This window comes from Anolis carolinensis, chromosome 3 (genome assembly GCF_035594765.1).
Source record: "Anolis carolinensis isolate JA03-04 chromosome 3, rAnoCar3.1.pri, whole genome shotgun sequence".
Lineage (NCBI taxonomy): Eukaryota > Metazoa > Chordata > Lepidosauria > Squamata > Dactyloidae > Anolis > Anolis carolinensis.
The window spans coordinates 80,650,180-80,794,358 of record NC_085843.1 but is presented as its reverse complement, the minus strand read 5'-3'; the positions used below and the strand labels follow the sequence as shown (position 1 = coordinate 80,794,358).

The window sequence follows — 144,179 nt, the reverse complement described above, 5'->3', positions numbered from 1 at the left end:
CGCAATCGTTGTAACACCATTCTGACGTGTTTCTCATGCTCCGATTGTGATCTAGAAAACACCAAAAAATCGTCCAAGTATATGATCAAGAACCGATCTAGATAATCCTGGAAAATATCATTGACAAAATGCTGGAATCTTGCGGGAGCTCCGGATAAACCGAAATTCATGACTAGGGACTCGAAAAATCCGAATTTAGTCTGGAAGGCGGTTTTCCACTCGTCCCCCTCCCTGATGCGAACTAGATTGTAAGCCCCCCGGAGATCCAGCTTGGTGTAAACCTTGGCCCCTCGAAGCCGGTCTAATAGGTCCGAGATCAAAGGCAGGGGGTAGCGGTTCCGCTTCGTGATATTGTTCAATGCTCTATAGTCCACAACCAAGCGTAGGTCCCCTGACTTCTTTTTCACAAACATCACCGGGGAGGCAGCTGGGGATTGAGAGGGTCTGATGAATCCCTTGCGAAGATTTGACTCTATGAACTCCCTGAGAGCTTCTTGCTCTGGTTCCGTCAGGGAGTAGAGGTGTCCTCGCGGGATCGGGGCCCCCTCCACCAAGTCAATGGCACAGTCATATGGTCTATGTGGGGGTAGTTTCTCGGCTTCCTTTTCATTGAAAACATCCCAAAAGTCTGAATATTTCTTGGGTAAAGTGATGATGGGCTCAGCGTCTGTGGCATGGCAGACCTTGGCTACTAGACAATGGTTTTGGCAATATTTTGAAGCAAACTGTAGTTCCCTGTTGGTCCAGGAGATGTTTGGGTCGTGAAGCGTCAGCCATGGAATTCCCAAAATCACAGGGAAGTGAGGCACTGTGATGACCCATGGGCCTTGTAGTCCTGCTCAGGACATTGTAATTCCTGATGAAGATGAAAACTTGGGTTTTTTACCTTCCCAGTCTGAACTGGATTCCTCTCAGCCAGATCTTTCCCAGGCAGATCTGGGAACCCTGCACCTGCAAGAAAGTTGTCTCCCAGAAGTATGTCAAACAAGCCCAGAGCCTACTTCTCCCGTGTTCTTGCGCCGGGAGTTTTGTAAACAACAGAGAAGTTTGGAATCAGCTTCGCGCAGGAGTGCAAGAATTGCGGCTAAGAATGTAGCCAATTAAGACTGTTTCTCGTGAGAATCTTTAAGGAGTTTAACATCTGGTCTCAGAGTTTAGCTTTCGTTTCTGATTCCCAGAGAACTGCTTCGGTGGGAAAGTTAGACTCTATATAGGTGTTTTACCCGCGTAGTAACTTCGCGGAGTCAATTCGTCAGCCTACGGAGCGAGTTGTGTCTGGACAGCGCGCTCCGATTCAAGCCTCGCTCCTGCTCAAGCCTAGCCCTGCTTTCCAGCCTTCGCCTTGCTTCCCAGCCTTTGTTTATCTACGGACTTTGCCTTGTTTCCCAGGACCAATCCTTGCCTTGTTCCACGGATTTTACCAAGTTATTCCACGGACCTTGTTCTTGTTCCTAGTTACCTTGTTCCACGTTTTAAGCCTTGTTTCAAGTATCAAGTTATTTCCTAGCCTTACTCAAGTTTATGGACTAAAGGACCTTGTCATCTCCCCTCACTTTGCCTGGCAAGTGAGTGTTTCGGTTATTGGATTACAACTTTGGACCATAATATTTCTTATTGGACATTGCTTTTTTGGACTAATTTTGACCTTTCCTGAAAGGTCCGCTTCTGAACTAACTTTTACATTTGTTTTTATTAACCTTATATATTTCCGTAATAAAGATATTAGTTAGAATCTGGCCTCTGCGTATGGTTATTGGTGCTCTGTAGCCTGGGTCGTGACAGTTTGACTCCGCCACCCTAAGCACCAATTAACCTCGGCCAGAATGTCTACCGGAACCGTGCCCGGTGGGCAGCCACTGAGCTACACCATCAGCAAGGACGAAGTGGATCGCATCCGCGACAGACTCAATGCCCAGGATGGAGAAATAAAGGGCTTGCGGGAGCGCGGAATCCGCCTCCCGGCCATGGCGTTGCCTACCAAGTTTACTGGAGAAGCTTCTAAGGTTCATGTTTTCCGTCGCCAATGTCAAGCTTATCTAGAGGCCCGTGATGCCGAGTTTCCCCAAGAAGACATCAAAGTGGCGTGGGTCTACAGTCTTCTAGACGGGCCAGCGGCCAATTGGGCGACGGCACTGTTCGACCAAGCCTCTCCACACCTAAGATCAGCGCAACACTTCTTGGACCACCTCAAGGAGACTTGGGGAATCGAGGACAATTTGGAGGCAGCCGGTCACAAACTCCGTCGCCTATTCCAAGGAGACAGACCTATGTCTCAGTATATAGCCGAGTTCCGAGTGCTGGCCCACAACACCGGCTGGAATGACGTAGCCCTCAGAGGACAATTCCGGGAGGGTCTCAACATTGAAATGCTGGAAGAAATCTCCAAGGTGGATCCTCCCCAGACCCTCGAGGCACTCATTGATCAATGTTTACGGGCTGAAGTCATGATTGCCAACAGGAAACAGTGGGTTCGAGGCCAGGGCAGTAGAGCCGGGGCAAAACCCCCCGCTCCCCCCAGCGTTCAGCCACGTCCAGTGTGGAGACCCCCACCGCCAACCCCATACCCCAGAGGAGGCGAGGAGGTGCCGATGCAGTTGGGCAATGTGCGTCCCAGACTAGATGCCGCCGAGAAGGCCCGTCGTCAACGCTTAAACCTCTGTTGGTACTGCGGGAACGGGGGCCACTTCGCCAGAGAGTGCCCAGCCAAAGGGAAGCCTGCCGCCCGTCTTGCGGCGGCGTCCTCCACGGAGACGAAGGCGTCTGAGCCGACTGGCACACAGCCGGCGGGGGAAGCCAACGACCGGGTGTAGAGAGGCTCGCCAACCCGGTCAAAAAATCCACTCAAGAGCCGCCAACCGGGGTCCTGTTCCTTCTCGTGGTCACATTATGGTCAGCAAAAAGGGGACCCGTCATGATCCACGCCATGATAGACTCTGGAGCTACCAACAATTTCATTGATAGAGAGTATGCCGACTCTCTGGGATTACAATATCATGATTTCAAGAATGCCCGTGTGGTGCAAGCCATAGACGGCCGCCCCCTCAAGACGGGCCCCGTAAGTCAGTGGTCGGAACCCACCAGGATGTGGATAAGGGAACATATGGAAGAGATTTCCTTCTTTGTTACCGAGGTTCCCCATTTCCCTGTGATTTTGGGAATTCCATGGCTGACTCTCCACGACCCTAACATCTCCTGGTCCAACAGAGAACTGCAGTTTGCTTCACAGTACTGCCAAAACCATTGCCTCGTAGCCAAGGTCTGCCATGCCACAGACACCGAGCCCATCATCACCTTGCCAAAGAAGTACTCCGAGTATTGGGATGTATTCAATGAGAAAGAAGCCGAAAAATTACCCCCACATAGACCTTATGACTGTGCCATTGACTTGGTGGAGGGGGCCCCGATCCCGCGAGGGCATCTTTACTCCCTGACTGAACCAGAGCAAGAAGCTCTCAGGGAATTCATAGAGACAAACCTTCGCAAGGGATTCATCAGACCCTCTCAATCCCCAGCCGCCTCCCCAGTGATGTTTGTGAAGAAGAAGTCAGGGGAACTACGCTTGGTGGTGGACTACAGAGCATTGAACAATATCACCAAGCGGAACAGCTATCCCCTGCCCTTAATCTCGGATCTACTGGATCGGCTTCGAGGAGCCAAGGTTTACACCAAGCTGGATCTTCGGGGGGCTTACAACTTAGTTCGCATCAGGGAAGGGGACGAGTGGAAGACCGCCTTCCAGACCAAATTCGGATTATTCGAGTCCCGAGTTATGAATTTCGGTTTATGCGGAGCTCCCGCAACGTTCCAGCATTTTGTCAATGACATTTTTCGGGACTATCTAGACAGGTTCTTGATAATCTACCTGGACGATTTTTTGGTGTTTTCTAGATCACAATCAGAACATGAGAACCACGTCAAAATGGTGTTACAACGATTGCGGGATCATGGACTTTATGCCAAGCTGGAAAAATGCGCCTTTGATCTACAAGAGGTAGATTTCCTGGGTTACCGCATCTCGCCTCTAGGGCTTTCCATGGATCCAGCCAAGGTTTCAGCAGTATTGGAATGGCGGGCGCCAACTAACAAGAAAGAGGTGCAGCGTTTCTTGGGGTTCGCGAACTATTACCGCAAGTTCATTCCAGATTTTGCCCGCTGGTCCGACCCCATCACTAGCTGCATCCGTGGAAAGCAGCCTTTCCGCTGGACTGATCAAGCAGAGAAAGGGTTCCAGCAACTAAAGAAACTATTCACCTCCCAGCCAATTCTACAGCACCCAAATCCTGGAACCCCTTTTGTTGTGCAAGCGGACGCCTCTGATGTGGCAATTGGGGCTGTACTCTTACAACCGGTGGGAGATCACCTCCATCCCTGTGCCTTTTACTCTCGTCAACTAACCACACCAGAGAGGAATTACACCATTTGGGAAAAAGAACTACTGGCCATAAAGGCAGCCTTTGAAACTTGGAGACATTGGCTAGAAGGGGCCAAATTTCCCATTGAAGTCCACACTGATCATCGTAATCTAGAACATCTAAGAACTGCCCGCAAACTAAATCAGAGGCAGCAACGTTGGGCTTTATTCTTCGAACGTTTCGACTTCCAGATTCATTATGTGACCCCAGCCCAGACCAAGCAAGCAGACGCCCTGTCACGTAAACCGGATACGCTGCAGGACGCAAGGAGACCTTTGAATCCCAACTATTACAACCCGAGAACTTTGCCACGCTCACAGTGGGGAACACCAAATCCATTCCCATTGGTTCAACTTCCTCTACTCCAGGGCCCATCTGTGCTCAAGAAATCAGGGCTAGTCAGCAAGCAGATGCCTGGGCGCAGGATCAACTTCGTCAAGGTCTGCATTTTCCTTTTTCGCTTAAGGATGGGCTGCTTTGCTATAGAAATCATGTTTATATCCCACCCGGACCGGGCAGGGAAAAAGCGCTTCGTCTGTGTCATGACAGCAAACCAGCAGGACACTTCGGACTATTTAAAACCATGCATCTGATCCTAAGGGATTTTTGGTGGCCCAAGATCCGCAAGGATGTGGAAAAATATGTCAACACCTGCCCAGTATGCCAGCGCTCCAAGATAAGAAGGGAGAAGCCCTCAGGGCTTTTACACCCCCTTCCTACCCCATCTCGCCCATGGGAAATAATTTCTGCGGATTTCATCACTGACCTACCACCTTCCTGTGGATTCACCACGATCTTAGTGGTGGTGGACCTTTTCACCAAGTTAGCCCATTTCATTCCCTGCGAAGGCCTCCCCACGGCCAAAGAGACTGCGGATCTATTCCTTCAACATGTTTTCAGACTACATGGATTGCCCAAGAGTTTAGTCACAGACCGTGGATCTCAATTCACCTCTCGTTTTTGGAAGGCGCTACAAAAACTATTGGGCATAGACTCTCGCTTATCTTCAGCTCATCATCCCCAAACAGATGGGCAAACGGAGCGCACCAATGCCACTTTGGAGCAGTATCTTCGCTGTTATGTAAACTACCAACAGGACAATTGGGCTTCTCTGTTACCACTGTCTGAGTTTGCCTACAACAATGGAGTTCAAGCTTCTACAAAAGAAACGCCGTTCTTTGCAAACTACGGCTTCCATCCACGTTTCTTTCCCCCTGTCATTGAAACTTCAGAAGTTCCCGCAGCAGAGGATTGGCTGCAGGAACTCACAGCGGTGCAACAACTTTTGCTCCAGCAACTGGACCAAGCCAAGGAGGACTATAAACGCCACGCTGACAAACACCGCCAGCCGGGCCCCGAAATCAAGGTAGGAGATCGGGTTTTTCTGTCCACTCGCTTCCTGCCCTCCCACCGCCCTTGCCGGAAGTTAGATGCCCGTTTCATTGGCCCCTATCCAGTGGTGGCGCAATTAAACCCCGTAACTTTCAAACTCCAACTTCCGCGTTCAATGCGCATCCACCCAGTGTTTCACCGTTCCCTGCTCCTTCCGGCGGATGGTGTGCGTCCTGATACAGACCAACCGGCCCCCCCTCCTGTTTTGATGAATGGGGAGGAGGAGTTCGAGGTTGAGGACATTTTGGATTCTCGCTTTCACCGCCGCCGCCTACAATATCTCATTGACTGGGTGGGTTTTGGCCCTGAGGAACGCTCTTGGGAAGACGCCTCCACAGTCCATGCTCCTGATCTAACCCGTCGCTTTCATCAGACCTATCCCGCCAAGCCGCGACCTCGCGCCTCGGGGAGAGGGCCCCAGTTTGGGAGGGGCCTTGAGGAGGGGGATAGTGTGATGACCCATGGGCCTTGTAGTCCTGCTCAGGACATTGTAATTCCTGATGAAGATGAAAACTTGGGTTTTTTACCTTCCCAGTCTGAACTGGATTCCTCTCAGCCAGATCTTTCCCAGGCAGATCTGGGAACCCTGCACCTGCAAGAAAGTTGTCTCCCAGAAGTATGTCAAACAAGCCCAGAGCCTACTTCTCCCGTGTTCTTGCGCCGGGAGTTTTGTAAACAACAGAGAAGTTTGGAATCAGCTTCGCGCAGGAGTGCAAGAATTGCGGCTAAGAATGTAGCCAATTAAGACTGTTTCTCGTGAGAATCTTTAAGGAGTTTAACATCTGGTCTCAGAGTTTAGCTTTCGTTTCTGATTCCCAGAGAACTGCTTCGGTGGGAAAGTTAGACTCTATATAGGTGTTTTACCCGCGTAGTAACTTCGCGGAGTCAATTCGTCAGCCTACGGAGCGAGTTGTGTCTGGACAGCGCGCTCCGATTCAAGCCTCGCTCCTGCTCAAGCCTAGCCCTGCTTTCCAGCCTTCGCCTTGCTTCCCAGCCTTTGTTTATCTACGGACTTTGCCTTGTTTCCCAGGACCAATCCTTGCCTTGTTCCACGGATTTTACCAAGTTATTCCACGGACCTTGTTCTTGTTCCTAGTTACCTTGTTCCACGTTTTAAGCCTTGTTTCAAGTATCAAGTTATTTCCTAGCCTTACTCAAGTTTATGGACTAAAGGACCTTGTCATCTCCCCTCACTTTGCCTGGCAAGTGAGTGTTTCGGTTATTGGATTACAACTTTGGACCATAATATTTCTTATTGGACATTGCTTTTTTGGACTAATTTTGACCTTTCCTGAAAGGTCCGCTTCTGAACTAACTTTTACATTTGTTTTTATTAACCTTATATATTTCCGTAATAAAGATATTAGTTAGAATCTGGCCTCTGCGTATGGTTATTGGTGCTCTGTAGCCTGGGTCGTGACAGGCACCTCGGTAACAAAGAAGGAAATCTCTTCCAGGTGTTCCCTTATCCACATCCTGGTGGGTTCAGTCCATTGACTTACTGGACCCGTCTTTAGGGGACGGCCATCGATAGCCTGCACCACCCGGGCGTTCTTGAAATCGTGATATTGTAATCCCAGAGAGTCGGCATACTCTCTATCGATGAAATTGTTTGTTGCTCCTGAGTCTATCATGGCATGGATCATGACGGGTCCTTTTTTCGCTGACCACAATGTGACCACTAGGAGAAATAGGACCCCAGTTTACGGCTCTTGAGTGGGGTTCTTGACCGGGTTGGCGAGCCTCTCTACGCCCGGTCGCTGGCTTCCCCCGCCGGCTTTGCTCCAGCCGCCTCGGCCATCTCCGTCTCCGCGGAGGACGCCGCTGCCAAGCGAGCGGCGGGCTTTCTCTTGGCTGGACATTCTCTGGCGAAGTGGCCCCCGTTCCCGCAGTACCAACAGAGGTTTAAACGTTGGCGGCGGGCCTTCTCGGCAACATCTAATCTGGGACGCACATTGCCCAACTGCATCGGCTCCTCCTCGCTTCCTCTCGGGTATGGGGCTGGTGGTGGGGGTCTCCACACTGGACGTGGCTGAATACTGGCGGAAGCGGGAGGTTTCACTCCTGCTCTTCCACTCTGGCCTCGGAGCCACTGTTTTTTGTTGGCAAGCAGAACTTCAGCTCGTAAACATTGATCGATAAGTCTCTCAAGAGAGTTTGGAGGATCCACCTTGGAAATTTCTTCCTGCATCTCGATGTTGAGACCCTAACGAAACTGTCCTCTGAGGGCTATATCATTCCAACCGGTGTTTTGGGCCAGCACTCGGAACTCGGCTATGTACTGGGACAACGGCCTGTCCCCTTGGAAAAGGCGCCGGAGTTTATAGCCGGCCGCCTCTACATTGTCCTCGATTCCCCATGTCGCCTTAAGGTGATTCAGGAAGTTTTGCGCGGAACTTAGATGCATGGAGCCCGCATCAAATAGCGCCGTTGCCCAATTGGCCGCTGGTCCTTCTAGGAGACTGTAAATCCACGCCACCTTAACGTCTTCTTGGGGAAACTCGGCTTGACGGGCTTCTATGTACGCCTGGCATTGGCGACGGAAAACATGAACCTTGGAGGCTTCTCCAGAAAACTTGGTTGGAAGCGCCAGGCCAGGGAGCCGGATACCTCGTTCCTTAAAGCCCCGTATTTCTCCCTCCTGCGTATGGAGTGTATCACGGATTCTGTCTAATTCATCCTTGGAAATGGTGTAGCTGAGTGGTTGGGCTTCCGCCCCAGTTCCTGTAGACATCCTGGCCTAAGGTTAATTGGTGCTTAGGGTGGCGGAGTCAAACTGTCAAGACCCAGTCTGCAGAGCACCAATAACCATGCACAGAGACCAGAATCTATCTAATATCTTTATTAAAGGAATATATAAAGTCAATAAAATCAAGTGAAGAATAAAGTTCAGAAGTAGACCTTTCAGGAAAGGTCAAATATAGTCCAGGAAATCAATGTCCAATATGAGATATTAGAGTCCAAAGTTATAATCCAATAACCGAAACACACACTTGCCGAGCAAGTGTGGGGAAATGACAGGGTCCTTTAGTCCAATGGAGCTTGACAACAAGGCTGGAAAACAACTAGATTCTTGGCAAACAAGACTTGATACGTGGCAACAAGAAGCAAGAAGCAAGAAGCAAGAACGAGGTCCGTGGAACAAGGCAGGCTTGGAATTAGAACAAGGTCCGTGGCAAGGTCCTGGAAACAAGGAACTGGAGTAGCGTAGTCCACACACGATCTCACTCCTGAAGCTGACGAATTGACTCCGCAGGGATCTCCTTGCAGGTAAACACCTATATAGGATCTTGTTTTCCCGCCAAGGAACACTTTCCCTGGGGAACAAGAAGTGAAACCCATACTGTGTCCAGATGCATGACTCCTTAAGATTTCCCAAGGGAAACAGGCTTAATCAGCTAATTGTCTGGCAGCGATTCTGGCGCTTTGGCGATTCGCCTCCCTAGAGCCTCTATCTCGATTATAATTATCCTTACGAGAGAACGGGGGAGAATTCTGCCCAAGGCTTGTTTGGCTGACTTCTGGAGGGCAAACATCCTGCAGGTGCAAGGGCTCCAATTCTGGCTGAAACGGTGGGAAACCAAAGTTTTCCTCTTCGTCTGCCACAATAGTACTAGGAACGGGACTACAAGGCCCATGAGACATCACAGTATCATATATAATATGAAGTTCTGAAAATGTCCTTATTTTTTCATTTTGTTATTCACCCATTTGCGCCAAAGCGGACTCTTCCAGGGCTCCCCTCTCCTTTATTTTTAGGGCTATCAGGATGGCACTTGCTACAATTGTAGCACATATTTACCACTGTACATTCCCCCAGATTTCAAAACGTCTTGCTTATACACTGAGTTTTAGGAATTTTTAAAAGTTTTTACAAACAACTTTTTAAAAGTCCCCTTAGATGTTTCTACAATGACACAACACAACCAGGGCATCATCCAAAGTTTCAGAAGGATTCAAAAATCCACTGATTTTTAGGGAATTCTTAATGCTTTGCCCAATTTAAAAAACCAAAAGAGGTAGCCCCAAGAATTTCTTCACAGTGGCAGATCAGGAGCAGGGCATCATTCCTGCCAAGTTTCAGAAAGATCCATTCATCCACCAATATTTAGGGAGAGATTGGAAGAGAGAGAGACTTAGGAAAGCATGTAACACACTAAGTTTGCCTGTGCCACCCAGTAGAGTTTGCTTTCATTGAAGAAGAAGCTGGCTCACCGCGACTTACAAAGAGTAATAAACTTCTTATGAAACTCTATAAATGCTTGATTTAATTTGTTTGTGTGTGTGTGTGGGGGGGGGGGGGGGGGGGAGACACAGCAACAGGCTTCATAAATCGGGTTGTTAAGTACAGATTTTCCAAAACACATACGACTTACGACCTGCATCCAAAGTTTTCCACAGCCCTACTGTTTATATTTGACAAAAAAACTGACACTGTCCAAAGAAAATGACAGTAAATTTAAGTTACTTGAATAATGATTCTCTGTGGATCCACCAGATTCCCCGCACATTTACAGATAGAGGTTATTGGACTTTAGTGTTCAGCAGTTTATCAAAATAAACACAGAGAAACTAACCTTCGAGAATTCTACAACAGTTTAAACTGTTGAAAGTTTAAACATCTGTAAGGAAAACAGATTTTGAACACTAATTGATGAACACTTGGAAGATATTTTGAAAACATAAATTTCAAATATGATTCCGGAGTACAATAAACTGATTACTGATTAGAGGTTTAACACATCCATTAACTAAATGTACTCAGTACAAAATCTGGAAAATTTATTCAAACTTGTACTACTTAGCAAAGTATTTTTTAAATATGAATGTGATTTTATGATAAATAAAAAATATTAAGTAATAAGTGTAATTGATGTGTTGTTTTTTATTCGTTCAGTCGCTTCCAAGTCTCTCTGACTTCATGGACCAGCCCACGCCAGAGCTCCCTGTTAGCCATCGCCAACCCCAGCTCCTTCAAGGTCAAGCCAGCCACTTCAAGGATACCATCCATCCATCTTGCCCTTGGTCAGCCCCTCTTCCTTTTTCCTTCCATTTTCCCCAGCAGCATTCTCTTCTCCAAGCTTTCCTGACTTGTCATTATGTGGCCAAAGAACTTCATCATTGCCTCTAATATCCTTCCCTGCGGTCGGGCATTATTTCCTGGTGTATGGACTGGTTGGATCTTCTTGCGGTCCAAGGCACTCTCAGAATTTTCCTCCAACACCACAGTTCAAAAGCATCTATCTCACTTTGCTCAGCCTTCCTTATGGTCCAGCTCTCACATCCATAGGTTACTACGAGGAGTGTAATTGATATTAATTGATAATTCCCTCTTTTATAACATGGTTTATTTGTAAAATAGTCTAATCATTAATTATATCTTTACTTAGAAAGGAGAAATGCTACAAACCTGTCTACAGTCCGAAGAAGCTTCGCCTATTTTAATTTTGACCAATATCTACAGTCACGTTGTGCAGGTCTGGATTAACAGAAATGAGCAAAAGTGTGAGGTGTCATTCACAACTCTTCCTGCTTCCAAGGAACTGATCCAACAATTTTTCTTGGGTGCCAAGGCAAATACACTGCCATGAACCCTCAAGCACTAAAACATTATCTGAAAGGGGGCATCATTTCCTGCTACTGTTCAAATTACCAGTTAGTTGTTTCTCTGCTACCACGTCCAATCTTCAAGTAGGCTACCTTCTCAACCCCAGAGGACCTCCTGTTTCCCTGTGCCTTTAGAGCTATTGGGCAGTATAGAAATTGAATAAATAAACAAAATTCCCGTTTGACCTTGTTTGATGTCCTTCTTCTATGGCTTCTATGCCTAGAAGTTCAAAGTTTGTAATTGAAAATCTTAATTGATGACATGTATGGCTTTCTGGGCCAAAAATGAAAAGTAGGGAGCATGAACATTTTTAAAGTCCTGCCCGAAGTCTCATCCTGAAATATTGAGATAGGGTCAAAATGTCCTCCTTTTTAAAGGACTGAGAATAAATATAACCACCATGGAGGAGATCGGAATAATAAATATAACCTCTATGAAGGAGATCGGGAGTCAACAACAAACTTTACATCGCTTCCCCTATAATTATCCATCTCCGGTCACTTCCTACAACCCTTACCATCTTTCCCTCCCCTGTTACCCCTATATCAATTACCTTTTATTCCATTGTTAAAGCATATTTGTACTAATTATATTGGCATTAGTTGGGATTTTCAAGTTACTGCAAGAGTGGTCTTCAGAGGGACTAAAATGAACTGCAGGTAAAGGATTTCTCTCTCAAATTTGGGGATATAAAGAAGCTTAATTTTAGTATTACAAACCATACCAAATGGAAAAAATGAATGTATGGCAAAAAACAAATGCCAAATTGTGCAACAGTTCTCCCCAAACTAGAAAGCAAGCTGCACTGAGCTTTTCCTGAGGTCTCTGTTTTGTTAACTTTGCATTTTGTTGTTTCCTCCCCTGAATTTCCATGGGTTGGAACTGTAATAATGGAGATAGGGATCCTCACCAGAAACAGTCTTCACCACAGGTCTGACAACAAAAGCATTTTCTTGTGGGGATTCCAGGTCTGATCTTCAGATCCAAGGCATATAAATAATTTGGATAACACATAGATAACTATTAAGTTTTTGGTTACTTTCACAAAATGCAACCTATGCATAATGCAGATTAGATAAGATTTCTGTAAAACCAGTGGTTCTTGTAAGAAAGAACAAAAAGGCATAGAATAAAAATAAAACCCTAAACATTTGCAGCAAACCTTTCATACATATTTTTGACTTAGCACATTTCTCATTCAATAAGTATTAGAATTTCAGGGCAAAATATCCTCCACTTTTAACTCAGCATAAAACATGGAGAAACTTTGTTGCAAAAATTTAAAAAAATGGTATATTATTGCAAAATTGATCTATGACAGCTGTAGGTGAAGGAATGCTGCCAATTTTACTCATACATTACAGACTAGGACTTACTCTCTGGGATTTATACATAAAATAATGGTAAACCAATTGAAATGTGATTATCACTGGCATGGTTTACCTTTTACAAAATAGCAACATGTTACCAGTGCAGAGGCTTCTTGAGAGACTCATTATCTCCTGCCCACACAATTGTTTGTACTCTTGTATTGTATTGTATTGTATTGTATTGTATTGTATTGTATGGGAAAGGAAATGGGAAAGGGAATTTTTTTTCCCCTGACATTAAGTCTAGTCGTGTCCAACTCTGGGGGTTTGTGCTCATCTCCATTTCTAAGCTGAAGAGCCGGCATTGTCTGTAGACACCTCCAAGGTTATGTGGTCGGCATGACTGCAAGGAGAGCCATTATCTTCCCACCAGAATGGTACCTATTGATCTACTCACATTTGCATGTTTTTGAACTGCTCGATTGGCAGAAGCTGGGGCTAACAGGGAGAGCTCATCCCACTCCCCGGATTCGAACTGCCGACCTTTTGATCAGGAAGTTCAGCAACTCATTGTATTGTATGGTAATGTAGTGTACTGTACTGTATCATATTATATCATAATGATAGCCACACATTTCTCCTGCCCAAATTCAAATCAATACTGTTTTTTTCTTATGTAGGGACAACCCCCACCACAGAAAGGCCAACTCATTAAATCAACAATAAGGAATTAAAATGGGCTGCCACCTCACAGTTGATTATGGCCGGCTGCCTGCAATTTTGTCTGCTCTGCTGGGGAGGTGCTTGGCCAGGCAAGCAATGGCGGTATTTGGCTGGGAAGGCAATGGTCCTGAGGAGAAATAAACATTTTTTTTCTCTTTTCATTGGTGAGGGGCTCGATCTATTCCCCTCACCATTGATCTCATGGCCAGGCTGGGCTGGAGAGTGGGTGGCAGCATCCACGCTCTTTATTAATCAAATAATAAGCGAGATCAGTGGTGTTAATGTTAAACCTCAACAGGTAGCACTTTTTTAAAAAGTTGTTGAGATTTCCTTTCCAAAATTCAAAACCCCTCCTCTAGGGTTGGACATTTTTTTTTCTCATGAGGGACAGAGCTATATGTGTTTATATTTGCCTTCTAGTCACTTGTTGAGTTACAGCGATCCCATGAATTTCATGCAGTTATCTTAGGCAAGGAATATCCAGAGGTGGCTTTGCCAGTGTTTTCCCCTGAAATATAGCCTACAACACCAAGTATTCATTGGCAGTCTCCCATTCAAGGACTAACTTGGGCTGATTTTGCTTGGCTTCCAAGATCAGATGGGCTCTGGGTCTTCAGGGTATTAATGCAAGACAGGGCTACTGTAACTTGAATGCTTAACAGATCTTTAGGTGAAATGAGGTGCTATAATTCTCTCAGAAGTCAAGTGAAATATCTCTCTCCCTTCACCTCCCAAACTCCAAATTTCAGCTGAATTTTCACCTTTTCAACACAGTGAGAAAGGATGCAAAACAGCATTCAGTTCTGTTGTTGGTGCCTCCTCCCTGGCTCTTCATTGGTGAGTCAAGAGCTGTGTTGGGAAAGGGATGCAAACTTCTATTTGACTTGACACAGCCTTACAGCACTTCATTCTACTCAAAGATCTGTGAAGCATTACAATTACAGGAGTCTTGTCCTGGATCCAATCTGACAAGCCTATTTTGTATGAGGGTTGTGAGGAAACCTCATGAATTGCCTCTTTCTCACTTTTGCAGTTCATCTCAACATACTGAAACATCCTGCCTAGAATTTGCTAACCCAACAAGATTTTTCACCTCCAGTGTGAGAACAGGAAAAACATTTCCTTTATACTCCGTTATCTGAATTTTTCTGGAAATGTCTCTATGCAAAATTTGTGGGTTTTCCCCCTTTAGGAAGCAAATCATATATACCTCATACAGGGTTTGAGAGAGAAAGAAGGAAAGCATGAAAGGACTGGCACCTGAGAACAGAACAAGTAAATATGTTTGTTGTGTGCTTTCAAGTCATTTCCAACCTATGGCAAATCTAAGGCAACCCTATCACACAATTTTCTTAGCAAAATTTGTTCAGAAGAGGTTTGTCTTTGCCTTCCTTTAAGGCTGAGAGATTGTGGTTTCCCAAGTTCATCCAGTGTGTTTTGTGACCAAGGAAGGACTTAAACTCTGGTCATCAGAGTCATAGTCTAACACCCAAATCACTACACCATGTTGGCTCTTCCATTTTCATATAACAACATAGATTGATACGTTGGTGAAGACAGTTGTAAACACTTACTGGCATCAATCTTTTACTAAGGTCAGTACAGAGCTTTGAAGATATGTTACAAATAATTCGTTACTTTTAATTAAATAGTAAATAAATATTAATTAATGGATTAATTATTTTGCTGTATCAAATGTTGAAATTACAGTTCCATAACAATTGTAATGAAATGAGAGATATTGTCCCTTTTTTGTACAGTAACAGTAACTTTTTACTTGCTTCTATAACTAGAACCCTATCTCTTATGTTGCATCTAGAATCTCTAGATTGTAGAATGAATGCAGTTTGACACCATTTCAACTGTTTAGCTCAGTCTTATAGAATCATGGGAGTTTGCAGTTTTGCAATGTGATTTTAGCTTCTGCAAGAGCCGTAGGTTTGGAGACCAACACGTCTAGCATTCCAAAAAACCAGATGAGAGTAATTGGGATTTTAAATCCCACTTCCTCTCTGGATGGAGACCACACAGTTGGAACAAACCCTGGGATTTTGCAGGGGTGGAGGTGGCTAAATGCTCTTCCATGTTGATCCAAGATCTGCAGGAATGGTCAAGGGCATTGCTAGCCTCCCCCTCCCTGCCCTCCATTTTCCCCTCCACTTACCAGATGAAGACTCCATCTAAGGCCTGAATCCTTCCTCTCACAGAAGATCCAAAAGCAGACTTTGGGGAGGGGAGGGGGATTCCTCCTCCAAGGCACCCTGTTGAATCTTCCAGGGAGGAGGGAGAGGGGGAAAGACTCCAGGTTTCAAATTGAGCCTTCTTCTGGTAAGTTGAGAAGGAAATTGGGGGGGGGGGAGGCTGACAGTGTCATCCCTCTTCTCCAGGCTGCCTGAGCCTGGAGAGGAGGGATTGCTGTGGAAACAGGCACTGGGATCATGAAAGATAATCCCAGGAGTCTGTTTCCACAGTCCCCATACCTCGAAAGACCTGGACTTTCAGAGAAAGTCTGAATCTTTAGAGGTATTTTTAAAACTTGATTAAACTGGGTAAATTTGGTTTACTCCAGTTTGAAACAGATTACCTGAAACATCATCTAGGCACCTCATGCTAATCAGTTTTTTAGCCCAACTTTTGGGGCTGTGTAGAAGGGCCCACAGATGGGTTTAAGGCAAAATCAGAGGCTTTATTCTCAATGTCCAGAGAGGATGTCAGCAGAGATAGCACTCAGATAGAACTGACATCCTTCAATTGCAAATAAATATGCATATTTATTGCATTTTGACAACTATTCAAGGATAGTATGCTAGTTTCTGATTGGCCCAGTATCTGGCTAGGATCTGCTCCCTGGTTGATCCAGGGCTCTGTCCAACATCATTGCTGATTAGTCTCCACTGTGGTGGGAAACTTTAATAAACTTTAAACACCACAACAGTAACAGTAATTGACTCCAACTTTGGACCTACAACTGTAACATGTTACTTTTAAACTACCTTGCCAAATTCTGGTTCAGCCTCTCCTTTCAATTGCATTCTGAGGATTTTCCTTTTACAGTATGAACGTGTCACAATATATTTAGTCTACAAGAATTGACATAATTGAATTGGATTGTAGCCAAACTTAAAGCCAAAAAAGTATTTTCCAGTTGCATAGCAGGATCATATTTGGTATGCCATGATAAATATGTTGTAGAGAGCCATCCCGGGGTAGTAGTTTGAGGATTAAACTAGGATTCTGGAGACCAGGGTTTGATTCTCCACTTGGCCATGAAAACCTACTGGGTGAACTTGAGTGATTACACACTCAGCCCCCCCCCCCAAAAAACAACAACAACAACAACAACAAAAAACATGATAGGTTTGCCTCAGGGTTGAGGGCAGTTGGAAACAATGTAAAGGTACACAAGACCAAAAAAGAGTGGTTAACAAATGACACCTAGTGGTACATTATTCCTATGACAGTTCCAAATGAACAATGTTGTTATGTGCCTTAAAGTTGTTTATGACTTATGGTGACTGTAAGACAAACCTATCATGGCATTATCTTGGCAGGATTTGTTCAGAGTAGGTTTGCCATTGCCTTCCAGTGAGTCTGACAACCTCATCACATGAGGTTTGGGCTCTGTCCTAGGACACTTCTAGAACATAGTCCGCCAGAGCCCATCACATAGCGTAAGTCTCCTTCTGGTGGGGCCCTGTCCTGGCTCCATTCTAGAAGCATCCTTGGATGGAGCCCAGAGAACACAGGAGGCTTCCCATGTTCTCATTGCCTGCAACAGGGCCAGCGCGGGGGGAAGCCTAGTTGTGACACGTTTCCTGATGTGATGGGGAAGGTGGCGGTGCAGGTTATGGGACAATGGTTTCCCTCATTGTCCTGCGAATCCACACTCTGTCTCCCACATTTGGACCTCCATGTGATGAGGTCCTGAGAAAGTGTGACTTGCCCAAGATCACTCAGTGGGTTTCCATATCCAAATGGGGATTTAAACCCTGATCTCCCAGAGCCTAATCCAGCATTGCACCAGGAGACAAGAGCCTCTTTTTGCCATCAAAAATTATTGCCTTCAAACTGTAATTACAAATCATGTGTTTTTTGATATATTATTGATTGGGGCATGTTTTACTTTTAAAAAAATAGCACCAAAGGCACACCAATTCCAACCAACATTCTTTATAGATGCCCACAACTATGCCCATGGTCAAAGAGGAATGACACATACCTCATACCTCTTGACATCACATATGAAGTGGCTAGCTTATTTTGCCCAGCAATTTACTGTTGCTACATGTGACAAAAGTTGTTACGAGTCAGACGCCAGCTGTCAGGACCCAGGCTGCAGAATACCAATAACCATGCGCAGAGACCAGAATCTATCTAATATCTTTATTAAGGAAATATATAAAGTCAATAAAAACAAGTGTAGAATATAGTTCAGAAGTAGACCTTTCAGGAAAGGTCAAATATAGTCCAGGAAAACAATGTCCAATATGTGATATTAAAGTCCAAAGTTATAATCCACTTCACCGAAACACACACTATTTGGCAAGCAATAGTGTGGGGAACTGTCCGTAGTCTTTGAGGCTTAAAGTAAATCCGAAGGAAACTGGAAAACAAGGCTTGAATCTGAGAAGCAAGGTCCGTGGTAAAAACGCAAGGCAAGGCAAGACTTGAAACTTGGCAAGATCAAACTTGAAACAAGGCAAACATGAATCAAGAACTGAGTCCATAAAAGTCCATGGTACAAGGCTGGGCTGGAAACTTGATCCGGGATCTGGGAACTGGAGTACGAAGTCTACACACGATCACACTCCTCAAGCCGACGAATTGACTCCGCAAGGATTCCTTTGCGGGCAAACACCTATATAGGATCTTGTTTTCCCGCCAAGGAACACTTTCTCTGGGGAACAAGAAACGAAACCTATACTGTGTCCAGATGCATGACTCCTTAAAGTTTCCCAAGGGAAACAGACTTAATGAGCTAATTGTCTGGCAGCTATCCTGGCGCTCCGGCGAGTCGCCTCTCGAGCGCCTCTATCTTGATTATAATAATCCCGGCGAGAAAATGGGGGAGATTTCTGCTCAAGGCTTGTTTGGCTGACTTCTTGTGGGCAAACATCTTGCAGGTGCAAGGGCTCCAAATCTGGCAGAAACGGTGGGAAACCCAAGTTTTCCTCTTCATCTGCCACAATAGTACTAGGAACGGGACTACATGGCCCATGAGTCATCACACCAGCCAATATAAAAAACTCAGTTTATTGCAAAACAACACAAAAGAGCCTAGAAAGTAACCAAAAAGGGCTCAAAACACTTTCTCTTCAGTGTGAAATAACAATGTCCAAAAAGAACTAAAAAAAACTTCAATTTGAGATATAATCCAGATTATCCTGGAAAATAATCAGGATTTAAACAAACTACGCTGAAACAGCTGGAAACTTGTTCCACCTAATTGTTGGAGCTTGGCAAACCCAGGAAAGCAACCAGCAACAACCCGCAGCGACCAGCGGCCACACCGTGCCCCAAAACGTCCTTGAAGTCAATCCGCGTCGTAAAGGAGAAGTCACAGCAGCCACGTCCAGTCCGCGTCATTAGGGAGAAGTCGCAGGCATCAAGTTCCAGTCCGCGTCGTTAGGAGGAAGTCACAGGCATCGAGTTCCAATCCGCGTTGTTAGGGAGAAGTCACAGGCATCGAGTTCCAATCCGCGTTGTTAGGGAGAAGTCACAGGCATCGAGTTCCAATCCGCGTCATTAAGGAGAAGTCCCAGTCACCGAATTCCAGTCCAAGGTCAATCACAAAGAGCCAAAGCGACGGAGGAAAGCCAGCAGCTAATGCATAAAACCAACACAGGACAATCCAGTGCAAACCCACACAGTGCCAGCCCCCGTTGCCACTAAAAAAACCCAGGTTAACACTTACGTCCCAAAGCAGTCTTCCAAACACGTCTTCTAAAACAGAGATCCCGAAAGCGCCCAACAAACACCTTGCTGACTGCAAGGTTACATTAGCAACAAACTTACTTTTATTTAGAAGTCCTCCTCTGAGCTTGAGCCAGCTAACGCACTATCTACAGCTGAACCTTGTTGCTGCAAATCCTCATTGGAACTTGAGTCAGCCAATGCCCCACCAATCCCTCCTCCAGTTGCTGCCCTTCTATGATCTCTCCAACCAGTCCACCTTCTATCCAAACCCATAACTCCCTGAGATCCAGCTGTATCTTCGCTGTGCCATGCCTCAAATGTACCACTGCTTGTGGGTTCCTCAAAAACATCACGGATCTCTTGAACCCTAGTCTAATCCATCACTTCACTCCCAGAGTCTGATATCCCATCCTCCTGACTCCCAGCCCCACAATCCCGTTCAAAACCCTCAAAAGATTCATCATCAGTGGGTTTCATAAGTATTTCCCGGATTCTCTTCCTTTGTTGTTCCACATCAGAGTCTTGCTCACGAGCAGTCTTCCTGCCTCTTCTAACACAGCTAGTAGTATCTCTACTCGAAGGCTCCATCACAACAAAAGTTGTGGTGGTCTGGGCTAATGGTTCTAAGCATCTATATGGGGTAGAATGGTGCATAAAATTAATGCCATCATATTATTTGTTTGATTCATTTTACCCCGTTCTTCATGTTTAAAAGCTGCCAGTAAATCGCTTACAAATCTCAAAAATATTGATATCAATTATTTTGATAACCCAGTCAATTCTGAGTATATTGCAATAGGATACTTTATATTTCTTCACAGATATACATAGCAATATAGCAATAAGCAATAAAAATGAGCATGAGAGCAGTCAAGAAACCCTTCCTTGCTGCCCACGTTGCTATGGAGCAGGCCTTAAGCAAGGCTCTAGCTCGTGTTCAGTTGGATGCATTCCAAGTCTTCCACCAGTGGCACTCTAGTCTCCATCTCTTCCACTTGACCACCGCCAGCTCCCCAGTGAACCAAGGATCTGCAGAACGAGAGGGGACGTTCAGGGGTGATCATGTCCACCGCCCTGGCTGCCTCTGAGTTATAGAGGTTAACCAGGACATCGACAGGATTGTCTGCCTCAATGACAGGAAAATTTCCAAGAGACATCAGGAATTTTCCGGATCCATAAGTCTCCTGGGGCGGACCATCTTAATGGGTCCTCCACCCTTGCAGATGTTAAAGGCTACAGTTAGTCTAAAGCTGATCAGATGATGGTCGGTCCACAACAAGGGAACAATTTTTAGCTCCTCCAACCAATGTTTCCCCTGTCCACATTGAAGACCAGATCCAAGGTGTGCTCAGATATCACTTGGGACAACCCCATGGTTGTCATGGTGGCAATGAAGTCCAGACAGGGTGGACTCAACCTGGACATTGAGGTCCCCCAGCACTATTAGCTGCTGGGACTCTAATGCCAGCCCCAAGACGACCCCCAATAGCTCAGGTAAGGAGACTGTTGTGCAGTGGGGTAGTCAGTACACGAGCAGAATCCCCAAACTGTCCCAGTTACCCACTTTCAGATGAACACTTTCAAAACTAGGTGATTGTAGAATGGGTCACGGATTGCAGATCAGGGAGATGGAATCCCTATAGACTACCTCAACCCTGGCCTACTGATGTACCCTGAAACCCAGCAAACAGAACTGGGTGAGGTTTACCCCACCCATTTTGTTCAATCAGGTCTCGGTGATGCAAGCCAGGTCCACTTGTTCATCCAAGATCAAGTCCTGGATGGCTGCTGTTTTCCCATTTATGGACCTGGCATTTATCAGCAGGACCTTAGGATGTTCTCCCTCCCTCTTCTCTCCCTCTCCCCCAAAAAACTTTGCATGGGTTCAAAGGTAAAGCAAAATAAAGACATAATGCTTCTATATGAATGAACCACATATTTCTGCATCAGACAAAGATGAATGAACAAAGGATGCATTTATCTCTTTAAACTTTTGTCTATTTTAAATGATTTTATATTGTATTGTGTGGTGATTTTCTTTTCACATTTTATTTTGAAGGTTTTTTTCATTGACTCTCTCTGAAAGCCACCTTTGATCTGACTCTGGGACAAAAACAGCGTGCAAATGAAATGAATTATCACATTAATAAGCAAGCTGTCTATTTTAGGACTAGAAGGACTATAATTCTAGGACTGAGTCCTATCTGTCTATTAATCTACAGTCAGTATTATGGTTACATTCCAATTCCACCCTCAGGTAGTTCCTTCCTTTCATAACCCTTAACATTCATGTTCACATCTTCAGATATACACTAGGGGGCATACGAAGCAAAAAAATCAAATACTATCAGGAATGAAGTCCATGAATTGACTGTAACTTTCCTAGGAACATTTGTTCTTATTACTTGAACTTTATGAATATAGAAGTAATGTGCGTCTAACAAAATATGTGCCTGGCCAGGGTAAATGTATATCAGAGAAACTGCCAAGGCTCAATGCTGTGAAATCCTGAGAATTGTAGTTTTACAAAATCTTTAACCTTCTCTGCCAAAGAGTGCTGATGCTGCGAAACCACAAATCCCAGGATTCCATACCTATGAGCCATGGCAGATGACGTAGTGTCAAACTTAATGTTGCAGTGTAGATACACCCAATGGATTCAAAGTATAGGAAAAGAGAATCAACCTTTCTTCCCTTCTCCCACACCCTTCTCAAGCCAAAAACCTGCCCTAGAGGAGAGCTTGGGGATGTTATTTTTTGACCTATAACTCCTTGGGGCCTTCTACATAGCCATATAACCCAGAATATCAAGGCAGAAAGTCCCACAATATCTGCTTTGAACTAGGTTATCTGAGTCCACAGATAACCCAGTTGAAAGCAGATAATGTGGGATGTTATTCAGCTGTGTGGAAGGGGCCCTATAGTCTTTGAGCCAGGTGATTGATAGTCATTGGAGAACGATTTTAAAGTACAAGGAGATGAAGGAGGGGAGGAAGGATTACACCTCTTCCAATTCCATTATGTCGAAGTAAAGGAGGTACAGTAGAGTCTCGCTTATCCAACGTAAACGGGCCGGCAGAACGTTGGATAAGCGAATATGTTGGATAATAAGGAGAGATGAAGGAAATGCCTATTAAACTTCAAATTAGTTTATGATTTTACAAATTAAGCACCAAAGCATCATTTTATACAACAAATTTGACAGAAAAAGTAGTTCAATACACAGTAATGCTATGTAGTAATCAGGGCCGGTTTGATCTATGAGGCCCGTTAAGCCGTGGCCTCGGGCGCACGACACTAGGGGGTGCTGTCGACGCCGCAACAGTGCCCTGTAGCGTCGCCGCTGCCGCCGCCGCGCCAAACGGCAACTTAGGCTGGCTAGACCAGGGCATGCTGGGCAGGAGGCGGGGCACCGCCCTGACGGTGCCCCACCTCCCGCCCAGTGCGCCCTGGTCTAGCTGGTCTTGTGCCTGGCTGGGAGGCGGCGTCAGGGGACGCTGGGCGGGAGGCGGGGCCAACCCTGGCCCCCTCTCCTGCCCAGCGTGCCCTGGTCTAGCCAGCCTAAGTTGCTGGACGCAGGCGCAGATCGCCCAGCCAATCTGCGCCTGCCAGCTAGACCAGGGCGCACTGGGCGGGAGACGGGGCCAGGGTTGGCCCCCCTCCCGCCCAGTGTCCCCTAACGCTGCCTCCCACGCAGCGTGGGAGGCGGGGCCAGGGCACGCTGGGTGGGAGGCGGGGCACCGTCAGGGCGGTGGCCCGCCTCCCGCCCAGCGTGCCCTGGCCCCGCCTCCCACACTGCGTGGGAGGCGGCATCAGGGCGAGTAGCGCGGGAGGCGGGGCCAGGGTTGGCCCCGCTTCCCGCGCTACTCACCCTCGCCCGTCTGGCCTTTTCCAGCTGGGTGGGAGTCGGGGCCAGGGGACGCTGGGCGGGAGGTGGGGCCAGGGCACGGGAGGCGGGGCCCGCCGGCCCCTTACTTACTTAGGCGATCCCTCGACGTTCGAGGACGATGGTCTTCCAACCTTGGTATCTTGGGCGTGTGTTCTTAGGTGACTGAAGAGACCGATTCTTGACCCGCATATTCTCCCGCAGTGAGGACATCGGTTTCCAGGTGGAAGGCGGTCCCGGTCGGGGTTAGCTTGACGCTCCTTCCTCTTGGCACGTTTCTCCCTTAAGCCCTCCGTTCGTGCCTCTTCAAACTCCGCAGCACTGCTGGTCACAGCTGACCTCCAATTAGAGCGCTCAAGGGCCAGGGCTTCCCAGTTCTCAGTGTCTATGCCACAGTTTTTAAGGTTGGCTTTGAGCCCATCTTTAAATCTCTTTTCCTGCCCTCCAACATTCCGTTTCCCATTCTTGAGTTCAGAGTAGAGGAGCTGCTTTGGGAGACGGTGATCGGGCATTCGGACAACGTGGCCAGTCCAACGGAGTTGATGGCGTAAGAGCATCGCTTCAATGCTGGTGGTCTTTGCTTCCTCAAGCACGCTGACATTTGTCCGCCTGTCTTCCCAAGAGATTTGCAGGATTTTCCTGAGACAACGCTGATGGAAACGCTCCAGGAGTTTGGTGTGACGTCTGTACACAGTCCACGTTTCGCAGGCATAGAGCAGGGTTGGGAGGACAATGGCTTTATAAACAAGCACCTTGGTCTCTCTACGGATGTCCCGGTCATCGAACACTCTCTGCTTCATACGGAAAAATGCTGCACTCGCAGAGCTCAGGCGGTGTTGTATTTCAGTGTCGATGTTGACTTTTGTGGAGAGGTGGCTACCAAGGTAGCGGAAATGGTCAACATTTTCTAATGTTGCACCGTTAAGCTGTATTCCTGGCTTTGCAGAGGGATTAGCTGGTGCCTGTTGGAAGAGCACTTTGGTTTTCTCGATGTTCAGTGAGAGGCCGAGCTTCTCGTATGCTTCTGCGAAGGTGTTTAGAGTGGCTTGTAGGTCTTCTTCTGAACGCGCACAGACTACGTTGTCATCAGCATATTGGAGTTCTATAACAGATGTTGTGGTGACCTTGGTTTTGGCTCTCAGTCTGCTGAGGTTAAATAGCTTGCCATCTGTCCGATAGATGATTTCCACTCCGGTGGGAAGCTTCCCATCAACAAGGTGAAGTATCATAGCGATGAAGATGGAAAATAAGGTGGGGGCAATAACACATCCCTGCTTGACACCTGATTCAACCTTAAATGGGTCACTTTGGGAGCCGTTGCTGTCCAAGACTGTTGCCATCATGTCATCATGGAGGAGCCGCAGGATGTTCACAAATTTGTCAGGGCACCCGATTTTTTGGAGGATGGTCCAGAGAGCGCTGCGATTCACTGTGTCGAATGCCTTTGCAAGGTCAATGAATGCCATGTACAGAGGTTGGTTTTGTTCCCTGCATTTTTCTTGGAGCTGTCGAGCAGTGAAGATCATGTCCACTGTTCCTCTGGAGGGGCGGAAGCCATTCTGGGATTCTGGGAGGGTGTCTTCTGAGACAGGGAGAAGGCGGTTTGCAAGGATTCTTGCGAGGATTTTCCCGGCGGAGGTTAGAAGGGAGATACCACGATAGTTCCCGCAGTCTGTTCTGTCCCCTTTCTTGAAAAGGGTGATGATGGTGGCATCCTTGAAGTCTGCTGGGATTTTCTCGGTCATCCACACCTTTTCAATAAGCTGGTGGAGTTGTTGCATCAGCTCAGGTCCACCCTCTTTGAAGATTTCAGCGGGAATCCCATCAGGTCCGCTAGCTTTGTTGTTTTTTTGTTGGCTGATGGCATTGCTGACTTCTTCCAAACTAGGCAGTGCTGCAAGCTCATCCCTGGTTTGTTGTTGCGGGATTTGTGAGAGGGTCTCTTCGGCCACATTGGAGCTGCGATTCAGCAGGTTCTGGTAGTGCTCTTTCCAACGTAGTGCAATTGATGTTTTGTCCTTCAGAATTTTGGTTCCATCTGATGAGCGTAGGGGCTGTATGCCATGGTTTCTTGGCCCATAAATGATCTTTGTGGCTTTGAAAAATCCCTGAGCGTCATGGGTATCTGCAAGGTGTTGGATTTCTTCAGCCTTCTTTGTCCACCAGATGTTCTTGAGTTCTCTGGTCCTTCTTTGGACCTCGGCTTTTGCACTGGCATAGATCTTTTTCTTGGCAGCACAGTTGGTGTCTCTCTGCCATGTTTGGAAGGCTTTCCTTTTGTTATCAATCAGCTGTTGGATCTCTTTGTCGTTATCATCAAACCAGTCTTGATGTTTCTTAGTTAGGTATCCAATGCTTTCTTCGCAGGCTGTGATGATGGAGGTCTTCAGTTTGTTCCAATGTTCCTCAACATTTTCGGGGTGTTCTGTGGGTAGATGATCTTTGAGTGTTGTTTGGAGAAGGGCTCGTTTGGAGGGCACCTGAAGGGCTTGGGTGTTCATTTTTCGCCTTGTTTTCCTTCCTTGGAGTCTGCGTTTGGGGACGATCTTGATAGCCATCGTGGATCGGATTAGCCTGTGGTCTGTCCAGCAGTCATCAGTACCTGTCATGGCTCTTGTGAGAAGCACATCGCGGCGGTCTCTGGCACGTGTGATAACATAGTCCAGGAGGTGCCAATGCTTTGACCGAGGGTGCTTCCATGATGTCTTGAGCTTGTTTTTCTGGCGGAAGAGCGTGTTGGTGATGACAAGGTTGTGCTCTCCGCATTTGGTGAGAAGCAAGATGCCATTCGAGTTGCTGTTTCCGACCCCGTCTTTTCCTATGATCCCTGGCCACAGGTCAGAGTCCCTTCCGACTCTTGCGTTAAAGTCCCCCAGGAGGATGATTTTGTCCTCCTTAGGTATCTCCGATAGGATGGTATCCAGCTGACAGTAAAATTTTTCCTTGATGTCTTCGTCAGCATCTAGAGTTGGTGCATAGGCGCATATGATGGTTGCCTGTTGGTTTTTGGCAAGGTTAATTCGGAGGGTTGAAAGTCGTTCGTTGATGCCAGTGGGTGCTTCAGTCAGGTGCTTCACCAGGTCGTTTCTGATAGCAAAGCCAACTCCGTGTATTCTTCTTCGCTCTTCTTCAGGTAGTCCCTTCCAGAAGAAGGTGTAGCCTCCCTTTTCTTCCTTCAGCTGCCCCTCTCCTGCTCTCCGGGTCTCCTGAAGGGCTGCTATGTCGATCTTGAAGCGTCCCAGCTCTCTTGCAATGAGAGCAGTCCTGCGTTCGGGGCGCTCGCTGTCAGTGTTATCTAACAATGTCCGTACGTTCCATGTTCCAAAGTTCATTTTTCTTTTTTGGCCGCAGAGTGGTGACCCCTCTGGACGCGGCAGTCCAGTCAGGGTAGGAGAGGCAGACTATGTTTAGGGCACCTTTTCTAGCCCCTTCCCCGTGTGGGGTGAGCAGAGCGGATCCTAAAAAGGGCTGCTCAGTCATGGATACAGCTGCCGGACTACTCAACTGCCTCGGTCCTTGAGGTAGAACGACTGAGTCCATATCCACCGCCCATGTGCCAGTCTGTGACTAGGGGCTTCCAGATTTCACAGTCCTGCCCCCGTCGCCACTCGCTGATCGCCATGGGACTTTTGTAGGTTTGTTTTTATTTTTGTTGGAAGACGCCTGTGCGTGATTTTTTTTAATGTGTGGAGGTCGGTGCACGGCCGGTCAACACACAGTCTTCACAGAGTGAGGTTCCAGCAGTGGTGTGGTTAACACAACGACAGTGGCTTCTCAGTCTGTTGCAGCCTTCTTCCGCCTTCACAGCCGTTGTAACATGTACCATGTTATCCTCCGCCTGCTCCGCCGTTGAGGTCTTTGGGTCTTCGGATTGTGCTTGGTCTGGAACCTCCCCTGCGGCCACTCCTGGGAGTGCATCACTCCAGTGCCCACAGGTTCATCGGAACACGCAAGCCCCCTCACCACGGCAAGGTGACAATCCATCGAGGGGGGCCGCCGGCCCCATGGGAAGCACATGGCCACGCCTCCCGCAGCGCCGGCGGGGGGGGGCGCTTTTCCCCACCCCCGCTTGCTATTATACATTTTCTCCGGCTGGCCCTGGTAGTAATTACTGTATTTACAAATCTAGCACCAAAATATCACGACGTATTGAAAACATTGACTACAAAAATGCATTGGATAATCCAGAATGTTGGATAAGCGAGTGTTGGATAAGTGGGACTCTACTGTATACTACTAGATCTTGGCCACCGTTCCTATTTTATTGTACAATGACTGTGCAGTTTTACTGCTTCCTCCAAGGTGAATTGCTTCCACTTAATGGAAGCTTGTGACCTGTCACTTACTGTTAAGAATTGCTTGGTGGGGCGTAGTCACTGCATAATATTAAAAAGTTAAAATATGAAGAAGGCTAACAACAGCTGTGTCACCTCAAGGAAATATAGGTCAGGGTTTTGTTTGCTTCCCATTTAGGTTCAATCAACAAGTGCAATTTTCCATTTTCAAATTAGAACAAATAAAATAATCTCTGTAAACTTTAGTGAAAACCTGTTTTTGTGTTTTGGACTTTAGTCAAAACCTGTTTCTGTGTTTTGAAAGTACAAAAGTTTGAAAGCCACCCTTGAAAGTACAAAAATGTGCTTTCTTGTTTACATATTATGATATCATATAATGCTAAATCACTTGTTGACTAAAATATATCCTGACTACAATAAATATATATATGAGGTTTAATATTTACTGTATATACATATCTGCATACAGCCTGATAAACAAAACTATAATAGATTAAACTAAGAGCCAGATAACAGTTCAATGATCATCAAAAGTAAAACTCCCCTTTGGGGAGATAAAGAGAAGTATAATAACAACAACCACCACCACCACAACAACAACAACAACAACAACAACAACAACAACAACAACAACAACATGTTTTGAGGAGGTCACAATGAACTTTTAACATGCTACTCCTTCTAATGGCGCATGCATGCACACACAAATACTTTTCAAGGCGGTGCTCCAGCCCTTAGATTCCTCACCCAAAGTTTGAGATTTCAAATGGGCTCACCATTTTGCAATACAAAGAACTGACTTGAAATCAAAAATAGTATTGCAAGATGGTGACCCCATCTGAAATCTCAAACTTTGGTTGAGGAATCTAAAGGCTGGAGCACTGCCTTGAAAAATATTTGTGTGTGCATGCATGCGCTCATTTGTAAGATTTTTTTTTTATCTGAATGGCATATTCTGTCTAGTGACAGTTCATGCTTAAAATGTGATATTTAATGGTGCCCCAGGGGTCACATCTTACGTATAATTTGATTTTTTTTCAGTACCACCAGGGCCTGCTCCCATGACATCACAAGGATTTGGTCCTAATTCTCGGGTTCTGGCACTAAAATCTCATGATCTGGAACTGTCTTGATGTGGAATTAAGACATCTGTGTTGTACTTTTAAAGCAGTATCGCATAAATTATGATAAAATAAGAACCCACCATATATTGTAATGCAAGCTTGGAAAAATAGCCTTTTGGGACTGCAACACTGAAAATCCCTCATCCAGCATGTTGCAATCCAAAGGAGAAAATTTTTCAAGATTTGCTTCATTTCTAGAAAACTTTCAATCATTTTGCCACTTATGCAATAGGAACAGCAAGGTAAGATCCTAATCCCTCATACTATGGGCTATCAGGTACAGTTGGTGTGGTGTATTTGAGTTGGTAGGGTTACAGATGTTGCAGACTGATTTGGTCCAGAGGTGAGGCAACCACAGTTTTCCTTCCACCACTACTCATTCAGCAGTAGTAACAGGACAACAGATGTATTACACTGCTGATGAGGAGGGACTGGAGGTGAGGACACACAGCACAACAAGCAGGAGAACTGTTGCCTCCTTCCTTCATTCAGTGGGGAATTTAAAGACCTACTCCAGTTGCTAGGTTGCAGCGTGGCAAGTCTAATCATGTCGACATGTTTAAAAGAAGGCGAGTGAATAGCAATACAAGCAGTCCTCAAGTTACAAACACCTGACTTACAAACAATTCATAATTACAAATGGGGGTGAGACAACAGGAAGTGAGAGAAATCTACCCCTTGGAAGGGAAATTCACTCCTGAAAGATTTATTATGGGGAAAAGGTATCTCAACTGAAGCTGTATCACCAATCCTTGTTTTTCAAAATCCAATTATCAAAGGGACAGAAAGTGAGGTGAAATCTTCTGAACAAGGGCACAGACAGCAAAACAAACACTGTGAGGGTGTTAACCCTTCCTTATGCTATCCAAAGCTTATAGATAGATAGATGATAGATAGATAGAGTTACACTTAAAAATGCAACTGTTCCGATTTACAAACAAATTCATCTTAAGAACAAACCTATCTTGTTTGTAATTTGGGGACTACCTGGTACTCTCCTCCTTTTGCAGCTGATTGATTATAGGAAAATATTTTGTTATCCAAGAATCATTTTTCTAGTGAATTATATTGAGAGATGCTGAAGACAGAATAAGGAAACGTATCCATCAATTATCCCAACTTGGCAGACATATTGAAAGGTCAACCACTTCACCCCTCTGACATTTTCTTATCCAAAGTATAGTCACCGGCCATCCGAAATCAGCATGAAAGCCCAACTGAACTTTCGCACAGGAGGACATAGCTCAACAGAAGTGGGAAATGAGGTCTTCCAACCCACTCAAGCCCTGAGATCTTCAGGAGAGGCCCTTCTCTCATTCCCACCAACATCGCAGGCGTATTTGGTGGGAATGAGAGAGGGGGCTTTTTTGGTGGTGGCCCCATGGCTCTGGAACTCCCTCCCTAATGAGGTACAATCAGCCCCCTCCTTACTGAACTTTCGTTCGCAAATTGAAACCTTTCTGTGGAGCCGGGGCTTCCCAGACGAATGATAATAGGCACTGCCAGTCTGATAAATATTTTGATCATATTTGACAAATAACCTCACTGGCCGGAAGTTAGCAATATCTTTAAATGGGTTTTTTAAATAGTTTTATTTGATAAGTTAACTGGGTTTTTATATTGGGATATGATGTTTTAAGTGATTATGTATTGCAGTCGGATGTATTTGTATGAATTTTATATGTTGTACGCCGCTTTAAATCCCACCCACGGGAGAAAAGCAGTATAGAAATAATAAAATAATAATAATAATAATAATAATAATAATAATAATAATAATAGATTTTTGTGTTAATAAAATGAAAGACTTTCCAAAAGGTATCCCATGGGAGAGCAACAGAAAAACAACAAGAAACTGAATATGCCATTATACTGATGCAATTGCGATTAACCTGCCTTGTGTGAGAAAGCTTTTCTAAAACTACAGTATATGAGACAGTAGAAACCAACAGTCAAGTACCAGAGGAAAGTGAAGCAGAACTTTATACTCAACGATTCTGATTTGGCAGAACAGTCCCAAATAATCTTCTATCATTACAGTTTTCAACAGCATTTAAAATACTGTAGTTTTGTCTCTCTCTTCCGTCTACCTTGCACTTTCCCCCTCAGCTTCCATGAACAGTTGCAAACTAAGTTCAAAATGCAAAAATAGCTTGCAGCTAAATAATTTGTTGGTGGAAAGAGAAGAAAGGGGAAGAATCTTGTCATTCCCTCTCGGGAAGAGCAAACTTTGGCACCTTCTCTTGGCTTGTGTGCTCTTCTTCATTAATAACTTTTGCATTTTTAACCACACTTGGATGTTGCTCACCCAGACATGTCCCAGTCTTCATCTGTGAAATGTTGAAATGTGCATATAGAGCCATATAGTGCAGTGCTTTGAGTTTTGGATTACAATGCTGGAGACCAGGGTTTAAATCCACACAAGGCAATGAAAACTCATTTGTGTGGCCTTGGGCAAGTCACACTCTCAGCCTCAGAGGAAGGCAAAAGCACCACCACCCCTCTGAACAACTCTTGCCAAGAAAATCCAGTGATAGGTTCACTATAAGTTGGAAACAACTTGAAGGCATACAACAGCAGCAGCAACATGTAAAATCAGTTCATTATTGGCACTATGAGACAACTCTAGACTCTTTTTTTAAAAATACTTTTTATTAAGATTTCTTTTATAATACAGTAATAATATAATAGTAATAAGAGACAACTCTAGACTCTTGAAAGCCAAGGAGGAAGGACAGATGGGCAAATTTCTCCAGTTGAGGAGAGGCACCTAACAAGTCTCTCTTTGCCTATTGTTTTGAAATGATATTTTGGAGAGAGAGCAACCTTCTGGCAGGTCATAAATTAACACAGGAAGTGCCATAGTTTAGTTGTGGTTCATGGTTTGCAAGCTTATACGAGAACAGGAATCCCTTGTGATGATCCATGGCAAATCCATGAATCAGGTTTTCTGTAAGCAACTTGGATATGAAACGCTCCTCCACCCTTCACTTCCTCTTTCACATCTTTTCAGCTATTTCTTCTTTTATATACTGTTTTATTTACATGGTATCCTCTGGGATTCCATACAGATCAATATGATCCCATGGAAAGCAATGGTTTTAACCTAGATCGCTGCCTCATGTATCCTCTGGGGTTTGGGGCAGAACAAAATTTTCCCATCTCTTCTAATGGCTTTGGGTAGGGCAAATGATTTCTTGGTTGTTTCTCCTGCTTAAAAACAAAAATATAATACTGACCTTGTCCTGATCATCCAACTTATTTCTATACATTGGATGTCCACAGCCTTCCACAGTCCTGTGTATATTTTCACCCAGATTTGGATTTTTACTACTTAACACCTGGTACCTGGTATATTGTAAAATGAAGTTGACTGAATAAAGTCAGCAAAGGATTTTCCAACACCATTAAAACTATTTTCTTGAACAATCTCCATATTTTAACTCATTTTATCAATCTGAATTAAAATCTTTTTTTTCCACTTCATAAACAAGTGGGGAGAGAATGTTTCAAATGCTTATATCATGTGATCTAAAAGGAAGGTAGCTCTCTTGTCAAGGGGAATGTTATGTGCATGTTTTATCTTGAAAAATGTAAGCCACTCAATACAAAACACTTCCTGGTTGAAATCTTTTCTTCAGGTGACTGAAAAGATTATTGGAACAGTCTGTACATCCTGGTGCAAGTCACCCACTTGTTTCACCATATCATATTTGTTCTTGTGACAAAGCCATTGCCAGGTATTAAGAGGACATTAAGACGTAAAAGTTTTGAGTGCTTACGTGCTGTACAGCACCACTTATAATCTTTTGATGCAGCAACTGTTCTGAAAGAGGAGTTCATTATGGTTACTACTATGTAGAGATGAGTACGAATGAGTGGATCTATCAAATCTATTTTTACAGATTTCCTTCCGTGTTCCCTTTTCCATATTTGCACCGTGTGAGGAGGAGGAGATATCCTATCTCTCAAATGGATGCCTTGATGGATGCATACCCTCACTGATTATAGCCTGCTTGGATGGATTTTGGAAATATATGCACACTTTCCCCACCCAATAAACAACTTGCAGTTAATTACATTTTCTTTAACCAAACACATTCCAAGCCTGGATGTGTTATAGTGCCCATTTCTGCTTGTAGATAGGTAAAGGTTTCCCTGACGTTAAGTCCAGTCGTGACCGACTCTGGGGGTTGGTGCTCATCTCCATTTCTAAGCCGAAGAGCCGGCGTTGTCCGTAGACACCTCCAAGTCATGTGGCCGGCATGACTGCATGGAGCGCCGTTATCTTCCCGCCGGAGCCGTACCTATTGATCTACTCACATTTGCATGTTTTCGAACTGCTAGGTTGGCAGGAGCTGGAGCTAACAGCGGTGGCCGCTCAAGCCGCCACCGGATTTGAACCTGGGACCTTTTGGTCTGCAAGTTCAGCAGCTCAACGCTTTAACACACTGTGCCACCAGAGGCCCCCATTTCTGCTTGTACCTTCATAGGAAAACAACATATGTCTATCCAACTGCCAATTGCATTTCTATAGATACATCTGTAGAAAAATGCAACAGTACAATGAAGGGAATCTTATAAACAACACCAGGTAAAGTTGATGTTGCTGCACCTGGAAGCACTTGGGTTTTTCTGGAGTAATAACACTGAGGCTAAGTATTTATCCACTGGAGGCAACTGGTTCCCTGTGCAGATGCAATTTCTGGCAAGGTCACTTAAAATCATTCACACAATGAGAAAAATGGATCTACCCACTTACACTCACTCTAGTGGGAATGCTTAAAAATTAAAAAGTGAGCAACACTTTTTTCTCTTATATCCAGCATTTCTTCAGGGGTAAACTGATGGGCAGTGGATGGGGCCTCTGCTGAAAGGGTGAGGGAGGCTGTTTCCAGTCCATCCCTCTCTGGGTCCTTCCTCACAGCCATATAACCCAGAATATCAAGGCAGAAAATCCCACAATATCTGCTTTGAACTGGGTTATCTGAGTCCACATTGCCCTATATTTCAGTTCAAAGCAGAAAATGTGGGATTTTATTCAGCTGTGTGGAAGGGGCCTCTGTCTTACTGATAGCCTCGTCTTTTTCCTTTTGACGCCACATAAGACACTATTTTCTTCCCCTGTTCTGCCAGGGAAACGATAGATATCTGCCAGATATATAAACAGAATGGTTTAAAAAGGGATTTTGAGACCAGGCCCAAGAGCCTTGTGGGTTGCCTCAAAGGACCCACTCTTAAATTACAGCTCTGTACTTGCAACCTGTTCTGAAGCCTGAGGCTACAATTGTATACACCTGCTGAGAGACAGACTCACTGAACTCAATGCAACTTTGCGTGTTCTGTGCCTTGAAATAATCTCCAACCAATGGTGACCCTAAAGTGACCCTATCACAGGGTATTCTTGGCAAGATATGTTAAGAAAAGGTGTGCATTGTCTTCCTCTGAGGTTGAAAGAGTGTGACTTGCCTAAAATCACCGGTTTCATGGCTGAGCAGGGATTAGAATCCTGGTTTCCAGAGCTGTAGTCCAACGCTCGTACTGACTTTTAGTACAATTTATCTCTTTGTAAACTGATGTAATACAAGTGACTCAGAACTTAGAATTTTATCTGTTGTGGCTTTTCCCAGCAGCAGGAGAAAACAACAGTTAGAAAATGACATTCTGTATAGAACTCTGAAATATACAAACACCAGCTAAGGTTTAACCCTATAATTTGAGGATTCCTAGTTAATGAGTGAACCACAGAAAAAGTTAAGAGATTGCATATTTCCCTGGTGGGACATTCATAGGGCTTCCTGTATTATCTTTGCATCTGATCTCTGACCAGGCTCCTGGGGCCAGTAAAATTGCCTGGTCTAGACAACACTTCTTTACGAAGATTATATGTCAGGTCACATTTCTCTACAAACATTACATGTGCAGGCTGGATTTTGCTGCTGGATTAAAAAGGAGCCACAGAGAACAGGTTTGAATTTTGTCAGCATTTGGTATACATTCCAACCATCCATATTTAGTGTTTGGGGGATTCATTAGTGGAGTCTATCATTTGGGCATTGAATCCACTTTGGGTTTTAGCTACTCAATACTTTGAAACAACTGGGATGGGGGGGGGGGGGTGTTCAATAACTTGGACAGCTCCCTTAAAGTTTGTCCTAAAAGCCAAAGTGGATTCACTGCTCTATTGGCATAGAATCACCAGTCCACACTGTTTCTTAGGATGTGTTGATATCAATTATATCACTGTACTTTCTTCTATGCCACAAGCCATTTTACACTGTGCAATTATAGCACTATAAGTCTACTTTAACTACCATGACAACATGTGGAATCAGGGATTTGCATTTTGGTGGCATACGTCTTGGTTAAGAATTCTAAATAGCTCTCCCTAAATTGCAGATCCCAGGACACTATAGTATGGAACTATAAAAGGTAATTGTAGAAACATTAGAATTGCATTAGAGGACCTAGAAACACTGCTGTGGTGAATATTTTTGGAGCATGGGTAAGTGAAACTGTGGGCTGTGAATCCGTAGTTATGGTGATTGTACTCTTGTGTGAAAAAGAATCATTTCTCGTTTGGATTACATCCTATGTAGGTACCAAACATTTCTTAATGTGTTTTCCATTGGAGCTGGAAAGACAGCAGATCCATCAAACCTCTCACAAAACATTCTGAGTTTTGATCAAGAAAATTATTGAGGATAGATGCCGAACACACCCTGCTTCAGAAAGCTGTATAGTCTGGAACTGTAGCAAATAATATGTTTTGGCAATGAAAAATAGTAAAATGGGGACATGCTGAAGCTGGAACCTGTGGTGAGCGAATAGGTATGTGTGCATTATGTTCACTTGTGAAGATATGAAAACTGATTTGCTCAAGACAAGTCAACAAAAAAATACTGTCTTGGGACAAAAACAAAAAAGTGTTCTGTAGCATTTTGAAGATTAAAAGTTTTATTATGGCTTAAGCTTTTGTGGACTATATCGTACTTCATTAGGTACACAAATTGTTATCATAGCTCAAAGGTGTCTAAAGACACTAGCCCATTGGCCTGAATTAGAGCAGAACCATAGAGCTAGTGTGATTTACTTATCTGACTGCTGAACTCTGACTTCATGATTCCATGGAAACTCATTGGGTGAGCCTGGGCAAAACCACACTCTCCCAGCTGTAAAAGAGGACAATTGAAAATTTCATCTAAATTAACCTTGTCAAGAAAATCCTAAAATATACTTTAAGTCAGAATAGACTTTGGGGCATTTAACAAGAAGAGTAGGCTCACTGAATGAAGTCCTATTTTAGCTGGGAACAACAACTGGATTGGCTATGGTTGGAAGAACTGTGAAGAATAATGTAAGAAATTTTTTACATAAATAAATTTAGAAAGTACATAGAGACAATCTTGTCAACAATGACAGTTCACAATAAAATTCTCCCTATTTGAATTCTCTACATTTAATTCCTCTCTGACTTGAAGCTCACTGTGTTTATTTCAAAGGTTTTCACCAGATTTCTCTGAATGGTTTTTATTTTATTATTATGGGTTGATTAATGCATGCCCGTAAAGAGATTTAGTCCAGAGACTTCTATGACCTCTTCACATGGGGCAAAATTACCCCATTTTGCAGCTTTTATTTGCAGCTTGAACACGGCCTGCTGAGTGCCATCAGACAATGCATAGCAGGCCCCACCCACATTCCTCTTCAAGAGGGGAAGTGCCAAAAGGGGACGAAAGTGTGTTTTGGGTAGCTCCAAAGGAGCTACCTGCACTTTCTTCTGCTTTTCCCAATAAGATGAGGAAAAAGCAGTGGGGCAATGAATATTGCACCTTTTCTCCCATATATTGTTCTTGTTAGACGATCCCTTGTTGTCCAAGTATGATGGCCTTCCAAGTGAAGTGTTTTGGTGGTGGATACGTAAGTGACTGTAGAGCCCTATTCTTGACCTGCATGTTCTTCCACATTGAGGACATTAATTTCCAGGTGGAAGGCGGTCCCAATTATGGTTGGCTTGATGTGCCAACCCTAACTGGGGGTTGTTGGCATGTTTCTCCCTTTTGCCCTCCAGTCGTGCCTCTTCAAATTCCACAGTACTGCTGGTCATGATGGGGACAGGGACAGGGTGCCAATGAGCCCTGTCCTGTAACCACCATGTGATGGGGGAAGGAGGGAGGGTGTGCGGAGCCCCACTGGGAACTGCCGACGCAATGGCATGGCTCCCATGGGCCATGTGAAGAGGTCTCTAGAAGACATCAGGACTTGTTTCTTGCACTGTTGTCCACCCCACAGCCTTCACGCATATGAGGTTATCTACCTGTGCATCTGTGGAAGAGATGGGGAACATATAAAATATATGAATACCACAACAGATTTTTGAAGATGCTGACGTTTTTTAAAATAAATATTTGCTGTGGAAACTCCGTTGTGCACCCCCAACTGTGCTCAAGATGCACATTTGCTTCAGATCATTATAATACAACATGCTCCTATTTCCATGGGGAATATGTTCCCAGAGTTTTCATGGATATATGAAAATTACAGCGTGAACCTGCAATGAACTCAGACAGGGGGGAATCTTTTGAAAATCCCACCACTGCCACCAGATTGCGAAGATGTGGAGGAGTTTCTATTAATTAATTATATTTTATCTAACTGGAGCTAATTATAGGGAGGGGTCAACCCTCCTGCTTAAGGAGCTCCACTGGCTGCCATTCACCTTCCGGACCAAATTCAAGGTGCAGGTGATCACCTACAAAGCCCTGAACGGTTTGGGACCCTCCTACCTTAGTGATCGCCTCTCCCCCTACGAACCTGCACGATCTCTTCGTTCGTCGGGGGAGACCCTCCTCTCGCTCCCACCTCCGTCACAAGCACGGTTGGTGGGGACAAGAGAGAGGGCCTTCTCCGTGGTGGCCCCCCGGCTCTGGAACTTGCTCCCCAGGGAAATCAGGAAAGCCCCCACCCTGGTAGCATTCAGAAAGAACTTGAAAACCTGGCTCTTTACTCAGGCCTTTAGTTAAAGATTGCTCATCCCCATAGCAATCTGTATCTGTGACCATTCCTGTACCGGTTTGCACTTTTTACCTATGTCAGCTTGATAAAGACACAGGGTCTATTCCCATCCCAATTTTCACTTCCAAGAATTTGCAGCACTTTATCAGTCACCTCGTGTTTACAATATTTATATGGTGCACCTTACCCAGTCTACTTTTACAACCTCTCCATTTTAATCCATGTTTTTATTAGTTCTTGTCATTTGTTTTTAATGGCTAATGTTTAGATTTTTATAATTGTGCATGTCTTTTGTCTATTGTTGTGTTTTATATTGCTATTGTTTTTATTCGGGCTTGGCCCCATGTAAGCCGCCCTGAGTCCCCTTTGGGGAGATAGAGGCGGGGTATAATAATAATAATAATAATAATAATAATAATAATAATAATAATTATTATTATTATTATTATTATTATTATTATTTTATATTATCGCTGCCACCACTTATTAAAGATGTTTTTATTTTAAACACTGCCACCAGAGGTAAAGATGTTTATAATGAGGCCACCAGATGTTAAAGGGATTATCCACTCTTGCCACCACTATTGGAAGATGCCACCACTAGCTACTTAGAGAGGAGACTTTTTAAATTTTATTTTTCTTCTTTCTGGTTTGCTTTTGATGGTAAAATAGATGACATTGGCTGAGATGCTAAAAAGAACAATACCACGTTTATTGAGGCACAAGCTTAATGGTTACAATAACTACTTTTTAGAGGTACTTTGAATAACAGTTGCTAAGCTGTATTAAGATGTTACAAACTTTAAAATTCCACTTCTTTCTCTACTGCTTTAACTGCAGTCACCCCGTGAATTTCAGTCACAGACTATCTGTTCCTTATCTGGAAACAGACTACCTTAAAATAAGCCAGAAACTTATTTTAAACTGACTCAAAATCAAACATTTGAGCCTCCCTAATCCCTTCATTTAGGATCAGCCTTCTCTGTACCTCAGTAGAGCCCAGACTAACTTAAAATAAGTCACCAAACTTATTTTAAACTGACTCAGAATCAAACATTTGAGCCTCCCTGATCCCTTCACTGAGGATCAGCCTTCTCTGCACCTCAGAAGGGCACAGACTAACTGCTTTTTCTTCCCTGGTTCTAACCACCTCAGAACCAGTCTTTCCCTGTAATTCCTCTGATTACAGACTGAACTCTTTTTAAAACATTCCCTCCTTTTTCATCCAGCTAGTTCCACCCCTTTCTTGCTAGTTACATTTCTACAGAAGCAGCTACATTTCTATGGCAACCTGCCTCAGAATGCTGAGCTGGCTACCATCCCCCACGCACTGGTAACTTACCCATTCCAAACATATACCTATAATTTAATATAACATCTGTAAACAAAAATTCATACTTCGTTACAGAACCCTATTGAAATGAAGGATTATTGGCCCAAGAATACCATTGCATTAGAACAGAGGTGTCGAACTTGTGGACCACCAGGTGTTTGGGATTCCAACTCCAAGAAGCCCTAGTGAGCTTATCCAGTGATTCTGAACACTTGGAGGGCCACAAGTTTGACAACTCTGTATTAGAGGATCTAGAAGATGTCTAAGGAAGGCTTTTTTGGATATGGATAAATAAAATTGCAGATACTGTTGTATATGTTTTAGTTTTTCTCAACACTATATTATGTCAACTTTTTAAATTGAGTGTAAAATTGGAGAAAAAACTATTACTTTATTACAAAATATTACAGAGTTTAGGTCAGTCTTGTTGCAAAAGAGAGAGCAGGGCTGAAGTGAGGGAAGGCAGTTGCGACTAAGTAAAGGAATGAGAGCTAGCAGAGTGCAGTGTGTTATGTGTACAATTCGATACTCTTGAGACCAGGATTTGAATCTCTTATCAGGCATGGAAACCCTGGGGATTGCCCCTCATCCAAACAACTCCTTCTGAAAAAAAAATCTCATGGTAGGTTTGCCTTAGGCTTGCCAGAAGTTGGAAAGGTAGATGACAACAGCAAGGAAAGTGCTGCAGTAGTGCCAGAGAATGAAAGGGGAAAAGTATAGTAGTAGTAGTAGTAGTAGTAGTAGTAGTAGTAGTAGTAATAAAAACAACTTTGTTTCTATCCTGCCCTATCTGCCCGACGAGGACTCAGGGCGGTTCACAACATACAGTGGCAAACATTCAATGCCGTAATATTGTATGGTGGACAGACAGGTTATACCAGAAGCCACAGGTAAAATGCAAGTCTTCTAATGATGATGGCAGTAGCTGGAAACCTAGAGACCCAGAGGCAATAAGCTAAAGGTGACCTGGGATGCTCTGGAAGGGATAAGTAGCCGAGTGATAGCATGACCCGAGTAAGCAGTTCTCCCAATTGTCCACCAACTGCGTCAGAGATCAGCTCATGAACACTTGCTTGGCTAACCTGGTCAGTCTCCCAAGGGGCCTATCATGTGGGTAGGGGTGGCTGCTGGGTGTAGGCCAAAGGTAAGTTAGGATGGTTTTGATGACGTTGACTGTGTATTCCTCCATCCCAATGAGTGATCTTAAAGGAATAATGATTTTAAGTGACCTTGCCAGAAATTGCATCTGGCAAATTGGAAAAACATTCACCAGAGTGCCTACTCACTCTTGGCAATCCTGAGCAACATAGCATAACACTTCCTGCATCTGATGGAGTGACTCTGGTCACAGGATCATATTCTCTAAAGTTATTGGTCTTTCAGATTTTGCGAGAACCTTTGAAGCTACTGTAGTATTACAAACCTGGGAAGATAATAAATTTATCCTCCTCCCTTTAAGCACCTGTTTCCACCAACAGCCTTAATGATACACCCTCGTATTTCCAGATTCCAGACATTCTAGGAAGTTCTGAGCCCTGCTACCAAGGTGTTCGCCTGGCTCTAGGAAACCATAACAAAAAGGTGTTTTGGATTTCCTGCTGTTGTCGAAAAATTGACATCTCCCCTCTAAAAGATGAAATAGCCATATAGTTCTTATTAAATATGTTTTAGTAATTCAATACATGTTCTGCAGTTGTGAAGCCCTGCTGTTCTGGTCTTTTAGAAGGGATTTCTGGATACTGTTGCCTTAAACTAGTTACTTGTTCTAGCAAGACTAAACCCATTAAATCAATGTTGTGAATGCACCTTCTGAGACTGTGGATGATAGTGGTGGGATCAGGAGAGGAAGGAAAAACCCTCGCGAGGAGGGCTCGTTGGAGGATTTGTTTAGGAAGAGGGTCAGGGAGACTGATGGGGAGTCTTCTGAGGAGGATTCAGATGGGGATCTGGAAGAGGAAATGGATTCTGGGGAACAGGTATTAACGGAGGAACCGAGCACGGACTGGGCACGGGCACTGGAGATGCTTGGGGAAGAATCGGGGCCCATGGATGCTGCTGATGCTGGGGAAGCTTGAGTGTCTTCAGAAGCAGATCCCATTTGGTCTGCTTGGAGGAGTGAGAGGGGGTCCACAGGTGTGGATAGAGTTGGGCATGGGCAGGATGATTGGGACTCTGATGAGGAATTCGGAACACCTGACCCAACGGCATTGGCTGTGTGGAGTTCTGATTCAGATTAAGAAGTTGAGACACCTGCTCTTTGGGCGTGGATAGTTCGGAAGCCCAGGGAGACCTGGATATATTGGGGTTGTTTGGCCATTATACCTTGCGTGTGGCAAGGTGTTGCTGGGCACCATTGGGTTTCCTGTGTGTGTTACTGAAGACTGGACTGGGACTTTGCAACGGATCTGCTGTTCGCCCTCGTTGCTTTGGCTTTCTGTGCCATTCCGTGTTGTGACCTTCTTGGATGACTTCAACCTCTCGGACCTTGGACCTTGGACTGGAACTTGACTCGGCTTTGCTCTTCGCTCTCAAATCGTGGTTTGGCATCATTCTCTACTCGGTGGCTGCCTGACTGCTCATCCCGACTCCGGACCGGCTTGACGATACTCTCGCTCTGCTCCTTTAACTCCTGGCTTGGCGTTTGCTTCTACAACGGCTTGGTGCTGCTGGCTTATCCCAACTCTGGACCAGCTCGACGACGCTTTCCTGCTCCGTTCCTTTAACTCCTGGTTTGGCGTGTGTTCCTGCTGCGGTTGCTGCAGGCTTGCCAACATCTTGCTGTTCCGCTGGCTTGTTTGCTCTAAACTGAGAGTCCTTTAGCCCAGTTTGGGCGTTAGTTTGGTTTTGAACTTCTTTTGAACGTTTAAGTTTTGGGAAGGGTTTGTGGGCTTCAATACTGCTTGTCTTCGTTTTTGCCCTCGTTTTTCGGCCCATTGTGAACTCTTGAGTCAAGTTCTAGGATTCTAAATTTAATCCGGATTATATCTCTGGTTAATCTGGATTATTTGCCAGTCTGTTTTTGGGGTTTTTTCTCGCTCAATCTGCTTAATAACACTGAAAGTTAAGTGTTTTAAGCCTTTTTGTGTTTATTGAGCTATTTTTGGACATTTGCTTTAATAAACTCTGTTTTGCTCTCTTATTGGCGTCTGACTTTTGACAATCAACAGGACTTGATTTCCATTCCAAGTGCTGACTTAATAATTTTCCATTGACATTTTGGTTGATTTTGGAGGAAATTAAGAATTGGGTTGAATCCAATTCGGTTCCCTTGTCTATTTAGACCACAGTATTACATGCAGCACGGAGCCCCGGTGGCGAAGTGCGTTAAAGCGCTGAGCTGCTGAACTTGCAGACCGAAAGGTCCCAGGTTCAAATTCCCGGAGCGGCTTGAGCGCCCGCTGTTAGCTCCAGCTCCTGCCAACCTAGCAGTTTGAAAACATGCCAATGTGAGTAGATAAATAGGTACCACTCCGGCGGGAAGGTAATGGCGCTCCATGCAGTCATGCCGGCCACATGACCTTGAAGGTGTCTACGGACAACGCCGGCTCTTCGGCTTAGAAATGGAGATGAGCACCAACCCCCAGAGTCAGACATGACTGGACTTAACGTCAGGGAAAACCTTTACCTTTTTATTACATGCAGACCATGACATCAGGGGATTTTTCTATTTCCTTATGAATAAGCATCTATTCTGTTCACTGCATTTTACATCTGTACAAACATGCTTTGGGCATTATATATAGGGAAAAAATTAAGGAGCAGTAATGAAATAGCTCTATAAAGTTTATAACTAGTAATAAATATTCCATTATAATCAAAATCCAGGTTTACTGTGGCAGTTTTGGCTACAAATGTTTTTAAATAACCAGTTAAACTGGATTTAAAGTTCATCATGTTCCCATGTATTTTCCGGGTAGACCACATCAATGACATTAGTCTCCAGCATTCATTAGTCTGAAGTTCAAATCAAATGGGTTCAATAAGAATTTTCATTTTCAAGAGACACTGTTAGATAACACTGTTTTTGTTCTGCTTTCAATGTTTGGATAACTAAATGTACACATTCAGTTTGTTTAACTGACAACAGTAACCTGAAATAGATATGTCTTTTGAGTCAAAGGGATTTGCTTAAGGTGGCTACTTTTTCTATAAAACAATAACAAAGAACTATGCATGGAGAACGTTGATTTATAAATACGTAAAGCATTCTTGTATCCTAGATTTTGTTGCCAAGTGAAAAACAGCATCAGGCTCCTTCACCTTTAATAGTTGTATGGAAAAGAGTGATATGTAATCAATGCTATGTATATCAGTTTAAAATAACCCCTAATGAGTTCAAAGGACCTTACTCCCAGATAAATATACACAGGATTCCAGCCTTGGACATCAATATAATCATATTCTACTTATAAACATGAAATTGACTTCCAAAAGAGTTTAGGAATAGACTGCCAATCCCACCAGCCCTCCTTGTTTTAATTAAGAATTTGTCTTATGTACATGTCCCTAATCCTAAAAGATGAGAATATTTGTTTGTACTGTAGATAAAATCCCCCTTTTCGGATATTTTGCTTCTATATTGAGCACTATGAAGGTCATATTTTTATTTTGTCCAGACTTCAAGGATGAAAGCATTTGTGTACTTGTGCAAAAGAGAGAACTTTGCTTTAGCAAGAGCTATTATATTGTGATGGCCCAAGTATTGAACCAGAACTCTGAGAGATCAGAATTTGAATCCCCATCCAACTATAGAAACCCACTTGATGTTCTTAGGCAAGCCACAGTCTCTCAGCCTCATAAGAATGCAAACTGATGCCAAAAAAAAAAACCCTAGAAGAACTGACTTGAATGCACATAACACGAAGAGGGGTGGAGCAACTGCTGGTAGGGGAAAATAAATCTTTTTCTGGACATTTTTATAATCTTATGTATGAGACAACAGCAAGACACCTAAGAGGAAATGTCAGAGAGGCAGCTGAAAAAGGAAATGAGTATGGAGTCAGTAATGAGAGAGTCAGTAATGAAAAAGAAATGCGATTCCAGGATATCGGCAGCAGTAGTGTGTGCAGTTAAAACTGTGAGCATAAAAGAGAACTAGATCGCAGGGGATTGTAAACAAGACAGAGATTCAGTAAACATTTCCCACTGTCCTGCTTACTTATATCTCACAGTAGCTAGAGTCTGTAGAAATTATATGAGTACAGCTAATTGTTTATCATTTAAAAGAAAATACAGTTATTATCATGGTACCAAGAATTTATAGTTCACCAAGGACACCAAAGCCAAAAGAAATGAAATGTTTTCCTTTTCCCTTCCTGAGGGATCTCCGCAACATGCCAGCAACAGCCAATCACCTCAGAAAGGTCTATTTTTCATTTTTAATATATTCTTATTTATTTACAGTATTTATATTCCACCCTTCTCACCCCGAAGGGGACTCAGGGCGGATCACATTGCACACATATAAGGCAAACACTCAATGCCATAACATAGAACAGAGACAGAGACAGATGCAGGCACGGGCTGGCCTCGAACTCATGACCACTTGGTCAGAGTGATTTGTTGCAGCTGGCTGCTATCCAGCCTGCACCACAGCCCTGCCATATTAAAGGTCCATATGTGCACTGATTCGTATCAGTATGAAGGTTTACAACAGCAGACCTCCCCACACAAAGCAATAAGTTTTTAACTCCTCCTAATAAAATGTATCTTTCTTACTGATAAAATGTATCCTGTGTACAAGCCTTCTTTATGGCCTTCTCCCACTTATCCCATCCCTCCACGTATCCCTGTTTATAAAAATATATTAATTAAAAATGATTTCTACACAAACCTAGCCATAAAGTAGGAGGATAAAGTAGGAGGATATTGGACGAACGGATTTTAAGCATATGTTTTATGTTTTATATTTTATACAGTATTTAACTGGTTGTAATACATTTTCATATGTTGTTGTTTTAATGATGTGTCGGCATCGAATTGTTGCCAATTGTATGCCGCCCTGAGTCCCTTCGGGTGAGAAGAGCGGGATAGAAATATTGGAAATAATAAATAAATAAATAAATAAATAAATAAAGGTCATTGCCCCTTGCTGACCCCATTGAGGAATTTCCTAGAACAGCTGAGATGGGTGACACCCTGGGCAAAGGTGACAATCAAGATCCATTATGTCTGTGTACAGAACAACAGGCAGTTTCCTTTACAGGATCTGATCATTGCTGGCTGATATCCATCCAGCTGATCGCTTCAATTGAACTGACCATGGAAATAGGAACTCCAAATGCACACATATATTGGATTCCTTTATTTGGCACCCAAAGCTTGATTGAAGACAATCATCGACTTCTGTCCCAAAGCTCCTCACCCTTGTCTTTCCCAGGAAACTTCCTCATTGCCCAATATTAGGACAATTAAACCAATCAAGGGCTCATTTACATTTCCCAATATGGACATGGACTCTCCAGGGCTCACCTTCTCCCAGGACAGCCGCTCCTCAACAGCCGATTGGCCCTTCCCAGGCCAATCCTTCCCATCTCCTCCCCTCTGCCAGGGAATACCTACCTGGAGTGGCAACATCAACGGGATGTCAGCCAATCAGGGTGCAGATTTAAGTCGGCCCCTATATCCTAAACCCAAAATACACAATGAAGTAAACCAGGAAGACAAAAACATCTCATACCAAGATGGACTACAAGCCATTAAGAATGGTATCCCGAATGAGGCTATAGCAGACCTAGCTACTATATTCTGTCATGTCATACTTATGACCTCATCAGATGGGCTACTAAATCTCTATGCATCATAGTGAATCTGGCGGTGCCCATTGGGGGGGGGGACATAAGGAACCCATCGCCCCATGCCCCGCATCTCCCAACTCATTCAAATCCCCATGCCATTGGAGGAAGCGTCAACCGCCTGGCTTCCCTCTGTTGACTTCTATTAGGCATGGAAAACCTCCCGTGTTGCCGCTGTGGTGGCATGTGCCAGTTTGTCTAAACTTTTATGAAGGATCCCTGCCAAAAATTGCTCTATGAAGTGGGATGGGAGCCGTTGGGCTACGGAATAAAAGTATAGGCAAACTGGCACTTGCTGCTGAAAAGTACATCATGTGATAAGGTCCTAACTCAAAACTACTTCATTTTTGGAATTAATATGTACCGCCCAGTCAATGGCACATCCATTGGACCTCCACAGCAAATAGTTATGTAAATATCTTCATGGCAGACTTGGGAAAATGCTTCCTTGTAATATAAACTCCCAAACCTCTCCTTTACCAATGATTTCTTGATGATATCTTTGTGATTTGGCCACATGGAAAGCAATCACTTGGGAAGTTCCACCAGGATTTCAACAATCTCTGCCCTACCACCTACTTGAGCCTGGTACAATCCACACAACAAATGTACTTTCTTGACACAGATTCACTTTCTTGGCTTTCCAACTGCACAATCAACTTCTAAGCACCACACTCTATTCCAAACAGATTGTTATACATTAGATGCCTCCAGTTTCCACCCAGAACACACTATCAGATTTCTTGTTTACAACCAGGCTCTCAGATATAATTGTATCTGTTCAAACCTACAAGACAGTGGATCAGCATACATGTGTGCAAAAGTATTGGATTTACAACTGATATTTCTAAAACTGCAATACTCACATAAAAAGACAAAGAAAGGTTAGTATACAAGAATCAACTACTACAACACAAACCAAAGGCACAAAACAACAGAACAATTCTCATTGTCATCTACCATCCTCAGCTCATCACTCAAATGCGGCATTTAGTGAGGTACATCCACTTCTAGATAATAGCACAACCCTCTCATAAATTCTGAGAGACATACTTTTATTGGCCTAAACAACTATTCAAATATAACAGGATACCTAATGTGGATGGATACAAGAATATGATCCTGTCACGAACTCAGATGTCAACTGTGTCCCCACAGCTACTCTGGGAGCAGTATTACAGGGTCCAGTAACATTACCACAACATCAGAGATACATTTACTTCTTCTTCCACCTTTTAATGATTTCTTACAGTGCTTTTGTGAGGATGAATGGCATTGCATTTTTCTAATCATAAATGTAATGGACTCAGTGGTAGTAAAGACTGAGTGAAACTGATTTTAATTTTAAAAAAACATAGGAGGATGCTGAACCTATGACTCAACAAGCACATGTGCTTAAGTGTTGCTCATGTTGTCTTGCTGTATATGTCATTTACATATTTTTACCTACTGCCACATTTACCGTTCCTGCATACTGTAAATAAATAAATAAATAAATAGAAAACATGTGATCATCATCATAAACTATTGTGTTCAGAAATGACTCATATGGACCAGAGATAGGAACTAATAAAATTATTAGGTTAGAAATCCCCTAAAAAGGAGCAATATAACTACATTTATTTTGAACCATGATTGTTCGAATTAAATTGAGATTTCAGCATCAGCCTCATTCCAGAACTATGAATATTAAATGAGAATATTTAATATGAATATTAAATGAGATATTAAACTATGAATTAAATGAGAAAGTGCTAAAAAGTACATAAAGTGTGCATTTCACAGGTTGTCCTTTAATAAACGCAAAGGGCTATAAAATCATTTCTTAATTCTTGTTCATAATAAAAATATGATAGTTTCATTAATTTTTACAATAAAGATTACAAACAAATAAATATTGGCAACCAGATGGCCCTTCTAGTTCTATACTATCCCAGGAACTGGAATCTTGAAGCTTTTATCCGTGGGATGTTTGCTTGGAATATCTGTAAAGTAAAAAGAAGAGAGAATATAATTAGATGATAATATAAAAGAAGGAAAAAAGAAAACAATAGAAGGGCTAAAGGACATAGGGGAAAAGCACAAGCAGATTTGGATTCTGTGTTTAATTAGAAAACAAAACACAAAACCAAAGGGCCAGAACAGTTGATGCAAATCACTATATTGTGAAGCAAGCATTCGGTGGCAGTGCCCAAACACGAATTAAGGAACATAAAAGGCACTGCAGACTAACTCAACCAGAGAAGTCAGCCATAGCAGAGCACTTGATGAACCAACCTGGGCACAATATGTTATTTGCGAACACAGAAATGCTGGACCACTCTAACAACCACCATGTCGAACTACAGCAGAGAACCCACTGAAATCCACAAGCATGTGGACAATTTCAACAAAAAAGAGGAAACAATGAACATGAACAAAATCTGGGTACCGGTATTTAAAAAACTCGCTAAAACCAGGACAGTAAATGAACAGCCACACTCAAAAAACAGGGAAATTCCAGACAGGAAACATTCAGGGCCAGTTAACACCTCCTAACAAAGGATTCCCTAGGCAGGGAAGCAGCCAGGCTTTGAAGATGCACGGCCAATGCTAATCTAGGTGTCCAATTGGAACATTCACATTTTCCTCAAACAGACAAGAGCTTTTTCTCCCACCCTGAACATTCCACAGATGTATAAACCCCACTTGACTAGTTTCCAACAGACCTCACAACCTCTGAGGATACCTGCCATGGATGCAGGTGAAACGTCAGGAGATAATGATTCTGGAACATGGCCATACAGCCCAGAAAACTTAAAGAGAGCCATATGGAGGCTGTTTTGCAAAAATGTTTTATCACCTGGATTTATTCTCATGGTAAGTGTATTATGAAAAGTGTTGCTGTTGGATCCAAATCTGCTTTCTGTTCTGGAAGGCTTTTGATCCAGTGGAGCATTTTCATTGGTTGAGGTAGGGAGAAGACAACCTTTGTAGTCTCCCCTTACCCTTAACTCCCAATCCATCCCAACTCCTCAAAATCCTATTACAGGGAGCCCCAAGTTACAAACATCCAACTTACATACGACTCATAGTTAAGAACAGGGGTGAGACAACGGAAAGTGAGAGGAAATCTACCTCCACGAAAGGAAATTCTGTCCTGTAAGAGTTATCATGGGGAAAAAGGAGTCTTCCTTGAAGCTTTGTCACCAATCATTGATTCTACAACAAGCCAAATTTGTCAAAATCCAATTATCACAGGGAGAAAAAGTGAGATGAAATCTTCTGAACAGGGGCACAGACAGAAAAACAAGCATCACAGGGATGCTAACTCTTCCCTATGCTATCCAAAACAAACAAAATATTTATATTTGGCTGCAGTTACACTTAAAAAATAATACCTGTTCCAATTGCATACAAGTTCAATTTAAGAGCAGGCCTACATAACCTTTCCATATTCAGGGATGCAGCTATCCCACGTCCTTTCCCTGACTTTCCCTACTTCCATTGCTCTTCTGTCATTGGGACTTGGGTGGCACCCGACTCCAGATCATGCAGTCTTTGCTCCTGTGCTGCTGCAATGGAGTCCCACAGCCAACCACCGGAAGTGGCCTTACATCAGCCTCCATGGTAATCCATTTGACCCAGAAATTCATGGGGATCTATATAGGACTGTAAAAGTAAAATAGGTGCTGCTTTGAATCTAAACAATTACAAGTGCTTTGTGAACGATACTAATGTGAATTTCCCATCTCATGTTTTTGGCTTGATTGATTTATATATTTTAAGATGACCTCATATGTTACACTAGTTTCTTTGTAAGGAAAAGGATCACTATTGCCCACACCCAGCCACGTGCCGAAGAACACACTATTTGTTACTAATTTAAACTATGTTCCTTTGATGTTGCTAATATGAATAATATGTTTCCAGCAACTGTGGAATCATAAACCAAACTTCTTTCCTTCCCTTGCCCGCAAAACTCTTGAACAAAGGGGCTTGAGGAAATTCAAAAGGGATTTGGTACTGGTACTGTGTGATGACCCATGGGCAATGTAGTCCCATTCCTGGCACTGTGGTGCCAGATGAAGAGGAAAACTTGGGTTTTTCGCTGTTTCAGTCAGAATTGGAACTTTCCCAGCCAGATTTGGAAACCTTGCACCTGCAAGAGATTTGTCTTCCAGAAGTCTGTCAAACAAGCCCTGAGCCTAAATCTCCTACGTTTTCTCGCCATGATTTTTGTAAACAACAGAGAGGAGTCGATCAGGCGTCTCGCAGGAGTGCTAGGATAGCTGCTAAGCATTCAGCTGATTAAGCCTGCTTCCCATGGGAAACTTTAGGGAGTCATGCATCTGGACTCAGAAAATAGCTTTCGTTTCTGGTTCTCCAGAGAACTGCTCTTGGGCGGGAAAACGGGACCCTATTTAGGTGTTTTACCCAAAAAAGGGATCTTGCGGAGTCAATTCGTCAGCAACCGGAGTAGCGTGTGTGGACAGCTACTCCGCTTCCAAGCCTCCGTTCCTGTCGCCAAGCCTTCGTTCCCAGCTTTGTTTACTCCACGAATCCTGCCTTGCTTTCTAAGACTCAGCCTCGTCTTGTTTCCCGGATTTTGCCAAGAAATTACCACGGATCTTGTTATTGTTCCTTGTTTCCTTGTTGCCTTGAATCAAGCCTCGTTTTCCCAAGAATCAAGTTACTTCCTAGCCTCGCTCAAGTTTCACGGACTAAAAGACCTTGTCATCTCCCCTCACTTTGCCTGGCAAAGTGAGTGTTTCGGTTATTGGATTACAACTTTGGACCTTAATATTTCATATTGGACATTGTTTCTTTGGACTAATTTTGACCTTTCCTGAAAGGTCTATTTCTGGACTATTTCATACACTTGCTTTTATTAACTTTATATATTCCTTCAATAAAGATATTAGTTAGATTCTGGCCTCTGTGTATGGTTATTGGTGCTCTGCAGCCTGGGTCGTGACAACTATCATTTAAATGTTCAATTAAACAAAACTGCTTCCTTGTTGCTTATTATATCCAGGGCCGGCCTAGGTAATTTTCAAGTGTAAGCAAAAAGTATTTTGGTGCCCCCCCCAATCAATAACTGAAAAATAAAAGGTAGAAGGTAGAGGTGAATAGAATATGTGTGTGTGTGTGTGTATGATATGTATATATATGAGGCACATATGTTCCCTGCATATATGTGTGTGTGTGTGTGTGTGTGTGTGTGTGTGTGTGTGTATATATATATATATATATATATTATGTAGACATACACATACAAACACATATGCAGGGACCATTGATAATGAAGTTTCAAGGCGGCATTCATTGAAAGTGTTGGGGCTTGTCTCCCAAAGAAGGCCATTTGAACTGCATTAAATACAGCTCTGGACTCACTGACCCTGGCCTTTCTACAACTGTTTTTGGTTTTTTTTTTTTTTTAAGCAGGAGCAAACTGTATCCCAAAGAATAAGAAAAGTTGGGATGTAAAAGAGGCAAAGGGGACAAGAAACTAGAGCTGTTGCCGCCTTTCTCTTTCCTCGGAAGGAAGGAAGGGAAGGGAAGGGAAAGGAAAGAAGGAAAAAGATAGAGAATAAGGGGCGGCTGTGTCCAGAGAAATGGCCCTGATCCGCCCTCTTCTTCCCAGCGTAATATGGGCCCCACTTGTAAGTGCAATATATGCTCAAAGCAGGCACAATGTGAAGAATATGTGGCAAGGTAACTAGATAAGTAGGGAGACACAGCAAAGGAACCTTCCCAGGAGCAAGGCCTAATAATAATAATAATAGTAATAATAATAATAATAATAATAATAAATCATCCCAACAAAGGATTCCCCCAGGCAGGAAGTAGCCAAGCTTTGAAGCTGAAAGGCTATTCAATGCTAATCAAGGTGGGCAACTGAAACATTCACACCTGCCTCCAACAGACAAGAGTTCTTTCTTTCTCCCATCCTGGACCTTCCGCAGATATATAAACCCCACTTGATTAGTTTCCAACCTCAGAGGATGCCTGCCATAGATGTGGGTGAAACGTCAGGAGAGAATGATTCTAGGACATGGGCCATACATCCCAGAAAACTCACAGCAACCCAGTGATCCTGGCCATGAAAACCTTTGACAACATAATGAAACTTTATTTGTATCCCGCTTTTCTCTCTTCTTTCCTTTCCCTTCTTCTTCCTTTCCTTTCCTTCTCTCTTCCTTTCCCTTTATTTCCTTCCGGCTCCTTCCCTTCTCTTCCCCTTCCCTCTCCTCTTCCTTTCCTTCCCGCTCCTTCCCTTCCTTTCTTTTCTCTTCCTTTCCCTTCCCCTCCCATTCCTTTCCCACTCCTCTTCCTTTCCTTCCCTTTCCTTCTGGGCTGCACGCTGTGTTTCCAGCAGGGCTGCGAAGGAGAGAGAGAGAGAACATGTGAGGGAGCGGGAGCGCGCGAAAGAGGGCTTGCGCCTCCTTGTGACCTTGTCCGTTTATTGGCCAGTCAATCCATCCTTCCTTCCTTCAGCCCTTCCTAACTCCCTCTCTTCCACATGCCTTCCGCCCCCTCGAGACCCGATATCAGAGAGATTGAGAGAGAGAGAGAAAGTTTCAGGAAAGTTTCATTGGACTCTTCCTTTGCGGGCTATTGAGAGACAGAGAGAGACCTGAACCAGGATGCCGGTGCCTCAACAGCACCCCTAGTGATTTGGCGCCACCTGCAATTGCTTACTTAGCTTATAGCTTCAGCCGGCCCTGATTATATCTGTAAGATCTAGCCCATTATTATAGACATTGTGAAGTCCATTCCTGTTACAACTTTTCTTAGAAATAATCTCCAAAATGTAATGGTTTGAATGTTGGAATCCCAATTTGACCGTGAAAACCCACAGGGTGATCCTCAGCAGCCACACTCTCTCAGCCTCGGATGAAGACAAAGGCAGATGTCTTGTGAACAAATCTTGCCAAGAAAACCCAGTGACAGGGTCACCATAAATCAGACATAATTCAAAGGCATGTAACAACTTATTACTTATTTATTAATTAATGAGTATTTATTATAATTAAAAGATTCTCACCCTAGCAACAATGCTTACCCTTAGGGAATTACATTATTTGCTTAGGCCATTTAAATACTTGCAATCCTATCTGGATTTGTGTTCAACAACATATATGTTTTTGTTTAATAAGCATGTCTTTGGTGAAGACTCACACAATTACAGATGTAAGGAAGCAATCACTTTTGTTTCTCTAGTCTACGTGGAGTTGAATTGTTTTACAGTACTGTCAGTTCCCTTCCCGGTTTTTCTTATATTAACTTCTGCCTATAATGAGTTGTGCTTTGAGACATCATGAGTGATTCTGCATTGCTGTGCATTTTCCAGGCTGTATGGCCATGTTCCAGAAGCATTCTCTCCTAATGTTTGGCCCACATCTATGGCAAGTATCCTCAGAGGTTGTGAGGTCTGTTGGAAACTAGTCAAGTGAGGTTTATATATCTGTGGAATGTCTAGGGTGGGAGAAAGAACTCTTATTTGTTTGAGGCAAGTGTGAATGTTGCAATTGTCCACCTTAATTAGCATTGAATGGCCGTGCAGCTTCTAAGCCTGGCTACTTCCTACCTGGGGGAATCCTTTGTTTGGAGGTATTATCTGGCCCTGATTGTTTCTTGTCTGCATTTCCCGTTTTTTGAGTGTTGCTCTTCTTTGCTGTTCTGATTTTAGAGTTTTTTAAATACTGGTAGCCAGATTTAGTTCATTTCATGGTTTCCTCGTTTCTGTTGAAATTGTCCACATGCTTGTGGATTTCAATGGCTTCTCTAACTAATATGGTGGTTGTTAGAATGGTCCAGCATTTCTGTGTTCTCAAATAATATGCTGTGTCCAGGTTGGTTCATTAGGTGCTTTGCCATGGCTGACTTCTTTCGTTGAATTAGTCTGCAGTGTCTTTCATGTTCCTTGATTTGTGTTTGCGTAATATGTTTGGTGGTCCCTATGTAGACTTGTCCACAGCTGCATGGTATATGGCAGACTCCTGCAGAGGTGAGAGGATCCCTCTTGTCCTTCACTGAACATAGTATTTGTTGGATTTTCTTAGTGGGTCTGTAGATAGTTTGTAGATTGTGTTTCTTCTTCAGTTTCCCTATGCAGTCAGTGGTTCCTGTTGTCGACCGCGTTTCGGGGGATCGGGCCCTTAAGGAGAGACCCGACCCGGTCCTGAGGGGACGGACCTTGGCGAAGCCAAAAGGAGAATATAAGCCGTAATACAACCTGAAGCCGAAATGAAGAAGGTCCGCCAAAGTTGAAGGAAAATTCCGCCAAGGAGTCTTTATTGAGCAATTCAGCTGAAGAGGACTCTAGTAGCGATCATTCAGTCTACTAGGGTACCATATTATCAAAATAAAGCCATATTTATACAAACTTTCAGTCTGACAGCCCTTTGAATTTCCCGCCCCGCTCCCCCGCCCTCCTGATCATTGATAGGCTAGAAGGTCGAACGAGGCGGGCTTTCGTTTCCCGCCTTGCTCTGTTGGCCCAATAGGAAGCTGCTTTTTGTCTCTACTCGAGCCAATCAGGAGGGAGAAGGCGGGAGTTATTGAAACAATGAAGTGACAGAGCAGGAAAAGATCGGATTAATTCCTGCTAGGCCGATTTCTAAAGGGATGAATGGCAGCAATCAAGGAATGTCCGGGTTTCTGTCACGTATACAGATTTTAGATATGCCTTGGGGTGTCAGGGGTGGAAGTAGTGATGGGTGGTGATGAGCCATAATTGACAGGCTCTGCAGGGCGCCTTCCTGAGGTGTCCTGGATTTTCCTTTGGATGAGATATGACAATGTTTGCCTTGGGGGCGAATCACCTTTAGGTCAATACTCCGAATTCGGCGACTCAAGCCCTATATTGTCCATGCAATCTGAATTTGATTGGGTTAAGCGGTGGCGGATTATCCTTTTGTTTTTGGGAAGGGAAGCCTGGGTCATAGGAACTGGGGATGGGTTCTGGGTTCAGGTTGAGTTCAAAATATTTCCTATTTGATTTCATGACTTGACAATTATGTGAAATAAAATGAAAAATAAAATAAAGTTGGAATATAAACCCTGCTGGGAAAAATACATATTTTCCGGAGATCCCAAAGAGTACAAATACATATAGGCAGATGGATAGATTTCATGGGAATAAGGGAGAATCCATAAAAGTAAGTTACATTGCATAAAGGGGAATCATAAATGATATAAACAATTGAAAATATTTGATAAGAACGAAGTTCATAACATCTGGGGAACCCAATATGGAAATTCATAAAAGTGGAGTTTCAGCAGCATGATTTTACAATTCATGGAGTTAGCCCAACGATTAGAAATTCATACAACAGTGATTCATGAGGGTGTCCAGGTACATAGAATATGAAAATTCACGGATACATTGGGAAAAGAGTTCATCTGTGGTGGGAGGAATTCATAGAAATAGCATGGGGAAGAGGTACATGTGGGTTGCAGTCTTTGGAAATATAGGATTTCATAAGTTCAGGGGTAGGTCTGGGGAAGAGTGTTCTTCTCATTCATAAAATTATGAAGGTGTAAATGAAACGTGGAGGGCTTGAAAAGAGCAGTCGGTTCCGTTTGACAATCAGCTGATGAGGTGCCGAGAACTGGACCGATTTTGGTTCCGCTGGTGGTCCTTGAGTCAGGAGCCTTAGGAAGGGTTAGAACTAAAAGAGGAGTGTGCTAGGGGTAATTTTGATGAAGATATGAGCCAATTTGTATCGTCCGCCGTATTAATCTATGGCGGAGGAGCCTCAGCCAGAGTTAAAAGGACGGACGGGTTAGAGAGACAGAGAGAGAGAGAGGAGATTTCGTGCAAAGAAGGAGTCAGGGAAAGACACAAAATAACCAGATAGAGAGTGTTACTGTTAAAAATGAATGCTACTTTTATTGGGGGGATTTGTTACATAGTTCAGGGAAGGGGAAAGTGAAGAAGAAAAGATCTTTTAATAATAGTCTGTTGCGGTCCCGCTCCGTTCCTTTGGTGATGGATCTGCGGAACTCTCCGCTGCGGGTTCAAATCAATTTGAAAGCTGGCGCTACGGTCATCATTCCCTTGATGCATGGGAAGAACACTTTTCCTCTGGGTCGATCTTTGTCTTTACTGATTTTTTTTAAAATCAATGGTACTAAGAATTTTCAGCTTGTCAATAAATTACATTGTTTGATCTCAAGGAAACACACTCTGGACACGTTCAAATGACTGCTCAATGCTTCACATTCAGAGGGCAGTTTCTGACACTAGCAGCATGATAATGTACATATTAATGCAGAAAAAATTCCACTGTGTTCAGGAAGGCTTATTTCTTTAAGTGTGCATTGCAGACTAAATAAACTAAAAGTATCTCTTTGTTTCTGACAGAACTCTCATTTTAATTTAAAAAAACTACACAGCAGGAAGAAATTGAACAGGTGCAGTCCTAAAATGGACATTATTTCTTCCCTTTGAATGCTTACCTATCACACAACTACTAAAGTAAGAATGCGCAACTTGAGGTTTTCTACATGTTGTTAGATTTCAGATTCCCATATTCCTCATCCTTAGTTCTTCTGGCTAGGGATGATGAAATTTCAGTCACATTTTTTCCACACTGATACAAAGTCTCAAGAGCCTATCGCAATAGGAGTTTTCTCAGTCCAGAGGCAGACCCACAAGTAGATGTTCCATTCACAAAACTGAAGTCAAAGAGGTTCATTGCTTGGATGTATTTATCTGGGTCTTTATCTGTACTGCATGGTTATATTACATTAATACAGTTTCAACTGCCATGCCTCTGTCATACAAAATCAGGGGATCTGTAGTGATGAGGTACTTACAATTATTTGCCAAAGTGCGCTACTATCAGTCTACAGTGACATCCAAGGCTGCATCCGCACTGCATAATTATAGTGTTTGGTGCACAATTAACTGTCATGCCCCCACCTTATGGAATCCTGGGATTTGTAGTCGTAGGAGGCATGTAGAGTTTACTACTTGAGAACTGCAGTTTTGTAGTTTAACTAGAAGTATTGTAGTGCAACCAGAAGTATTGCATGAGACTACAAATCCCATGATGCCATAGAAAGAAGCTATGGCACTTAAACTGATACCAACCAGGTAATTGTTCAGTGTAATCCACATTTCTCACCAAACTACAATCCCAGTATTCTTAGAACATATCGATGACAATGGACTTTATTGCACCAACATGCTATTCCACTACATCACCTTTTTATACTGGGTTGATCACCTTCGATATTGCACTTCTCTTCAGTCACGCAATTGTACAGATTCTTCAATTTGTAGTCCTGAAATCATAGTTCTGCTGAGCCTTGTAACCCCGATTCCATGCACTAGCCTATGAACAGCATACTGTAATGCAATCATCTCTATGTTTGTGTGGATTACCGTGCCTTCACATCACCTGTCACCTTATGGCGCCCCATTAATTTTCATTGGTTTTTCTTAGGCAGTTACTTACTTTTTTTGTGTCGGAAGTGATTTGAGAACATATTGCAAGTCACTTCTGGTGTGAGAGAATTGGCCATCTACAGAGATGTTGCCCAGGAGGTGCCTGGGGAGCTTCTCTCATGTCCCTGCAAGCTAGTGCTGACAGACAGAAGCTCACTCCATCTCACAGATCTGAACTGGCAACATTCAGGTTAGCAACCTAACCTTCAGGGCTGCTGTCCAGCTGGCACCCATTGTGCCAACACGGCTCCTTCTTAGGCAGTTACTAGATTGATATCATAACTCCCACCCTTTGAAATATTGCCTACAGAAGGGCTGCACATCCTCTGGCCCTCCAGAAGCTGGGTCCTCCAAATCCCATAGCCAGCTGTTCCAATGACCAGGGATTCTGGGAGATGAAATCCAAAACACCTGGAGGGCCAAAGGTTGTGCAGGTGGGGCCTACAGCATCCGATATTCCCTCTTTTATTTATTTATTTATTTATTTATTACAATATTTATATCACGCCCTTCTCACCCAACAGGGGACTCAGGGCGGCTTACAATAAAACGCATATATAAAAATTATACAGTGCAATATAAATCAGTTAAAAATTATTATTAACTTACATCAGTTAATTTTACAAGTTCCTTCTTCTGAATTATAGCCCTGTAGTACCTAGTGGTCTCTGCTCTCCTCCTAAGCAAGGTGAACCCAGCTTCCCTTCTAAGAGCAGCCCATACCAGGTGCTTTCGGGGGTATTGAGACCCTTATTCCGGAGGCAATCCCACTTTGTCAGCTGGCAGGTGAGCCTGGCTTTGGCCCGGCCCTCGAAGGAGGAAGAGACTGGGCGAAATTCCCCTGGAAATTCCGCCCGCCCCTTCCCTGGGTCCTTGAAGGTGAGCGAACGCAGGAGAGCGCGTCAAGGCGGTGATGAAGTGAGAAAAGAGGGAGGGTGGGGGAGCGGCGGGTTTGCAGAAAAGCCGCTGCAAGGGATCGGGTGGCTCTTCTCGCTCTCTCTCGACTTGTAGAGCTCTTCCTCCTCCGCCTCTCGGTGCTCTTTCTCTCCCCGCAGGGAAGGGATCTAGGAGGGAGGGGCGCTACTCAAACAGCTCCCGGAGGAAAGTGAGCCCGAGAGGAAGGAAGGGAGCAAGGAAGGCAGCCGTCGCCTGGAGCCTCAGGTGAGCCGAGGGAGGGTCGCTTTCGAGGAACGGAGGGGCCCCGTTTTCCCCAAGCGGGGTTGTATTGCTCAGGTGGGTGAAAGCGAGGCACGCCAAGAGCAGAGAGAGGCTGCTTTGGCCTCACCTGTTGCTGAACTGCGAAAAGCGGAAGCAGCCGAGAAGGCGTCCTTGGGCATCCGAGTCTGCCTCTTTCTTTGGCTCCTTTTGAGGTGCTTGCTTGGTTAAGGAAGGAGGCGCCCTCTTCATGGGGAACCTTTGAAGCGAACTGGGCAGGGGAGGAAGGAAGGGAGCCACGCAACGCTTGGGGGAAAGTACCGCACCAGGGTTAGCCCGTGAACCAACTCTAAATGGGTTGCAGTTCCAGATATAGCCCGCTTCAGTGTTGGAAGGCATAGCAGTGGTTCTCAACCGGTGGGTCCCCAGATGTTTTGGACTTCAACTCCCAGAAATCTCAACAGCTGGCTGGGATTTCTAGGAGTTGTAGGCCAAAACACCAGAGGACCCATATTTTAAGAACCACTGGCCATAAGGGGATCCACTGAGGATTTCAAGCCAAAGTTTGGCTGGAGTCCAGCCTATTTATTTATTTACAACATTTATATCCCGCTCTAAGCGGCTTACAAATTATCTGTACATACAATATATTATGTTATTAGCATAGTAGAATATTAGTATTGTATATTACTATATTGCACTATACTGCTCTACTGCAATATTATTAGTAATATTGCATGTAATATACAATATGTAATTATTATATTATTATACTGTATTACATTATATTTTTATCAATATATTATTAGCATAGCACAATATTAGTATTATATATAACTAAGGTAAAGGTTTTCCCCTGACATTAAGTGTCCTACTCTGAGGGTTGGTGCTCATCTCCATTTCTCCATTTGAATGCGATTTCCTGCTTCTTAGTGGGGGGTTGGACTAGATGGGCCCATGAGGTCTCTTCCAACTCTACTATTCTATGATTCTATTATTCTAAGCCGAAGAGACAGCGTTGTCTCTAGACCCCTCCTAGGACATTTGGCCAGCATGACTGCATTCAGCGCAGTTACCTTCCTGCCGGAGTGGTGCCTATTGATCTACTCACATTTGCATGCCCCATTATATATAACTATATTGTACTATATCACTATACTGCATTGTTATCAGTAATCTATTAACAGACTGGTGCCCACATCAAAGGTTTTTCTTTGGGTATATTTACACCAGGCATGGGCAAACTTCAGCCCTTGGCTGTTAGGAATTGTGGGAGTTGAAATCCAAAACACCTAGAGGGCCCATGCCTGACCTGCACTGTAGAATTAATGCAGCTTGACCCCACTGCCATGGATCAGTGCTATGGAGACCTGGAAGTTGTTTTGAAAGCTCTTCAGTCTTCTCTGCCAGAATGCTAATGCCTCATCGAACTATAACACCCAGGGTTTCGTAGCATTGAGCCCATGACAGTTAAAAGTGGTGTCAAACTGTTTTAGTGCAATAAGAGAATTCAGAATAGTGAAATGACAAATGGATAATGATTATGGATGACGTGATTTTAATAATTGGTTTTAAATTGTGTTTCAGTGTCTTGTGTTTTAATGCATATGTTTGTTATATATTTCTCTTATGGCATCAAATTGCTTCCGATTGTAAGGCAGCTCTGAGTCCCCTTTGGGGGTGAGAAGGGTGGGATATAAATACTGTAAATAAATAAATAAACAGACCATAGATGCACCCCAGTCTCAAAGGTCCTAGTACCCCCCAAGTTGTTTCCGATTCATGGAGATCTCAAGGTAACACTAACGGGTGTTGCTTGGCAATCGTCTGGTGTTTTAATAATTATTGTATTAGTGTGAATTTTAATGGTCTGTTTTTAATTGTTTGTTTACTACTGTATTTTTTTCATATTCATTTTTGTCTTCATAAACTTCCCTGACTCCCTCCGCGGAGATAGGGCGGGGTAGAAATAAAGTTATTTTATTATCATTAGAGCCCGTTTGCTTTACCCTTCTGCTGAGGCTGAGAGAGTGGGATTTACTCGGTCACTCATTAAGGCCTCTTCTATACTGTCCTATATCCCAGGATCTGATCCCAGATTATCTGCTTAAACTGGATTATATGAGTCACCACTGTCAGATAATCTGGGATAAGCATATAATCTGGGATCAGATTCTGGAATATAGGGACAAGGGGCCTAGGTTTGCATGGCTGATCAAGGATTCAAACCCTGGTCTCTTCAGAGCTGTAGTCCAGCGATCAAGCCACTACACCACACTTTGCTCTCAAAGGAGCTAGAACTTCTTGTATATCCTTGTAACTCAAATGAAGGCTGACTTGTTTAATCTAGTTACCTTTAAGGTGTGATGACCTTGCTCCTGGTTATTTTGTATTCTTTTCTTTTGTTTGTTTCTAGTTATGGTAATAGGGCTTTAGTTTGTAATACACTTATTCTGGCAATGGAGATGACCTAATAATATATGCACAGGCAGCCCCCAAGGTGCAAACATCCAACTTCCAAATGACTCATAGTTAAGAACAGGGTTGAGACAACAGGAAGTGAGAGAAATCTACCCCTTGGAAGGGAAATGCACTCCTGGAAGAGTTAACATGAGAAAAGGTTGTCTCCACTGAAACTTATCATCCTTGTTTCCACAACAAGAAAATGTTCAAAATCCAATGATCACAGGGATAGAAAGTGAGGTGATATGTTCTGAACAAACACCACTGACATGTTAACCCTTCCCTGTGCTATCCAAAGCTAATATTAAAATGTACCTGCTCCTGGAGTTATTTGGGACACTGATTCAGAAAACCACATTGGATAGACCGCATCAACGCAAGTTTCTTAGATATGGTTGTCATGGTTTTCTGTGGATGAATACTGGAAGATGGCACTTGTTCTATGTCTCAAAAACTAGTGTAGGGAAAAACTGGTGCCAATTTTGGACTCAGCAGGTCAAATATATCCAGAAACAGGGTTAACATTCAAGGCACCAAAATATATGTTGCCTAGTGTATTATCAGCTTTTCCAGTTGTTGATCATGTTTGTCCAATGTAGGAGATCTTCGTTTTAGTATTCTTCACTTCTAGTAAGAATCCAGGCCTCATTTGTTTTAGGATGCATTTATTGGTCTTTTAATCAGTCTGTGGTATTTTTCAGAGCCTGTGTGGTAAATAGTTTACAACTACTACAGAGCCAGTAGTTTGAGTGATGGACTGGGATTCCTAGAGGAGACCAGAATTCGGCTCCCCATTCAGTGATGGAAATTATTGTGTGACCTTAGATGAATCACACAACAGCTATGTGGTACTTGCATGGGTCTGCTAGAATTAATTGCCTACTTGAGTTAGGAAATTAAATTCTTTGTAGATTAGAGCTTAATTTTGACTGTTTCACCTTTTCGGAAAACATGGTTTTATACATTTGTGTAGTTTATGTGAGTCTCTGATTTAGATGATAAGCAATTGCAGTTATAGGAAAAAAACTTACTGAAGCCAAACTGGTATTTGCATTTAAATGGGTTTAGCTTATTGCCATAGGTGGGACAAAGGTAACTGTGCTCCACTTAAAATGACGGTTTTAAAGGTAAAGTTTTGAATTGTAAATGCAGTTTTTGTGTATTTAAGTACAGTATTCTGTGTGACTGAAGTTAATTGAAACATTTTAAGTAGTTTCTTTAATTGCTCAAGAATATATGAGGATTCTAATGTCTTTGAATGTCTGTTTCTAATTTGTCCATACAAAAAATAATGTTTAGAGGTCTCAAATATATCATGAAGTTTTTATCTCTAAGGTTTTGCAGTATGCACCCCACTATTTAGTTCAAAGTGGATAGGTAATGCAATTCACTGTAGGAGACAGTGAGAGGAGTAATATTCCATTGAGACTTTTGTAGAGTATTGTGGTTGTTACTGTGTGCCTTGAAGCAGTTTCTGACCTATGGTGACCCTGAGGTGACCTTATCACCGAGGTTTCTTTCCAAGATTTGTTCAGCGAGGGTTTGACATTTCTCTGAGGCTGAGAGAGAATGCAACTTGCCCAGAAGTTTCTATTCCTGAGCAGGGATTTGAACCCTAATTTCTAGAGTAGTAGTCCAATATTCAAACCACTGCATCATGCCAAGTGGGAGAGGATGAGCATTGGGATAAAATTACTGGGGCTTTCCTCAGATTTCTAAAAAGGAACCACAACCTTTTCTAATCAAGAAGTATTACTGACTTTTTCTGCCACAATGCCTATTTTAACATTTATTTAATATGAAAAGTTACACTAGATGAATCCTTTTCCTCCCTATTCCATGTTTGCATTTGAGAGCCAGTGTGGTGTAGTGGACTGCCTGTTCATTTATGGAAACCCACTGGGATCCTTGGCCATGTTACACTCTCAGAGCAATAGAAGACGACAAAATGAAACACTTGTTGGACCAATCTTGCCAAGAAAACCCTGTGATAACTTTGCCTTAGGGTCTGAAGGCACACAACAACAAACAGAACAATGGCTACACAGATTTTAATCAGTTTATCTACTGCAAGATGCTTGTCAGTGATGACAAGTTAATGATTAGTGTTCATGCTTTTTTCCATTTCCAATTCACCTCACTATACTGACTACTCTCACTAACTAACTTACTCAGGCATGTGTATATTAATCTGCCAATAGAGGCTTTACCGCCTGCTTCAGATGACACGGACTGCTATCCACAGAATATATCTATAACACTATTATAATTCTGTGTAGTGTGTATAATGCTCTAGTCTATATGCGGTATATAATGCTCTAGTCTATATAACTGCATCAGATAAAGTTAACTAGAGTCTACAAAAGCTGATTTATTTTTCTCAATTTCATAAGGTGTGACACAATCTTTTTATATTTCTTTGTGACATATAACTGTTGGTTATCTGTTGTTATGGTGCTGTAGTAGTTTTTGTTTTTTGCTCCCATTGAGTAACACAACTACTTGCGCCCCAGAATGTCTATATAAATGCTTAATACTAAAAAACAACTATGTGCCAAGTAGAGGATAAGTGTGAAAGTTTTGCATAGATCACTGTGAGCTTTGAAAATAATTGCTGCCGACTTCAGATGTGACCCAGCATTTATTTCCTGGAGATGAAAGGGCTTGTTGTATGTTTTCCGGGCTATATGGCCATGTTCCAGAAGTATTATCTCCTGACATTTTGCCCACATCTATGGCAGGCATCCTCAGAGGTTGTGATGAAAGGGCTTCTTCCGTTTGTAAAACGGCTTCTGATCTAGCAAAGGATTCCCATGGACAAAATGGAGGAGAGTTGTTTTTTTTTGTTAACATCTTCACACATCAGCCTGTGTGAAAGTATTGCCACCAAGTGAATATCATAGGGTTTTCTTAGACAAAAAAATACTCAGTTTGTCAGTTATTTCCTCTGAAAAAGAGGCTGCAGTACCTGGTATTAATTGTGTCCTTTTGCTTCCTTTCCCTAAAATCTGTTCTGAAGTATTGCTTCTCTCCAGAAAGGTGTGAGTGGTGGCACTGGGGCTATGGAGGGAGGCAATATACATCCCTTCCAGCCTTCAGCTAGCATTAATATTCTGAGAAGAATCTCAAATTCTGTTGGAAATGGAAGGAAACACTGGATTCATATAGGCTTGAAAACTTAGGGGTCATAACTAGATTGTTGAGTCAAAGTAACATCATTAGGGTTAAAAATGGTCTTCTAGGTATAAGAATTGGATAAAATTCTTAGGTAAAATAGCTATGAGGATATACAAATGCTTAAAACTGAGCACTTATAATGCATTTGTCTGATACTGAACATAAATTAGGATTCTTATATTGGCAGTAATTGACACTATGAGAGGTTTTTTTCATCCTGTAATGGTCTGGCATGTGATGTACAATTGAAACCTAATTGTGGTATTCTACACTGCTCAGAAACAATACCTGGAACATATAAAGCAGATATTATGAAAACCTGTCAGCTGGTCGTACATGTAACAAAATCTTTCATTTGAATAAGGCCTCTTACTTTCGGACTCTCTTGCTCAGTGTATGACATCTGGTGCTTCATAAATGAATCATACCAAAGTAAACAAGTGTCCCAAAGATTAGTAATTAAGGAGTAATAAGAGCAAGATGAAGGCTGAAGCTTTGATACTTTATTGAGTAAACATGGTTAGGTTATACAGTTTATTTGGATTAGCAGAGGATGAAAAATTGGGTTTTGTTTGTTCACTACTTCAGGAGCTGGGAAGCCATACAGAACTTTAAATAAAGAAATAAACTGGAAGCCATGGATAGTACTGAGAGAGAGAGAGAGAGAGAGAGAGAGAGAGAAAAGAACAGTTCACTGAATACTTCATTAACTGTTTTAATTTTCCCTTTTCTGGTTGAAATCCACTCAGTCTTACAAATTTGCCCTGCTACTATAACTTGTAGTGATTGTTACAAGTAGGAAATGCACTTTCCTGTAAAGGTTTTCCCCTGACATTAAGCCTAGCTGTGTCTGACTCTAGGGATTGGTGCTCCTCATCTCCATTTCTAAGCCGAAGAGACGGCATTGTCTGTAGACACCTCCAAGGTCATGTGACTGGCATGACTGCATGGAGCGCCATTACCTTCCCACTGGAATGGTACTTATTGATCTACTCACATTTGCATGTTTTCAAACTGCTAGGTTGGTAGAAGCTGAGGCTAACAGCAGGAGCTCACCCTGTTCCTGCAGTCAAACCTCTGACCTTTCAGTCATCAAGTTCAGCAACTCAGCAGTTTAACTCACTGCACCACCGGGTGCTCTGGAAATGTACTTAATGATACTCTATTTATTTATTTATTATTTATTACATGCATTTATACCCCGCCCTTCTCCCCGAGGGGACTCAGAGCGGCTTACATTCTGCCACGAGGGCCAGCAACAAATATACTATAAAAACAAAACAATTAAAACATGATAAAAACATGATAGAAAGTATACAAAAATTAAAACGCTGCAAAGCAGCGATATTGCACCATCCTCAGTCATTCACTACTGCTACAATTACAGATTTGCAACCCGATTACAACAGCCAATGAGCTTATTCGCTGAATGCCTGGGCGCAGAGCCAAGTTTTTAGTTTTCTTCTAAATCCCAGGAGGGATGGGGTTTGCCGGATATCGCTGGGGAGGGAGTTCCACAGCTGAGGAGCCACCACCGAGAAGGCCCTGCCCCTCGTCCCCACCAGCCGCGCCTGCGAGGCAGGGCCTCCCCGGAAGATTAGAAGAACTCTAATTTTAACCTCTATATGTTTGTAATGATTTTATGTTGATTACAGTATTATTTTAAAATTGTAACATTTTATTTTTATGTTTCAATTTTATTACTGCATTTAAGCTAATTTTGTATTATTGTTCATAAGCTACCTTGGGTCTTACACTGAGGGAAAGACAGCAGTACATGCAATAAATTGAAATAGGCACTCTGCTGAATATTCTGATCCAAAATGTTATATTCCTGAATTATAAACCATGAAGACATCTTTGGTTATTTGAATAATAAGTATGTGCAAACCAAGCTGTAGTCTTGTAAAATACAAAGAACAAGGAACATTTTTATTTAATGGATTGGATTTTGAAAAATTGACTATTTCCCTCTGAATATCAGATATTATACTATTCTGAAAACACATAGCCATTTTCTTAGAAGGGCATCATTTTTTGTTCCACACTATTGAGATATAAGCTTTTGGTGTGACATAAGTGTTGAAGATGTAAGTTTTGCCCATAATAATTTGTATTGTCCATGTGTATCTCAATAACCTCTACTCACTTCCACTCATTTGTTTCAGATTCTGTCACCTTTCTGCCAGGTGGCTGGTGGCCTCAATGAATCTGTTTTGGGTTTCATTTCATTAAGGACCAGTGCAAGCTGTTGAGCTCTGACTTCTTTCATAATTTCAGTACCTTGGATAACTTCTTTAAATTCAGATTAAAATCCAGGATAGATGGACTTTATTGGCCTGGAAATCACCTAGTGCTAGTGGGCATAGACCCTTGGAACCGGGCTTGGAAACACCGTGAAGCACTCATTGATCCTTTTTCTGCTCATTGGAGTATTCTGAACTACACCAACCAGTCTGAATGTTTTCTCTCTGCTACCAGTAAAGTGAACAACTATAGATGCACCTATATCCTATTCTTGTCCCCAGTCTGAATGCGAGAATACAGAAAGATTTAAATGGATTAGTGATGTTGTTGCTACATGGGTATTAGATACATGGGAATGTTGTCTTGTATATGTAATCATTCATATAAATAGTTTTTGTTCCAAAGCAAATAAACATTTACATGTTCTGTCAGTCATGATTAGTTCAGCAAACCATGATGCCAAGTTAAGCAGTTTTACATGCAATAACAACAAAGTGATATATATATATGAGAACATAGACAATTGTCTTTTTAATGGTCTAGATCAGTATTATTTGTACTGACTAGCAGCATTTAAGAGAGGAGTCTTTCTGAGCTATACCTGAAGATGCAAGGGACTAAACTTTGTATCTTTTTCATGCAAAGTGTGTTCTCTGTCCACTGAGCCTTACAGAAACATGCGTGACTATCACAGTTGGTGTTAAATGTAGTGGCACAATCCAAAAGAGTTGTTTTTTTAGGTATCAAAGGATACATAGAATGTATGTAGAAATACTGTAGCCATAGAGTAAAATGATTTGCTTAATCCATTTCCTTAAACAAGCCCTGTTGATCTGGACTGAGAATGCTCCATTACAACTTTAAAAGTTGTAGCCTGAAGCTCATGTTGAACAAGCAGTGCTATTGGAGCCACCCCAGCATTTTGTTTCTGAGTATGACCCAGAAAACCATCCAGTACACGAATGTAACATTCACGTGCTCTGAAAAAATTACCTGACATGAGTAACTGCTAGCAATAGACCTGAATTAGCGCTACTTTTGATTTATGCTTCAGGCATGATCTTGTGCCACTTAATCATTTCACTGTTTTGTTATACTTGCTTGAACGTTCTACCCTAAATTCTAGTTTATATAGTTAAAAAACTATGAATCAGTATGACCTAAATATCTGTTGCTTAGCCAGAAGGAAACCAGCTGGAAGGATCTCAGGAACTATGTGAAAATTATACTCACACTGAAGAAACTATGTATGCTGTATGCAGAGGGATTTATTGATAACTATTGATTTTCTACACAAAAGCAAGTTTTGTGCTTGATATTGCTTCCCTTGAGCCAACTGTTGGACTACATACCAGGGTTTGAATCTCCACTTGACCATGGAAACCCGTTGGGTGACCTTGGGGAAGTCAAACTCTCAGCCTTACGTTAAGGCAAAAGCAAACTGAACAAAATCTGCACATTTATTAGTGTTGTCATCAGACAGAAATGACTGGAAACAACAGCATTGTTTTTTCCTTCTATGTTATTTTCAGTCCCACTAAATCTTGATTAACTGTTCAATTTGCAATATAAGGTAGTAGTAGAACCCTATCCAATCAGTATGTATCTTAACATTTCTGCTGTGCACTTTTGAAAGTAATACCTGGACATCTTGTTTAAAATTTATCATAAATGAATGCTTTTTTCCATAAGTAGCATGGGCTAGAATAGCAATGGGCAAAGTGCAGTCCTCCAGATATTGTAGGACTTCAATTCCCAAATGTGCTACGTAGTTCTTTAGAGAATTGCAGTAAAAAGCTACATAGTTCCTAAGAGCATGCTTTTAAAAAAATGACAAGTAAGATCCCAAGTTCTGAACTTTAAACTGTAGTTCCAATACCATGTTTTGTTTTTTTCCATTTCCTGAGACAGTTGTAGAAAGGACACAGCACTGACTGTACAACTGGTTTTCTTTAATCATATGTATATATTTTTTTTCAGATGGGAAGCATATAATAGAAATACGAATTGGACACCTAACCACAGCCAGACTTTGAAAGTCCTATACTTTAGTTCTTGAAGTATGCCCTATACTTTCCTCTGTTTAATGGAAATTGCTAATTAAGTAATTTATATGTTTTTAATGCTTGTATAATGTATTCTTATTGATTATTGTTAATGGTTTTAATTGTGCTGTTAATTTTTTTACTGATTTGTTTGGCATTGAATTTTGCCGGATGTTGTAAGCCGCCTTGAGTCCCCTCGGGTGAGAAAGGCGGAGTAAAAATGTTGTAAATAAATAAAATAAATAAATAATCATTTGAAGGAATACCTAATCACTTTAAAAATAAGTATACTAGTAGTGATTTTAGTTTCCAACTTCTGGTTTTTATATAACCAAAATAGCACAGTTCCAGCCAAGAGGGTATCAGTAGCATCTGAATCTTAAGATTTACAGAAATTCTTTTAAGAAAAAGGGAAAAAAACTCAATTCCTCCAATAAGTTAACTGAGGACTAACTGTGCTCAGTGATCACAGAACATGTCATGCCTTGGGGTGGAAATTGGGGAAGGAAAATGGAATGAAATATCCATTCAGAAATGGAATGAACAGGTATAGCTGGCTGGAACATGGAGCCACTCCCCAAGGAAGCATTTTTGTTGCGTGTCCTAACTGATAAACATAGAAATTCATTTATTTTATAATATTGAAGTTTATGGGTTTCATTCTTCCCCTATGAGCAGCTTTTCGTTATCACTATCAGTTCACAAGGATTAGTCAGTTTGCCATGGCAGCTAAATTAGTTTCTGTTCCTGCTTTTCAGTGTGGGTAGCATTGTTTGATTTGACTGCAGTCTATCACAAAGTTTTGCATGTGTAATGCCTTCACAGTCACATGCTGGATTTTAATAATGACCAATTTAACATTTCCTGCCCATTCGTTAAATGTAAAAATAAATGCAAGAGTACTAATTCTGAAAAGAAAGGAAATGTATTCAAGTTTTTGTTTAGTGTTAATGATTAATAAGGTTGGAAAACTTGACACTACAGTTCCAATCTAGAGGTATGAAGACATTTATGCCTCTATATTATTATTGTGTGATTACTCCATTATTTATTTTATTTATTTATTACAATATTTATATCCCGCCCTTCTCACCCAACAGGGGACTCAGGGCGGCTTACAATAAAACAGACATATAAAAACAGTACAATACACTATAAATCAGTTAAAAAATTAACTTACATATAACATTCATAAAATGCATTTATAAAATATAGGTAGGCGTGTACAAGTTTAAAAGACTGGGTCTGTCAATTGAGTTCCAGTATACATAATAGTAATTAATGCTGCTGATTCTTATTCGAAAGCCTGGCCCCACAACCAAGTTTTTACCTTCCTACGGAAGGATAGGAGGGAGGGAGCCTGCCTGACTTCAATGGGGAGGGCGTTCCATAGGCGGGGAGCCACTACTGAAAAGGCCCTGTCTCTCGTCCCCGCCAGCCGCACCTGTGAGGCTGACGGGACCGCGAGCAGGGCCTCATCCGACGATCTTAAGCTTCGAGGTGGGTCATAGCGGGAGACACGTTTGGATAGATAAGCTGGGCCGGAACCGTTTAGAGCTTTATAGGCTAAAGCCAGCACCTTGAATTGTGCTCGGTAGCTAATCGGCAGCCAGTGGAGCTGACGTAACAGAGGAGTAGTACGCTCCCTGAACGCCGCTCCAGTTATTAACCTGGCAGCTTCCCGTTGGACTAATTGAAGCTTCCGAACAGTCTTCAAAGGCAGCCCCACGTAGAGTGCGTTGCAGTAGTCTAAACGGGATGTAACAAGGGCGTGGACCACCGTGGCCAAGTCTGGCTTCCCAAGGTACGGTCGCAGCTGGCGCACAAGTTTTAATTGTGCGAAGGCTCCCCTAGCCACCGCTGAGACCTGGGGCTCCAGGCTCAACGATGAGTCCAGGATCACCCCCAGACTGCGCACCTGCGCCTTCAGGGGGAGTGTGACCCCATCCAGCACAGGCTGTAACCCTATACCCTGTTCGGCCTTCCGACTGACCAGGAGGACCTCTGTCTTGTCTGGATTCAATTTCAATTTGTTGGCCCTCATCCAGTCCGACACAGCGGCCAAGCACCGGTTCAGGACCTGAACAGCCTCCTTAGTGACAGGTGGGAAGGAGTGACAGAGCTGGACATCATCTGCGTACAGATGACACCGGACCCCGAAACTCCTGATGATCTCTCCCAGCGGCTTCATGTAGATGTTAAACAACATGGGAGACAGTACAGAACCCTGCGGGACCCCACAAGTCAACGGTTGTGGGGCCGAGCAGGCGTCCCCCAATGACACCATCTGGGACCGACCCTCCAGGAAGGACCGGAGCCACTGCAGGACAGTACCTCCAAGTCCCATTCCTGCGAGGCGTCCCAGAAGGATACCGTGATCGACGGTATCGAAGGCCGCTGAGAGGTCCAGCAGAACCAGCAGGGACACACTCCCCCTGTCCAGTTCCCGGCGAAGATCATCGACTAAGGCGACCAAGGCTGTCTCGGTACCATGCCCCGGCCTGAAGCCAGACTGTGCCGGATCCAGAAAATCAGTGTCCACCAAGAATCCCTGGAGCTGCGAGGCAACCACATGTTCCAAGACCTTGCCCAAATAGGGGAGATTGGAAATAGGCCGAAAGTTTCCGAATTGAGTGGGATCCAATGATGGCTTTTTCAACAGCGGCTTGATCACAGCCATTTTTAGGCTCGCTGGAAACTTGCCCTCCCGAAGGGAGGCATTCACCACCACCTGCAGTCTACTCACAAGGAGTCCAGAGGCAGCAACAGGCAGGCTGGCTGGAGATGTTTCTGGCCTCTTCTGCAGCACAACAGCAGGCCTCTCAGCCCTGCCAGGGCCTTGTGGACTCAGGCTTTATAGATGGTCCTTCTTAGGAAGTGCTGAGTCACACCCAGATGGAAAGGGCCTGGGGCTGCAGTCTACTCACAAGGAGTCCAGAGGCAGCAACAGGCAGGCTGGCTGGAGATGTTTGTGGCCTCTTCTGCAGCACAACAGCAGGCCTCTCAGCCCTGCCAGGGCCTTGTGGACTCAGGCTTTATAGATGGTCCTTCCTAGGAAGTGCTGAGTCACACCCAGATGGAAAGGGCCTGGGGCTGCAGTCTACTCACAAGGAGTCCAGAGGCAGCAACAGGCAGGCTGGCTGGAGATGTTTGTGGCCTCTTCTGCAGCACAACAGCAGGCCTCTCAGCCCTGCCAGGGCCTTGTGGACTCAGGCTTTATAGATGGTCCTTCTTAGGAAGTGCTGAGTCACACCCAGATGGAAAGGGCCTGGGGCTGCAGTCTACTCACAAGGAGTCCAGAGGCAGCAACAGGCAGGCTGGCTGGAGATGTTTGTGGCCTCTTCTGCAGCACAACAGCAGGCCTCTCAGCCCTGCCAGGGCCTTGTGGACTCAGGCTTTATAGATGGTCCTTCCTAGGAAGTGCTGAGTCACACCCAGATGGAAAGGGCCTGGGGCTGCAGTCTACTCACAAGGAGTCCAGAGGCAGCAACAGGCAGGCTGGCTGGAGATGTTTGTGGCCTCTTCTGCAGCACAACAGCAGGCCTCTCAGCCCTGCCAGGGCCTTGTGGACTCAGGCTTTATAGATGGTCCTTCCTAGGAAGTGCTGAGTCACACCCAGATGGAAAGGGCCTGGGGCTGCAGTCTACTCACAAGGAGTCCAGAGGCAGCAACAGGCAGGCTGGCTGGAGATGTTTCTGGCCTCTTCTGCAGCACAACAGCAGGCCTCTCAGCCTGCCAGGGCCTTGTGGACTCAGGCTTTATAGATGGTCCTTCTTAGGAAGTGCTGAGTCACACCCAGATGGAAAGGGCCTGGGGCTGCAGTCTACTCACAAGGAGTAGTCTACTCACATTATTATTGTGTTTCAATTGTTTGAAGGTTATATGTGTGATATGAAACGTTTGTGTTTGTTTAAGAGTGAAATTCATGCACACAAACATAACAAAGCAACTGGTATTTAGGGCAAACAGATTATGTCTACACCATTAGATCATGTTTCAACATAGGTGAGAAAACAAGCTTTGTGAGATTTTACCAGCCCAGGTGTTGGTATTTGTGAAAATAGAATTATACTGGTAAATAAAAACTCAAATGGCAGAAAATAGATGCTTAGTAAATTCCATTATATATTCCATGAGAGGAAAAAGGGTGTTAACTCACTCGCCTCTGTTGTGATGATACTTAGATTCCAAGAAACACGTTTATACCTCTGTAAGGTCAGACAAAAATTTGTAAGGATAGTTGTAAGCTTTTTTGGTGGTCCCTCCCTCCCCCCAAAAAGCTTAATCTGTGCGTGTCAATGGTTACCCTTTGCTGTGCATGTGGGAGCTTACAGGGAAGTAAAGAGATGGCAAGAGTCCTGGCAAATAATCCAGGAAAAAGAGAGTAAGAAGGTTGGATGTTGTTGCCAAACAGAAACTTGTTCTGCTTCTTGTATATTTGAGTTATTTCCTCCATATGAGTTAAGACTTTTTAAAAGGAAGATCTTGACCCGCTCAAACTACGTAAAATGAGCAAACTAAAATGAGGTAAATATGGTCAAATACTACTACAGTGCTTCTGTTCGGGGATGATGTCTCTATTTCTCCCCCGCATCTCAGTGAAGGCATTCCATGTGGCTGAGCATGGTAGGAGAGAGGTAGGGATGAATGCAGGTGCATAGCATTGTAATAAGTCCAAGAATGGCTAGGGAGTGGGCAACACTTCATGAGCTTAGAGTACATATTACCCAGATCTATAGCAGACATATAAACTGAGTAGGTGAAAGGCAAAGCAGGCAGTAGCTGTTCCACAGCTTGAATGTTCTCGAGAACTGGATCCAAGCTCAAGAAATACCATATTTCATCTATTGTAAGATGCAGCCCAATTTTGGGGAAAATATTTTTGATTCTAGGATGCACCTTTTATTTGATCCCTGATTTTTGTAAAAATAAAATAAAATAAGCCCTCGCCCCAATTTGCTTTGTTTTGCTGTCCAGATGTCCTGGCCATCCTACAGAAAGCCTTCCTGAACCTACACCTGATACTGTCACTGTTCCTAATCAACACTTTTTGCACTGCTGGCTTTTTCCCCACTCTCTTAGCTGCTGCTCTTCATCTTTTATTATTATTTTTTAAATCTATGATGCTAGGACAACATCAATTCTATGACTCACCTCTTTTTTGGAACCTCTTTTTAAAAATGCATCTTAACATCAGTGAAATACAATAGTATGGCTTTGAATGTGCCATAACTTTAAGGTCTCAAAATAAGCATAGTTTGAATTTTTTTTAACATTCCTTCAGTAAACTATCTTTATTAAGGCAACAAGCATCCAATTGTTTTTACAAAGACAGGACTCCATAATTTGTCACAGACTTACAATCATGACAATGCAGCAGAACTTTTCATGCTAGTTTGAGAAAGTTTCAGAATTGGGAAGCATTCTGGCCTTATGCTCAATTTCTCAAAACAGTAAAGGAGCGACACAGATTTTGATAGGAGCAGCTTTGTGGACTAGGACATCAGGAGGTTATATTATTATTGTTTTACTTCTCATGGAGAAGCAAATCTCCCAAAGAAAACAATAGTACTTGTTGGGTTAAAAAGAATAAAGAAGAGGAAACAGTGGTCAGCATTAAAGTCTTCCATGGGCAGGCTGCATCATATCACTGCTACAGCTGTTGCTGCTGCTTCCGTCCCCTCTTCATTCACTTCCACAAAGGACATGTGAACTATTTTGGACACGTGGAGGTCATGGGTTCCCAACATGCCAGATAAATGTTCCTTGTCAGCATCAAAAGACACCCTGCAGTCCACTACTGCTAAATAAGTCTTAAGATCATAGCTCTCTTCCAGCTCAAATTTAGACAGGTGTACATAGATTTCATTGCAAGAATATATATTTCTGGGCTGTGTCCACTCCTGGAGCTTGCCTAAAGTGAATTGCTTCTTCAGCTGCTCTAGGCCAGTGGAATCATCAATATCATTAGGCAGTAGGAGGATCATGCTAAGCTCTTTTCCCTGGTAAGGTAGTTCCAGCACTCGACATTTGCATTCAGCAATATAACCAAAAGGAAATTTCTTTTTCATGAGCATCATCTTCACATTCTTTTTTTTCCTTCTTGCTGAGCCTAGTTTCTTCTTGAAACTTCTCTTTCCAGCTACTTTAAAGTAAATCTCATTCACCAGAACCAGTTTGGTCAGTTGATTAACAGAACCTTCAGATAACACTTCACTAATCTTGCTTTCAGTCCAACTCTCAAACCACTGGTTAATTTGTTTTCGCATACTTTCTGCAACATTTAGGAAATCTACCATGGATAGTTCTGCACCATATAGCTTCTGAGTTCTAGTCAAGTAATCTTGCAAAAAGGTATAGGTGTTTTCTCCATACAACCTATTAGCAAGCTTCAGTACGTAAGGGACATTGCTCTGGTTTACCGTAATACTGAGTGCTTGGAGTCTTAAATGGAAGTCTTCAACACCATCAAAATGAAATGTCTTCAAGAGTTGTGTTGCCGTGTCACCTTTGGCCTCTAAGAAGACCATGGCGGGTGCAGGGGTCATGCTAAGTGGAGAAGAGAAGATATTGCCTGTTGAGTCGGCTTCGCTCAACTTTTGGAAGAGATCAAGGGCAAAATGAGAGTTTGCACTGGCCACTTGATCCGTCATGAAGTTTTTCTCTCAGTGGTCTCCAAAGCGGGTCAATGTGGGAATGCAGCTCAGCGAGTTTTGGATGCCTGGGGTTGGCTCCAGGGGTGATGCCTCTGAATGAATGCATCTTTGGGGTCCTGCCCTCCAATGCCTCAGTCCCAGTGATGCTTCAGGATGGGGCAAATGCTGCTGTCTCCCATGGGGCAGCTCTGCCTTTGGCTTTGTGACAAGGAAATCCAAAAAACAGGGGGGTTTTGGTTTGAATTTCTTCACAACTTTAGAATTCTTCTACATGTGACTTCAGCTTACTCTGAAAAGATCAGTATCTGTTCTCTTGACTAATTTTATGAAGTTTAAGAAATCTGGGTAGTTTAAGTACTTGGATACACGGATACTCAGATTATTGAGATAATTCCTTCCCCATATCTGGAACCAACCTTTGTATGATATTGAGAAATATTGGAAAAGTTAGTTTTTTAGACTATAACGACTTCCTCCCCAGGTCTCGCAATAGTTTGGGCATTCTGTAAATTGTAGTAAAAAAAATGTTTCTAAATTCTGCATTTTGATTTGTTGTCATTTATCATCAAGTTGACTTCAATTTATGATGAACTTGCCTTGCTCAATCTTGTAAACTCAAGGCCATGCCTTTCTAAATATTGGATAGATACCTTTTCTACATTTTCTGCTCCATCATAGATTTAAGTTATTTTAACTCTTGGTGACTGCTTTTAAGCTGTGAATACATTTCATTGTAGTTGATTTTTTTTTTCATTTTATGCCTTGTTGTAAGTTGCTCTGAGCTGCTTATAGGACAGTGTACAGACACCATAAACAATTGAAAATCCAGTGTCAGAATATCTTTAGCTGTAGTAGAAAAGCCACTCATACCTGGTAATTTTAAATAAATCTTTTGTTTATAAATGAGATTATAAGTTCCAGTGAATTGCTCTTAAGTTATGAAAATTGAGTTTTGTGTTTTATTGTAATAAATATTCAATGGAAATAAGGAATTAAAATTTGCTAGTTGTTTTTTAATTATATAAATAAAACAGGTTTTGTATATTTCTAGATCTACTAAAAACAAGTTGAGGGTTTATTGCTCAAAATCAAGATGAATTCGGTAAGTTAACCTTTTAATTAATATGTTTTATTTTATGCTTATTGAAATTGAATTTTCTGCCTAAGTCTTTTAGTTATAAAATTAAGATCAAAAGTACAATCACCATGAAAGATAAGCAGAAAATCAAAAGGAAAACCCTGAAAGATTATGTATCATGACCCTAACTGTGTCAGCATTGAGAGGAATTCTTTTTATTATAATAAAGATTAGGATTTAAAAAGCATTTCGTAAATTTTAGAGCTATGTAAACAGAAATCCAAGGAAGGGATTTAATACCAGGTTTAGCTTTCCCTAGACTAGTACTCTTCAGAGTTGCTGGATGACAACTCATACCATTTCTATTTTATGAGCTTTGGATGATCAAACCTCACAAGGTGTGATTTCTGTTCTTTATAAAAACATATTTCAATATTCCAATTTGATGCCACTCCTATATAAGGACCAGATCATGAAGACATCAACATTGCTGTGTTTGGAAGGCACTGTGAGATGTATTCTAAGTAATGGACCTATTACTAGGTGATCCCAATTGGGAGAGCCACTCTATTGATCTGGTCGACCTAGGGACAACTTTGATTCTCTGGGAAAAGGTCACATGCGCTTAGGCCAGAACATATAGGATTATCTGAAATATAAGCAAGATGTGGTCCTCTCCTGCCAAATTTCCTATATATATATATTAATTATAAGTCTAAAAAAACTGGCCACAAAATCTTGGTTGACTTATCCATGGGTCAGTGTAAGTACTGTATCTTTACACACATACATACAAAAGATTAACCTCCTCTGAGTAGAATAATGAAAGATGAGAGTTTAGACCATCCTGAGAAATTCTAAAAGAAGTTCTGAGTCTTTGTTCTGTGTGTACCGCAGTAGCACTTCTGATCTTTTTGAATGTCTGGGTGATTTGAATGCACTGACACTTCCCCCGTTTCTGTGGAATAATCCTCAACTTATCCATGGGTCATATCAAAATACATAATTTTGGCCCCCAAACCTGCCCTCAACTTATGATGAGGCCCCTATAGGCACCAGTGTATTCAATAATAATTTTCCTAATTTGTTCAACTTACGTTAGCATTAAGCGTTAGTAACTTGCCCTATGTTATTTAACAAATACATTGCATTGGCTACAGAAAATGTTTGCTGACATGAATAAACTTTTAATATACCCAATTAAGGCACTGGCATATTCCTTTCCTGCAACAAATCTTAGCAGTGAGTTGAGTTCAAGTTTTTATCTCCCTAACCAGGTTTTTGTTCAATATGTATCAACCTTTTCTCACATATTCTGAGAATGGGTCATTTTAGATGTATTCAGCACACTATTTCTGTACAAAACACAATTATTTCAAAAGACTGTGGTAGAGTAAAAAATGCTGGAATTGCTGCATTTTTGAACTGGTGCCTCTGCTGTTTTCCTGAGATTATTTCACCATTTTGTAATAATACCTCTTCACATGATTTTCGTATGTTTGTTTTTAGAGGCCGCCACCATATTATGAAAACTATGCCTATCAGCCAGAAAATATTGCTCCTCCAAGGCATGCTGGTGGTTACATGTATCCACCATATCCATCTCCATACTATCCTTCATCAGTGCCACATTACATTCCAAGGGTTTCCACTAATCAATCAACTCCAGTGCCTACAGTAGTACAGCCGAAGGCTACACCTGCAAAGTGCATGCCAAGTAAGCTATTCTTCCAATTGTTTAAAATTAGAAATAAAATGAAAATAAGGAATGCTTTTAAAATGAGGTAGCCATGCAATTAACTTAAAAGCCTTCTGCAGTGATTCAGATGTGACCTTATTTCAACTCGTACCTAGACAAAAGATTGTATAAGATGAGGGATCAATACTCTCTGCTAGTCTGGTCACTTAGGACCTCATCATATGAGCTGAGGGAAAGTGGGGGAAAGCATGGAACAGTGGAGGGAATCGTATTACTCTGTTCCCTCCCGTTAAGGTCTGTCTTTTGCCATCCCACATCCTTTCCTCATAGCTGTCTGTCTGTCCCCCACTTTGTGCCTTTTGGAGTGGGGCAACACCCAACTCCTCAAAAGGAACTCTGGGCTTCCTTTCTCTACACTCTGGGCCCCAAGTCCCACCAGAAATTTCCTTGCGTCATGTTATGTGTTCCATGGGGCTCTGTTTTGGTAGTGTAGAACAAAGGGAGAGGAGACTGCATCTGATAAGGTCATTAGTTTCCTCCCGTAATGTGGGTGGGGTGATTGTGTGAGTGGTACTTCCTAGAGAATAATGTTAGAATGGCATACCATACAGCATTTCACAGAAGAAAACTGAGGTGCTCATGGGTGAACAATATCTGAGTATGGTCAGTGTAGCAGAAGTTATGAATGAGAAAAAACACACAGGCTAGGAGAGGCTGTAGCAATTTACTTTTTCCTGATTCTCCTAGAAAGGATGAGATTTTGCCTGCTCCTATCTGCTAATTTATTGAGTGCCAACTACTTTTGACCTTTGAATTAAATTTAAAAGCACTCCAAAATACTTGGGACTGATCCTGGCAAGTCAGGACAGCTGGAGGGTATGACATGGATCCTTCTTTTTAAGACCATTTTGCATGTGAGATGTTTAACTGAAGGATTTTAAAGACGTATACAAAAATTTGACTATCCAAGCTTAAAAATGTGGTTAATATGAAGGCTCTTATCATGCCCTTGCTTGTTTGGCCTGTCGCAGTGATTCTCAACCTGGGGTTTTTGGCCTTCTCCTCCCAAAAATCCCAACAGCTGGTAAACTGGCTGGGATTTCTGGGAGTTGTAGGCCAAAAATATCTGGGGACCTCAGGTTAAGAACTACTGGCCTATAGAGAGACAAGATTGCTACTGTCAGTCTTTGCTGTTCCAGAGCAGACAGTGCTGGAGGTGATATTCCCAGTTCAATCCCTATACTTGTCAGTACGCCCTCTGACACCTCTAGAAATCCAACCCCAAATAGGGAAACAAGTTGTCCAGGAACACCTGGCCACTCTAAACGAATTCAAGTCCCCAGGGCCAGATCAGCTACATCCAAGAGTATTGAAGGAACTAGCGGAAGTTATTTCAGAACCACTGGCAATCATCTTCGAGAGTTCTTGGAGAACAGGAGAAGTCCCAGCAGATTGGAGGAGGGCGAATGTGGTCCCTATCTTCAAGAAGGGAAAAAAGAACGACCCAAACAATTACTGTCCGGTCAGCCTCACATCAATACCAGGCAAGATTCTGGAAAAGATCATTAAGGAAGTGGTCTGCAAACACTTAGAAACAAATGCGGTCATTGCTAATAGTCAACACGGATTTACCAAAAACAAGTCATGCCAGACTAATCTGATCTCTTTTTTCGATAGAGTTACGAGTTGGGTCGATACAGGGAATGCCGTGGATGTAGCATATCTAGATTTCAGTAAGGCCTTCGACAAAGTCCCCCACGACCTTCTGGCAAACAAACTAGTAAAATGTGGGCTAGACAAAACTACGGTTAGGTGGATCTGTAATTGGCTAAGTGAACGAACCCAAAGGGTGCTCACCAATGCGTCGTCTTCATCATGGAAAGAAGTGACAAGTGGAGTGCCGCAGGGCTCCGTCCTGGGCCCGGTTCTGTTCAACATCTTTATTAACGACTTAGACGAAGGGTTAGAAGGCACGATCATCAAGTTTGCAGATGACACCAAACTCGGAGGGATAGCTAACACTCCAGAAGACAGGAGCAGAATTCAAAACGATCTTGACAGACTAGAGAGATGGGCCGAAACTAACAAAATGAAGTTCAACAGGGACAAATGCAAGATACTTCACTTCGGCAGAAAAAATGGAAATCAAAGATACAGAATGGGGGACGCCTGGCTTGACAGCAGTGTGTGCGAAAAAGATCTTGGAGTCCTCGTGGACAACAAGTTAAACATGAGCCTACAATGTGATGCGGCAGCTAAAAAAGCCAATGGGATTTTGGCCTGCATCAATAGGGGAATAACGTCTAGATCCAGGGAAGTCATGCTCCCCCTCTATTCTGGCTTGGTCAGACCACACCTGGAATACTGTGTCCAGTTTTGGGCACCGCAGATGAAGGGAGATGCTGACAAGCTGGAAAGCGTCCAGAGGAGGGCAACTAAAATGATTAAGGGTCTGGAGAACAAGCCCTATGAGGAGAGGCTTAAAGAGCTGGGCATGTTTAGCCTGCAGAAGAGAAGGCTGAGAGGAGACATGATAGCCATGTACAAATATGTGAGGGGAAGTCATAGGGAGGAGGGAGCAAGCTTATTTTCTGCTGCCCTGCAGACTAGGACACGGAACAATGGCTTCAAACTACAGGAAAGGAGATTCCACCTGAACATCAGGAAGAACTTCCTCACTGTGAGGGCTGTTCGGCAGTGGAACTCTCTCCCCCGGGCCGTGGTGGAGGCTCCTTCTTTGGAGGCTTTTAAGCAGAGGCTGGATGGCCATCTGTCGGGGGTGCTTTGAATGCGATTTCCTGCTTCTTAGCGGGGGGTTGGACTAGATGGCCCTTGAGGTCTCTTCCAACTCTACTATTCTATGATTCTATGATTCTATGATTATGCCAATCAGCAAACAATACTCACAGCTTTCCTTACAACCTTGGAGCTGAGTAAAGATAATGGTTGCTGGTAAAATTAATAGGCACCTGCAAGAAAAGCCTGGGGCTCTTTAATATGTTATCAGGGGAGACTCCTTGGCATAGCTACTGTGAGATGCAAAAATATGAAATCTTGTCTTTAGAGATATGATCAATATTAAAATTTTATTGGCTGTGGAGGTTCAGTGAATTGGCAACACATTTGGCATTTCATAGTCTGACAAGTCTATATGCACAATATAGCTACATATTTTCCCTTTATTATTACAGAAACCAGGAAAGCTGTGTGTCTGTTCCTAGCAATTTCAGTACTACTAATAGGAGGTGCAATTGCTGCTGTTCTCATTTGGCATTTTGGTAAGCATTCATCTTTATTCTCAAGAAACTGAGTTTAAGGATAGTCCCCCTTATTTGCCTTCCAAAACTCAAGTAGCATTTTTTCCTTTTTTTATAACTGTAGTAAGGTAAAGGTTTTCCCCTGACAATAAGTCTAGTTGTGTCTGACTCTGGGGGTTGGTGCTCATCTCCATTTCCAAGCTGAAGAGTCGGCGTTGTCCAAAGATGCCTCCAATATCATGTGGCCAGCATGACTGCATGGAGCTCCATTACTTTCCCGCCGGAGTGGTACCTATTGATTTACTCACATTTGCATGTTTTCAAACTGCTAGGTTGGCAGAGGCTGAGGCTAACAGTGGGAGCTCACCCTGTTCCCTGGATTCGAACCACTGACCTTTCAGTCAGCAAATTTAGTAGCTCAGCGGTTTAACCCGCTGCACCATCTGGGGCTCCTGGTAACTGTGATATTCTTAAATTATGCCCTGCTTTAATATGGTCAGATCTTTAGTATCAGGTGCCATAGCTTTGACCTCTCTTTAATGGATTTTTGGGTCAGGATTAGTGTGATCCTAGTGGTAACACAATAGCAATTTGCAAGAAACAATTTGTACTTTATTGTACATCTATTTATGGTGTTGAATAATATGTGTGTGTGCCATCTATAAGCAACTCTACTAAAGGCCTTTTCACATTGCACAGCTATAGTACTATGATTCTACTTTAGCTGAATCCTATTGAATCATGGGAGTTTTAGGCTGTTGTGTTGTGTACCTTTAAGTTATTTCCAATTTATGGCAAAACTAAAGCAGCAGCTTATTTAAACTTCCCGCCCGGAGAACAATAGCCACCTCATCAGACTACATATCTCATGATTTTAAAAGGATGCAGCCATCGTGGTTAAAGGGCAATTATAGCTCTATAAACTGTGCTGTGTGAAAAGACCTCAGGTGTTCCCTTACATCTTCACACAATCTGAGAATAGCGCATGCTTACTCGATAGTGTGACCTGGCTATGGGTAGGCTGAACAGAGGCTGTGAGATGCTCAAAATAGTTAAAAAGTGTTCACTTAAGGAAGCAGGCATTTGCATAGCACTGAAGTAATAAATAAAAGTTTAGTACATACCCTCAAAGCATGAAAAAAAAATCATGTCACAGACATTGTTTTTCATAACCTCTAGAAAAAACATCTAAAGCAGCATAGTATAATGGTTTTAGGAGCCCCGGTGGCGCAGTGTGTTAAAGCGCTGAGCTGCTGAACTTGCAGACTGAAAGGTCGCAGGTTCAAATCCCAGGAGTGGCGTGAGCGCCCGCTGTTAGTTCCAGCTCCTACCAACCTAGCAGTTCGAAAACATGCCAATGTGAGTAGATCAATAGGTACCGCTCTGGCGGGAAGGTATCGGCGCTCCATGCAGTCATGCCGGCCACATGACCTTGGAGGTGTCTACGGACAACGCCGGCTCTTCGGCTTAGAAATGGAGATGAGCACCAACCCCCAGAGTCGGACACGACTGGACTTAAAGTCAGGGGAAACCTTCACCTTATAATGGTTTGAGTGTTGGATTGTGACTAGGTTTTTAATTCCTGCTCAGCCATGGAAATCCACTGGGTGACCTTTGGAAAGTAGCACTCTTTCAAGGCAAAGGCAAAAGACCTCTGAACAAATCTTGTAGAGAAAACCCAGTGATAGGGTGACTTTAAGGTCACCATAAATGACTGGAGGGCACACAAAAACAAGAAAATGCAGATATCTCTTACATATTCTAAAAGGCATTCTGTTGCTTTCATGTGTTAAGACTAAAGGATGGCACACCTCTCTCAGAACAAAAGGCGTGAAACAGCAGGAAGACATCACACAATGTAACTTATTAGGTTGGGGCAATGTTTAGCTTAACAACAATTTCTAAGGCAAAGAAACCCTTTGAATCCCTTGGCTCTGCCTTTTAGAAAGATGAAGTAACATGTTGGGGCAGGGGCTAAATACTGTTCTTTACTGGCCAGCAATGTAACCATCAATCAGGAATGACTGTTTAAAGATGAAATTGACTTCTCACATTGATAATTTTAACCACATGAGCTGTCATACTTGGGGAATTGAATACTCCATCAATACGTAGGAAAATAAAGGACTACTTGGTGACTTTCATAATTTATGCCATATTATACAAAGTATTAAATCTAAGATGATAGTGTGCCTTTTCTCATTGTAAAGGTCAGTGATCATTATATCCTATTCAGTAAATTCATGTTTTGTTGTACAAAGGGTTAGGTACGTATTTTGGGCTGCTGAAACAACTGACTTAAAACCCAGGAGACTGGATAATACTGGAAAGCTTAATGAGTTTTCATCAATATATGATGTCAATGAAGATAAAATATTGAACATGGTTTTGTTTTTTCCACTTTTTGCTTGTTTTGTAGCTTTTGTTTTTTGAGATCTGCTTGGGTTTCTAAATGTGTTTATCTTTTTGCAGTGACAGACAGTTGTTTTGGCTCCAAGATAAAATGTGGTACAACAGGAATGTGTGTGGCACCATCTCAATGGTGTGATGGAATACGTGATTGCCCGAATAATGAAGATGAAACCCGTTGTGGTAAATATGCACCATCTATTTTTATTTGTGTCTAAAATGAGTTATCTGCATGGTGTCAAATGAAACTTTGGAAGGCCACTAATCTGGATAGTTTAAAAAGATGATTGGTCAGATTCCTTAAAAATGTTAGACATGAGAGAGATATAAGTTCTCCAAGACCCGAAGTAGTATGGCTTTGTGTCTTACTTGATGGGGAGTGCAGTATGTGAGCGTGTGCCTGCATTGTTGTACTCAGCAGTTGTTACATCTTTATGGAAATCACATTTTTCTCTGACGAATGGTCAAACAATGAGATAAATTGATCATTGTCTTATAGCCCTTTGGTCAACGTTGAAAACAAAGTGTATGAGCCCCTTAGATTAGGCTGTGCTGGAAATTATTATTGAAGTAGAATGCAGCAGCTTTTGAACTCTTTCTTTTATTCAATGAATGTCAATGTCAATTTAATGCTAACCTAACCAGTTTTGCAGACTCTCATTAAAAGTGAAAGAAAATCTGTGCACAATCCTCTTAAATTAGAAGATACAAATGTGGGGGAAAACTCCTCAGCCATAGGTTTGGTTAATCCAGGATTCCATTACTATTAATACGAACTAGAATTTGGATATGGATACCTTATTTGGAATATTTTAGTGATTTTATCAAGTAGTTTCTTACTTGCCTCCTTGTTAATAAAGTCTGAGAAGGTATCTTTTAACATATACAATCCTTTATAAACTGCATCTCTTCTGAGCCTGTAGGCTTCCTAAAGTACCTAATGAAATAACTTTCTAGAAAGAGCAGACAATAAAGTTTTAGCAATTGTATTCATTTAAATAAAGAACCACTATGTGGGGATGTTATATTATGAATCTTGAGATCAGGGTGTGAATCCCTATCCAGCCATGGAAACCCACCAGGTGACCTTAAGCAAGTCACACTCTCTCAACCCTGTGACTGGTTCGCTTTAGGGTCACCATAGCACACAACAACCGTTAAAGCATCTTTGTTTTGTGGATGGATGAGTTTCTGTTCATTTGTTTTTAAACGATCTAGAGAGGCTGTAGGTCTTTTTTTCCTCGTTTCCATCTCTCTCTCTTTTTTGTCTTAAATGAACTTATCTTTACATGAAGACAAGCACCCACAGAAAGTTCCTTCTGATGTGAGTACTGTTGTCTTTACTATTTTACTCTTTATTTTCTGGCAGCACTTGGCTTCTTTTGACATGAAAGAAGATGAATGTTTCAGAAACTTCCTTATTTGTGTTTCCTTGCAAAAGCGAGGAAGTGATAGACTCTAAAGCAGTGGTTCTCAATCTGTGGGTCCCCAAGTGTTTTTGACCTTCAACTCCCAGAAATCCTAACAGTTGGTAAACTGGCTGGGATTTCTGGGAGCTGTAGGCTAAAACACCTGGGGTCCCAAAGGTTGAGAACCGCTGTGCTAGAGGATGATAGGCAAATGGTTGTCCTGCAAGGAGAACAGGCTTTATGGGTGTTTTAGAATAACAGCTGGTGGAACAGGTTACTTTGTATAGATGCACACACAGACTTTTAGACATGTGTTATATAGATCAGCCCTGAACATAATATTTTAGTATTGTGTCTTCTTTCATAACAGTGAGACTTTTTGGACCAGAATTTCAACTGGAGGTCTATTCATCTGAAAGCAAAGATTGGTACCCTGTATGTTCTGATGATTGGAATGATAAACATGGGAAGACAGCCTGTGAAGATCTGGGATATAACTCGTAAGCATTATTATATTTTTAAAAAGAAAGACACAAAAAACCTATAGTTGGGGACGAGAGAGAGGGCCTTCTCTGTAGTGGCCCCCGGCTCTGGAACTCGCTGCCTAGGGAGATCAGGCAAGCCCCCGCCTTGATGGCGTTTCGGAAGAGCCTCTAAACCTGGCTTTTCACCCAGGCCTTTGGTTAAGATCGCCCATCCCCATCATAATTACAGTTATACTCCTCAACCTTTTGTGTTGGTCGCACTTCTCCTGATTACTTGACATTCATTCAGGGCTCCTCCCAACCCAATGTGACCTTAAATGAATCTGTTGCACTTTATCTATTTATGAATTTGCAACTCATAATGTGCACTTTGCTTATCCACTGTTGCAACCTCATGGTATCCAAAACTACATGAACCTATCTTGTCTGTAACTTGGAGACTGCCTGTACCTCCCATTCAGTGTACAAACACCAAATAGACTAATGAACATGGGCAATGTGAAAGTTTTCACCACCACATCTGAAGCCAGCTGGCTGATCCATAGGGCAAACTTCATGATTCACAGATATCCCCTCCAACATTGGAGGAGCTCACTTCACTCTTACAACTTGGGAAAGTTTCTTTAACAAACTCTGCTCTTCCTAACTATTAACTACTAAGGAATATAAGTGTCTGGAGAGGAGAGTGTGAGACTTTTGTGAACTTTTTACAAAGCATTTTAATCATTTCAGCCAATTCACAAACTGCTTAATTTAATAGACTCCTGTTTGTGTGACAAATGGCACCAAACTGCTGCATGGCCATCCAATAGGTGAAATTATTTTCTGTGGAGGCTCATCACTATCAGAACACATTTAATGGGCTGGGCTGGCTGTGGCACAGCTGGTTAGTAGCCAGCTGCAAGAAATCACTACTGACCGAGAGGTCATGAGTTCAAAGCCTGGGTTGGGTTAAGCCCCAGACCATTAAATAGCCTAGCTTGCTGTTTACTTAAGCAGCCCGAAAGACAGTTGCATCTGTCAACTAGGAAATTTTGGTACACTTTATGCAGGAGGCTAATTTAACTAATTTACAATACCATAAAATTCCCAGCAGCGCGTGGAAGGAATGAGGAAGTAATACTATCAAGTACTCAGTGTCCCAAGTGGACTGTGAAGCAGCAACTCCCCCTGTGGCCACAATTGTCACAGCCCTGCACAGCATCTCTTAGTATAAATAGCCATTCACTATGCTCATTGTCAGTCAGTCCGTAGTCAAAGCCAAAGTAGATTCAAACACCAAACCATGCTGGGATAATCCAATAGGCATAGTCCATAGTCCAGTCCAAAAGTTCTCACCAACACATCCAAAATGTATGTAATCCAAGGTTCAAAGTCAAGGTCAGACATATGAAGTCTTCAGACAGAGCTCCAAGCTGTAGCAAGTTCCAAACAATGCTCACAGCAAAGACCAAATCCAAACTGCCACTCTTTATGCTCCGTAGCACAAGTGCTCTCTCTCATCTGTTGGCTCTTCTCTGTGCTGACCAGGCGGATCTACGCAGCTGAATAGCATGAGTCTTCAGCTGCAGTCTTTCTGGGATACTTAATTCTGCCTCATTGCTCTCCTTGATCCTGAGTTAACTCAGGACTCTCACTTGCCTGAGGCACTTGGTCCTGCCCTGCAGGGGTAGTTTCCTCAGAGTCAGGCTGCAACTGTTGTTGCTCCCTGCTTTCCACTGACTCAGATGCTAGGCCTTCATCTTCGTCTGTATTGCAGACCCTGACAGGAATCGAGCATATCCTCATGAAACCAGAAGCTGGAAAAATGTTAAATTGCCTCTGTGTCTGTCTGTGTGTTGTTTGTCTAAAGGCATTGAATGTTTGCCATATATATGTGCATTGTAATCCACCCTGAGTCCCCTTTGGGTTGAGAAGGACGGAATATAAATACTGTAAATAAAAAATGTTCCATCTTATTTTGTCTGCCAGGAATAATTTCCTTTGTGTCAATCACTTGCTTTACTACATTTCGAGTGCAATACTATAGCAGTGATAGTATTGAAGATATTAGAATGAATGAATCTTTTGTCCTTTTTGCAGGATCTTTTAAATACATTGATAGTGTATCCTGGGAATTTCAACTTCCACTTTCTCTACCTATTTTCATATAATGAGGCTCTTAGATTCATTATGATACACAGCTTGAATGTCCCTTATCTGAAATGCTCAGGACCAAAAGTATTTTGTATTTCAGATATTTTTAAAGGATTTTTGGAATTCCTATATTTGTTGATATGAATCCAATCCAAGAAATGGTATCCAGATATTAACATGAAATTAATATACATACAGTCTTAAGGCAATTTTGTACACAATATTTTTTACAATTTTGTGCATGAAACAATTTGTTTTATCCTGAATCTTCAGAAAGCAATCTCAGCCTCTCATGTAGATGCTTTTGGATTTTTGAGCATTTCAGATTTTGAAATTCCAGATGGTGATGCTCAACCTGTACAACTCACATGCTAGTAGTACTTCTGTCTGCAATAACTAATGACAGTAAAGAGATCAGTTAGTAACTAGATGTACTGTTAATCTGTTATCTGATTAAATTTGATTCTTTCTTTCCCATTTAGAATAGTGAATATTAGAATTTGACTGCATTTACTTGACTGTTGACTTTTATCTTTGGCAGGAATACATATTTCAAGAGCCAGACAATACCACTCATGAGTGCATCTAAAGGCTTTATGAAGCTGAATGCAAGTGCTGGGGATATAGACTTGTATAAGAAATTGTATAATAGGTAATCTTTCAGAACTTACTATCAAGGGTATAGCTCCTTAGACCATAATACATTGTTCTCTAATTTCCAAGTCAGCCATAATTTTAAAAAATGAACGCTGTTTTTATTAAAACAAACTATAAAATAATTTTCTTTCTGACTTTAAGCTTGAGTATAATATAATACAATCATTCTTTTCTGTCAAGTTCTGGTTTTTGCAGATGTGATGTTTTGATTGAGTTCTGAGCAGTACTTCTCCACTGGTTATTTTATTATGGATGGTGTGATAGTAGGAAAGCAGAGGATTGTGTGGGAAAGATTGCTTTAGCACTCCCCCGCAAGATGGAAGGTGCCCTTCTGTAGATGGGATTATATTAAACTTGTACCTAGCATATATAGCAGAGTGGGAGCCTGTTTAACATAGTTTGCTCCCAAAAAAGTAAGGAATTATGTGTAAATAATGCAAACATCTTATCAAATAACAGACTGTTTTCAGTGGTTAAGAAGTCCTGATTAAGGGACAAAGACATTGGTGACTTAGGTCCAATCGACACTGTCATATAATCCAGTTCAAAGCAGATAATCTGGATTTTATATGCCAGTTTAGATGAGGTTTTAGAGAAGAAAACCAAGGGTTTTCATATAAGAGCTCCCTTCTGAGATAGGAAATTTACTCAGGATGCAGATTTAATCTAACCTTGTTCTAAGGAAATGCTGAGAGAGAACTAATAGGGAAGGACTTGGTGGAAAAATATCTAAGAGAATCAGTTTAAATCACAGAGGATTCATATAATAGATAACAAGAAGGAAGTATGCATCGTCTCATTTGGATATCTAGCCACATCAGTGTTGCCTTTCCTGAGGCCTTTTCAACTATTCACTGCTATGTGTGAACATGAAGCTGTTTTGTGGGTTCATTGATAGCTGGTACACTGCCAGGTTGGAGGCTTTTTAGTCATATGGACAAGAGCTGTATGCTTAGCCGGGTTGCATTGTTATTTGTGCATGATAGACACATAGGACACCACTATGCTGAAATTATTCCCATCCTACTTGGGAAGGAAGGCTGTTTTTGTCCGCAATATAAATAAAGCCTCATTCTGTTTGCTTGTGTTACAGTAAAAGCTGCTCATCAAGGAGTCTGGTGTCTCTGCAATGCATAGGTAGGTGCAGCAGTTTTGCTTATACAGTATATTTGCTTTATTTTTTTTCTTAGTTTATTTGATCATTATTGACCTACAGAAATGTGCAGGCTTTTTCATTAAATGTAGATTCTGGGTGCCTGAAATCAAGTATGGAAACAATGGAACATATTAACTTCATTTGCAGATTTGGGTTTCTATTCTTATAGTGTGAATTAATCTGAATAGAGATTACCACTATTTCTTCTGTTAAACCCTTCTAAAATTGAAGAGGTCCATGTTTCAGATGGAGATAGTGAGGCTATGGTTTTAAAATGGGTAACAGTGCAGGATATTTGATCCTCCATAGCTCCTCTCAGAACCTCCCATTATAACCAATAGTAAGAGAGAGTGGCAGCTGTAGTCCAGAACATTTAGATGGCCAGAGATTTCTCACTACTGTCCTACAAAAAAGAAAAGAGATAAAATATAGAGGAAGACAGGAATAACAACAACAACAACTATTATTATTATTTCTTACTCACCTCTCCCTGTGGCTTGAATGTTTCTAAAACATTCTGTGATGTTAATGTGAATCTTTTGCCTAACTCTGTTTCTCCAGACTGTGGCACTCGACGTGTAAACCGTCGAAACAGAATTGTGGGAGGGACCTCTGCCTCCCTCGGAGATTGGCCCTGGCAAGTCAGCCTTCATTCCAGTGGCACCCATCTGTGTGGAGGGTCTATTATCACTCCTGAATGGATAGTAACAGCAGCTCACTGTGTAGAAAAGTAAGTCCTGAACATTTCCTACCAGGCTGCTTTCCTAGTATTATCTCAGTAGCATGCCAATCAATTGGAATTTTATGTAACAGCTTTGATTAATGATATAAATTATGGTTATTTTTTATTTTTGTAAGAGGAGATGCTTTGTATTAACTTATTTTAATTCTATTGGTGTAAAAGATGTTCATTTGGTATGTCTAGAGAACAGAGCTGGTTCTGTCATTAGCTTGAGGGAGAAAATTACTTTAGATGGCAGATTTGAAGGCAGGTGGAGCCACAGTTGCCCCTGAGCATACCTTTTCCAGTCCTTTTTCCAGGCCATCCTATCCTTCTTTGTTGCTGGATAGAGATGCATGTGTTCTATAGGCTGTTTTGTACACCTAAACTAGGTTGCCTTTCTCAAATGCAGTGTTAGCAGCCCAGACGTGCCTGGCAAACCATGTAGTCCATGGTGCACAATGTGTAACTTCCTGCTTTGATCAGATACTCTCAGGTGTTTTTGTTGACTTGCACTTCTCTCCATTGATGTGAACAAATTTATTCGTGCCACCCCAAAGGTTAAATCTCTGTCACTAATTCTTTGCTTACTAATACACTTTATTTATAATACACTTTATTTACTGTATATTCCGTCCTCCCCTCCCAGGGGACTCAGAGCGGATTACAGTATTTACATACATAGGCAAACATTCAACGTCCTTATAATCACAGATACAGTGAGACACACAAACACAAACAAAGGCAAGGCGTCTCCTTTCATTTCCGGCTTCTGGAAGCGGTGTTCATCTCTAGATTCTGGGAGGTGCTTTTCTCCATTTTCAAGCCAAGGAGCCTGTGTTTTTACTTCCTGATTGTGTGGCCGACAAGATTGGTTGGAGTCTCTCTTGCCTTTTCCTACCTGAAGTAGTACTTATTTATCTACTCACGTTTGCATGTTTTCGAACTGCTAAGCTGGCAAGGAAGATAAGGCTGACAGACGGGTGCTCACCCCATCTCGCGGATTTGAATCGCCAACAGTTCAGCCAGCACAAAGGTTTAACCCGTTGTGCCAGCGTGGCCCCATATATGACATATCTAACCTAGATATGTCAGTTTCGTGATAATAATATTTACATTGGGTGTTGATGCTGCAGCAAGATGATTTATGCTGCAAAATTTTTAAAAGCAGAAACCATAATTACTATGTTTTTCTCTCTTGTGTAGGGCATTTTCTAATCCAAACTATTGGACAGTTTTTGCTGGGATATTGACACAGCCAGAAATGATTTCTTCAAAGGGACATAAAGTTGCAAAAGTAATTCCTCATCCAGGCTATGATACATCTTCTAAAACAAATGATGTTGCTCTTATGAAGTTACAGTCCCCACTTGTTTTTGATGGTATGTATAGCCTCCTGTTTATAGGGCTTTACCTGTAAGTCCCATGTTATTACCATTCTCATGCTCAGTAATATAAAATGATTATAATAAAATATGTTAATTTTAAATAAGTGACAATAACCGAACAGAAAAAGATTATTTTGTTCTTGTTTATGATGATGACAATAATATTGAACATAGTATCGAATAAGAGAGATATGGAGCATGCACACACTTCATCATTCTAGCCATTATATACTACTTTTAACTGATACCACTCCTTCCTATAGAACATGAGGCTTGTAATTTAGCAAGATTCTTGGAATTCCTTGTTAGAGAAATCTAGTGCAATCCCCTTGGTTCCATCATTAGAATGAGATCCATTCTGGTTAATTTGATGTATGTTTCTCTACTTAGTATGCATTCTGAGTCTACTTGGAAATATATTACATTCTGTGCAAAGTGTTATTGAACTGAAAAATCATAATACAGCAAATGGTAGAGGGGGGAAATCTGAGGCTTTCTGGATGTTGGTGGACTAAAACTCCCATTAGCCCTAACCAGTATACCCAATGATGCCTCGGAGTGTGGTGGAGTTTCCACTGGAAGTTTTTAAGCAGAAGCTGGATGGCTATCTGTTGGGAGTGCTTTGATTGTCTGTTCCTGTATGGCATGGGGTTGTCCTGTTGGCCTTCATGGTATTTTCCAATTTGATGATTCTAGAAATATAAGGGACGATGGGAGTTACAGTAAACAACAGCTAGTAGGTGCCAGTTTCCTGTCCTTGCTATGTGATGGAAGTATCTACATTCATTCATTTCTCTGTCCTCCGCTTCTTCTTTCATACACCTATTGTGACTTGGGAGATAAATGTCTTGAAATAAAGATAACACATTATATTACAATTAATGTGACAATTGAATACATTACACCTATGCCATTATCTGCTAAAAATGTGTATTTCATAGTTAAGAGTATTCTGTCTCATTTGAAATCTTCTCTATCCAAACTCTTTGGGAAATATTTTCCAAGCATTAGTTACGCCCATTTGGTTCATACTGTTCTTGAAATTCTTTCATGTTTAAACAGCTATTCTGGGAACTTCCTGTCACGCTCAAATGTTTGTAGAGTTACTGAATAACAGTATGTTTTTGCTTTATAGAATTTGTACGACCAGTTTGTTTGCCAAACCCTGGAATGATGTTTCAGTCAGATCAGCCGTACTGGATATCTGGATGGGGAGCAGTAGAACAAAAAGGTAAAATCTGATTCTATCAAAACCTGGAATTTTTAAAATAAATTATGCATCTGTTAATACCAAAAAATGTGCATTTTGGTCTGCTATACTCAGGAAAAATTGGGAAAAGGGCATTTTTGGAAATACAGTGTTCCCCCGCTACTTCGCGGTTCGCTTTTCACGGACTAGCTGTTTTGTGGGGAAACGGGGGTATATTTAAACATTATTTTAATTTTTATGTGGCTTTTCTCCCCCTTGCAAGCCCCAGGGAGCTAGTGAACCCTTCCCTACCAGCACCTACTGGGCCCTTGCTCTGGGCCCGTCATGTTGCTCTGGCTGCTTCCCTGCATCCAGGGAAGAAAGAACGCTGCTCCAGCCAGATGAATGAGGGAGGGAGGGTGAGAGAGTGAAGTCCGCCGCCGGCTGCAAAAGCCCGGAAGAGGCAGCCAGGTCTGGCTTCTGCCTCCACTTTGCCCCCTCTTCTGAGTCCTCCATGTTTCCCAGCATGGCCCCGCTGGAGCGGAGGCAGAAGCCGGACCTGGCTGCGTCTTCCAGGCTTTTGATGCCACCACTGGCCTTCACTCTCTCACCCACCCTCCCTCCCTCCCTTTAGTGCTATCAAAATATTTGAAATAGTTGACTTTGCTGCTGTGAATGTATTTGTGCTCACTGATGTTTTCTGGAGCCTCTCCCACTAGCAAAACATGACCATATAAAATGCCAGAAGAAGAAAGACCTCCGTTTGCAAATCAGAACACACTGAACTTCTTGAAAAAAATGGAAGCAAAAAGCAACTGTCCCTTTTTATGGTTTCAGTTTCTTCATGTAATGTTTAAAACATGTTAAAGATGGCATGGTGTAGCCTGGCCACACCTTTTGCCAACCAAATTGTTCAATTCATCATTTTTCCTTTTGGAAACTGATTGATAAAAGGTGATTTATTTTACACTTCATGCCTTGGGCCATTCTCAGAACTGTTAGAAAAATAGCTCCTACAAGATCAAGGTATTCTGTTTAATAGGAGGGGCTGATTAAAGTGTGTGTTTTAGAATGAAAGAGAATAAGGCTGGAAGGTTCCATAAGGCGAAAAACAACTCTTTATGGTCAAATTTGGAGCAGCCATTGCTACTTTAAAAAAATGTATTCTATTTATATCTACCCACACCAAGAATGGACAACCTCATGACTTCTAGGTGCTTTGGATCACAGTCCCATAATTTATGAGTATTTGCTAGATTTACAGAAGTTTAAGTTCCAAAACATCTGGGAACTGCAGTTCCCTGCTGTGAATAAATTCAAATTATATATATATATATATATATATATATATATATATATATATATATATATATATATAAACTAGTGTTTGAATGGCTCATAATGCAGCAGTCATACAACCAATAGATTCTGGTATATGTAATAACATTATTTTCCAACTTCAGGTCCCACTTCAAAAAAACTGAATGCAGCACGCATACGTCTGATAGATTCTGATACATGTAATAACAGATACATCTATAATGGGCTCATCTTGCCAACCATGATTTGTGCTGGCTACCTAAACGGAGGAATCGATTCTTGTCAGGTAACTGCTTTCTGTTTATGAATGTGAAGTGTGATGCACTTTGACTGTTACTTTTGCTTGTAAATGGCTTCCATTTTGGGTGCTGGATCTGAGAGAAGATCAGCCTACCATTTGTGGAGATCAGATTAACAACCTAAGCCAGCGTGGCTGTATTTCTTCTTTGTGTGTCTTCAAACCCTCTCCCACTCCTATGACTTGGAACTACAGATAGTACAAACAGAGGTGTGTGTTGGCAAGCAGGACTTGGAATAAAAGGGGTGCAATAAAGCAATTTGGAACACATTTATGGGGGGAAATGGAAATATGGGAGCCTCTGGAATGTAGGAGGGTGTTATTTCATTACTTAAATTAAATAATTGCCTCTATTATTTTAGTTTGTTTTGGAGTTCATTGAGGTAAAGGTATCTTCCTAATTTGGAAATACAGTAATTCATTTCATAATAGTTGCCATCAGATAGTAGTTGCACTCCCTTTTTGGGGATCTCAAAATGGTACTTTTGTTTTTCTTGTGCAGTAGTCACACCCTTAATTTAGTCGGCTATCTGCTCACACATCCACCTGTCTCCCAAAGACCCATATGGCCATTTCACTCACTCATTTGCTCAGCCACCTGCCCAGCCAGCCAATCATTCACTCACATAGGCATCCAGTCAGTTGCCCATCCATTTGCTGACCACCCCCTTTCAGCATTTTTGGAAGGGGGTGGCCCAGAAATGGATGGCCGGCTGATTGAGTTCATGAGGGAATGTGTGAGTGGGAGGGCAAATGGCGGGGTCTTTTGGCAGGCTGGCAGCTCTATGGGTAAATCAGCAACCAAGCGAGGGAATGAATGAAGTAGGCAGGTGGATCTTTGGGCAGAAGGATGGGTAGGTGCTAAAAGAGGCTGGCAAAGCTGTTAGGGTGAATCAGAACAGAATGTGGAGGGAATGCTTACTCATGGAGGCTGCCTTCCCCCACAGAAATGGCCACGAGTACCGGTATTAGTACATGTAAATATACCAGAGTTACTCGGCTAGGTTCAATCTGAGAGTCATTGCTTTTGCTAGGGAGCATGGAAACAAAGCTGCAGGAATGCAGTGAATGAAAAGTTGATATTCCCCCAACTTTGTTTGAGGCAAGTCATGATTGAGTGATAAAGTTCATGCACCGACACAACCTGTCTGTGTAGAGGAGAATCACCCTATGCCAAAAGCTGCCACCTGATTATATTGAGAAGGTGGAAAGCTTTCACCGCTTTGTTTTCTATATGTACAAGGCAATGCTATACTCCCTTTCACAAATTGGCAATGCTGACCAGACTGCTGTTATTCAATACGGCCCGCAACACCACCATTGCACAGAAAGGGTCATCTAGTATCACTGTGAGAACCAGTGGTCATAAGAGATTGGGGTGCACCAAAATGCTTGTCATTACAACTGAAGGAAGAAATTTAAGAAGGGCCTCCTTTTTTATTGAACCCTTAAGTGTTGGTGCAAAGGATCCATATGCTACTTGAGCTTTTCTAATCAAAACAATTGGAAAACAGTAGACTGCTAGTTCAAATGTTACAAACTACATTATGTTCACATTGGAACCACTCTATTTCTTAGAGTGCACCTCCTTAGAATTTTGCACTAGATGCATAAATATTTCTGAAAAGCAGCCCTGTCTGGTGTGTACTATTAATTCTCAGTTCACTTGGGTGGTTTAACTGCATGGAAATATAGAATATACTCATACTTACTATGCAGTTTCCACTGTTCCCATTAGTTTGAATGTTCTTGGGCAATGGTCTATCATCTTGTTTGTGGCACTGTAAAATGCTTTGCACATTATTAATGTTCCCTATGATAATTATACTGTACTATACTTGATGCCATCATCAAGAATGGGTATAGTGGGAGCCAGCATGGTGTATTGGTTTGAGCATTAGACTATGACTTTGGAGACCAGGGTTCAGTCAGTTGCTTGCTTATGGAAAGCCACTGGGTGACCTTGAGGTAATGTCTTGTGTCCTGATATTATTACCTGCACTGCAAGCACCATGGGGAGCACATGCCAATCTGTAGATCTGCCAACACTTGATGCCCATCAGTACTGAAGCACATTTTTTTGTATTTTGCTGTAAACTGCAATTGTACTATACCCCCCCCCCTTCTTTGATAAATTCATTTTCATTTAGTTAATATTTGGTAACTTGGTTATAGGCATATCTGGATTGCTTTTATAATTCTCCCATTTTAGTAGGAGTTTATTCAAAGTTAACTATGATAAGATTGCCATAATCGTATGTCTTTTGTTTTGTTTCAGGGTGACAGTGGTGGTCCATTGGTAACGTCCAAAGATAGTTTGTGGTGGTTGGTGGGTGACACAAGTTGGGGAACAGGCTGTGCTACAAAATATAGACCTGGAGTTTATGGCAACATGACTGTTTTCACAGACTGGATTTACAAAAATATGCAGGTAACTTTGTCAAATCTTACGTTTTGATTCTGTGTTTGATCTTCCTAGTCAATTATCTGAATAGAATGTTATGATAGCAGGAAAATGCTTAGAGGGTATTTAGGCAGGAGGTACAAGATGTAGCTCATTTTTTATTTAATCTGATGCCAGGTCAGAGACAACCAATGCATCTTGCTTTGGGACAGTGAATACATGCTGAGTTTTATGGGAGCTACACCATGTTCTGTGGGTTTTATTCAAGGTGCTGAATCTATTTTGGGAATTGAGTTCAGCACCTTGTGTGGATTCACTACTCCAAACCAACTGGTTGTGTCTGTCTTAGGTAGGAGAACCAACCAGGGATTGCAGACCCAGTTGCCACATCTAAGCATAACACTATTGCTTGTGAGTTTTCAATAGTGTTGATCACAATATAGAAACATTAATTTGAATCACAGTTGCCATAATGCCAAGCCAGCATGGCTATTGCCTATGGTGGCTGGGGATATTGGAAGTTACCCTGTTTCCCCTAAAATAAGACATCCCCAGAAAATAAGACCTAGTAGAAGTTTTGCTGAATTGCTAAATATAAGGCCTCCACAGAAAGAAAGACCTAGCAAAGTTTTTGTTTGGAAGCATGCCCACCGAACAGAACACCAGAGCATGCAGGATCGGTAAATGTATGTACCATAAACTGTTGTACATAGAAATATTGGTAGTAACAAGAAATTCTTGATAGGATTCACAGTTTGTCTGGTTATGCTGGTTTATGATGACAACTACTGTACAGTATATAATAAATGTTCATTTTTTTTGTTCAACAATAATTGTGAATTCTTCTTCATGGAAAAATAAGACATCTCCTGAAAATAAGACCTAGAGCATCTTTGGGAGCAAAAATTAATATAAGACACTGTCTTATTTTCAGGGAAACATGGTATAGTCCAAAAAGTACATTTTTATAGCTGTGATTTTGCCATATACAACAGGGGTTTGAGGTTCAAATTTTTGTTGTCACACTGGAATATGTCCAAAAGATGTAAGCTAAGAAGCAGCTCAATACAAACAATGATTGGCTCTTTTCCTAAGAAATCGGAATAACTTAGTTCACCACATATCCCCTACATTTCACTGCTTCAGACTGGTTAGTGATCAAGGTCAGACTTAACACCAAATGCCATCAGGCCTATTGCACTCAACTGACTGGAGCAAAACTACTTGACTTCATGTACTCTGGAAGCTGCCACACTTTTATCTGCTCCCTGCTTCTGAATTGATAATGGCCAGAATCCTACTGTGGAGTTACAGATGCATAACCATGGTAGTTCTATAGCTATGCAGTGACTCCAAGTTTAATTTCCCCAATACAGGGTAACAACTGCTGCAGTCAGTGGTGATTTGTTCCCGTCACTTAAGAAGTTATCGACATTCCCACACCTTCCCATGAACAAGTTGTGGCTGCTTCCTAGTAAGCAGATTTTCATAGTCTCTATGTATCCCTTAAACAAAGGAATACATTGGGAATATGAATTCCAGATTACACATTCGTAATTTCCCAACAGCATTTCAACCCATATCTCTCTTCTCTTATTGCAAGAAGAGGGTAGGAAAAACTGCCAATTCCAGAGTTATGTCTCTTTATAGCTAGGTAAGGTATTACTACAATTTCCACATCACCACCAGCACAACTCTAGTGTGTACAAAAGTCGATGGTGGATTAAACAGTGGTATGTGACCTAAGAAGAAATCTGGAGGCAGTAGGCACATAGGCATGTTTGTGCTTCTATTAGAGGAGTCAGCTAGTGTACCTGGTGCAATTTCCCTTCTACCCTGGAATCCAGTTTGTCAACTTCTTACACAGAATTCAAAGCACATTATTTGTTAAACATTAAATTGTTTGGCATGGTTTATTATTGTGACATAATTTATATAAATCAAAATGCAGACAGAATTCTTGTGTAACAGTACTTCTCTGAGCAAGGAAATAGTTCAAATATATGTTCATTCCCACTCTTTGCCACAGCCCTCAACCACTACCTTGAGGAGTTTTCAGGTTGCCACATCCCAGGAACTGTAACACAAAAGGGACATTCCATAACATGTGAAGGATCTGTCTGCTTCCCCCCCCCCCCCTTCACCTCCAGCAGGCTAGGAAACTATGTGTGATGAATCTGCTATATTGCTTGGATTCAGTGAAAATTCCTGCTTCAGCTTCTAGATTTTTTCAGATATCTTGATGTTGCTTCAGGGGTTATACAGTCATAATTCATCATATGAATCAGGGGTGGGTAACTTTCTGGAACCAATCTTACTGGGCCCCAAAACTCATTGGAGCTACATTGCTGCCACATTTGCCCCGGCACTGTTACAGGACTCCACTGGCAACTGCAGCCACGCTTTATGTACCTTTCTGTTTTAGGAAGGTGCTAGTGTGCCATCCTGCACCCAAATACACCCCAAGAGCACAAAAGACGTTATTCCCTTTATAGAAGGACTAGGAAATGAAGAAGGGGGACTTTGGTGATTTGATAGTGACTGCTGCTGATTCTGCAGCAGTGAGAAGGGGTTGCAAAACAGAAGACTGGGAGAGCACCACATATGTTTATCCATTCTTAATGTAATGTCCCCTTAAAAACACCCGAATTTGGTACTTTTAGGGCAGGAGTTGCTGATCCTTTTTTTATTTACAGGCAAACAGACGATGATGCTTGTTAGCCCTGTCGCCCTGTGGAATAAATGGGACACCAATGAATTGGATCGCCTCAATCAGTGGTGAATGGAATGAACCTCTTGGATTTTTAACAGCTTTCTTACCAAGTGCCTTAAAAAGCAGTAACAAGAACATTTTGGTCCTCAACAGTTCATATATTGAGTATAACCTGACTTTTTATGAATATTTTGATGCCATTTGCACCATCTTGGCTTTGTAGCATATTTAATGAGCTATAAAGTGGTTAATATGCCTTTTATCAAAAACTTGAAGTTTCCATTCTGAGGATCTCCAGCCTGTTTTTATTTTTATGTTTGTTAGAGATAAAACTGTAAATTGCTGTTTCTACCTTTGTCTGTGGAATGCAAGTATAAATCTTTGCTGTTTTCTTGATGTTAATTTTAGTATATCTGTGATATCCACATCTGGGCTGCTGGTTAGCCCAGTTCTCCATGGTTGGAGGAAATGAGATAATAAACACCTTGATGGGTCAGAATCCACTGAGTAACATACACTGGTGGAACCTTTTATTATGTTAACAGGTGTCCTACTGTTTCTCTGGGAAGTATACTTACCTCTTCCCACAGGAAACTCTCCTAATACAATCCTAGTTTACAGGTCTTGATGCTGATGTTTCCCCAAACATAGGTGAGAAATACACCTTATATTTGGGTACCTATCATTTGCTTTGCTCTTTTCAGGTGTTAACTAATTCTGAATTGGATTGAATCCACCCCTTTCCCCTTACACAAATCAAAGATCAGATTAGTACAGAAAAAATGAGTCCTGCATTTCATTTTGTTGAAGGGAATATTCCAGGATTATTTGATGTAAGAATAATGAAAGAATAAAGCAACATAGTAGAAAGATCTCCTGGCCTGCTATTAAGACACATTGAAGATGCAATGAAGCTTTAAGCAACACTTCCTGAGCAAAGGATATTCTTTTGTGAAATTGTGCTATGCACAATTGACTTCTGTTTCTGTCAGCCACAAATGCTAATTAATTGAAAAGTAAGGGGGGGACTGAAAACCTTTGACTACCTCATTGTGTAATATATTTGCAGAATCTGAATGTATTGAGCATGGAAACGTTTCTCATGTTTTTTTTAACTTAATATATTTATATTGATTATTTTAACAATGAAGATGGAAGAAACAAGTGATGAAATTTGATACCGTGAAATTGACAGACCATTTCCACTTTGATTTCTATTGTCTAGTTAACTTAAAGCTGGTATAGAAATGCACCTTCAGAAAAATGCCCGTTGCAAAAACAGCTCCTTCAGGTTTTGAAAATGCAACAGGTTGTATACTCATATATCATTGAGTGCTTGCTTTAATCAAATACATGCATTTTATAGATTTGCTAACTAGTGATCATTTAAGTTAACATTTTGTATTTGTAATATGCATCTTATACAAAAAACCGTAAATAAACGTTTTACAATCTTTTGGCTTTCTCTGGCTAATTCATATGGTTAAATCTACTAAGAACTACAGTCCTATAGACAGGTGAGAATCACGAGGGCTGCAAATTTTGTTGGTCTGCATGTCTTAGCTGGCTGATAATAACTTTATTTTTATACCCCACCTCCATCTCCCCGAAGGGACTCGGGGCCGCTTATATGGGACCAGGGCCAGGTGAATACAGTCAGTATAAAAAGCACCATAATATAAAAACAAATAAAAATATATTAAAATCACATTTACAGTAAGACATACTTGGATAAAAACCTGGGTAGGCTTCTAAAAATGAACTGGGCCAGAGAAAGTGCATATAATGTAGAATGTAAGAGCATAAGCAAATGGGGAGGAATGTTGGGAATGGGGTCCAACATTGTCTGAGAAAATGCACGATTTCAACATATCCTACAGAAGGGGATCTGAATGGTTTTGGTGCGTAGAGCCCTTGCCTTTGAACAAATACAAAAAAATGAACAAGGACTGAGGTCTTACAGCAGGTAATTTTCACTCCCGATAGGGAGGTTTCGTTTGCCAACAATCCCTAGTGGCTTCTGCAACTGTGGCTATTTTATTTTGTCCATAAGGATCACAACTTGTGTACTTTATTTTTCTCACCCATATACATTTTTCTTCTGACTTGATTTTACAATGGATCTGGTTGCATATTTTATGCCTGTATAGAATAGAATCCTTTCCCCTTATTTGGTATTTTGTGCCTTCAAGTAATTTCTGACTGATGGCAACCCTATTATGGGATTCTGCCTTTGCCTTCTGATAAGATTGAGTGTGTGTGACTTGTCCAAGGTCACACAGGTTTCCATAGCCTACTGAGGATCTGAATCCTGGTCTCCAGAGTCACAGTCCAATGCTGAAACCACTATAACTAGCTGGCTCTCCTATATAGAGGCAGAGACAAAACTGATGTATCTCATCTTGGATTATGGTTGTATGTGTATGAAATGTAAATCAAGTGTTTTCTGCTGTTAGGCAAGAGTGTGTGTTTCAGTAATGAATCTGCTATGACCTATCAGGCATGCTTTCTGGCCTTGGAGGTCAGGGACTTCCTGCAGACTGAGGAATGTGTTTTTCCTTATCTCTGAGTGTTGAGCTGTGCCTGCCGGAGCGAGAAGCTAAATAGAAGAATGCCAGCTCAGAGCGATGGCTTTTGCTGTGCTTTGTAATATGTAGATATTGAAATAAATGTTTGGACTTCAGACTACAGATGTCTCAGAGTCTGACACTGAACAGAGGAATTGGTGAGGCAGCCGATTCACCAATTCATCAGGGTGCTGGAGAAGATGATTGATGGAGTTTGGAGAAACCCACCCAGCACGCACCCTGACCCCCACGCTGACATCTCATGTTGACTCGTCTTTAGGGGAGCCCTATCCAAGAGTTTTCATCCCATGATTTAGTCAAAAGAGGTTTGCCATTGCCTTGATCTGAATATAGCCTATGGCATTAGTTATTCCCTGGGGCCTTCCTTCCAATTACTAACCAGGCTTGCTCATATTCAGCTTCTAATATCAGAGGGGATTTGGTGCCTTGGAGGTATGTAAGTAACTCTAGATTGCAAGTCCCATTAGCCCTAGACAATGCAGCCAATAGTGAGGAAAAGTGGGTGTTATAGTCCAACAAGATGTCAAAGGATAGAACTAAGAACCGCTTTACTTTAAGAGATACCTGTTTAGCCCACTAACTTTTAAGAAACAGTACATTGGGTGATGCATTATCTTTTTAACTAGAAAATTTGGCCAAGTGGCTCCTTGCTTCAGTCAGACGACGAATGCGGTCAGACAGAAGCTGCCTCTGTTCAGCAGCATCTTTGCGCTCCTGGAGCAAAATACTCAGCATGTCTCTACGTTGAAGTAGTTGCAGCATTTCATTTTGGAGGTTGTCGCCATATTTCTGGAGTACATAGAACTGGATAATGAGAGGGATTTGGCAAGACAAACGGCCTCCTGCACTCTGGAGTGAGAAAAGTGAGATAACACAATTAGTGATAGCCACACATTTGTGATTCCTTTGTGAGCAGTAAAAAAATAACATTGCCAAATCTTTTGATAGGCCTCAACAGAGTAGACCCATCGATTCAATTTACTGGGTCTATTCTAGTTAGGAGTAACCTTACCAACAGAATTTATTTATTTACAGAATTTATATTCCGCCCTTCTCACCCCGAAGGGGACTGAGGGCGGATCACGTTATACACACATAGGGCAAACATTCAATGCCCACAGACACATCAAACAGAGACCGAGACAGACAGACGCAGAGGCAATTTAACCTTCTCCTGAGGGGATGTTCGATTCTGGCCACAGGGGGGAGCAGCTGCTTCATCATCCACTCTGATGGCACTTCCTCATTCCAAGTCGTAAATTAGTTAAACTTGCCTTCTCACTTTTATAAGTGGTACCTTATTTCCTACTTGATAGATGCAACTATCTTTCGGGTTGCTAGGACAGCAACGAGCAGAGGCTATTTTTTTATTTTTAATTGACGGGTGCTCATCCAGCCACGGGCTGGCCTCGAACTCATGACCTCATGGTCAGAGTAATTTATTGCAGCAGGCTGCTCAACAGCCTGTGCCACAGCCCGGCCCCTTCTGGTTCTGAATGCCAGCTTCTGGTTCAAATTAACACTGGTGTTTGTGTCTGTGCCTCCACTGGCAGCCCCATGGATTTCATTTGGTTTTTAAAGGAAAGGAAAATTCAGAAGTAGCTTTGCCTATACATTCTTCTGAAGTACAGTCAACAGCACCTGGTATTCATGAGTTGACTCCCATCTTAGTACCAGCCAGGTCAGTCCCTGCTTAACTTCCCCATGATAGGTTCCCATTAGAGTTGCCATAAGTCAGAAATGACTTGAATGCACACAACAACAAAAACAACAACAACAAACAACAACAACAACAAAGGAGGGAAATATCACATTTGCGGTGACCAATATGCAACAACCATTGAAAGGGAAGAGGGATTTCTAACTTACATTGAAGTATGTCTTCAAATGATAAGTAATTTCTGTGATGGAAATATCTCCCTGTGTGGGAATGCCTCCCAAATTGATACCAGTGCCCATGGAGCTTAGAGTTTTTTTCCCATCCAGAGATCCAGAAAAGATCACGAAAGATTCTCCTTCCTTGGTTTTCTCTTTTATAATGCTTAGATCTTTCCTGTAGACATCATCCTGGCAAAATAACTTCTGTTCCATTTCAAACTGGATTCTAATTAGACCTTCAGCTTGTGCTGTTCGTTTCTCCTTAATACTTTCAATTATTTTCTGTGGTAAAAAAAAAAAGTTAAAAGTGGCAAACCCCGTCACTCGTACTACAAGAAGCTCCATCAGAATGAATGTAGCTTGACACTACTTTAATTCCTATGGCATAATGGTACGGAATTCTGGTAGTTGTAGTTTCATAAGATCTTTAGGCATCTTTGTCAAAAACTGAAAGTTAATTCATCAAAATTAACAAATCCCATGATGCCATAGCAAGGGGCCAAGTAAATTAAAAGGATGTCAAATTACATAAATGCTACAGTATAGGTGAAACCTATAGGAAGAATATGATTTACTGTAATTTCTACATTCTTACCTTAGCTTGTTGATAAAGATGGGGGAAATCTTCAAACTCAGCCTTTGCAACCTCTGTGAATCCTTGACGCACTATTTCTGAGAGAAAGAAAAATAAAGATGAGAATCAGTCTGATTAAAAGAAGGTGGGTTTCCCCATAGCCCTTTATTTTTAAGTATCCCTTTTCCATTACATGAAAAGAGAGGCCTGACTTACCAGCCACTTTATTTAGTACTTCAACAGCAGGATGTTCCAGAGCTATAATATGCTTCCTTACAAAACTTTCAAATGTTCTGTAATTGATAAAACCTGGTAGCTCTCGCCCACGATACTGATTTTCAAATCTCCACTCCTCAGGACGGAGGGATTTTTCAACTACAAAAAGATAAAATAAATGCTGTCATGTTTAGTGATAGGAAGGCTTGGAGAGAAAAGCACAAAAGGGGGAGGACTGTTTTTCCCCAATTTTTCTGTTTTTTTCCAGACCTTCCCATCTCTAGTCATGTGAAATTGTGGGGAATGCAGTAAATGGCTTGGGAACAAATAGGCTGTGATCCTACCATAGAGTTATGATGGCCTAAGTCTCAGACCATTGCAACCCCACTTTTTGTCACTTCAGAGTTCAAAATTATGTTTCAACCATTCAATACCCCAAATTCCCTGCTAAACTCACCTTACTTATGGAACATACTTCTATGAGATGTAATGAAGACCTGAAACAGCTTTGAAGAGAGATTGGACAAATGAATGGAGGATGAGGTGGGATGGGACAGGAAGACTTGGCCCAGATGGCAAGAACATAAGGTTAATCTTTCCCAATGAAAACTGGCTTTACAGTTCTGTTTGTACTCCCAAAAATATAGGAGAATATATAGAGGTCGCCTCTTAGAAAGCTCAATTAATAGTCTAAAAGCACTTCATAAGGACTAATTGTTGATCCAGCAGAACAAAGCCCACAGTATTTGGGACAACTTAGGCTCAAAATGCAAACAAAAAATCCCTTTTTTAGACTCTTTTCACACTATACAGTTACAACACACCCTTGACTGTCATGTCTCCATCTTAATTAATCTTGGGATTTATAATTTACTGGCATATTAGATGACCAGGACAGTTGACAAAATTGCTTCCAAATGCCCCCTCTCATAATGCAGAGCCAGACCAGCATTTTGATACAATGAGGAGCTGGAGGTGACGAAACAAGTGAGACGGAGGCTAGAGAGATGTTGGCGCCAGCCTCGTAGTGAATCCGACTGAGCATGCGATAGAGTGTACTTAAAAGCCTATTCCGTGGCAATGGGGGCAGCAGAAAAGCCTTATATTGCTGCCAACATTGCATCCGCAAAGAACCAGGCTTCCAAGCGCTTCCGAGTAGTCAGAAGATTATTATATTTTACCATCTGACCCTGAACCAGTGTCTGCCGGCTGTGATGGCCTGGATGAGGACGAACAAATTGAAATTGACTTCTGATAAGACAAGAGGTACTCCTGGTCAGTCTTAGGGTTGTAACTTGTGCTGGACGGGACCACACTCCCCCTGAAGTCACAGGTCTGCAACTTGGGGATCCTCTTGGACTCAGTATTGACCCTGGAGGCCCAGGTGTTCATGATGGCTGGGAGGGCCTTTGCGCAATTAAAGCGTGTGCGCCAGCTGCGCCCATACCTTGAAAAGCCTGACTTAGCCATGGTAGTGCATGCCTTCGTCACATCCAGGTTGGACTACTGTAATGCACTCTACATAGGGCTGCCCCAGAAGAGCATTCGAAAACTTCAACTGGTTCAAAGATCAGCTGCCAGACTCTTTACAGGGGCGGGGTACAGGGAACAAACTACCTCCATTAAAACAACTGCACTGGCTAGCAGTTTGTTTCCAAGTACAATTCAAGGTGTTGACTTTAGCCTCTAAAGCTCAAAACAATTTGGACTCAATCTGCTTAGCTGACTGCATCTCCTCCTATGAACCCACACGAGCCCAGAGATCGTCAGGAGAGGCCCTGCTCTCGGTCCCACCATTATCTCAAATGCAGTTGATGGGAACGAGAGATAGGGCCTTTTCAGTGGTTGCCCTGTGGCTCTGGAACTCCCTCCCTCAAGAGGTCAGAATGGCTCCCTCCTTGCTATCATTTAGAAAACAAGTGAAATCCTTCCTATGGAAGCAAGCTTTCCCTGGGGTGAAGATTATCACTGCAAACACAAGACTTTTATGTGCAGTCTGTGAATTGTAGTGAACCTCCAGAAATGGACCAGGCAATGGCCTACAGGAATGGATATTAATTGGGGTTATTAATTAGGGTTTTTAGTCTGTTGAATTTTTATATTGTTTTAGGTTAGTTATTTATTATGTATGGCGTAGTCTGATGGTTATTTTTATTTTCATGCTTTGAATTGATTTATTTACATGTTGTTCACTACTTTTAGTCCTGATTTTGGAAGAAAAACGGGAAATAAATAAATAAATGAGCTGGGAGAGAATTCAATAGACCTTGTGAGTCCCCAAGACACAGCCCCAGGGTACCTCCAAGTTGCTCTAAAATGATATAACTTCAGTGTGAAAGAGACTTAGGCATCCTAGGGGATGTGTCAGTTTCAAATTCCTCCTGCTCCAAACAACAGGAGGAGTGGGTTAAAACTTTACAGCTGGTTTTTATGGACTAAAAGGAAGCAAATTCTCCACCACTATCATGTCTCTGGAGGTCTTTGTGCCTGAAATAACCTGAAATAACAGATGGATTGTTTTAATCCTGGTATGGGGAAAGTGCAGTTCATGGGCCACAAGGGGCCCCCAAATCTCAATATGGTGGCCCTTTAATCCCCACAGTAGTTCACCAGATCAACAATGTATAGAATAAACACCCTTTCTTTTAAAAATTGTGGATAATTTTCAGCTGGAAACACCTTAGGTTAGAATCCGATGAATTCTGCTTCCTTGGAGAGGACTGTTTCATTGGCCATTCTTACGTTCCAAGGGAAGCTAGGTCGGCCTCCTCTTCATTCTCCTTCCATTACCAAAGAACCCAAAAAGGCCTCTGATGTGGAACCAGGGTTGTTGTTGAAGTGGGCTGTTCTCCCTCTTTTTAAATGATGCAATTAATTGTATTTCAAACCTGTTCTTACATTTTCACTGCATTTGTTTTTATTTGACCATTTTTTCTAGTAGGAAAGCAAAATAATCTAATAATAAAATTGGTACAATACTCTCTTTATTGTTGCTTCTTGTACACATTCTGGACAGGATGGGATACAAGTATTGTAATAAATAAATAAATAAATAAATGTTTACAAGTCAATTCCAGATCAAGCTCTTCTGAATTTGAATAGCTTCATACTTACTGTTTTTGCCATTCTCAGCAACAATCTGGCCCCATTTCTGAAATTCTTTACGAATTTTGGTGCACAGCCTGGTATCGTTATCAGACAATTTTTCTTCTCCTTGAACTGAACTGTTGATGTCTGTATTAAACAGTTGGATTTTCTGCAGAATTTTTTTAAAAGAGTTAGAAAAAGGCAGCTGTCAATAATGTCACAACAATAAAAAATCAAGCTGATGGGTGTTCTTCAAGGGTCATGCACAAAAATTTACTCAACCAAGGTTCTGAATGCGAATAAAAGACAGACACCTCATTTTAGAAAAAAACAACTCTACATTTGGTCCACAAGCTACCCAAACAAACACTATATTCTGGCATTCATAGAGTGTATGAGTCATGCTATGGTTCTCACCTGTAGATGATTCCGTTTCAAAAAAATAATAAAGCTTTTATTTATATCCCGCCAAGGAGACTTGGGGCAAGTTCTGTATCTGAAACAGACTGACTTCTGTATCTTAAGCAAGATTTTAAGTGAGTTCAAATCAATGTGCTTACAACTTCATTTCACATTCTCATGTGGAACATGAATGAATATTTATACAGGACAAGGATGAGGATGATGGGTTGTGTATCTGGCCCCACACTTGTGTTGGTATAACTGTTATTTGCCTTCACGTCGACTTCAATTTATGGCAACCCTATGAAAGAAAAACCTCCAAAACTCCTAGTTAGCAAATGTTCAGGTCTTCCAAATTCAGGGTTGCAGTTTCCTTGATTGAATCTGCTCAATGAGGGTTTGAGGCATTCAGTATTATTTTTATTTTAGCTGTTAGGTTACCAAATTATTTTGAAATAGTCTTTGGCATTATAAAGGGACTGCTTTCAATATCATGGTATTGTATAGTGCTGGTTCTTCACCAACCTACAAATGCCATGAGTCATGACTGTTAAAGTGCTGTGAAGCTGCATTAATTCTACAAAATAAATGTATCCTTTAAAAATATCTAAGTTCTGAAAGATTATATAATGAAAAACAATTAAAAATGATAAAATAATTATGCAGAAGTGTCACTGTATTTATTAGGACTTAATCTCTAGAGAGAATTTATACTGAGTTAATTCCAATGAGATACCGTCTCTTTCTATTCTGTGTAAGCATATGCTATCCAAGTTTTTAGGAAGCTGATTTGAAAAAAGGTCAAAGTTCTCTTTCCCACTGCAGTCAGTCAACATGTCACCTGTGTATTTCACCCACAAATCCAAATCCAACAATCCATGGCTTGAAAAATTTCCAAAGGCAAGCCTTGATATTGTCACTGTATACAAGGGTCATTCTTGCAAAATTATGCAAAAATAGTTAATATTTTTCTGATATAATTAATACTTTCTACTAATTACTTCAAGACTTTTGCTTTTTTGATTCATTGGGAATGACTGATCATCTTTTTAAAACTTATGTGTATTTTTTGTAATAAACAATAATTGAACAGTAACAGATTCATTCATACTGTTAATAAAATGTTACTCTTGCAAGGATGAGCAATGATGAATGCTGTGTGTTTGAAAAAGCATAGCCACAAAATTATTTTAAAAATACAACATTTTAAGAGCTTGAATTAGCATATGCATCTGAATCTACTTACATTTGTTAAAAAATATAGCCTCTCGCCTTCTGCATTTGGCACATTTTTGCCATATCTGCGTATTTCGTCGTTTGCTTTTTGAAGCTGATAATTTATTTGCTCTTCTAAAGTGGGCAAAGATCTCTTTAAAAAGAAGGGGGAAAGATTTATATTTACTGTCCTGAAAGAAGGAAATAATATCTTTCACTGATCATTATTATTGTTTAAGTCAGCTAAGAAGTATTTTGCTTACTTACTCTAATATGATGCACAAGTTCATTTGTAAGTTTCTCAGCCAATAAGGGAACCGTGGCTCTTTTTTCTTGTAGAAGCATTCTGCAAGGAAAGGAGTGGAAAGTTCACTGAAAAAATAAAACTAATACTGTACTTTAATTAAGACTTGAAAGGTGAGTCACATTTATGATTTTTGGACTGTTGGTTCTGAAGTTGATTTGTATGGTTGTCTTGTTCACATACTAAGAACTAGTTTTTCATGTTGATTTGTAGCATATCTGAATATGAATGTATTTGAAATTATATTGTCTCATCCCTAAATTAAAAAGCTGAATTAATGGAGATCACCACTGCTGTGAAATTCTCAACAGTGCAAATACATGATTTCCATAATGTACAATTCCAATATATTTTCTATAAAAGGAAGAAAAGGAAAAGAAAGGGTAAAGGAAAGCAAGAGTGGGCATTGAAATCCCCCATCTGGATTTACCAAGCCCATTCAGAAGAGGAAGGTGAAAACATCAGTCTGTTGTGTGTCAGTAGAAAAGAAAACAGATTACTGTCACTTCTTGGCTACTGCCTGTTAAATCCAGATTGAGGAACTGTCAATATCTTTAGGTATTTCCTACACTGTTGAATATGTAGTCATGTCTGTGCAACTCTAGATTACGCATTCACAACTGTGATTATTTATTAAATCCAAGTACTATTTGTTGTAAAAGCCTAACTCATTGTGTTCATCCTTACTAATGAGTTAATTTTGAAAAAAACTTTACAATAATTTCTAAAAAGATATCAGAAGTGCTCTCTTCCCAAAGATACACTACTATTATTAATACTACAGTACTACTGGTACCATGTAATTTTGTGTTACATCCAAAAGGTACGAATATTACCAGCTGATTTGCTGCTTTTTAAACATTTTGGATAATGTAACATGTCCATGTAACCCTGGACAAGTGCCTGTGTAAGCCGCCTTGAGTCCCCTTTGGGGTTGAGAAAGGCAGGCTACAAATGTGGTAAAATAAATAAATAAATAAATAAATGTTATGTATAATGACAGTATATTCTTTCTAGGCTGCAGTTTTGTTCAATTTGGTCAAGGAACATAAGACTGCAGAAAATGTAGGGCTAAATGGGATGAGGTCTTTTACTTTTATAACTATGTATATTGCCTGTATATAGCTTTAATTAAATGTATTGTGTAGTGGGGAAGTTGTGGAAGAGGGAGAAAATGCCACCTCTGACACGTCTCCTATGTCAGTCCTACTCCAAGTGGTGGTGCATGAACTGGTGCCAGTCCATGAGATACTGGCTGCTGGTCCATGGCATGTTTCCAGGAAACAAAGAAACAGTTGTCGTTGGTGGGTGCAAATATGGTGCCAGTCCCTGAATGTTCAGGATAATTTTTTGCCATTCTTCAACACATAGCCACTTCCTCACATGTGAGATTGTCATTTGTGAAAGAATTATGATCAATCTTTTTAACTTCCACAATACAAACAGTAATTGAAAGAACCATAATAAGGCAGTTCAGAACATGCAGAAGAGTATGCTTATTTACATCTTAAAACAAATACATTTTTATCATGTTTCAGCCACTACTCTACTATACCAGTAGAGTACAGTATCAGCATAATAAGAGGAAAATCCCATAGCATTCTATGTTCTATATATACTTACGCAAAACATTTATGATTCTCAAAAAATGATTTCTCCTTCTGGATTGCAGAGGCCAGTGGCAGGTTAGATTGGATGTCTTGCTGACCTCGGCATTTCACAATCATATATCCCTTTTTCAGGGGGATGACCATGTTTCTCAGTATTTTCACCACAGTCCCCTCAGTTCCTTTGTCTATCAAATCAGGCTTTGTCAGGATTCCTACCATGAAATTTGAAAATATGAGAAAATGCTGCACATAAAAAGGAGCAGAGAACATGAGCAAACCAATAAATGTATATCAATACAGAAATTAATGGGGGCAATTTCCTATGCCCTGGAAATATAAACCACATTATGGGGCTTCATAAAGTTTGAGAAATTAATCTCAAGCAAGCTGAACAGCAAATAGGCCTGTGACTACCATCAAAATTTGATCACTAAAAATAATTAAGATTCCAAAATTAATGCATGCTTCTGGTTACGTTAAGTTTTCTTCATTTTACCAGTTTTATGGGCTTCTGGTCTTGACTTTGACTAACAAAGCTTGGAGATTCACTTCTCTCTTCTTTTAGCAAGGCTTCTGTAAATAGTAGACATATTTACTGTAGGGCACTTAATGGTGTTATGGGATCCCCCTTCCGTTCCTTGACTCTTTTATTTACATCAGGAAACACAGTTAATAAAGTTGCATTTTAATCTACATCCTGCCTCATCTCTCAAGAGTTCAGAGAAGTTAACAGTTAAATTTTACTTCCGAGTTTGTATTTTTTTTCACAGAGTTCAAAAAAGAGTTTTCTAAGGAGAATGATTAAAACATTAATACCGGTATATTGGAATAGTATTGTGTATCATTAAAAAGTATATATGTATAGCACAATAGATTTTTTTCTTTCCATTACATAGTTTAATCTCATTTCACTTCCATTATATCTTAATTTTACCTTTGTTGCATATATTTTTGATATGTATCTTATTTTTATTTGACTTATAGTATTTTTATTTTTGCTTGTGTTTAAATTGTAATGTCATCAGGAAAAGTACAAAAATTCAAATATGCAAGCAAACAAAATACTGTAAAACTGGAGGGAGAATAAAAAATTCCTGATGACATCAAACAGTGGTATAATAGCTATGGGCTTTAAAACATAAAACTTTGCAACGGGCCTGCAGTAATCTAAAATGCATGTGTGCATTTCTATATGAAAAATTAGAAGGTCAGGGGCAAATTCTTCTTTTGTTGTTGTATGCCTTCAAGCTGTTTCTGACTTACTGGCAAGGTAACTTGAGGTTACCTTATCGCAGGGTTATTTGGGGCTGAGAGTGTGTGACTTTCCCATGGTCACTCGGTGGGTTTTCATGGCTCCTTACCAAGTGTTCTTTCTCCTTCTGGATCCACCTCCTGAGCCATCTTCAATGCCTCGGTTGTGGCTATATCAACATTACATGGAACCACCACTAAATTTACTGTCTCTTCCTTATCAATAAAATTTTTAATAAGCTTTTTGATCTGTAATAAAACAAAGGAAGAAAAAAACTCTTTAACCACCTATGGAGTTGGGAGGTTGAAACTAAGGTCAGGGTTAAATCAAGTACTTGTCTATACATTACATTAATCCAACTGTAATTCAGATCATTGAACCTTGGGGCTGCCAGATTCGTCCCGCTAGGACCACCCCTACCTACCACACTGAAATTATATTGCCGTCCATACCCCAAGTTTGAATTGGCACCATTTTTATTTCTTTCTCCTCCAAAGTGACTTGCCTTTGACTTCCTTTCTGTTTGGATCCACTGCTGCAGCTGCTTTCACAACCAAAAGGCTTCCTGCCAGAGTCCCACAGGGAAACTTACTTGCTTCCTGACTGACTATTGATCCGTCGTGTGATCAATATTGAGAAAAGAGTCAAATTGACCTGCTGACTGTTGATCTCATGGCTAGAAGCATTTTGTTCTGGCAAATACTTTCCTCAACAGAGCTTTGCTGGGAAGCTGTTTGGCTTGGCAAGGCAGAAGCAATGGCAGCTCCAAGGAAAAAGGAGGTAAAGGTTTTCTCCTGACATTACGTTTAGTCGTGTCCAACTCTGGGGATTGATGTTCATCTCCATTTCAAAGCCGAAGAGCCAGCGTTGTCCATAGACACCTCCAAGGTCATGTGGCCAGCATGACTACATGGAGCACCATTACATTCCTGCCGGAGCAGTACCTATTGACCTACTCACATTTGCATGTTTTCGAACTGCTAGGTTGGCAGAAGCTAAGGCTAACAGCGGGCGCTCATTCCACTCCCTGGATTCGAACTGCCGACCTTTCGGTTAGCAAGTTTAGCAGCTCAGCGGTTTAACCCGCTGCGCCTCCGGGAGCCTCAAGTAAAAAGGAAAGCAATGCCAAATCACTTCTGAGGAAGTTGTTTGGGGAAGAAGGCAGAGGCAATGACCACAAGGGGAAGGAAAAATTTAGGGACTGCCCACCTCATAATTTCAATGCGCAGAGATATATCACAAAGCATACACCCCAGTAAATAGCACTGGAATAGCACTGGATATGTTTTTTTTAAAATGGTGATGTTCACTACCCAGTAATCTATCCCGCTCTCCTCCTATGATCCCACCCCAATCTAGCCTTACACGTGCAGCAAAACATAGCAAAAGACCAGATTTTCCTGTAAACTGCAGAGCAACAGGTTTTGTATATCAAATTAAAAGAAGTGCTTTTACTAAAGAATCTGTATGTTGCGTGCTGTGATCAAGAAATGTAAGTGGCATGATTTTTGTTATATCTGTGTAGACCAGCTCCTAGTGCAGGAAACAAGGCACGAGTATTGCTAGAATAAGTGTGGGCAGGCACGCCTAGTTCTGAGAGCTGTTGATAGGTAGCAAGTGACAAAAGACAATGAAGAGAAAATTATGGAAAGCAGCCAGCTCTTCCAAGAAGCCAAAATCCTATGTTGTGACAAAAACATGAAATCCTGATATAGACCTACAGTGCCATCTAGAGCATTCAGGCTTCAGAACCCCTTGCATAGAACTCCTGGTGAATTTCTGTGGTTTAATTTCCAAGTTTACTTTTCCAATTTAATAGCTCTGTTAGTTTGAACGGGTAAGTTCTTTCTGTAGAAGATGCTCAGAATGACTGAGAAAATTGACCCTTTCACTTCGCGACTTCAATCACAACAGAGAATTTAAAATTACATCAATGTAGGAAAGTAGTAAGGTTTGATTTCCATAAATATCTTTGCTTGTTGTCCTGGAATCACACTGAAATGTGCTGCAGTCTACTAATAGTCCTCCACCTCAATTTATACTTTCTCTGAACCTCTTTTAAGAAATTATTGCTTGTGCTGTAAAACTTATTCCCTCCAAGAAGGCAGAATAGAGGTAGGAAATTAAGGCCGCATTTACATTTCATGTAAAAGTTTGTGTGTGCTTGTCAAGAGTCAGACGCCAGTTAACATACAAAACAAAGTTTATTCCGAAGATAAGCCAAAAAATAACAAACACAGGAAATATCCTTGAAACACTTCACTTTTCAGTGTTTCGAGAGTAGATTGGACAATAATAACTCAAAAATGAGCCACGCTAACTTCCCATGCTGGCATTCAATAAAAAACTAAATAACGCTTCAATTCAGCTTTGGAAAACAAATAGAGTTAATTGCTGGAAAATAAACAAACTAGAAAAGCAGTAAAGCTGCTTCCACGGTGCAGATAAGCCGAGAGCCTCAAAGGGATGATGAATAGCCATCGTCAGAAGAATCCAAGGTCAGGTCAGGAGGCAGCAGAAATTCCGAAAGACAAACCAAAGCCGGGAGTAGCCGTCAGTCGAGGGCGTAGACAGAAGCCAGGTCAAATTCAATCCAAAGTCTGAAGAGGGTGCAGTCATCCAAAACAGGTCCACGATAAGACACAGCGAGAGCCAAGCTAGATGATATCAGCAGATTCAAATCATAGTCCAAGTCCAGTCTTCACGGAAACACAGAGATCCCAATGGCGCCTCAGCAACACCTTGCCACACGCAAAGTGCAGTGGCCAAACATTCCCATTTTATTCCCCTTCCTCCTGGGTGACCAAACACTCACACCCAAACACCAGGTGTCCCAAATCTACTCAGAGTCTGAACTCCACACAGCTAGAGCTCGTGGATCTGGAGTACCTAGCAATTCGTCGGAGTCCCAATCATCCTGCCCACACTTAGCCCCATGAACACTTAAAGAACCATCCTCCCTTCTCCAAGCATCCCAATTGGGATCAGCTCCTGCAGAAACCCCAGGTTCAGAAGTATCCTTAAGCCCCAAATCCCCAGACATCTCCGGTGGCTGTGCCCATTCAGTGCCCGCTTCCCCAGCCACCACCTGTTCCTCAGCATCCATCTCCCCATCTGAATCTTCCTCAGAAGATCCCCCATATAACTCTCTAAGTCGCTTCCTGCGCAACTCCTCCAGTGAACCCTCATCACGAGGGTTTTTTCTTCCTCTTCGAATTCCATCACCATCAACCATAATCCCCGAAGGCGCAGTCACAACAGTGCTGACTTATCTTTGTCTTTTGTTTTCTAATTGCTGAAAACTTTCCAGTAGCTCTTTCTACTTCATAAAGGTTATTTGAAAACTGGACTAATGAAGGCAAAGTAAAGATACTCTAGAACGGGGCTGAGAAAATCATGGCAATGAAACTGGATGCACATGGAGAAGGCAAAAGAGCATGGAACCTTGTGCTACATCCTTCCAACATGAAAGAAAAATCCACATTTTAGAAAACTGTACAATTATACTTCTTCTGCTGAATCTTATCATTTTCCCAATCAGGCCCCAAACTCATATTACCTGTTCTCCAATATTTGTTGGCTGGTTACCAACTGCTACTCTTGCAATCCCTGGCAGATCAATCAGTGTCAAGTCTGGAACATCTGGAGAACTAATTTCCAGGCTAATTAATTTATCACTAATTCCAACTCCTTCACCAGCTAATTTGTTTTGAGCTGGAAAACAGAGAACCAGGAAAAGTTTCAAGTTTAGGTAGGTAATGCATAATTTCACAAACAAAGGTCAAGATACTAGTAAGCAAACTCACAACTCTTCAAAATCATGGCATAAAACACATTGGAAAATCCATATCATATGACAAATGACATTTTAAAAGCTGAAATCTTTAAATACATAGAGTATACCTATTAGATTTCTATCCAGTCCTTCCACTAAGGTCACTGAAGCAATGTACTTTTGAGTCCTAGGTGATCCCACATTAGACAAACGTACAGTAATTTTACAGAAAGAAATCTTTCAAGACTTTTCAAACTATCCACTATACCATCATCCTTAAGAATATGCCTATAATAAGTAACAAGAGTGCTATGAAATAGAATTGACAATACTTACCACTTCTTATTTCTTTTTCAACTTGTGAAGGATTTGAGAGTTCCATATCATTTCCCAGATAATTGATTTTCCCTTTCCACATATGATCAGCAGGTAGTTTCTTCAGCCTGAGTGCTAAGGGACATCTGGTAACAATGCCTATTCAATAAGGAGACCGACTGTAATGAAATCATAGATTTTGGCCAAGATCATATGCAGAATTATATTCCACATGTACAGCTTTGGGCTGCTCCCCCCATGGCTGTTGTCAAGCCCCAGGATCATGCTAAGCTCATTTACCGAAGTGGAGAGGTGACTGGCACTACTTAGTTTCATTCTTTGGATGGGGAAGAGAAATGAGGTCATTCTCCACCTGTCTATAATCTGGGTGAATTATTTTATTTCCCTTTCCCTGGATGTATACATGCAGCCAGAACAATTGCCCACTGCTCAACAAGGAAATAGCTGTGCCAGCATCCCTAGAACTTGAAAGGTGGGTGGAGGGGGTGTTTGGATATTGGACAATGAGTCTCGCTTATCCAAGCTTCTGGATTATCCAAGCCATTTTTGTAGTCAATGTTTTCAATATATTGTGATATTTTGGTGCTAAATTTGTAAATACAGTAATTTCAACATAACATTACCGCGTATTGAACTACTTTTTCTGTCAAATTTGTATAACATGATGTTTTGGTGCTTAATTTGTAAAATCATAACCTAATTTGATGTTTAATAGGCTTTTCCTTAATCTCTCCTTATTATCCAACATAATCACTTATCCAACGTTCTGCCGGCCCGTTTAAGTTGGATAAGTGAGACTCTACTATACCTTATATACATAGCCTGAAGGTAGTTTTATATACAATATTTGTAATAACTTTGTGCATGAAATGAAGACTGTGTGCATCGAACTAACAGAAAGCAAGGATGCCACTATCTCAGTCATGCAAGTGGACAACTTTCAGATTTTGGATTTCAGAATTCCAGATAAGGGGTGCTCAACCTGTGCCATTCAATGGACCATGATGGAACAACACTGAGTTCAAAACTAAAATCAGCCTCTAAGTTAGAACTTCTGAATACATCAAACAATATTACAAATATCTGCAGTTAAAGCAAAGGTGAAGATAATATGTTGGCAGTTGCTATTATGAACAAAGAGTAGAAGTTTTCTTCTACAGAAAGACTACAGAAAGATGTTTGTTTTGGATTCACATAGTGCAGTGCTTCTCAACCTTCGGGTCCCCAAGTGTTTTGGTCTACAACTCCCAGAAATCCCAGCCACTTTACCAGCTGTTAGGATTTCTGGGAGTTGAAGGCCAAAACATTTGGGGACCCACAGGTTGAGAATCACTGATGTAGTTTTTCACAAATTAGCATTTTTGGAAATTCTTTGACATAGTAATACTGGAGGCAACTTCAGAAAATAAAAAAGCAGTGGATCTTTCATAGTGATAGTAATAAAAAAAAGCAGTGGTCCTGTAGATGTTTCTGGACTCTGGTTTCCATCATCCTTAGTGGAGTTATGGAGTTGTTGGGAGCTGTATAACCCCTGACTTAAATAATAATATCTAGGTTTCAAGGTTCATAGCAAAACTGTCACATAGGAAAAGCTGAATGGGAATCCTCACCACTGCCCCTTGGAAGAGCAACTCCAGACAATGCTTCTAGAACAGAACTCTTCCCAGAACTCTGATCTCCAATCACAGCAATTTCAGGCAGCGCCAAGTCCTTTTCCACGCCTAAAGCTCTCAAAGAGTCAATGAGGTCAATGCAAGGACGGATCTTCTCTTCATACTGGTTGTATAAAGTGTTTTCTGGCTTCTGTTGGAATTACACTTTTGTTTAGTTTTAAGTATTCTTTAACTGTAGTAAAATATTTGACCACATTATAGTGGCTCAAATCAGCTTCACCCTTTGATCCTGAGCTCATACAGTGTTTAAAGCATTTCACAAAAAATTTTTCTGCTGTTTATTTCTATTTCTTGAGAATATGTACATATTCCTTTTTCAGTGTAAGAAAGTACACAAAGCATTTTCAAAATTGGTAACAGTATCAACATGCAACAAAGCACTCCAACATAAAAACAACACAAAACATTTCCATACATAAACATTATAATCAAGCTAAGCACTGTGAAATAATATATTACCACAGGAGCACATGATAAAAACAGCAACCTACCTTCTCCATTCAAAAGCCTTGTACAAATGGTTTGGACCTATGGATCACATCATAAAAATACTAGTGCCAGGATTTTTTCTATCAAAGAAGGAACATAAGAAAGCATTTTTTATCAAATCAAATCACTGATCCATCTATCCCAGTTTGTTGGAACTGTTGGTCTCTCCCTGCCCTCTCTTGACTTGCTAAAGATGAAGAGGGCAAATTTGCACCCATTCAGCTGACACTTGAAAGAGAAGTCCCTCATTTTTCCTCTATAACAGAGCTTTCCAAGTTGTGTTTTGTAACAAATTAGTGTGTTGCCTGCACTGTGTGTTGCATGAACATAATGAGAAACCTCTGAGTCCAAGTGAAATAAACAACAAATCATATATTAGTGGTGGTTGTGGAATTCCCTCCCTAGTGACATCTGGCAGGCCCCATCCTTTTGGGTTTCAGAAAGAAACTGAAGACCTGGCTGTGCGAGCAAGCGTTTAAAGAATAAGTTCTGCTGGCTTCGACTCGGTCTGGATTAGGATTTATGTACAAGGTTTTGCAGATTAATGGTTCAAGTATTTTATGTTGTTTTAAATTTTGTATATTGTTATTTTGTTTAACTGCTTTTAACTGTTTTGTTGTTTTATTTTATTGTACTGTGGTGTATTGGCATCGAATTCTGCCAGATCTGTAGGTCGCCCTGAGTCCCCTCGGGTGAGAAGGGCGGGATAGAAATGATGAAAATAAATAAATAAATTTTAAAATATTTATGAAATGTTTTCATGAGATATATTATGTATCCCCATACATGCCATTATTACAATGTATGTATGTGTCTGTATCTCTTATAAATGGTGGGTGTTTTAACCTCTTGTTTGCTAGTAAAACTGAAATACTGTCTTGTGAAATGATGCATGTCGAAAAAGCGTGTCACCAACATGAAATGTATGGAAAGCTCTGCTTTATAGCCCTGGCTAAACCTTGGCTCCAAATTGAAGGACTGTAGATATTACAGTGTGTTTCACATTCTCAACATGAAACAAGGAGCTTTGGCTTACCTTGTTTGCTTGGTTTTCTTCTAGCGGGTGATTTGAATTCTCCTTTTGCAGGAATAGTGTGTTAAAAGTAATGCCTTCATTTTTCATTGGACCAAATACATTGGGTGCAGCCAGTTTAATCCCCCCTGGGAACTGTGGTAGGCCAAAAGGCCCACTTGGCTGATAGTTGGGGGAAAAACCCTGGGGTCTCAGTGGGTCACTCATCTCCTCGTCTGAAGAGTTTTCTTTACAAAGTCCTCGACTGCGTCTTCCAGAAGGAGTGACACGCCGGCCACGAAGCCTTGACATTTACCTCTAAAAGACTTTGTTAATGTTCACCCTGAAAGAACAACAAACATTTTGATGCTGCTACTTCTATAATGGCAATAAGAGGCTTTAAGGGTGCTTTCAAACAGGAAGCTTTTTCCATTCACAAATAAAAAGCATTGCGGAGCACTGTTGTTTTTCCTTAACAGTTAAGTAAATAATAGTAATAATGATGATGATGGAAGAAACAATGGAAAAGCTCAGTGTGATAGCAGACACTGACCTCTAAAGTCTGATAAATTTTCATGAAAGGAACTGTAATGGAAGATGACTGAAAGGAGTGATGTTTGGGGAAAATTAAACTCTTCTTTAAAAGGTCAGCTTATATCCCGATTCTGGCTGGAAAATGAACATATTCGCATCACTGTATATTCCTGCACTTGCAAAAAACACATCATTTCCTTCCTTCCCCGTGTCCAGTGCACATACACTTTTTAAAAGCCCAAAACAGCTGGGTTCCCAACACTGTAGCATCTGAAAGACAAGAGGAACTTTGGCCTCCTGACGATTGGAACTTCCAACTCCCATAGTTACTTACTTTTTACCAAATTGATTCGCATGTGCACATATGAGGTTCAGTACATAATGGTGTGATTTTTTTAAAAAAACTTCCGCTGGATTTCTCTCTTGCCCCAATTGTTTATTCAAGTTCTTTTTAATATTATAAAGTTTAAAATAAAGAGTTTCAGAGAGTTCTAATTGCTCTCAGTTTGTGCTTCCTTTAAACCAGCTGTGTGTCCGTTTGACAGCTGAACCTCATATGTGCACATGCAAATCTGTTTACATTTATATTAAGGTATTTCCTTGAGCACATACAGTCCAGTGCATAATGGAGTGATTTTTTAAAAGCTTCTGCTGGATGTCCCTTGTCTGCCCTCCATCTTGTTCTGATAAAGAGAAAGCCTGTGAGAACAGCAGGAGAAGAAATCCCAGGACTAACAGGTCTGTTTGGGGACCTGTAGTCAGGTCCCGGGATTTTTACCCCGCATTTAAACCTTGGAATTTGGCACTATTTAAAAGCGATATCGATAATGCACAGATATCTATATCAAAATGCTACAAGAATAGTATTGATAGAAAAAACTTAAATATGTTCTCATATAGATTTAAATGTGTATATTCATAAGACAGTATGTTTGTATTGCGGAATATTTTCTTTACAGTCCTAACAGGGTACTATCTTATTACGTAACACATAAAGCAAAATGTATGTACATCTCAAACGGAATACAGTCCAAGAATATGGCGTATATACAAACACAACTATACAACAAGAAGTAATCCCGGGTACAATGCCTCATTTCGGGGATCATTCTTCAGGTTGTGTATGTTTGTAATAGATCTTTTACGGTCTTTTGATGTAGTGTTATGGTTTTCTTTATAACGATGCATCAAAAGACAGTACCCAGTTAGGACTGTAAAGAAAATACTCAGCAATACAAGCATACTGTCTTATGAATATACACATTTAAATCTATATAAGAACATATTTATGTAAGTTTTTTCTATCGATACCATTCTTGGTAGCACAACTATTTTAAAGCGCCCTTAGACCCTTTCTATACTGCCATATAAAATCCAGATTATCTGCTTGAACTGGATTGTATGACAGTGTAGACTCAGGTTCCTTCTGCACTGCTATATAATCCAGATTATCAAAGCAGATAATACACATTATCTACTTTGAACTGGACTATATGAGTCTACACTGCCATACGATCCAATACAAAGCACGTAATCTTAGTCCACTACTCCTAATAGCATAGTGGACTAAGTGACTTGAAAGCTGGGTTGCTGACCTGAAAGCTGCCAGGTTCGAATCCCACCCAGGGAGAGTGCGGATGAGCTCCCTCTATCAGCTTCAGCTCTATGTGGGGACATGAGAGAAGCCTCCCACAAGGATGGTAAAAACATCAAAACATCCAGGCATCCCCTGGGCAACGTCCTTGCAGACGGCCAATTCTCTCACTCCAGAAGCGACTCAAGTTGCTCCTGACACGAAGAAAAAAAAAAAACCTACTTTGATAATCTGAATTATATTGCAGGGTTTAAGGGGCCATAGATAATGGTGGACTTTCCAGGGTGTCAGCTTTCCCAATGGCAAGGGAGCCTCCTTAAACATTAGACAGTATGTTAAAAATGTAAATGAGCTTTTAGTAGCTTGAAAACCTGTAATTCCTGGAAACTTCTTGGAGTAGCATTTCTCCATTATATCCCTACAGCCCCACCGGCTGACATTTTCCCCTCATTGATTCTTGGTGTTGTTTATACAAAAGCTATAAACCCTCTAAGTCAGGCATATTTTCCCATAAGAGTTTCCACAACGATGACATCCTTTCAGTCCCACCCATGACACATCTATGGCTGATACGAATCAGAGATAGGGATCTCTCCGTGCTTGCCCCAAACTTTGAAACTTTCTTCTTTTGTAGTCAAAATGCTTCCATCCCTGCAGTCCTCCATTGGCAGACAAAGACTTTAAAAAAATCAACAGACCTTTTTAAACTGAAAGTATGATGCCATTAAAATGCTGGATTGGGACTTGGAAGTTCTAGGTTTGAATCCCCATCAAACCACAAAACCTCCTGGGTAATTTTTGGTCTGCTGCTCTTTCATAGCCTGACCTCCTCCAAAAACCCCTTGGCATTCATGGAAGCTTGCAAAAATTAAAACATAGCCAGATAAAGTTAGATGGAAAGAAATTAGCAAAAGCAAACTGCTATATAATCCAAAATGTACTTAAGCAAGCCAAAGAATCCAAACCTTTATGTGATGATGACTATGCAATGAACTGAATCTTGTCAGATCTATCTGTAGACCAGGGGTCCCCAAACTAAGGCCCAGGGGCCGGATGCGGCCCTCCAAGGTCATTTACCTGGCCCACGCCCTCAGTTTTATAATATATTTTTATATCAGTTTTAATAATATAATATATTGTATATACATATAATATTGATTAAAATATTATAATGTTATACAATATAATACTAATAATAATACCATATAATAATATTAATTATATGTTATATATTACATATAGTATTACAGTATAGTGGTATAGTTCAATATAGTAATGTATAATGCTAATATTGTGCTATGCTAATAATATAATATATTGTATGTACATACAGCTGCTCTGAGTCTCCTTCGGGGTAAGAAGGGTGGGATATAAATGTAGTAAATAAATGTAGTAAGTAATTAATTAATTAATTTTAAACTTAGGCTCACCCAAATTCTGAAATGACTTGAAGGCACACAACAACAACAACAACAACAACAACAACAACAACAACCCTAATTAACTTGACTATCTCATTGGCCAGTAGCAGGCCCACACTTTCCATTGAAATCCTGATAGGTTTATGTTGGTTAAGATTGTTTTCATTTTTAAATATTGTATTGTTCTTTCATTGTTGTTGTTGTTGTTGTTGTTTTGCACTACAAATAAGACATGTGCAGTGTGCATAGGAATTTGTTCGTATTTTTTTCCCAAATGATAATTCGGTCCCTCCATAGTCTGAAGGATTGTAGACCGGCCCTTTGCTTTGAAAGTTTGAGGACCCCTGCTGTAGACTCTCATTAACTAGAACTCAAGCAATCAGAACTCTCAAGCAACCGGCAAAGAAATTGAAGAAATAATATTTTAATTAAAAGCAGCTGTTTTACTGTCTTACATTAAGTTTTTTCTTTACTACTCTACTCTACTAACTCTACTACTCTTTTCCACCAAATTCCAAGGAAGCCCCTCACATTCTGGACCAGTGCCTGTCTGCTGTGGTGGATTGGATGTGGGTAAACAAGCTGAAGCTTAATCCAGACAAGACAGAGGTCCTCCTGGTCAGTTGTACGGCCGATCGGGGTATTGGGTGACAACCTGTGTTGGATGGGGTCACACTTCCCCCGAAGACACAGGTCTGCAGCTTGGGTGTCCTCCTAGATTCTGCACTGACACTTGAAGCTCACGTATCGGTGGTGGCTGGGAGGGCCTTTGCACAGTTGAAATGTGTGCGCCAGCTGCGACCATACCTCGAGAAACCTGACTTGGCCAAGGTGGTCCACACCTTAGTTACCTCCAGATTGGATTACTGTAATGCACTCTACGTGGGACTGCCTTTGAAGACAGCTCAGAAACCCCAACTAGTACAACGAGCAGCGGCCAGGTTGTTATCTGGAGCAAATTATCGGGAGAGGACTACTCCTCTATTGAAACAGCTCCACTGCCTGCCAATAAATGTCCAATCCCAATTCAAAGTGCTGGTTATTACCTATAAAGTCCTAAATGGTTCAGATCCTGCCTATCTTTGTGACCACATCTCCTATTATGTACCAGCACGAACTTTGCGATCCACCGGGGAGGCCCTTTTCTCGCTCCTGCCATCGTCCCAAATGCGTTTGGTGGGGATGAGGGAAAGGGCCTTTTCAGTTATGGCTCCCCAGCTCTGGAACTCCCTTCTAAAAAAATCAGACTAGCGCCCACGCTGACCTCCTTCAGGAAAGATCTAAAAACCTGTTTTTTTCAAACCATTTTTAATTAAGAAGAACACCAAAGTGAGCCCCTACCGCTTTTTATTCCAAAACTTTGCACCTTATTGCTATACCATTCCACTAGAAGTTATAATGCATTGCACCTTGTTAACCTATTCCTCACCCTTAGTTCTGAAGATTGAAGTACCAACTATACCGCTCCAGAGCATTGAACATGTTTTAATTGTTTTTAAATTGTTGTTGTTGCATGCTTTTTTGATGTATTTATTACTGTGTCTGAATTTGTTTTTACTGTTGTATTTTTATATTGTTTGGGCATGGTCCCTTTGGGGAGATGGGGCGGGATATAAGAATAAAGTATTATTATTATTATTATTATTATTATTATTATTATTATTATTATTATTTATTTGCTTTTAATTACTGTGTATCAATATTAATATGAAATCAATACAGAGTTTATGGTATGGTTTGGTGTATAATATGAGTTAGGCCTATTTTACTACTAAACTCTCAAGCAACCAGAAACTAAATTTATCAGTGCCTACCAATCTCCATGGGTGCCGGTTAACTGAGAGTCTATTGTAATTGTGGAGAAAATATTGTATTGAAGCTGGCGACTGAGAAAGAAGATCCTCATCTGTGTGATTTCCTGCTCATAGAAGGGTGCTTACTCCATTTAAACTGCACACACACAAAATACTGTTCATGGGGCAATCATACCCTTAAAAGCCTTTTTCCTGTAAACAACTGGCTGGTGCTGACTCACCAAACTCCAGTTCCACATAATTTGCAGACATCTCAGCCAAAATTACTCATTCTGACTTCCATCCTCCACACCCCAACTATCAAATAGCGGTTAGCAAAACACAATAGACTGGCTCCTCCCTGAATCAGTCAGCCATTCAGTGGAATTTCACCGAAGTCTGGAGGCCAAGCTCCATTGATATGCATGATTTGATGTATCTTAAAATGTTATATATGTCTTTCAATATCTGTGTTTTAATAGTCTTATGTGGTTATCTATGGATTCTAACTATGTTGTACTCCACCTTGAGACTTGAGGAGAGTAAGAAATAAAATGTAGTATTAGTACAGTGAACTCTCAGTTAACCAGCACACAAAGGGACTGGTAAGTGCTGGCTTTAGTTTCTGGTTGCTTTACAGTTATTATTAAAAATAGACCTAACTGTATTTCAGTATTAATTATCTTATCTCAATACAGTAGAGTCTCGCTTATCCAAGCTTCTGGATTATCTAAGCCATTTTTGTAGTCAATGTTTTCAATATATTGTGATATTTTGGTGCTAAATTTGTAAATACAGTAATTACAACATAACATTACTGCATATTGAACTACTTTTTCTGTCAAATTTGTTGTATAACATGATGTTTTGGTGCTTAATTTGTAAAATCATAACCTAATTTGATGTTTAATAGGCTTTTCCTTAATCCCTCATTATCCAAGATACTCGCTTATCCAAGCTTCTGCCACCCGTTTAGCTTGGATAAGTGAGACTCTACTGTATTATCAAGTCAATACAGAGTTTATGGTATGGTATAGTACGGACTATAGTATGTCATAAACTCTGCATTGACTTCAGATAGTATACGCCATACTATACCATACAGCAAACTATCGACTTGATATTAATACAGACAAATAAGGACTAACATATGTTTTACTGTTCTATTGTATTATAAAAATAGCTTTTTTAAATTACAATATTATCTCTTAGGGTTTTTTGCTGACTGCTTGAGACTATGGTCGCTTGGCTTCCAATTAACTGGGCAACTTCTGTATTAGTATTATCATTACTATTAGGAACATTTCAGGGAGCTGTGCACATTTTCACTTGCGGATGAACAGATTTCAAGGTGATAGGATAACCATCATTAAATATCTGAAGCCATAAGGAAGACAGTGCCAGACCATTTTCAGATGTGAGATACCGAAGGAAAGCCATCTCAGAGACCATCTACACTGAAAAATGAATGTTGTTTGACCCCACTTTATCTGCCATGGCTCAATGCTATTGACTCCTGGGAACTGCAGTTTGGTGTGGCACCTGCACTCTTTGTCAAAGGCCAAATAACTTGTAAAGCTACAACTCCCAGTACTCCGTAGCATTGAGCCATGGGTTCAAGGGGTGTCAAACTGTATTCATTCTTCAGTGTAGATGCACTAGATACTGTAGATCCAACTCCAAGTCAATTTAGGACACCTCTAAAAGATGCCAATCCAACCTCTGTTTCAAGACCTTCAAAGATGTTCCAGTCGTGTTTTTGAATAATTTTGGACTGATTGTAGTGTTTCATATCAGGAAATAAAAATGTTTTGAAAGTCTATTAGAAAAGTTAACCTTGTGTTGTTGAAGGCTCTCATGGCCAGAATCACTGTGTTGCTGTGAGTTTTCTGGGCTGTATGGTCACGTTCATGTTTTGTTCATTTACATGGTTTCCTCCTTTCTGTTGAAATTGTCCACAAGGTTGTAGATTTCAATGGCTTCTCTGTGTAGTCTGACGTGGTGGTTGTTGGAATGGTCCAGCATTTCTGTGTTCTCAAGAAATATGCTGTGTCCAGGTTGACTAATCAAGTGCTCTGCTATGGCTGGCTTCTTTGATTGGAAGCCATTGAAATCCACAAGAATGTGGACAATTTCAACACAAAGGAGGAAACCATGAAAATGAACAAAATCTGGCTACCAGTATTATTAATTTTTTTAAAAAAAAAAAAGCTCTAAAATCAGGACAGAAAATGAAGAACACCAACAAAGGATTCCCCCAGTCAGGAAGCAGACAGACCTTGAAGCTGAAAGGCTATTCAATGCTAATAAAGGTGGCCAATTAAAACACTCACACCTGCCTCAAACAGACAAAGAGTTCTTGCTCCCACCCTGGACATTTCACAGATATATAAACCCTACTTGGCTAGTTTCCAGCAGACCTCATTACCTCTGAGGACGCCTGCCATAGATGCAGGCGAAACATCATGAAAGAATGCTTCTGGAACATGGCCATACAGCCCCGAAAAGTCACAGCAACCCAAAGTTCGCCCTCTTTCTGACTATTTAATATTCTTCACTCCCCCAAAGCAACCTTACTGCAGAATGAAGGCAGCCTATGGCTCAATGCTACGGGGTCCTGGGAGTTGTAGTTTGGGAAGGCACCAGCAGTTTTAGGAAGAGAAGGCTCAAGGCTGTGTAAAACTATAACTGGCCGGATTCCATAGCACTGAGCCATGCAGTGCAAGTGGGGTCAAACTGCATTGAGCCAACAGTGTAGATGTACTCCTTGCTTTGAAAGTCGTGGGGAAGCCCTTCCCGGCCAATTTTGTTCAAAACGAATTAGAGAGACAAGCACGCACCTTCTTCAAAAGCCCCGGTGCCAAGGAGCGGCTGCTGGGCCTCTTGGCGTTGCCTCTTCTTGAATGCTTGTCCTGGGTCTGTCTTCACTGCTCCCTCCAAGAAAACGAAACCGAAGCGAGCAGGGCGCGGCTTGTTTTTTCCCCCAAACGCAGGTGGACTAAAGTCGGGGAAAAGAAACTTAAAGCAAAGCAAAATTCGGTTTGGAGAAAATGAAAGTGCGAGAAGGAGCTGTCCACCGCCGAGCAGATTTCCTCTTCTCACAATCAGAGCCTCTTTCTCTCCTGCCCTCTCCTCTCTCTCCATCTGGGTGCATCCACAGGGGAGAATGGATACAATTTGGCACCCCTTGAACTGCCATGGCTCCATGCTGTGGGGTCCTGAGAGTTGTAGTTTTACCAGGTCTTCAGCCTTCTCTGCCAAAGACCCCCAAAATGCAACTCCCAGGATCCCATAGCATGGAGCCATGGCAGCTAAAGTGGTGTATTAATTCCACGGTGTAGATGCACCCAGAGTTAATACTTACAGCTGAATTAGTGAGATGTGTTGTCGAAGGCTTTCATGGCTGGGATCACAGGGTTGTTGTATGTTTCCCGTGATTTATGGCCATGTTCCAGAAGTATTCTCTCCTTAAGTTTCGCCCACACCTCAGAGGTTGTGAGGATGCCTGCCATAGATGTGGGTGAAACGTCAGGAGAGAATACTTCTGGAACATGGCCGTACAGCCTGGAAAACATACAACATCCCTGAATTAGTGAGATTTTTTTAGAGCTGGATGACCTATTCATCAAATAAACACATGCTTAGAAGCCCACAGTGGCGCAGCGGATTAAACCGCTGAGCTGCTGACTGAAAGGTTGGTGGTTCGAATCCAAAGAGCAGGGTGAGCTCCCGCTGTTAGCCCCAGCTTCTGCCAACCTAGCAGTTCAAAAACATGCAAATTTGAGTAGTTCAGTAGGTACCGCTCTGGCAAGAAGGTAACGGCACTCCGTGCAGTCATGCCAGCCAGATGACCTTGGAGGCGTTTACAGACAATGCAGACTCTTCGGATTAGAAATAGAGATAAGCACCAACTCCCAGAGTCAGACATGACTAAACTGAATGTCAGGGCAAAACCTCTAGCTTTACCTTAGGGCACAAAGGAACTGGGTGTACGACCAAAACTTTCCATTGCCAGATTTACCATGAGAGGACATATAATGCCAAACTGCCAGTGCTGCCACTCAAGCTGGGCCCACAAAAAAGGAGCTCCACTAATCAAATGACTAGGAGAAAACTTTTCAAATATAAATAAAGTGGAAGTATACAAAAACAAACATGATTTTCCATCCTACTGTAAGTTTGGCGTCATTTAAAAAAATAAGATTTTATTTTATGGTTCATTATAGTTTATATTTTGAATGAGATATATACAGGGGTACCAAAGTCTTTTATGTGCATAAGGCCTCTAAAAGGCTTAATCTGGCCCTGAAGATTTCTGAAAGGGATTTCCATCAGTGTTGCCTCCGAAAAATCCTACAAAGCTCTTGGGAAGGAAGGCGGACAAATGTCAGCATTCTGGAAGAAGCAAAGATCACCAGCACTGAACTGATGATCCTCCACCATCAATTGTATTGGACTGGCCATGTTGTACGATTGCCCCATCACCGCCTCCCAAAACAGTTTACTCTCAACTCAAGAATGGAAAACAGAACGTTGGTGGAAAGGAAAAGAGATTTTAAAATGGACTAAAGCTAACCTTAAAAACCATGGCATAGACAGCGAGAACTAGAAAGACCTGGCCTTTAAGTGTTCTAACTCGAGGTCATCTGTTACCAACAGTGCTGTGGAATTCAAAAAGGTACGAATGGAGGATGAAAGGGAGAAATGTGTCAAGAGGAAGGTGTGTCAAGCCAACCCTTGTCAGGAACACATTCCATCTGGAAACTGATGCCTTCACTGTGAAAGAACATGCAGCTCCAGAATAGGTCTCTCAAGTCATCTATGGACTCACCGCCAAGACCCTAGGCAATCATGCTCGGCCACGAGTGATAGCCTGTGATGAATGTGATGTAGAGGCAAATAGAGGTGACCATTCTCTTGATTTTCAGGTTGAACTATTATGGTGGCTTTGTTCCAGCTTTGGAAAATATTTCCTAGCACATTTCTTCTGCACAGACAGAAATAAAAGAAAATCGGATTTTCTGGTGTTTATCCTTGGACCAAATGCCTTGGTCAGCAACGTGCCAGAGCAGTTGCCCGCTCTGCTCCACAAAACTGGCCACTTGGTGATTTGCACCAGCCTCCTCAGCCTCCTTCTTTTCCTCTTCCTCTTCCCACATAGATCTCAGGAAACAACAACAGAATAAAATACCACATACAGCCTCAGTTAAAAACCTATCACATCAGTTAAGATCCCTAAAGCAGGTAAAACACATACAATCAGTCATGCAAGAGCTATGAATTCATTGAAATCAGCCCTTGCAATTGAAAGCTTTAGAAGTTTAAAAAAATTCTGGCTATCTTTACCTCAAATGTGCACAAGATTATTTGAACCCAATCCATGATTTTAACATTTTATCTTGTATGGGGTTTCTTTTTTATGACTTGCTTTTATTGTCTGATTGATTGGCTTTATTGTTTTGTTCTTATTGTTCTGTTCGGGCTTGGCCCCATGTAAGCCACCCTGAATCCCTTCGGGGAGATGGGGCGGGGTATAAGAATAACATTATTATTATTATTATTATTATTATTATTATTATTATTATTATTATTATTATTATTATTATTATCATCATCATCCCACCCTTTGAACAGAGCTCCACCACGAAACCTTTCTGATGATAGAAAGGCAAATGAGAGAATCATAAACTTTTCTTTGTGTGTTTGGGACTACTGTACATGACATTCCTTCCTCTATGTGATGGGATACATCACAAACCAAGAAGGAGGTGTTTGGTAAGGACACATGAACGCCAAAGTGAACAAAGCAAGTTGCCCTCTGTTCTAGCTTTTTGTCAGGGGGAGGGGGGGGCAGGAAAATGTCTACTTTATTAGGACCAGTTAAAATACTTAGGAAGCTTCAGAATTTTCTGTTTCTATTCTAATATGTCCATTTTGAAATGTTTTGGTTGCTCCTTTTAAAAAAACAAAACAAAACAATGCGCTCCACTACTTATTCTTCTTAATGATAGTTCGGATATTACAGAAGCTTCCTCATAACCACAAAATACACATAATTGAATGCCCCCCCCCCTAAGTTAATCTCCATAACCCTTCATAATCTACAGTTCTTTTGCACCACTCCTTTTCCTGAATTTACCCAGTTATCAGAAAAAAATTAATTCATTTTCCCCAGGCCCCATCCTATTAAACATTGCTTAATCATAAAGTTTCAGTGTTTTTGAACCTCTATACGTAATTTACAATGCCTTGCAAAAGTGTTCACCTCTTTCCCACACTTTACTGGAAGTTAAATTGACTTAACTGGACTTGTTACTACTTGATGTGCAGCTGAAAAATATTTTATTATGGTATAAATACTGGGAAAAAATAGGAAGAGTCCATATTGTTACATCTGGAGTTAGAAAAATGACAAGTTAAGCATTTACTACTAACATAATATAATCAAAGAAAGCCAAGAAATCCCACTGAATATGTGGAAATATCCAGAGCGTGCCTTCCTCTATTCTTTGACAACTTAGAGTGTTTTTCATTATCTGACCTTTGATGTCCTTCATGGCTTAGAAGACTAGTGTGTCAAGAATTGCTTTCTCTTGTATCTCTCTACTATATTCAACATCATAGCTTCCCTGACTATTTCAGAGGTGCAAAACCAATTCAAGAGCATCAACAGAAGCCTGAGTTGCCATCTCTTTTAAAGCCATACTTTTTTTTTTTAGAGGGCCTTTGGGGTAATTACCCAGTTGGGTAATTGTTGCTGTTGTGGAATCATCCATCACTATCCCCCTCCCCTTTTTTACCAATTTTTCTTGTCTGTTCTCTTGCCCTTCATGTTCACTGCATTGTTATATTGATCCTTTCTAATTACACTTTTTGATTTGGTTTCTTCAAAACTGAACACAATTTATTTGAAATAAGAAAATGCTAATTTTTTTTCAAAATTAGCATTTTTGTCAGCTTTCTCTGCTTAAAATGACCACCTGTCACTTGATTTTTCTGCCACTCATTTCTCTTTTGTTGTTACTCCTCTCTCCCTTTCACAAAAGTGTGAGTGGAGATAGATTGATCTTGATAGATTTCTAAAGTGAACACTCATGGATGGCCTTTGAAGCAAAGATGAAACCACAAGTTATCCATCCTGTTGTAGAAAAACTCAAAGGACAAGAAATGATGTACACCCATTAGAAAGTAATATGAAGTCAGCTGTGTGTTGCATTTCCAAAAAAAGACCTTGAAATTGTGGAGAAAATTTCCATCTTCGAAGTCTTCAACTGTTCAAGGTGTCAGAAAAACATGATGGGGCAAAATGGAGAAATCTTGGCACGATCCTAAATCTATAATTTTCACATTAAATAAGTAACATTCCATTCATCCCACGGTGAACCTATACAGCTACTGGTGAACCTATACAATGAGACCGTTGTAACGTCTGGCAACTCTGTCCCAGGGTTTTCTTGATAAGATTTATTCAGAAAATGTTTTCCATTACCCTCCCCCAAGGCCACCAAGGGTCCTTGACCAACATATAAACTACTATCCATGCTAGTCTCTACTTATGTCCTCCCCACGATACTCTTACCACCTCATCAGACAGGCTGATTGCCCATCATATGCCACTTGCTCTTCCCTTTCGACATGGAGCCCATTACACGACACACATGGACTTCCGGCCAGGTTCTATGCCGAAAGGGGAGAGCAAGTGGCATACACCATCATGGCAGCTTCTCATTGCCATTAGATCAACAGCGGAAACCCGGGTGACGACACTTCGCTGTGGGATGGGGTCCAAGGTAAGTCCAACGATGCTGGGGTGGAGCGACGGGTTCTCCATGCCCCCTGCGGGGACCGCATGGATTTGCCACAATGCATGGCGATTCCTTACCCATTTGTGATGAGGTCCTTAGTCTAGAGGAACCTCTCTGTTGCAAACATTTTGTGAGCCATGACCTTATTTCAAATAGTCATACATTTAGAAAAAATGAAGAAACATATTAAAGTTTTAATTCAAGAATTTGAAGAAAAGTAACGATCTGAGAGTCAATAATGAAAGCATTATTTAAAAGTTGAGCATGTTATTTCCAACTTAATGTTTTATGCTACAAAACTAAAATGTAAGCGTAAACACAAAGAACAATAAATACCTGCAATGTTAAGTACAACAACACTATTATGCTTCTGGTCTAAAGTTATAGGAAGTTATTCAAATCTACATTTTCTGTGATCACATACACACATACTCAGTCTTTATTTTCATTTTTCCCTTATATGAAAGTTTGATTATGTGTAGACTGGAATCTACATCAGCCTCACTTATCCAGCATTCACTTATTCAATGTTCTGGATTATACAACGCAGTCTGCCTTTTAGTAGTCAATGATTTTGTAGTCAATGTTTTCAATACATTGTGATGTTTTGGTGCTAAATTCGTAAATACAGTAATTACTACACAGCGTTCCTGTGTATTGAACTACTTTTTCTGTCAAATTAGTTGTGAAACATGATGTTTCGGTGCTTAATTTGTAAAATAGTATTCTAATTTGATGTTTTAATAGGCTTTTCCTTAATTCCTCCTTATTATGCAACATATTCACTTATCCAATGTTCTGCCAGCCCATTTATGTTGGATAAATGAGACTCTACTGCATATATAAAAGACAGGTTTGGTCATTACCACATTGAGGATATTTAAGTTGTTGCTGCTGCTCACATTTAAAAGACAATATAGGCAGTTCTCGAGGTATAAACATCCAACTTACAAATCACTTAGTTAAGAATGGGGGTGAGACAACAGGAAGCCAGATAAATCTACCACATGGAAGATAAATTCACTCCTGAAAGAGTTATTATGGGTTTCCCCCCAAAATCCAATCATCACAGGGACAGAAAGTGAGGTGTGATCTTCTGAACAGGTGTAGAATCAGCAAAATAAACACCACGGTGTTGTGAACCCTTCCCTATGCTATCCAAAACTCACTCTCTCTATATAGTTGTAGTTACACTTAAAAATGTACCTGTTCCAACTTATGAAGAACTTCAATTTAAGAACAAACTTACAGAACCTATCTTGTTAGTAATTTGGGGACTGCCTGTATAAACTACAGATGTCATGAAAAAAGACAAAAAGCATCAACAGGTGATGAATACTATGCACAAATGTGAAATTCCTATAAAATTCCACAATTGAAGCAGCCAGATAGAACAGTAAAAGTTTTTCCTTAGAAATATGCTTTATATGAAACTCTGGTAAGCAGCTTTTTGGCCATGTGTACATGTGATAAGAAGAATAAATTGTTATCTTTTTGATTTATATAAAGTATTTTGAACACTTAATATATGCTATCATTCCTATCTATTGTTATTCTTTTGGATCTCTCCCTTTGATTTACTGAGGGTGTTTTTCAGGCCTGATATTCATGATATTCTGGCCTAACTTTTGATTTTCGTAACAAGTTATCGATCGAGTTGCAAATATGCCAACACTAAGTTGGGACTCCCACAACTGAACAGAGGAGAAGGAGGAGACTAACACAGATGCATCTTGTTTAAAGAGGGAATTTTGCTAGGCGTTGTCGAGCTTTGGTGAGGCGCTTGATTCGCTCCTGTAGAGTTGCTCTTTCACGGGCAGAATCCTTTCGCTCCTGGAGAAGAACAGCATACTGTTCTGTGTTCTGCAAGAGTTGTATCATTGCACTCTGTAACTCCTCAACAAAATCATTGAGAATGATTCCTTGAATAATCATAGGAATTTGGGTGGCAAGCCTGATTCCTGCACTCTGAAAACAGAAAGAGAGAACTGCTTATATTTGCTTGAAGAATACCTTGAAGACCAACCAATCAAAAAATCCTAAAAAAAAAAAACCTTAGGTGGTGTTGCAAATGGACTACCTATGATTACAAGATCTCTGAAAGTGAAAAAACCTGAGTTTCCATGAACAGATAATAAAATAAAATAATATAAACCCCATTTATTTATTTAATTTATATACCACTCTTCTCCCCCAGGGAGAAAACAGACTGGGCAGTTCTCAGGCCCCTTCTACACAGCTGAATAAAATCTCCCCTTTTCTGCTTTGAACTGGAATATGGCAGTGTGGACTAAGATAACCCAGTTCAAAGCAGATATTGTGATATTTTCTGCCTTGATATTCTGGGTTATATGGCTGTGTGGAAGGGCCCCCAGTGCTATCCCAGGTACAAAGCACTAAAAAAAAGTGCCCAGAAAACCAAGAAGAATATTATTTACAGTCTCCATTCTGTTGCTATACACCAGCTGCTGCTTCATTTACAACCAATGAAGTTCCACAGTGATTTATGTCATTTTAGTACCAAATGAAGTCTGAGGAGGCCTGAAAGTACAGTCAGTTTCAGTTTAAAACAATGAGCAACCGCTCTGTGGAGCAGATCCATCCTTTTGCCCCATATCCATCTTCCTTCTTGTTACACAAGTAACACAAAATGAATACACAGTAGAGTCTCACTTATCCAACATAAATGGGCTGGCAGAACGTTGGATAAGCGAATATCTTGGATAATAAGGATTAAGGAAAAGCCTCTTCAACATCAAATTAGGTTATGATTTTACAAATTAAGCACCAAAACACCATGTTATACAACAAATTTGACAGAAAAAGCAGTTCAATACGCAGTAATGTTATGTTGTAATTACTGTATTTATGAATTTAGCACCAAAATATCACGATGTATTGAAAACATTGACCACAAAAATGTGTTGGATAATCCAGAATGTTGGATAAGCGAGTGTTGGATAAGTGAGACTCTACTGTACATGATACAATTATCTTATTTTGTTCACCATAACATTGTGTTTGGTATATTAAAAGTATATTTTAGTCAAGCAATAGTTAAAACTGATAGAAAAATATATTTTTGTTAGAAATAGAAGTACAGTAGAGTCTCACTTATCCAACGTTCTGGATTATCCAACGCATTTTTGTAGTCAATGTTTTCAATACATCGTGATATTTTGGTGCTAAATTCATAAATACAGTAATTACTACATAGCATTACTGCGTATTGAACTACGTTTTCTGCCAAATTTGTTGTCTAACATGATGTTTTGGTGCTTAATTTGTAAAATCATAACCTAATTTGATGTTTAATAGGCTTTTCCTTAATGCCTCCTTATTATCCAACATATTCGCTTATCCAACATTTTGTCAGTCCGTTTATGTTGGATAAGTGAGACTCTACTGTACAAGTTTCTGAACTGTAAAGAATCATTTTGGCTTTGCCAGTTTATTTAGGTGCAGACAATTGAATGAAGAAGAAAGGATATCAATCAGGAATTGCAGTAGACAGATGTTATATTCCATCTTCCACTTACATAAGGCAAAAGTAAAAGTTTCCCCTGACATTAAGTCCAGTTGTGTCCGACTCTGGGGGTTGGTGCTCATCTCCATTTCTAAGTCGAGGAGCCGGCATTGTCCATAGACACCTCCTAGATCATGTGGGCAGCATGACTGCATGGAGAGCTGTTATCTTCCTGCAGAAGCAGTACCTATTGATCTACTCACATTTGCATGTTTTTGAACTGCTAGGTTGGAAGAAGCTGGGCTAATAGTGGGAGCTCACTTCGCTCCCCTGATTTGAACCGCCAACCTTTCGGTCAGCAAGTTCAGCAGCTCAGTAGTTTAACCTGCTGCGTCGCCGGGGGCTCCTTCCACTGACATAGTTTATAGAAAAAATAATTGGAAGCAACTCTAATGTTATGTTTGAGTAATGTAATCTATTTCAATTAAAATTAATCTATTTCAATTAAAAGGGATTTGGATGCTGCTGAGGCATTACTGTTTCTTACAGGTAAGATTCACCAAGGTCCTTGCATGTTTTTCAGTGTGTGCTATATTCCTCTGTATCACAATTAAGTACAGTCAAGCAGCCTGTGGCATATTAGGTGGTATGTGTGATGTTACACAGGCTGTTTTTTTTTTGGGGGGGGGGGGGGGGAAGGGTGTCTTTAAAATCTATATGGAAATTATTTCACCTCAAAATCTGCTGCTTTGGAGGGAGCTCTGTTGAAAAACCTCGCCCCAAAATTAGTCTTTTAGGGATCCGTTTAGAATCCCTAAAATTAATCTCTATTCAGATTGGCAGACTTGGCACCTACCATACTTTTACCTTATATGGATTAATTCCTTATGCCAGTGGTTCTCAACTTGTGTGTCCCAGGTGGTTTGGCCTACAACTCCCAGAAATCCCAGCTAGTTTACCAGCTGTTAGGATTTCTGGGAGTTGAAAACCAAAACATCTGGGGACCCACAGGTTGAGAACCACTGCCTTATGCCACACCCATTTTAGGACTAACATGTGGAAAACTGGGGTAAAAGGCCTATGATTCAAAGTGTGAGGAATCACTGCACCCTGAATAGTCTTTCCCTGTGACAGAGCCTAATTGAGGTTTTCTGGACCTAGCAAGTTAACTGGGTAGTGAGGTGGGCAGTGTCAGTAGCAAATCTGGACTTTCTCTTTGGCTCAAACTCTCAGAACTTGTGATAGGGCAGATATTACAACTTAGGTTGATGCTGCCCTGAGTATCTGAGTTAATAAAGTTGGAACAGGCCTTCAATGACAATCTCACCAATATAAGTCCTCATCACTTGTAGTGCAGAGATCAATGGGGTTCTGTTACCTTATTCATTAGGAAGCAGCTCAGTGATCGTGCTTAACCTGCCAGTGTGTGTGTTTGTGAATGTGAGTTTAGAACATCCACCAGCCAACAAGAAAACAACCCCCTACTGATCACAGCAGCTTGAACCCGATAAATGGGAGATTTTCACAGTCCCCATGTAAATCCTACAATAGGGAATGTGCCGGGATTGTAAATATAAAATATTTATTTATTTATTTATTTATTTAATTTATATACCACTCTTCTCCCCCAGGGGGACCCAGAGCGGTCTTACATAATGGCAAGATTAATGCCACATATAATACAAAATATAGTAAAACGAACGATCGTAAAAACACACTTAAAATCCAATATCATACCCCATTTAAAACAGTAAAACACTGTGTGGCCATTACAACAGGGCCAGTAGCATTGGGCCAAAAGTCAGAGCCAGTCTGTATTCAATTACACATTAATCCAGCGAATACATCAGATTATATCAACCGTATCTTAGGATGGGCCAAAAGCTTGGTCCCACATCCAGGTCTTCAGCTGCTTCCTAAAAGACATGAGTGAGGGGGCTTCCCTAATCTCCCTTGGCAAGGAGTTCCACAGCCGCGGAGCCACCACCGAAAAAGCCCTGTCTCTCGTTCCAGCCAAATGCACCTGTGATGGCGGCGGGACCGAGAGCAGGGCCTCACTGGAAGATCTTAATCTGCGGGGCGGCTCATAGGGGGAGATACGTTCGGAGAGGTAAGTTGGACCAGAGCCGTTTAAGGTTTTGTAGGCCAAAGCCAGCACTTTAAATTGTGCCCGGAAGCTAACAGGCAGCCAGTGGAGCTGCTTCAACAGAGGAGTTGTATGCTCCCTGTACGGCGCTCCAGTTAATAACCTGGCTGCGGAACGTTGGACTAGTTCCAGCTTCCGAACAGTCTCTGAAGGCAACCCCACGTAGAGCGCATTGCAATAGTCCAAAAGAGATGTAACCAGAGCGTGGACCACCATGGCCATGTCAGGCTTCCCAAGGTATGGGCGCAGTTGGCGCACAAGTTTGAGTTGTGCGAAGGCCCCCCTGGCCACCGCCGAAACCTGGGGTTCCAGGCTCAGCGATGAGTCCAGGAGGACACCCAAACTGCGAACCTGCGCCTTCAGGGGGAGTGCGACCCCATCCAGCACAGGCTGTAACCCTATACCCTGTTCGGCCTTACGACTGACCAGGAGGACCTCTGTCTTGTCTGGATTCAACTTCAATTTGTTCACCCTCATCCAGTCCGACACAGCAGCCAGGCACCGGTTCAGGATCTGGACAGCCTCCTTGGAAGCTGGAGAAAAGGAGTGATAGAGTTGGACATCATCTGCATACAGATGACACCGAACTCCAAAACTCCGGATGATCTCACCCAGCGGCTTCATGTAGATGTTAAACAACAAAGGGGACAGTACCGAACCCTGTGGGACTCCACAAGACAATGGTTCTGGAGCCGAACAGCTGTCCCCTATCAACACCTTCTGGGTACGGTCCTCAAGGAAGGACTGGAGCCACTGCAATGCAGTACCCCCAAGGCCCATTCCCACGAGGCAACCCAGAAGGATACCGTGGTCTACGGTATCGAAGGCCGCTGAGAGATCCAGGAGAGCCAGCAGGGACACACTCCTCCTGTCGAGCTCTCTGCGGAGATCATCCACCAAGGAGACCAAGGCCGTCTCAGTTCCATGCCCCGGTCTGAAGCCAGACTGTGCCGGATCCAGATAATCAGTTGCTTCCAAGAATCCCTGGAGTTGCGAGGCAACCACACGTTCCACGACCTTGCCCAAAAAGGGGAGATTGGAAACAGGCCAAAAGTTATTCCAATTAGTGGGGTCAAGTGATGGCTTCTTCAACAGCGGTTTTATTACGGCTTGTTTGAGGCCGGCTGGAAGTCTGCCTTCCCGGAGGGAGGCGTTCACCACCACTCTAACCCACTCGACCAACCCCCCTCTGGCTTCTTTAACCAGCCAGGATGGGCAGGGGTCTAGGATGCATGTGGTCGCTCTCGCTTCTCCAAGGAACTTGTCCACGTCCTCGGGTTGCACAGATTGAAATGAATCCATCAAAATAGGACAAGCAGGTGCTCTTGCTACATCTTCGGAGATTGCATCAACCGCGGCGTCAAGCTCGGAACGAATCAAAGCGATTTTCTTTGAAAAGAACTGGGAAAAAGCTTCACATTTCTCTGCCACATCATCTGTGGGCGCAGTTTGAGGGGTGTTGTTAAGCAGCCCTCTGACAGTTTTAAAAAGCTCGGCAGGACAGTTTTTGGCTGCCTCAATTCTAGAACTATAATAGGTTTTTTTTACAGCAGCCATTGCTTTGCAATATGTTTTCCTTTGGGCTTTAACCCGTTCTAAATTTGATTCGCTCCGTCGCTTTCGCCACACACGCTCCAGACGCCTCGTCTCGCGCTTCATCGCTGCCAACTCCCTGGAGAACCAGGGCGCTAGTTTAGCTCTGCGCATTGCGAGGGGCTGCTTCGGAGCAATCGTGTCTATTGCCCTGGCCATCTCCCCATTGTAGAGAGTGACCAGAGCATCAACAGAATCACCTACCGAGGAGGCGGGAACATCCCCAAGAGCCATCAGGAATCCATTTGGATCCATAAGCCTCCTGGGGCGGACCATCTTAATGGGTCCACCACCCCCGCGGAGGTTAGGGGTTGCAGTAATTCTAAACTTGACCAAGTGGTGGTCAGTCCATGACAGTGGGACTAACGAGAGCTCTTCCACACCACCACCATTCTCCCATCCCTGGCAAAATACCAAGTCTAATGTATGTCCAGCACAGTGGGTAGGGCCAAAAATCACTTGGGACAGTCCCATGGTTGCCATGGTATCCATGAAAACCTGAGCCGCTCCCGACAGGGTGGTCTCTGCGTGTATGTTGAAGTCTCCCAGCACAAGAAGCCGCTGAGACTCCAACACCAAGCTCGAGATCACCCTGGCTAGCTCAGTCAGGGAGTTTGTAGTGTTGCGGGGTGGACGGTACACTACAAATATCCCTATACTGTCCCGGTCACGGGGATAGAATCCCTATAGATTATTGCAACCCCACCTCCCCTCCCTCCGGATCTTGGCTGGTGCTGAACAGAGTAACTTGGAGGACAGAGCTGAGTGAGGTTAGGCCCACCCGACTCGTCCAACCAGGTTTCTGTTATACAAGCCAGGTCTGCTCGCTCTTCTAATATCAGATCACTTATAGTGGTCGTTTTCCCATTAACTGATCTGGCATTCAACAGCACCAGCTTTAATCCATCAGGTCCGCCATCCCGGATACCCAGACTCACCTTGTCAGGAGACCCTTTTGGAATACATTTTGGAACTAATAATGATCTCTGAAAGTCCCTAGGCCCAATTAACACATTTGGTCTCCTTTTCCCGTACCTCCCTTTTCCTATAACCGTCCCAATGGCGACTCCATGGCTGGCAGAACTCCCCCCATCCTCTGCACATCCCCCTCTCTCCTCCCCTGACCATTGTTTAGCTGGGTCAGCCTGACTGGGCCAATTGAACAAGCCAGATGGTGGCACTTCCCACCCTCTTCCCACCCCCCTTACATAGTCTCCAAAACCCTCCAATAACCACAAATGTGTAACTCCAGATTTTGTATTTCTAACTGCCCCAAAGAATTTTGTCCATTATTTATTGTATGCACCAGAGTTGCTCTAAATTGCAATATTCTGAAGGTGTTGTAAGAAAAACTGTTGCTACTCACTTTGAAGTAGGCATCCAGGTGATAACTCATTTCATCTGCTGAGCATTTTTCCGCAGTAATTGGAGGATAACATTTTGGTTGCGTCAGAACCACATTATTTTCTCTAACTGCCTTTATATCAGTACTATAAATATTATCTTGGCAGTACACAAGACTTTCCAGTTTAAAGTGATTGATGATCATAGATTCTGTTTTCTTCTCTTGCCTCTCTTTTATATCATCGATGTTGTTCTGCGTGACAATGTAGCACATTAATTTTTGTACAAAAGATAACATACAATTATCACTCAAACATGCTTTTGTGCATAGAATACAACAAGCCCTGAACATTGGTTCTTGTAATCTAATGCTGCCTACCCTAGGTTTGGGATAACGGGGAGGAGAAGGGAGGGTTAAGAAGCAAAAATCTGTTTAGAGAAACTTATTAGAAAATCACATTTCATCACTGGGCTAAACTGAACATTGATTACAGCAAGAACCACTTCTTCATTGTTATGTGTTAATATCATCATTATTTTCTTGGTGAGATTTATTTACAAGCAGTTTACTACCACCTTCTTCCAAAGCTGAAAAAAGTAACTTGTCTAAGGTCACCTAGTGGAAACTCATGGGATCAGCCGGGATTTAAATGCTGGTCTCCAGTTCTATGCTCAAAACTACTATATCATACTGACTTTAGTCAACTGAATGGACCCAAATATAATTCTTAATTTGGAAGTATTCCTAATTTGAGAATTTGTCCACTCATGCGCAGATGATGCTATTATGACATACTATTATGGCACTGTTTTTCTACTTGACTGCCATGGTTTAATTGCACAGAATGCTGTCGTTTGTTGTTTGGGAAGTCACTACAGGAGCAATTAGGGGCGCCATCTACATACATAATTAGACATTTTGGAGATGGGGCCCAAAGTCTAAACACAAAATTCATTTATGTTTCTTATACATATAACTTCGTAATAATTTTGTGGATGAAACCAAGTTTGTGTACATTGAATCATCAGAATGTAAAGGTGTTGCTATTTCAGCCACCCATTTGGGCAATTTTGGAGTATTTTGGATTTCAGAATTCCGAGCAAAGAATGTTCAATTTGTACTGAAAGGTGGCAAAGGTTTCTTTTCAGTGATAATAAGCTCTTCCAGACTGGTGCAAACAAAACAAAACAAAACAAAACAAAACAAAACTCATTCAGAACAAAAGAAAACCTGAAAGTTTTCATCCCCATTTTTTGGGTGGTGTCTCTACATTTCACTTTCAGATCCAAATTAATTTTAGTTTCTGAGAATGGCTGTAGCTATTAGGCACTTTAGCCAATCATCATTCAGCTCTGGCATTACTGCAAGTAACTTGGTCAATCAGTTTGCAGAACTTTTCAGTGCCTTTCCTCACTGTTCTGGATGTTAATCTCCAGTATAGGTATGACTTCAATTTATTTAGTTTATTTATTCATTCACTATATTTCTACCCCCCTCTATCTCACCCCAAGGGGAACTCACAAGTGGCTTCCAGTTATGGCAATTATTCGACATGACGTCATGACTGATAGCCAGTGCTTCCCTTAAAAGTCAGTTCAGGCAATGTAGGCATTCAAGTTAGAAGAAAGGCCCGAGTCTCTGGTCCAGTCAAGTCTTGGATTCAAGTATCTTGGAAGGTTTCTATATTCTTGATTTATGATTCTTGCTCAAGGTTTTCTAAGTATATTTTTTGCTTATGGATTTATGCTATACTTATGATTTTTAGCTATTCCTGGACTGTATTACCTTTGGATTTTTAACAGACATTTGGATTCCTACTTCTAAACCTTTTTTGGATTATTTCTCTCCTTTCTTTGTTCCTGCTTTTTTCATATATTTGATGTATTTTTACAATAAACTGTTTGCTTATACTCTGGATTCGTGTGGTGCTGTGGTCATAGGTGGCTCCAGGCCTGGGATACAACAGTCACATTAAAACATAAAGTAACAATAAATAGCAAATGAACTATAAAATCAAACAAGCACATACACAATACACTGTGAGAATATTTTGGACTGTATGCTACTCCCCAAATGCCTGATTCCACAGCCAAGTTTTAACTTTTTTCTGAAGGCCAGGAGGGAGGAGGCCAATCTGATATCACGGGGGAGGGAATTTCACAGCTGAGGGACCACCACCAAGAAGGCCCTGTCCCTCGTCCCCACCAATTGCACCTGTGAAGGAGGTAGGACTGAGAGCAGGGCCTCCCCGGCAGATCTCAACACCAGAGCTGGTTCATAGAGGGAGATACATTCGGACAGATAAGCTGAGCCGGAACCATTTATGGCTTTATAGACTAAAGCCAGCATTCTGAATTGAGCTTGGCAGCAAACTGGCAGCCAGTCGAGCTGACATAACAGGGGGGTTTGTATGCTCCCTGTATGCCACTCCAGTGAACAACCCTGGCTGCCACTCATAGGGCTACTTGAAGCTTCCAAACAGTCTTCAAAGGTAACCCCACGTAGAGCGCATTTCAGTAGTCTATTAGAGATGTAATGACAGCATGAACTACCGTGGCTAATGTCCTGAAAATCTGAATGAAATTGAAAGAAATGTCAGTCTTTCATTGAGTCCCATGGAGCTCATCAAACAACACACTGCTTCTGGTGGATTTTGTCTTTAACATGTATAGAAACAGAGACTTGTGAAGCCAGGGAGGAATCAACTTCACAATTCTCCCTGCGCATAGAAACAGCTGGTGGGAAGGGAACTATTGTT

At 41.7% G+C, this 144,179-nt stretch overlaps 3 protein-coding genes across 7 annotated transcripts; 1 reads left to right on the top strand and 2 right to left on the bottom strand.

Annotated features, from left to right (window-relative positions):
• The first annotated feature begins 58,319 nt into the window (after nucleotides 1–58,319).
• Nucleotides 58,320–100,770, top strand: tmprss2 (transmembrane serine protease 2). Of its 4 annotated transcripts, XM_008107485.2 has the most exons (15): nucleotides 58,323–58,412; nucleotides 68,274–68,353; nucleotides 76,046–76,096; nucleotides 77,582–77,789; nucleotides 80,963–81,049; nucleotides 83,501–83,620; nucleotides 85,217–85,346; nucleotides 88,009–88,119; nucleotides 89,218–89,261; nucleotides 89,842–90,010; nucleotides 91,208–91,383; nucleotides 92,525–92,620; nucleotides 94,042–94,184; nucleotides 96,475–96,627; nucleotides 99,297–100,770. In XM_008107485.2, exons 3-15 carry the CDS (start codon nucleotides 76,088–76,090, stop codon nucleotides 99,309–99,311), a joined length of 1,461 nt encoding a protein of 486 aa, XP_008105692.1. In that variant the 5' UTR covers nucleotides 58,323–58,412; nucleotides 68,274–68,353; nucleotides 76,046–76,087; the 3' UTR covers nucleotides 99,312–100,770. The 4 variants fall into 4 exon arrangements, with proteins under 4 accessions (XP_008105690.1, XP_008105692.1, XP_008105694.1 ...); XM_008107483.3 differs by lacking the exon at nucleotides 68,274–68,353 and having other exon boundaries at nucleotides 58,320–58,412; XM_008107487.3 differs by lacking the exons at nucleotides 58,323–58,412; nucleotides 68,274–68,353 and adding an exon at nucleotides 58,461–58,484.
• Nucleotides 73,927–75,128, bottom strand: LOC134297471 (leukocyte elastase inhibitor-like). Its single transcript, XM_062975126.1, has one exon. It carries the CDS (start codon nucleotides 74,989–74,991, stop codon nucleotides 73,981–73,983), a length of 1,011 nt encoding a protein of 336 aa, XP_062831196.1. The 5' UTR covers nucleotides 74,992–75,128; the 3' UTR covers nucleotides 73,927–73,980.
• LOC100552519 (interferon-induced GTP-binding protein Mx1) lies at nucleotides 100,637–128,170 on the bottom strand. 2 transcript variants are annotated; one of them, XM_008107489.3, is made up of 14 exons: nucleotides 127,907–128,158; nucleotides 119,749–120,067; nucleotides 118,161–118,353; nucleotides 116,551–116,688; nucleotides 115,999–116,153; nucleotides 112,549–112,687; nucleotides 111,201–111,399; nucleotides 109,541–109,619; nucleotides 109,305–109,427; nucleotides 107,684–107,825; nucleotides 104,570–104,728; nucleotides 104,375–104,451; nucleotides 103,771–104,061; nucleotides 100,637–102,750 (listed from the first exon to the last, which is right to left on the bottom strand). In XM_008107489.3, the coding sequence occupies exons 2-14, from the start codon at nucleotides 120,034–120,036 to the stop codon at nucleotides 102,520–102,522; spliced, it is 2,214 nt and encodes a 737-aa protein (XP_008105696.2). In that variant the 5' UTR covers nucleotides 120,037–120,067; nucleotides 127,907–128,158; the 3' UTR covers nucleotides 100,637–102,519. The 2 variants fall into 2 exon arrangements, with proteins under 2 accessions (XP_008105696.2, XP_016847945.2); XM_016992456.2 differs by lacking the exon at nucleotides 109,305–109,427 and having other exon boundaries at nucleotides 127,907–128,170.
• Nucleotides 128,171–144,179: the final 16,009 nt, after the last annotated feature.

Excerpts from the sequence above, each read along its gene's own strand:
- LOC134297471 (XM_062975126.1), bottom strand. The coding sequence starts at position 74,991 with ATGACGGATCAAGTGGCCAGTGCAAACTCTCATTTTGCCCTTGATCTC.
- tmprss2 (XM_008107483.3), top strand. Across the intron at positions 92,621-94,041 it reads GGGAGCAGTAGAACAAAAAG|GTCCCACTTCAAAAAAACTG; the intron begins GTAAAATCTGAT and ends TTCCAACTTCAG. Across the intron at positions 94,185-96,474 it reads GAGGAATCGATTCTTGTCAG|GGTGACAGTGGTGGTCCATT; the intron begins GTAACTGCTTTC and ends GTTTTGTTTCAG.
- LOC100552519 (XM_008107489.3), bottom strand. The coding sequence starts at position 120,036 with ATGTCAAGGCTTCGTGGCCGGCGTGTCACTCCTTCTGGAAGACGCAGT. Across the intron at positions 118,354-119,748 it reads AAGAAAACCAAGCAAACAAG|AAGCCAGAAAACACTTTATA; the intron begins GTAAGCCAAAGC and ends TAATTCCAACAG. Across the intron at positions 107,826-109,304 it reads GGCTATATTTTTTAACAAAT|AAAATCCAACTGTTTAATAC; the intron begins GTAAGTAGATTC and ends AAAATTCTGCAG.